The sequence below is a fragment of the Manihot esculenta genome, chromosome 5 (genome assembly GCF_001659605.2).
Source record: "Manihot esculenta cultivar AM560-2 chromosome 5, M.esculenta_v8, whole genome shotgun sequence".
NCBI classification, from domain to species: Eukaryota; Viridiplantae; Streptophyta; class Magnoliopsida; order Malpighiales; family Euphorbiaceae; genus Manihot; species Manihot esculenta.
Genome location: NC_035165.2, coordinates 26,990,552 through 27,095,235, shown reverse-complemented (window position 1 = coordinate 27,095,235; position 104,684 = coordinate 26,990,552). Strand labels below are relative to the sequence as shown.

Here is a 104,684-nt window from a genome sequence, read left to right as displayed (position 1 = left end):
ATGGTAATCAATTTGTTATTAGTGCTTTAGGATGATATATCCTTTTCTGCATTTCAATTCAATTCCCAAGCAACCAAAGAGTTAATTATGGTTTATTTCCTGGTTAATAGTCTCCAAAATTTTTTAAAATGAAATTGATTTTAACAAGCTTGCTTGGGTTTTTCAATATTTTTTAGGGGTCAACCTTATATTTTTAAACTTTTACCAATCCCACTATTAAAAAAGAAAATCTTTAATCAACAAATGAAGATGCCATGTTAGCGCAATAATATAGTATAATGAAAAAGAAAAACTTTCTACTTTTCAAAATTTTACACTTCTACCCTTACTATGGAAATTACCAATTAAACCTTAAATTTATTAATTTTTATTAATTCTATCTCACATTTAAGATAAATTTTCTTATCATTAATGAAAATATCATGTAACTATGTCATATTAGCCTTAGTCAATTCCTAACTAATTTTGTAACTATCATTTCCTTGAAATAATTCATAATTTACTTTTCAATCAATGTCAATATTTTACATAATTTTCTCAAATGTAGAATAAAATTGGTAAGAATTGAAAAATTAAGGTTTAATCGGCAATTTTCATAGTGTGGAGCAGAGTTATAAAAATTAAAAAATGTACATTTTTTTAAATATATTTTGTCTTATGATGCGATGGCTTGGTGATAACATTGTGCCAAGAAGACATTATCATGGCAATTTTGTTAATTGATTAACAATTTTTTTAACAATACAACATAATTGGTGATATGGAATTTAATTACTAATTTTTATACTATATGCTAGAATTGTAAAAGTTTAAAATTATCTCTATTTTTATGAAGAAAAGTTATCCCTGTTTTTTTGGTACGTCTTTTCCTTATAAAAATAGCTAGTATTTACATATTTAAAAGATTTTATTATTAAAAAAATTGTGTATTTTTAATTTTATTGTAATTATATCATATATTTTTTTTATTGATTAAAATTTAAGTTTTTAAAATTATATCTGTTATTATTTATACTGTTAAAAATTAACTAAATTATTATGTCTCGCAACATTAATATTACGTCAATAAATTTGAGAGTAAAATTAATAATAATTTAAAATTTTAAAATAAAATTATAATAAAATTAGAAATATGGAGTGTTTTTATAATTATCTATTTTATTAATAATTCTTTTTAAGAAACGGAAGAATAACTATTTAACTAAAGTAGGTTAAATAATAAAATATTTATTTCATATATTATTAATTTTTTAAAATTCACTCTAAATATTAATATAATTTAAAAAAATAATAGGTTAATATTATATTTAAAAATTAAAAGAATAATTAAAAAAATATCTTAAAAAAATATTTTATTATTTTTAAATTGAAACATGTTAAATGTTATTTTAAATTATTTTTTAATATTTCATAATTGATATATTTAATAAGATTATTTTTTTAACAATAATTTTAAAAATAATATTAAATAATAAATATATTAAACAATTAAGAAAAATTAGTTGACGATAATTTTAATTAAAATAAATTATTATTATAAAATTATTAATAAAAATTTTAAAAAATAAATAATAATATAAATAATAAATTTTAAATATATTTAATAGTGAAGAAATAATTTGATAACTTGATAATTTTATAAAATTTTAATTAATATTAGGGTGCATTTAATCAAATATTAAAAATTAAAATTTAATTGATAAAAATAAAATTATAAAATAAAATTATAATAAAAAATACAATATAAAATTTTTTTGACAATTAATTTTAAATTTTATTGATATAGTATAATAATATTGCATTAACGTATTAATTTTTTAACGATAACATATAATTATAATAATTTTAATCGATTATATATTAATTAAAAAATAAAATTTAATTATAATAAAATTGAAAATACACAATTTTTTTAGTAATTAACTCTATTTAAAATCATAAACTAATCTTTGACATGGACCACCTGGTTGCCTTATAATTTGGTCATGTAGTGGGCAGGCTGCTGACCAAGTGGCGGTTATTGTCCAATTGTGGACCGGAATTTATATTTTAGTCCAAATCCACTCTTTAGAGTTTTTCTTTTTTCTTTTTAATTTTATTGTATTCTCAATACTTAACATTTTAATTTTTTACTTTTTTTTTCAGAAGAAAATTGATTTATTTAAAATTACATTGATTAATTCTAATTCAATTTAATGTCAATTCTAATTAATTTAATTTTAATCAATTTTAATTCAATTCAAATATATTTAATACTAGCAACTTACTAATGCAATGCGGTGGGATAAGTAATTTTAAAATTTAATGTATTTTTTTCCTAGAACACATTATTTACAAATTATTATATATTTCAACTAATTTTCATTTAAACTACAAAATGTTTTATTATTAATAATAATTCATATATCAACAATAAATAAATAAATAACATAATTAGTTATTTCTGACTATTATTCTTAATTATAATTATATAAAGCTAATTAATTGGATAATATTCATCACATGGAAACTGAATATTTATTAATTAAAATATAAGATTTATACAGTATATACTTAAATATAAACTTTATCATAATAAAAAACTTTAGATTACTATACTACTTTTTTGTATTATTTATTTAAATTTATTTATTTTTATTAAAGATTAATTTCTCATCAAAATATTTCTCAATTTTATTTTAAGATATGATTCAAATTACAAAACATCTTTGAATTAATTAACAATTAATTATCTACATTGGTGACCGTTGGACTTCTTCTACCCTGAGTGAGATCGGACCCAAAAGAAAAACGTCGACCCAAAACCTATCAAATCCCCTTAAACTGATCGACCCAACATTTCAAGTCCTGGTCTGGATATGCGGGGCAGGCTGGATCTACCGCAAGTCTAGATCCAACGGAAAGTAATCCAACCCGATAATGTGACGTGAGGGAGAATAGCTGGACAAGTCACTTCGTAGTCCTGTCCGCACCGAGAGAATTAAATAGCCACTTGGCCTGGAGAGAGTGTTTGACACATTCGTACGTACGAATCTGTAACAGCCCGCTTACCGGACCATCACCGGCACTAGGATCCAGATCGACTTAAGGCCGCCGGGACCCGTAGTAAGCCTACTGTCAACTCTGTGTACCTGATAAATCTCATACATGATCATACTTAAGCTTAAAACTGTTACTTACTCTTTTTTTTTTTCTTTGCTTGACTATCTTTTCTTTCTGTATAACTTCCACTAAGCCTGGACTATGCATGCTCTGTCTGTATGCACTCGAAGAGTGATACCTGCTATGGTACCATACAGTGACTACAGAGATAGAAAGACTACCATGCACCAAGCTTAGCTCATCATCATTACAACATTATCTCAAACATATATACCATAAAAGGATCATGTGCAAAGGAATAACAAGCACTAGGGCCAAGCACAATTCTATAACTCACTATTACATCATTTCTATACATTACATAAACTCTGTACTGTACATCATCATCATGTCCACTATTCTATACTATTACATATGCCTTTTACCCTTGCTATTTCTTTCTCTTTCTCTTCTCTGAGGCCCTGAAAAATGGGGTTAGGGAGAGGGATGAGCTGCTAAAGCCCAGTGAGCGGAATCTATAAAAAAAATCACATTTAAAACATGCTATCATATGATGCATCACTGCACAAACATTTCACATCTCGGATTGGACATGATCCCAAAACTCCCTCTGTCAGTGCCCGGCCCCCAAAGGAGCTCACACAGGTCTTTCACTAACTACTCATGGTGCCCGACCCTATAAGGGCTCTCACAGGACTCATCCAAGGTAAATGCCCGGCCCCAAAGGAGCTCACACAGGACATACAATAATGACAGACTTATGGGCTATTGAGATCGCCTCGGTCCAATCCACATATACAAGTAATAATGCAATGCATCAACTTGGTGAATACTAATGCAAAGCATCCTACATAAACATGGCATTAATGATGCATGAATCATGCTAAAACAGTTCTTAACTTTTAAAATAAAGTTCTGTTCCACTCACCTCTGTCAACTGCTGAGCAGTTTCTGTAACTCTAACTCTGTGGGCCTCCTTGGTCTCTCGGGTCCGTACCTACACAGGTGGACTCAAATGAGGACCAAACTTACTTAAACATAACTCCTACTATCTCCCCAAAACCCCTCTAAAACATCATAGGCATGCATGGAAAAATGGGCAAAAGAAGGCTGGACTGGGCACTTTCGGCGGCTGGTTCGGCGGCCGAAACCTCCCTCCAGAGACGAAACTCATGCATGTTCGGCGGCACCTTCGGCGGCCGAAAGTCTCATCCAGAGACGAAACTCATGCACTTTCGGCGGCCGAACTCCCTCTTTCGGCGGCCGAAAGCCCCTTTCTCACCCAAAAGCCTAGCTTTCGGGGGCAAGGTTTGGCAGCCGAAACTGCCTCCACAAGGGGTTCGGCGGCCGAACCTGGATTCTCCAGAAAGGCAGAATCCGAGCACAACTCATGCTCTCAGCCTCCAAACTCCTATCAAACACCCAGAACATGCATACCAACAAACATAACTCATGCATATAGAGGCCTAAAAACTAGTTCAAGCCCCAAAAACAACAACAAAACGCATATGAGCAACATATGCTCAAACTCATGCTTATACCCCAAAACATGCCATAAACCTCTCCAAAACTTCTAAAACTTGCTTTAAACATAAGGGGAGGTGAGGATCCATGCTTACCTCTTGAAGAACTAGAGGATTGATGATCCAAGCTTGGAGATAGGAGAAAACTCAATCAAACTCTCCAAGTGCTCAACTTTGCTTCCTTTTGCTCAAATCTCTAAAACAAAGCTCAAATCAAGTTAAAACATGCAAGATTTGAGGAAAACATGAGAAATCACGAAATCACACCAAGGAGAGCTTGAACCTACCTTTGACCCAAAAACAGAGTGTTTAACACTCAAGTCTCGGGCAAAAGGGCTTTTGTAGTGGCCAACCGACTCTTCCTTCGGCGGCCTAATGTGCATGCGAAACCATGCAACTTTCGGCGGCCGAACTTCACCTTCGGCGGCCGAACCTGGCTTTTTGTCCCCTTGGCCTTTTCATTTCAAAACTCAATTTCTTAACTCAAAACATACAAACATGATAAAAACACTTAAAAAACATCTTAAAAACCTTTCTTATACCCTTAGGGCAAGCTCCGACATCCTCGAATCCCGACTTCCAACGGAAAATCCGCCGGAACGTAGGATTTTCGATACCGGGGGTCTAGCCGGGTAGTACAGAATCTGAGTGGCAGAGACAGATGATACTGTAGTAGAGAGGCCGTTAAACGTCACTAGCAGACAAAAAGAAAATGGATAAAAGGAGAAGAGCGTCTTCCTATTCATCTAAGTTTACACAATAAACTCAACTTTCTGAATCTAATAACATTATAAACTAATTATTATTTACGGATAAGACTATTAATAATGATATAATCTAGAATACATTATAATTAATAACCATAATAAAATCATTATATATAATAGTTGTAGGATAAAAATTTTCCTTTTATCACTTTCTATAAAATAAAAACTAACAATTACGAAATTGTGATGAAAATGACTATGCAAAACTAATTGAAGAAAGAAAAGAAGAGATAGAATCAACAAATTTAGAAATAGTTTGTGATAACATAATAATGATGAGTCTTATTGAAATTGTGACACGTGTACAAGATAATAAAAAAATTTCTTGTACTAAGTCATTCGGTCTAACTGGACAATAGAAGATTTGATCTGTGAAATATAAAAATTAGACTTCTAATATCTATAACCTTATCAATATCTAGAACAAGCAAACCGACCTTACTAACGCTTAGAATAAATAGGCAGACCTCTTTAATGCACATAGGACCTTTCTAAGGTTATAATTACGTGTGTGTGGTAGGGTTGACAGATATAATGTACGTGATGGATATGGTATAGACTAAGCGGTTTAGCATTTATTAGCCGACTGTCTACTATTAATGAGATGCTTAACACATGTCACCACATATCGCCATCTAATTCGATAAGATATCTGTCAAAATATCTTAATATGGTCTATATCTCATTCATCCCAAAATCTCAACCTCCTCGAATTAAAGTTCAGTCCTAATAACTCTCAACTGATCGTTAACTGTTCCATGAATCAAACTGTTATCAACATGTCCATATTTTCTTACTCCAACGGATCTCAAATTATCATTTTGCAAATAATAAAAATGAAACATGAAAGGAACACAACTAAAGAGGGTATGTCTAACTAAGAATGTCTAACTAAGAGAAGGAAGAAAGAGAGCAATGAATGGATTTTAGAAGGATGATAAATACGATGCTGTTTTGATGAACCAAGCAAAACAAGAAAGGAAATTTATCACTAAATTCACTGCATTAGTGAAAAAGAATAGAAAAAAAAAAGAATAAAAAATATGAATGAATTAGAGGACAAATATGTAATTCAATTTATTTAAATTAATTTTAAATTTACTATGCGCGAAAAACCACACTTTATATTATAAAGTATTAATTCAATTTAATTTTAATAAATATCAAAATTCTTAAGCTAAATTTTTTAATAATTTATATTAAAAATTAAATAGTTTACTTTCATATTTTTGAGTTAAATCTCTTAATTTAGCCTATGAATTATGAATATCAATTTCTCGACTTTTTTAATTTTTCTAAAGTTGAACTAAGTCCAAACCCATACGATGAAGGCAGGTAACATCAATAATCTTTCAAAAAAAAAAAAGATAGTGTAGATATTTATTTAAAAACTATTAAATTATTATTATATAAAGTGGGCAATGAAAGATAGTCGGTTTTTTCTTAATTTCTAAAGAAAAAAATTTCTCTTTTTCATAATTCTCATTGATAAATAATAAATTAAAGGCTATGGGCCATTCCGTAATTCGTTGGGCCTAAAGATAAAGCCCAATTGGCTTTTCAAAAGAGAAAATGGTTTCTCCTACGCTGGTAATGACTGGGAGCCCTAGCTCTGTTCGCTCGAGTAGCTTAGACAGACTTCATACTCCACACTTACTCTCCACGCCGGTCGTCGTTCACCGCTTGCCGCAACAACTCCGGTTATTGGGTCTCCATCATTCAGGTGATGCCTCAACATTTTCTTCTCTGTTTTGCCTCTTAAGTTCAATGGAGTTCTGTCTAACTTCTTAATACAAATTGCTATATTAGTTTCTCATTTTCATCCCGAAAATCTGAACATGCGAATCAATTAGAGGATAGAATTTCATTGCTTAGCAATTTAACATCATTCTTTCTTGCCTCCCCCCCCCCTCCTTATTTCAGATAGTTGAACTCTTGATTGAGCTGTCTTGGCGTTTTAGACAGTGCAGATTTTTGGTTTTGGATCTATTCGCGACATGAACTTGAAGCAGTTAGTTAGTAGACGAAGTATCACCTCTTTATCAAGGTTCAATGGGAGATTGCTGTATATGTACCCATACTGTATTAGCAGAGATTTCTGTGCTATTTCAGCCTCTTCCACTCGTATGATTTCTCCCTCAAGCATTGTTGACCGAACTTTTCCCCATAACCCTAAATTGTCAGAACATTTTTTTTTCTTCAAGAGATGCTTGCATTTTGCTCAGCAAACTACGCTAAGCGAATTGAGTTTTAAGCCAAAATTCAATTTTAATGATTCTGAGGAGGACGATGGAACCATGAATGAGTTCTTATCACGATTTGTGTGGATAATGCGTGGGAAGTTATCTGAAGTGTACACAGATTGTAATAAACAGACAATTGACAGTATGCTCTTAATTATAGTTGGCAAAGTCGTGTCCGAAATGGAAAAGAGTAGCCTAGAGCAGATGCTTGGTGCGACAATGGCCATCCCATCACAGGATTTCAGTGAGGATTTGTGGAAAACAGTGTGGGAAGTGAGTAACTCAGTGTTGGAGGATATGGACAAAGAAAGGAAGAAGGAAAAGATGAAGGGGTTCTTGCAGTCTGAGGAGGTAAAGGAAATGTGCAGGTTTGCTGGCGAGATTGGCATACGTGGGGACATGCTGAGGGAGCTCAGATTCAAATGGGCTCGTGAAAAAATGGAAGAAAGTGAGTTTTATGCAAGTTTAGAGAAGCTTAGAGAAGAAGAAAAAGTGCAAGAAAAAGAGGAAACAGATGGCAAGACTGCTGAGACCGTCAGTGAAATGGCTATCATGGGTGATGATAAACCAAAGTTGATATCCCTTCCTAAGAGGCATGGAAAGATAAGATACAAAATTTACGGACTTGATCTTTCTGATCCAAAGTGGGCTGAAGTTGCTGATAAGATCCATGAGACAGGAGAGATTATTTGGCCTCAGGAACCTAAGCCTATACATGGTAGAAGTAAACTGGTTACTGAGAAAATTCTTTCACTAAGAGAGGAGGATGACCCTTCCCCATTGTTGGCCGAATGGGCTGAGCTTCTACAACCAAGCAGGATTGATTGGGTGACTTTGCTTGATAAGTTGAAAGAAAAGAATACATCTTTATATTTCAAGGTAAAACACCAGTCCATATTCTTTTTCTTTTTTTAATTCTTGGATAAATAATTTATTCTTTTTTTGTTAAAAACATACTATTGGATGTATTATCTTGATAACAATGGAATTGGTTATCTTCTTCTTCTTTTAATTAGAGCCTGGTATAATTCTGTGGAATAGACAATGTTCATATTTACTCCTTGCTTGTACGATTTTCCAAAAAAATTGGTATTCCCAACTCTCTTCCCCATAAGCATGGCTATCGTTAGGGTATAGTGCTTTAACTTTATTGTTTTTATACTACTTGAGGATGAAGGTTTTGCTGGCTTTTTTCCCTGCATTATTTCTGTTTAAGAGAGTTTCCTAGAAACTTGGCTTTTCATATATATATATATGAAGTCCAGCTAAAAACTTTTCCTTCCAAAAATCTTGGTTCGAATTTTCCCTTAACATTAATCTAGTAAAAAATGTTGTTTTATAATACTGAAAATCACTTAATTTTTTATATTTTAAGTTACTCAATAATTCAGCATTTTTATCTTTTAAATGGGACGGATCTCCTATAAAATGTAATGAAATAGTTAAAATTAATGTTGATACTGCATCTTGAATAGTTTCCCTAAATTCATTTAATATTGGTTCTCCTTCACCGTTTACCTGAATTGAATTTAATATGTCTAACTGTTCTTGATCAGTTAAGTGGTAATCCCACCAACCTTTTAACTGTCCCGTAAAACCTGCTATAATAATCTCAGCTATTGCTCTATCTGTTAAATCTTTAAATGATCTTTTATTCTGTGTCTTATTTACTGGGGTCTTCTTCCTATATTTCTTGTAAGGTTTATAACTTTTCTTTTTATTATAAAATTCTTCTTTGCTTGGTTTATTAATATATCTTTTTTTATAATATTGTATTGGTGTTTGTATGAGTAGAAAAATAGCACTCTGATTTTTTGGTTCTCATAATTGCAAGGAACAGGACTACATATGTGATTAAACAAATGGCATATTTGCAGTCTGCTAATATAGCACTATTCCTGCTGAAGCTACTGATACTAAATGGGATTCTTTTTTTTTTTTTCCGTTCCTTTTTAATATTGCTGAACACTCTCTTAATATGGTTGCTGTTGATTATTTTATTTGTAGGTAGCTGAAATTTTGTTGAGTGAAAAATCTTACCAACCAAATATTCGTGACTACTCTGTGCTCATTGATTCCCATGCTAATGAGAATCGCTTAGAAGATGCTGAGAGGATTCTTAAGAAAATGAATGAAGTTGGTATTCTACCTGATATGATAATATCCAAAGTTTTAGTGCACATGTACAGCAAGGCAGGCTATCTGGACCGTGCTAAAGAAGTATTTGAAAGCCTGAGGAGCTTTGGTTTCCAACTGGACGCGAAGGTCTACAATTCAATGATCATGGCATATATTAATGCTGGCCAACCCAAGGTGGGTGAGTCATTGATGAGAGAGATGGAGGCAAGAGACGTGAAGCCTACAGAGGAGATTTACATGGCATTCCTTCGCTCATTTGCACAACATGGCGATGTTAGTGGAGCTGGTCGAATTGCAACCACCATGCAGTTTGCTGGTTTCCAGCCAAGTTTGGAGACTTGTACATTGCTTGTCGAAGCACATGGACGAGCAGGTGATCCTGATCAGGCAAGGAACAATTTTAACTATATGATAAAAGTTGGACATAAGCCTGATGACAGGTGCACTGCTATCATGATTGAAGCTTATGAGAAGAAGAATTTGTTGGATAAGGCCTTAGACCTTTTGTTGCAGCTTGAGAATAATGGGTTTGAGCCAGGACCTGCTACTTGCGCTGTTCTTGTTGATTGGTTGGGTAAATTGCAGTTGGTTAATGAGGCCGAGGAACTACTGAATAAGATTTCTGAGCAGGGTGAAGCTCCTCCGTTTAAGATTCATGTAAGCCTTTGTGATATGTACGCAAGAGCTGGAATGGAGAAAAAGGCTCTTCAAGCCCTAGGTGTTCTGGAATCTAAGAAGGAGCAATTAGGATCAGATGATTTTGAGAGGGTTATAAATGGGCTTATTGCGGGAAGTTTTGTCCAGGATGCTCATAGGATCCATGGGCTGATGGAGTCTCAGGGCTTTACTGCATCAGAGCATCTAAAGGTGGCATTAATGGCATCCCGAGCTTTTGGTGGCCGCAAGTGACATACAACATTAGAGCTCAGCGATCTTTTAATGCTTTGGTTGCCAGAGAGAATCAAGAAAACTGGTTTGGTATTTGTCTACAGACTTGAATATACTTCATAGGTGGAAGGTGATTGACAAAAGAGCTAGAGATAACGTCTTCTCTGCCTTACCATATCAAGCCTCACAAGTAAATTTTGCCATGAGTTTTACGGGCATGTTGTCATAAGGCATTAACTTGTTCTATTGAAGATTCAATGACCCTTTATAATAATTGGTTGAAAAAGCTATGTTGTTTTATTGGGAATTAGTTGAGCACATGGTTTTGAGCATAATTTGTTGGTTTTGAGCATAATTTGTATCAGTATGTTGGAATCCCCAACTCCCTTCATTTATCGTGCACATGATTCATACAAACAGGCGCACTCACAGATTTGAAGCACAGAGCCTCATATTTTCCTTTATTTGATCTTATGTTTTCCTGGGGTTGTCATCTTAGACTTGCAAGCAATGACATATGTGGTCATATTATGACATGTACTTGCACTTATTTTTGCTTGGACGAGAAGAATTTTTTTCATTAATCAATTTATGAAAAAATTTTCTTGTTAAACAAACAAGTCTTAATGTAATGCAATTTTGGAGAATATTAATTCTTGGACCTGGTTGCTTTCCGATAGAGACATTTATTAAATCTTTAACAGTATTCTCCTATCACAAACTCATTCAGCCACTTCAGTTCATTACATTTTACCAGCTTTCTTTGTTGTTTATTTCTATGTTCCATTGTTGAGTGTAAACTAACCTCAGGAAATCTCAGATTTCTTAAAGATTGTTGGATTCTCTTGTTGAGCCCTAATAAGCAGTCATAGGTGGACAAGTTGAAAAACAGCCAAGAGAAATTCACTCTAGGGCAAGATGTTGATTGGAGAGGCTTGTTAGAGTGCCAATTATGTAATTTTCAGAAGATTGATTTTTTTTTTTGTCCAAGAAAATTTAGTTAGAAGCAGTTATTAGGAGTCCAAGAGACTGTTGAAGACTCCTTCAAGATTCTTTAATGAAATAATGTATCTTCATCTCTATTCTCTATTGCGTTATAGTATATATCTAATTAATATATCTACAATAAAGGGAGGAGCCTCACATAGTATAAGCTATAGTAACTTTCAATTCAATTTTAGAAATGGGTTTTTACTTATTTGCCCTTGCATTTTGCCTTCCTTACCTTCTTTCTATGGCCTCTCTTCGTCTTTTTGTTCTTCCCGTATCCTTTGTATAAAGCGGCGTCGTTCATGCCCCTCCTTGTCCCTTTTTGTCTTCTTCTCTTCAACAATTTGCTGTGTGAATTGACCATCTTACTCATGTCCAACAACCCAATTGACCCCATTTCTTGTTTGCCCTTGCTTCTGCCCAAAACAAATCTTGTATCACAATTTATCAAATTACAATCTGTCAGTGAATTTATAAGATACTTTAATTCTAATATTACAATCTGTTGTGATTCTGAAAGATATTCTGTATTTACCTGAACTTTTATATAAAATTTTATCTAAAAAAAGCTATTTGGTTGTCAGGCAAAAGCAAAGCAGTGAGGAAATTCTGCTCTAAAACTTAATAAAGGGCAAGTATTCTCAATAACTTGCCTGAACTAAAACTCAAATGCCTTTTGCTTCATAGAATATAGAATAAAGGATGTGCAAGTATTATATATATAAAAAAAGACTTTTATTCACTTTGTATCTATTTAATAGGCTAGAGTTATAACTTTCTCAATTATTGCCTGAAAATCTCAAAATTAAAATCCTCTATTTTTCCCTGCTGCAAAAACATATGTTAAGAAATTACTTTATTTATTCTTCTAGCAAGTAAACCATCTAGAATATGCTATAATTAAAATCAAATTAAGGACAGAGTCACTTTTAGATCTTCAACTTTGCCCTAGGATGAAAAAGTCACTAAAATTCGAATATTAAGCTTAAAATAATTGTTTTAATCGGTAAGGGTTTCAAGGTAGAAAGTGATAAAATTAGCTATAGCAAACATAAATCAAGCAAATATGCTAACCTTGCTGAGAGTTTACAAAACAAAACTAAGTAGTGAAGGATATTACAGGTATCGACTAAATGGAGACACGCCAGGAAGGAAAATGGAGGTCTCAATGAAACTAAAGGAAGAAAAGATCGATGAACCTAGACGATTGAGGGCCTGGCTTATGATGCAAATTCAGGAAATGAGGTTTCAATTTCATCGTGGATTGGAAGGAAAAGCATAAGGAGAAGTTAGAGCAGAAATGAATTTATACCAAGGTTTCAAGGGTTGAGATTATCTGAAAATCAATGGTTATGATTTTATGGAGAGTTAAAATGTTATATATCATAAAAACATTAACCATGGCAAATATTTTAAATTATATTTAATTCTTTTACATGATTTTTCCATAAAAATTCCATATTTATTAGCATTTTAATTTATTAAAATTATTATTATTTTACTAATACTCCTTAAAAAAAAATCCCTTTGACGTTAGAATTTTAAATTTCATGATTAGGGTTTAATAATTTGTAAAAAAATTCCTTATAGATTAGTTGGTAAGCAATGCATTTGTAAAATATCTATATAAATTTATGGAAAAAAAAAATTATCTGTATAAATTATCTGTAATAGTTGAGGATGTTATTGATATGTTTATAATAAGAAATAAAAAGATTGATGGAATTTTAAAGCTTTCTACTAATAATATTAAATTAGACCCTTGTGAAAAATAGATTGAATTTGAAAAATATTTTTCATGGAAATCATTTTTTTAAAAAAATATTTTTTAGTAAAATATTTTACTTTTATTTTTTAATTTTAATTTAAAAACAAAATATATTAATAAATTTATATATGGAGTCTATTAATAAAATTTTTAAAATATGAAAAAGAATTCTTATAAAGAGAAAGTTATTTTTTAAATTAATTTAGACAAAAAAATTAAATATTTTGAACAAATATAAAGATGAAATTAAAATATTTAATAATTTCATTTCTGAAATATTGCAGAATACCTACATTCTTGACAGCATCATAGACTCAGTTTCTTCTCTGCATGCTAAAATCTTGAGTCCCTTCTCTTGGCATCCTAAACAATAATCAACATGAAAATTTCATACGTTAATTCTCTCTGTGTAAATGCTTTGGAATTCTGAGTCTGAACATTTCTATAACAGTCCCAACGCTCACCAACAAGAAAACAAGAGATTGTGTTGTCTGGTAATCCTTTGCTTTATGTGATTATGTTTCTTTGAGTTCTTTTCTTCAATGCCTGCAATATCATGTAAAAAAAGGGAATATTTCTTAGATTTTCACCTTCTCATGCACGTTGCTTCTCATGCACCTTCTTAAATTTTTTTTTTTTTCTCTCAATTTTTCTTCCTTAATTTCTATAGATTTCCCTTATACAATTAAGGATCCAAACAAAAGGGTAAGTTTTTGGGTTGAGCATAAGTAATCTGGATTAGTTGACTGCAAATATTTCACGTGCATGGAGTCGTATACGTGCGTATTAGCTGAGATTCAGGCAAAGTATCGGTAACAAAGATGAAATTGAAAGTCCAAGTGTGAAGAGTAGACAACTAAAAGTTGAGATGCTAGACCTCACAGCCAAGTAAAATCTGTCTAAAGAATCCAATTTTTTTTCTTGAAAGGCTTGCCCTTTAAAGAGGCAAACAGCTAAAAGTGGAGATTGTAAATTTGAAGAAAGCAATAGTAAAGTTTCGTAAGCTTTCCAAGGTATCAAATTCGAACTTATTAATATCGTTTCTTCCGATAAAAATTGAGCAAAACAACTTCAACGATCGTCATCCCTTTCTTTGTTATACTTGATTTTAGTTTTCCTTCATAATCTATGGCAGACCAGAGGCCGTTCGGTCGCTTTCGATTGCCTTGGCTATCAGCTACCACTGCTCGTCCTGCTGTTGAACCCCAACCTGCTCGTCCTCCAGTTGAAATAATTCAAGCTCCTGCGCAGCCGGCAGCCACCTTTCCTGTTCAACGTCCCCCATTTCGACCTGCAGGGATAGCCTCAGTATTGCCTGTTCAGTCTCAGCCTCAGGCACCACAAAGAGCTGAAACTCGGCCACCATCACCAGCTCGTTCAACCATTGAATCCCAGTTGCCAGCTTCGCCTTCTCGTGCGAGAACTCAAACACGAGGTGCCTCTGTGCCTCCATCACCATCTCGGGTTGCTTCGCAGCCAGCATCGCCGTCTCGTTCAGCAAGTGAAGGTCGTGCTGCCACTCAAACCCAATCACCATCTCGTGTAGCTCCACAGCCAAGAGCTGCATCTGTGCCACCATCTCCAACTCGAACCTCTTCTCAGCCCCAACCAACTGTACAAACAGTCCCACAGCCATCTCTTTTTGCCCCGCGATTTGCAGGCCAAACATCCTCACAACCCTCCTCTCCATCTAGGGGGGCTACTCAAGTGCGGCCACCAGTTCCTCAGCCGCCATCTCCACCAAAGAAACCACAACCCACTGTACAGGAGACCCTGCAGCCTCGAGCCGTATCTACTCAACCCCCATTATCAGCCTCTCAACAAGAATCAAAGCCTGTAGAATTATTGTCACAAGCAACGAAGGAAACCAAAGAAGGCAAAGAAGTTGAATTGCTGAAAAGAGAGACAAATGCTCCAACTAAAGAAGAATCATTGAAGAGCTCAATACTTGGGATCGGAGCACAACCCAAAGAGCAGCTGATGATTGCGGAATTTCATTCTGAAAAGAAGAAGCAAGAGAGGGAAGATAAGAAGACAACGAGCATCAGCTCCAGTGGCGAACATATCAAAACTGTGAGCTCAACTCAACCAAAGGGCAGGAACAAATTAACTGAATCTCATCAAAAGCCTGGCATGGCCAATGGAGAACAAGTTTCATTTCAAAAAGATATCAGAGACGATATTTTCAAGTTCGTTCATAAGCTGGGAGTAGGACAACTAAAGTATCCAGGGGATGAAAAACCAGTTAGCATTGTGACAATAGCTGGTGAAAACAGAGGGGCATCTATGCATGTGGGTTCAGAACCAGCAAGAAAGGATGGGTCCTTGCACATTCACCGGGGTTATAAACTCAACCCAGATGATAGCACCGGAGCAACCACCGATGGAGATGAAAGCACAAAAGGAAGGTCAAAAACTCCTGCCAGAGAAGAGCCGGTTAAGAAGGCATATGTCAACAGCAATACACAGAGTATCAATAACTCAATGCTATTTGAAAGTTCAGTGAACGAGAGAAATCCTGGCGTTCAGCTGGTTCTCTCCCAGAATCTAGCAGAACCCATCAATCCAAATGCTAAACCAGAGACTATGGAGACACACAAGGCTGAGTTCAATATCACCCCTGCTCAGAAGCTTACTTACGAACCCACAATAAGACGAAGATGCCTAAGAGGGCTTTTCTTGGAACCAAGTGACTCGGATCCTGATAATCCTGAAAAGCCTCGAAGACATGGTTGCCGCTATAACTGTGCAGAGATGGGTAAAGACAAAGACTTGGGTGTTCTTTGAGCTATCAAATCACAATCTCAAGCGTCCATCCACTGCAGAAACACAGTTATTGTGTACAAGGCAATAAAGATTCACAAAATTGATAATAAGGATGCGATATGCATCCAGAAAATCATGCTTTTATGACCCGTCTTTTCTATTTTCCTTCTGTAATTTTTGGTTGCAAACTTGCAACCATGCTTTTTACAAATAATAATACTTCAGCATGTTATGATAATGAATGTTTAGTGCATTGTACTGCACACTTGACTTCAAGGAATGCATCTAAGATGAAAGTAAAATTCTCTGCAATGTAGATTCTGGTCTGGAAATTCAATTTATTAAAATAAATAGACTTGAAAACTTGTGTAGATGCGACATGCATGTACTAGCAGAAATGATGACAAAAGCCAATTCTTAAAGTGTTTCCTTCAAAGAAAAGTATATACAACAAAATTTTAGGGACGACTATTGGGACTTTGACCCAAGATGGTAAATTAGTATAGTCATTCACAGGCAGGTTTAGTGTCAAAGCTGCTCAAGCATATTGCAAAGGCTTGGAATGCAGACAGTGGGTAGCGATAGTCCATGGTGAAGATGTCTTTCCCAATCTTTCCAAATTGTAGAATAACTTTTTCCTGTTCTTCTGGTGGCACATTTTGGCCAAGCTCAACAGCTGCCACCAGTTGGAAATTCTTAACAGAGGCCACTGTGACCCGTCCTTTGAAATTCAGACACCAGCACTGCAGTTGCTCGTGCCATCTTGGTGCTTTATTTTTCAAGACCAAGGGATCTTTTCTGATGCAAATTTGTTCGTTTGACCCATCAAGGCTAGTTGAGCTGCATCCGATGAGCGACTTCTTTGATTTTGAAATGGATGATGGAGGGATTTGCTCATCGCTAGAGCTTATGAATTCTGTTGGAGTAGGGGTAGTTCCCCCTACTTCAATTGAAGATATGGGAATTGAGTGCATGGTGCACTGCATTCTCCTTGGGCCTCTGGTTCGGAGGATATTGAGCTCATAAGAAACGGTGGCAACATTGTAGATTCTAGCAGGTACCAACACAGAAACTTGAACTGAATGGATTTTTCTATGTGGCTTACAGTTGGATTGCATTGCTGGATGTGGAGGCTGACTATCATAAATAGTGAATTTGGTTCCGAGAAAATTAGACCTGTTCAGAGTTTGACACTCAGTTGCATGCAAAAAGAATGCAGTAATATAAGTATAGGAATGCCAGATAACATACTTCAGTTTTCCAACATAGGTATTGCTTGTTTGACAGAAATCACTTCCAACTAAGGATATTCGAAAATTGGTACTCGTTGCCCGTCTAACTTTCTTTGCTGCTAATAACAGTTTACTCATATCGCCAGACAGAGCTGCAATTCAATAACATCATATTATTAACAGCTGAATTACGTAGTTTATTTAAGTCTAAAACTAAAAGAAATATATAAAGGTTGAAAAAATCTGGAATAAACAAATACAAATCCAATATCAGGTTCATGAAATTCAAAAAAGTCTGAAGGCACCACTTTAAAATTTTGAATCCGACAATAAAATGGTACAGCAAAATGTTACATCTGAACTAATGCAATTTCATTTAGCTAAGGTCCAGAAAATACCACCAATAATCAAGCTACCGCCTCTTTTCTTAGGTGAGCTTTGCAAAGTAATGCACAGAATAAAAGTGGCAACAACATTGTAAAACATCAAAATTCCTATTATTATAGAACTGCACAGTGATAACTCTACTTTTCATTTCGAAGTTCATAAACCAGATACCAAGTATTAAACCATTCCCCAAATTCTGTACACCCTTGTTTGATGAAAAGAGTAGAGATGTTTACCAGGGCTCAAGCCAAGATACAACAGATACGTTGAAGTTGCCCTTTCCCGCCTAATAAAACACTGAATAGGAACATCTCTTGGCCCCGGCTGAAACAGAACCAGAGAAAAAGATGCATATATATTAGCAGCTAAACAGGTGGTGAAAACAGACTACCATTAAGATATCATTTCAAAGGGGAGTCAAAAAATAAAAATAAATAAAATAAAACCTGCTTTATTGAGATTGGGAAAGTAAGGTAGCCACATTGCTCGGGGGTCTTAACAATTCCTTTCGTGATCTCCCTCCAGGATTTACAAACAGAAGCACAAGCAACAACATCCCTCCGGGCAGGCCATGAGGTCTCTTTAGCCTCAACACGCCTAATTATGTCATGGAGCAATTCTGGGGGCAAGTTTGCCCATGGACTCTGACCACTCACTTCAAATGGCAATTCAGACCCACCTTCAGGAGCTATATGTGCTCGCCCACGGCGGCCCATTCCCTTTGTATGTAATTTTCCAATTGATAAGGTGCTAATATCCTCTCTTATCTCCCTAAACTCGCGCACAAAGCCCTTCAATGACATCTCAATCAAGTAAATGTTTTGACTGCAGAGCAAACGGAAAAATGAAGTAATGAGATTACAAGGTGGAAAAAAATTCACAATGTTGTTGAAATTTTTTCTGAATGTTTCAAATACCTAAATGTAAATCTGATGTAGTACAGTATATCAAACAGATTTTTTTTTTCTCAAACTAGCTTCGGATTAAAACGCGGGGACTTATAATTTTAACAAAACTCTGGGTCTCCAAATGAAAATTCCTTAATACAATCATACTCATCTTCCTTAACTTCCACTGTCCATCATATCCTAACCTCTCAAACCCATCAATTTAATGGGTGGATAAACCAAAAGTGAGGGTTTTGGCGTTCTTTATTCCTCCAAAAACCTTACTGGCCTTAAAACACATTCATCCCAAATTATATATAACAAGGAAAATAATATCTCGTTCATGGGAGTTGCAAGGAATCGCCTGCTACCAGAGCCCATATGAACAACAGACCGGTGATCACATCTAGAAGACAATTGTTAGAATAATAATATCAAAGACCTGGCGTCTAACTAAAGAATATACAGCTCGTTGCAAATGCTGCGAATTTAAGATGAATCGCATTCTGTGTAAAGGATTGATTGATGCTAACAAAAATTCAACGATTCTAAACTGGCTTTAAGAGGGCAAACAAAAACATTGCAGTGCTAAGGAGACAGAAGAAGAAGAGGAAGCACAGAAAGAGAGGAGAAAAGGGCGCTGTAAGAGAATGCAGGAACAAGGAATACCTTCAAAAAGGTCTCTGAAAGTTTGAAAAACTCCAGATCCAGTAGGCGAGCAGCAATATGTGAGAGCAGATTATAAGAAACCAAAAATCAGAGGTAGATTCATGCACGCATCAATTGCGAGACAAACTCCTTGGAAACTACGAAATTATCCGTGGAAGTAATAAGAATTGGGGATCGAGAGAAGGAGTTTGAAATTCAGGAGCACCTCTAAATGCGAGCAACCGAGACAGAGTGAAGAGAAGAAAATGGCGGTAATATTCTGAACAGTGGAAGACGAGGTGGTGGCGGGGGGTGGTGGTTGCTTCCGCTTACCTTTGCTACGCCACCAGCTTGAGCCTGAGACTGAGCTTTCTCCTCCTCTATGCAGAGCCAGAGCCTGAGCCACACAATGGTCTTTCTCGGATCCCAAGTTCTCATCTTTCCCTCTTATTGAACCAATATTTTCCCTTTTAGCTTTTGTCCGTTAATTTCGTGGGGTGCTCTTGCGTGCTTCTTGCTTAGATGGAAATCATGACATCCGTTAACACGTGGCAGCCTCCCGTTGCAGTTTGGACGCTGATCGGTGATCTACTTGTAGTTGTTTTTTTCCTTTTGACAGTCTTGTAGTTGTTTGTAACTATGATTTTTCTCTATTGAGATTGAACCTACCTAAATAACTTCTTCCAATTAGAAGGATGCAATTAATTATTTATTAATTTAATAATACTAATTAAATTTTTTTCTTAGAATAAACTAAATAATTAATTTTTTTTTAATACTCGATCTATAACAAAATCATTCCATTATAATTATGTAATTTGATGATTAAATTTAAAATAAATTATTGTCACAGACTTAGCCTAATACTAAGTTTATTTGAGTAAATTTGAGAAATTTCAGATTTTATTCTCCTAATTTTTAATTTTTATTTTAAAAAATAAAAAATTTAAAATAATTTATTAAAATTTTATAAAAATTTAAGATGGGAAGGAAATTAAGATGCTAGATTTACGAAAAAATGAATTTATATAATCACATTTAATATTTATTTTTAAAAAAATTAACAAATATATTAAATAGAAAAGTGATTTTTTTTATTTTAAATAATAAAACTAGGAAAAAAAATAAATTAAATTATTACAAACATTATTGATTCGAGGGGAAAAAGAAAAGAAAATCCTGTTAGATATTAGAGAACGTGATTTGATCCATGAGTGGTGTCACTTATCCTACAAACGGATATATATATTCTTCAGGAATCTTAGTTTATGAAATTATTCTTAGTTAAATCATCCGATTGATTCAATAATAAATCCAAGTGGGGATTAATAATTATAAATAAAAGGTCTATCAAATCTAAAAGTTTAAATATTTTACATTATTTCTTTCTTGACTATAGTTAAAAATATCCCATTTTAAATAAAAAAATATCAAATTTTTAATATTTAAAAGGTCTATTATAAATAAAATAATATTTAATTCAACGATAAAATATTTAATTAAATTTAAAAAATATTATATTTACCATCATAGTCCTCTCCTATTAAAAAAAAATCACAATGTCAATAAAGTTGGACAAAGTTCAATTAATTAATTAAATTAAATATATTTGAGTAAAAAAGTAAAAATTATTTAGTAACCATAAAGTGTGATAACCGCCGGGTCTTTTTCCTTCCATGGCTGATCTAAGATCCGAATCCAAGTCCGTAATGTTGAAGCTAGCTCCGTGACGGGACCCTGAAGAGAATTAAATGATCACCTGACATGAGTAATGGAAACTGACACCACTGTACGTATGGAGCTGAACGATAGAGACAGACGTCCCTGTAGCAGAAAGGCCATTAGACACCACTGGTCAGAAAGAAAAAAAAAGGATAAAAGGATAAAAGAAGAGGGACATCCTTCTCTTAGGACATAACTTATTTATCAATATTAAACTCTATTTTCTCTGAATGTCATATCATCAAAGTGAAATATCTTATATACATGAAATCCATATGCTTTTGAAAATTTATAGTTAAATAAGGCTTAATCAATTATTTTAACTATTAAAGCTTCGAAAAACTTTTAAAATAATAAATAAATATATTTTTCTATTAAAAATGCCCGCTTTAGTATCGCATGCTCACATGATTAGGATAGTCGTTAACAAATGAGTTGATAAAATAAGACATTAATCAATCTCTCCTCCTTGTTCTCAAACTCTCTATCACTATCGCTCTCACAATTTCCATCTTTCAAACAGCAAAAATGACATCATCTTCATCTTTTAGTTAATCTTTGAAGTGGCGAGATTGAGAAGGATGTATAAGAAAAAGAACCATCAAAATTCTGTTATTGTCGTATTCAAGCCAAAGTGTGGATGTCATTAAAATGAGTTAAAATTTTGTAATGAGAATCTTTTATTATCCGTAAGTAATATTTTATTTTATTTTATTCAGTTTGGAGGGTTTAATTGATCGAATATGACTGAAAGAATAGTAATGAAAAATACTTGATGGCACACTAACACCGTTAAATTTAAATTTATTTATTATTTTAAAAATATTTTAGAGATATTAATAGCATAAAATAATTAATTGACTCACAATTTTCACAAAAGTGTTAAAAAAAAAACCTTTATTGAATTACATGAATAAAAAATGCTATGGAATGGAGTCTTGCAAAACTAAAATAAGATTAGGTTAATTGTTAAAAGTAAAAATTATTATTCGGTTCCTATAGTATGGAGAAACTCATTAATTAATTTTTTTATATTTTTAATATTTTAAAACATCTACTAATTAGTGTTTTCGTTAATTTTGACGATAAAATATTATAAAAAGTCTAAAATGATCTCAATATGAATGAACTAATCAATAAACTTTTTAGGAGACCGAGAGATCTAACTAATGAATTTTTTAAAATTATAAAAACTAAATAAACACTTAATAATTAAAATTAACAGAATGATTAATTAGTAAAATTTTTAAAATATTATGAACGTTGATTAAAAAAATAAAATATTATGAGCGTTTTAATATATTTTTTAAAATTGAATAATTAATTAATTAGTTTTTTTATAATATTAAAACTAAATAGTAAATTTTTGTTGCTAAAATTAGCAAGAGAGCACATCAAATCAAATCAGTTTTCTAGTTAGAACTTGAAAGATAAGGGAGGTTCTCCATAAGCATTGTAAAGTAACATAACAACTTGCTTATTATGCCACATAAAACAGAACAATACTACCAATCTTATAATAATCTCAAAAAGAAACAACCAACAAATTTAGGTGCATGTCATTCCAAAGGCCTTTAGATTCTCTACTTCAAAACCATGGACATGAAATAGCAGAGAGAAGCCCTAGAGGCAGCAGTGAGTGGGCTAATGTAAATCACTCACACATGCATGGTTGCATCAAGCTGGTTTGTAATTGGAAGCTTTGCAAAATGGGTATAATTTTTTAAAGAGGACAAAGACAGAAAGACAATGGGGATTGGCATATTCTTCATGGATAAGCTTGTGCACTCAACTCTTATTGATTTGATTGATTGATGAATTTGATACCATATTTTGGAGGCACTGCCTGTTTGCCCAGCTAGATTTGCTTAATTTTACTTGTGTCTAGCTACTCAGTCCTTTCCCTACCTACTAATAATGCTTGATTTTTACATCAAGCTATGTATTAAAATCTGGATTCTATTTAGTGGGATCCAGCTTCTTCTTTCTTTTTACAAATTTCTTCAACTCTTGTTTCAATATTAAACCATAATGTAAATAGCCAGTTGTGCAAAGCTCCTGTTTTAGATGTACAGTTTCAAGCATGAGAGTGTGTATTGTGCCGTATCAATTAAAGGTAAGACTTTATTTAATTGAGAATAACTCCATTCTGAAATTTTAAATTTTTAATAAGTATTAATGTAATACCCAGTTAGAGTCCGACATCGAAATTCTACTTTCAATGCATGTATAGGTTGAACATTGATACAGAGCAAAGTTTTATATTTGTACAGAAAATGTATGATCATGTATGGAATTTTACAGGTACTCAGATAATATAGCAGGCTTGCTACGGATCCCGGCGACCTTAAGTCAACCTGGATCCTAGCGCCGGTAGCGGTCCGATTTTCGGGTCGTTACAATTAAATTCTACTTGTTTGATTAACTATTTTATTTGATTTTTTGAGAGGTTAAAATTTTATTTTTGTTTCTATATAAAAAGTTATTTTCACTTAACTAATCTAGTTAAATTATTTTTTAAAAGTTTGCGTCTTCTAAAATAAATATTAATTATGTGGTATAAATTTTTTATTAATTTTTTATGAGCTGAATTGTAAACTTATTCTAAATATGTGGGATTTTAAAAAATACAAGTATTTATGTATTTAATATTATGCATTTATATCAATATTAAGCCATTTAAAGTAAATAAGACCTAAACAAACATGCTTTATCTTGAATGGACAATCTATCTCTTACAAAGTGCTTTTAGAAGCGGAGTTAGACTAGCTCCATCCATTTGCTACAATAGCTAGGGCTTCAATTATAAAACACAAGCAGATGGGTCCAATCCTTTTTGAGTTGTCATAAAGATTCAAGTTAAGTGTGCAATCGATTACTCGTGAAGATTGGTAATAATATTGACAGTCCACACATAATTCTTTATAAAAATTAAAAATATAAATGTGGTTTAAAAATTTTAATATTACTTCATTTGTCTTATAATTTTTATTCACTTTATTTTTTAAATATAAATAAAAAAAATTAATAATAATTTTGAGATATTTTAAAAAAAAATAAAAAAAATTATAAGACGTAAGGAGTAATGGATCGATAATAATTGCTAATGCATGAGACTGATGATCTATAAGTGTAGAGAAAGCAAAGCTTTGTATATGTTTCCACTTTATGATGGATTGTTTTTGCAGCTTTTGCTCAAGAAGTGGTTCTGCCTTTTCTCTTCAGTCTTCATTGATTTGAGCCCACCAGATGATCTTCTTATGATTCTGTTCACTCATTGTTTGTCACTCTTTCATTATGCTAACTAACTGGGTCTCATCAACCGTTTTTCTTTTCTTTTCTTTTCTTTTCTTTTCTTTTCCGGCTTGAAAAACAAATTTTCATGAATTTTTGAAGTCCAGTATAGCCCATTTTGAGTTCTTATAGGACTTGGGTTTCAATTAGATATGGGGTAAGATCCAATTTTTCTGGCCTAAATACCCAATAATTACCTAGTTAAATTACTAACAGGTTGATTAATATTTTTTTGTTAATTTTAGTTGTATTAAGTATAAATGCATGAACTTTTTCTAAAAAATAAATATTAAATAATTAATTTTAATAAAATATAAAATTTGATAATAATTTATCCCATAAACTAATGGTATATTTTTCGGAAATATAATTTCTTAAAAAAAAAGTGTGATACACTCATTTTTTTTAAGAAACTGTATTAAAAAAATTATTGTTGTCTTAATTTTAAAAATACATTAAATTTGTTAATTAATTCAACGGTTAAAATATTATAGAAAAATTTAAAAGATTTATAATATAAAAATTAATTAATAGATATTTTTATAAAATAGAAGAATGTAATAAATTTTTATTAAATAATAAATATTAAACAATTAATATTAATAGAAAAATTATTTAATAATTTATTTTTTTGAAAATTTCCATGATGTCTTCTCATACTCTAGGAATAAACACCCATGATTAGATCAAGCTCCATCAGCGGTTTTCTAATGTTGTCTGCCACAAGCTTCTTCTATAGAGTTGGAGAGTTGATTTTTCTCTTACAATTTTTTTTTTTTTTCCATTTGCAGTTGATTAACGATTAATTTTCACTGTTTCAGAAGAGCTTAATCTCATTACAACATCTTTAAATGTTCAATCCCATTAGAAAGAGAAGCTTCAGAAAAGAGTATGTGCGTTTTTCCCCTGAAAATTATTTCTGCAATTTATTTTCTAATTTATAAACGGAAGTTTACTTTCATTGATTCAATAGAAAAAGGAGACAATAAACTACTAAAGAGAATAATGTTCAAAAATCCAAAAAATAAAGTTTTACCGTAAATTTGGCTAGAAAAGATCACTTTTTTTTCTTTTATTTTTTTTCTTTTTATGACGCATAATTGGCACACTGCTAGAGTGTCACTTGTCTCTGTCAATCAAGTTCGTACGTACGGATAAGTCAGAACACTCTTTCATACCAGACATCCATTTAATTTCTCCCGGCGTGCGTGCTGACAGAACTGCGAGGTGACTGGATTTGCTTTCCTTATCTTCTATTACATCACCGGGTTAGACTTTTCTCGAATAGACCCGCGTACATGATCAGTTCGATCCACTTCATATCGTAGATCTGATTCGCGCTATATCGAGTTAATCTATTTACGTGTGGTCTGATGAGTTCTAAACTCGTATCCTTTTCCAAAACCTGATCTAGGTTGTGAGAAGTCCGTCAATCAACAGAGAACAACACAACCATTAAAGAAATAAATGTTTTTCCCCCAAATTTAGTCCATGTTGACCAATAAGCAAGGTTTTAGAATAGCAAATGCTTACTGCTTTTCAACAGTTAAGCATTAATTATGGGTATGTAAGGAAATGTATCGGACAATACTCATTTCACAAGTAATCCTACCAAGACTTATGATGGATAACTTATGAAAATTTAACAAATGTACTCCACTTTATTCCACTATCTAATGGATACTTCAACTTCTTTTATAATATGTTCTTTATTTTCCTTCCTCTTCTTCATCTCTTTCATCTCTATTAAAGTAAAATTAATTTGAGCATGAGTCCGGATTGCTCTATTGCTTCTCCTTTCACTTATTTCAGGACAATAATATGTAAAAATTATAATATTATTTTATTGAGCTTCGATTGAAATCAACTCAAGAAATAGAAAAATAAAAATAAAATTTTTTATTAACATAAACATGTTTAGATGTAAAAATAATAATTTTAAAAAGAAAATAAATATTTTTTTTAGCAAAATACAAAATAGTTCGTTCCGGTTAGGTTATCACAGACTACAAACCATTCAAATATTCGATTTTTAATGATATCCATATATAATGGCGATAAAAATACCTTATAATCTTCTTAAACATTTGAATATAGAAGAGGTTTTGATTAGCAACTCTCTCTCTCTTTCCTACAAATTCTCAAGGTTCTCAAAAGCATTTTTACACAGAAATCATGAACTCTCATAAAATATCTTTTTATACTAAAACTCTAGAGTTTCAGTTTAAATAAATAAATAAATTATAATTATAGTCCATAACTTTAACAAACAAACCATATAAATTTTAGACGATTTTAATTAAGTTTCTATTAATTAATTAGATCAAAATTATAATTTTTTTAAATTATAATTTTATCCTAATGTCAATTTATATGAAATCAAAGCCTACTTGATTTAACTTCTCATTTTATTTTCTCATGCAATTCTTTATATGTATAGTCCATTAGATTCTAAATATGTTGACAACAAATATAATTAACTAATTAATTAATTTGAAGGTCAAAAGTATTGTCTAATAACATATCAAAACTATCCAAATATATATTCAAAATGTTAAAAGTGGTTTTACTCAAATTTTTGGTGTATGGTTTCTCAGTATAATTAATATTCATTCATAAAAAATGTCCTGATTTCATATTTAATACATAGAATGTGTTTATAATGTTAAATCATATTAAATTTCATATATTAGCCATTGATCGATTGAATGAAATTCTAAATATTATTTGTTTATTTCATTCCATCTTACACAAAGATTTCATTATTAATGTTAGTATAGAACAAATGGAACATTACTTAATTTAACATAGGGTGATAAATTCTATTTCAATCACATAAATACCTTCATACAATTCCCAATATATCTGATTAATCACTATTATTCAGAAATCAAGTAACATGTAAGATGAATTAAAATATAAAAATTTCTATATAAAATTATTTATTGATTTCAAGTCAAAGTATCGCTTACATAACCATCACTTAAATAATCTATAGACATGTTATTTTTCATATAAATTTCTCAAACGGATTAGTTGAATCCACTTAGAGATCTCATATATCTCAACTTATGAGAATAGTTATTTTCTTTAGAAAGAAAAAACAAAATAGGTAACAGTTTCAAAAGCTCTAATCATTATCTAATTATGATAAGAATATAAAACAGAGACATTTGAAAATATTGAAATGTGATAACAATTTACAATTATAACCTCATTATAATTTTTTTTGCATAATAATATAATCTCATATATTTTATTTTTATTCGAAATTCAATTAAATAAACATTAAACATAAACAAATATATTTTTTAAAATATATTAAAAATTAAAAAATTACATGAAATAAAATGTGTAATTATAACTATCATATTTTAACTAAAAAATATCCCACCAATAAATATACCAAAACATATTTTACCTCTCCACATAAAGCAAATTAGGTAAGGTATAAGGGACCCCTTTTAGCCAAGTCCACGAGATTTTGATAAGAGATCCTCCTCTCTTCTCTTTTTTTTTTTTTTTCCTCAGCTTTTTTTTCTTCTTCTCTTCTCCATGATTTTTCTCACTATTTTTTATTATTAAAATTTTATTATAAAAATTTTAAATTTCACTTAAATATCGAAGATTACCAAGACATCTCCGATAAATCACTGATAATTTTTTCTTTATTTTATAAATTTTTTTTCTTAAGATTGAATGTTGAGAACCGTGTACCAAGGACGGAGCCTGAGGAAATTCTTCAACACAACCCTTTCGAATAAAAATATGAGTATTTATCAATTGACGGAGAATGATTGGTGAAAGAATTCTAATAATTTGTAGCAACAGACTGGTAATATTCTACTCTTTTCATTTAATAGCATGCCAAGACCCTTGAAATATTAATTCCTCACCAAAATATCCACTAAGAATCACCATAATGCTGAATAAAGTACTTGGCCTAACTAGCAACTAAGATCCCTAGCTCATAGACATCCAAAGTATTCCCTCTTCATCTCTATGTTATGTTTGATATGCCTTAATACAATATATAAGAATTAAAATTTCTATTAAATCTCCTTAAAATATGATCTCATATAATTTTTTTATGAAAAAATTTATATGTTTAGATTTTAAGTTGATGATGCAAAGGGAGATCAAATCTTACGTTTGGACTTTTAACTACTCTTTTAACATTTAGAATCCATCAATCCTTCCAAACCCTTGACCTGTCTGCCCCAGTTTATCAATGAGCCGAGTCCTGAACTTATAACCACGTGTCGTCCATGCTAAGAAGGCCCACTTCAATTGTCCAAATAGACATGCCTGCATCTACAAGCTTTGGTGGTTTGGTGGGGTGTCTTTTTCTATTAAATACAAATCATGATTTTATAAATGTAAAACTGAAGCTTTGACATTTTACTAGAAACTGAATTTGATATAATACTCTTTGAATTATTCAGAGGTTCTTCCCTTCAAAATTTGGGAATGATTACGGATCATGTTCATGCAGAATCTGCATTTGAGACAAAGGCTCAAATTCGCCGGGACATTGAAGCTGCAGGGATCCCCTATACATATGTCCTATGCTTTTTTTTTTTTTTTATTTGTTAAATCATCCAGTATATATATATTGTCAAAGGCATGATATATTAAAGGCCATTAAGGTGGTAAGGAAAATACAAAATTCATTTGAGAAAAAAATTACATCTGAACATATTATTACTAATGAACTTTTTTCTAAGACAGTGAGTAGCTTGATTATAAGATCTGTTAACCAACAAGAAAAGACAACCACTTAAAAAGCTTTAACTAGATCACATGAATCTGCAATCACATCTTGTATTGAAATCGGTGGTGTCAAACCCTTGCAAGCTTCAATCATTGTAAGAGAGTCGTCCTTAAAAATCACTTTAGACAACTCTCTATTTTTGGCAAGAATGAGATCCTCTTGACATGTAATACTCTCAAGAAATAAGGGGAAACGAAATTCTCAATGTAGTAGGCGACCGATCTCGAAAATAAGACCGTCGACGCCATAAAACTGGTCAAGGTGATGAAAACCCCAATAAGGTAGGTGACTAGTCTCGGAGCATGACTGTAGGCACCACAAAATCGGTTGGGAGAATAAAGACCAATAATGAAGGCCCAATATCAGCAAGGCTATAAGTCTAAAGAAAACAAACTGAGAAATACACTGCCGACTTAAGAAAGGGTCTCGGTACATATAAGACTCAATAAACAAATAAAAACCCGACTCCAACCTTACAAAAAGAGCTCGGATTATACAGGAATATAGGCAAGAACCTGACTCCGACCTCACACGAAGGCTCGAATCACAAAAACACGAGTGAAAAACCTGAATTTGACCTCACCAAAGGGCGTAGATTACGGGAATATAAGTAGAAAACCTAGCTCCGACCTCGCCAAAGGGCTCGGACTGCAGGAAAATAAGATTGAGGTCGGCATATAGTAAAATTAACTTAAGACATCCTAATACCCACTTCATGAAACAATACTGCTCGCCGAAAAGCTAATTTAAGGCTCACAGAGCCAAAGCACCACGATAGCCTCGAAAATGAGCTCAGTGCCCTTAAGGCCCAAAGGCAAGCAAAATCAAAGCAAAATCAAAGCAAAAATAAGTCTTATTACTAAACTCCATAAATAAGCACGCGAATGATAGAAAAAATCATAAAAAAAAAAAACCTAAACTTGAAGGCAGGACCATATGAAAATTAAATAGCTCAGCTAGCTAAAGGGTAGTGCACACTAAAATAGGGAGCTGTAAGAAAACTAAACCCAGCTTAGATAAAGGATTCAAGAAAACAAAAGACAAAAAACGCTAAGGCATTCAATAAATAGGAAAAATAACACAACAGGAAAGACGTCATACAGGTAAAACAAGATTAACGAGTTGTCAGCTCGGTGAAGTTCACAGACTATACACATAAAAATAGTCTAAGTATAGAAATACAAGTAAAGTTAACGAATTGCCAGCTCAGTAAAGTTCACAAGCTGCACACATAAAACAGCCTAAGTATAGAAATACGGATAAAGTAAGATAACGAGCTACTAGCCCGGTACAGTACACACAATATACACAAAAAAAAAAACAGTTTAAGTACAAAAATACAGGTAAATTCAATAAATATGAAAAATAAAAATAGAAGGAGAAAAAATAACAAAAACTCAAAATTTTATTAATTGTTGGAGTGAGTTACAGAGGCTGCAGGGGAAGGGGGAGCAAAACTAACTAAATCATTTATAATATCTTCCCCTTGATGTCCAAAAGGCAAGCGAGGAGCATTCTTGGGAAAAGGGTTGTCATCCTCTCCATAACACACCTTCTTGCCATTAGAGTCCACTTCAGAGGCTCGTAGGTTTGCCAACGGAGTAGAGAGGGCATTCCTAGTCGACTTAAGGCCCTGATTGTAACCCGAAGTGAACATGCTGAAGACCTCATTGTACACTATTTCTTTCATCTCCGTAGAGGCCTTATACTCCTTCAGTTGCGCTTCACAGGCCTGTTGGATCTTGCCTTTTAACTCTGCAGAGTCCTTGTACTCTTGCAAATGCTCCTCACAAGCCTGCTGGACCACATCCTTAACAGCCCAGGTGATAGCGGTTGTCGAAGCCGTAAAAAATAAACCTATTAAACAATCAACAATTAACTTGTAGATAGTGGCAATAGGGTCGAACCATAGGGATTTGACACTACGGCTTTTCCTAATAATGACTTGGACAAGTAAATAACAAGAAATTAAAAGAGGGGGGTTTTGTTTTGATGATTAAAACTAAATAGTAAGAGAAAGCAATAATTTAAAAAGATGAGAATTTCAATGGGAGAAGGATTCTAGTTGAAGCATGGATCTATTTCAGATTGTTTAGAATTGATCATTGATCTTTTTAATACTCTTATCTATTTCAATAAGTTAGTTTAGGACGTGGAAGACGCTTCTCACAATCCAAATTCCTCCTTAGTTTTAGTTTGATTAGGAAACGTTCGCTACTCAAACTCTAGTTAACAAGTTGCCAAGGAACGTCCTTGGGGCTTTTAACATTGAACAACTGTTAACTGCATTAGGACTTAGAGGAATCCAACTCTAACCTTGCCAACCGCATGATCAAGTTTAGATTATGCAACCGATTATATTTGTGTTTAAATAATCTAAGCAATTACGGACCTAAATTATTCAAACAATATATTACTCAAGCAATTTAAAAGCAACAGGCCTTAATTGATTCTAAAAGCAAAGTAATAATTATAGAAAGATCAAGTTGCATAAATATTGAAGGTAAATAAGAGTTTAATAATGGAGATTTAAATCTCCCAATTCATCACAAATCTGAAATTCACCAACTTCAACTAGAAAAGAAAGTGTTTAGCCACTCATGGTGGACAAAATCACAAAAGAAAAGAAGAAGAAAAGAAGGAGACAAGCTGCTGTATTTTTCTGCAGAATTGCTGAAGATGAGATGCTGGTTTGGGTTGCCTCCTTTTATAGGTGAAGAGTCCAAGTTCAATTAGGGTTTAGAGTCCCTATTTTGATTTGGTCTTTGTAGTCTTTAATTCCTCTCTTGATGTTGAATTTAATTGCAATTGGAATTCCTTAGGTGAGAAACTCTTTCGTGGCTCTTGGAACTGTGATGGCAGTGTTTGAAGTGGATTTGGACTTCTCAAAATTCGAATTTATGTTTTCTGCACAATTTCCCGCTCTGCTGTCAATTTCTGCTGTCAATGTGATTTGGGCGGGTGATTTGGGCAGATCACTTGCTCGATCTGCCCCAATCGCTTTTTGTGAGTCAGTTTAGTTTTTAGCTTTCTGTCTCTACGAGTGATTTGGCCAGTCTCTGCGAGTGATTTGGCCAGATCACTTGCCCATATCACTTCTGCCTGTTGCCTCCAGGTTTCTGCTTCAGCTTGATCTGGGCAGTGATTTGCCCAGATCGTTGCCCCAATCACTGTCTGTGAGTTAACCCCAGTTTTCTGCTCCAGTTTGATTTGGGCAGTGATTTGCCCAGATCGTTGCCCCAATCATTTTCCAGCTTTTTCTGCACCAGTTTGATTTGGGCAGTGATTTGCCCAGATCGTTGCCCCAATCATTTTCCAGCTTTTTCTGCACTTTTTCTCCAATTTTTTATTTTCTTCCTTTTCTTCAAAAACGAGATAAAAACCATAAATTAAGCTAGAAAATGTGTAAATAAGCAATAATAAATATAATAAAAATATGGCTAAATTATGCTTGATCACCAGGCATCCCTCAATAACACAGAACACTTCTTCTCTAGAGCAGTGACCTCTTGACAGAGTTGTTGTTGCTAGAGATGAGACTCCTCCGCCGTCGAAGCCATGTCTTTCAGGTCCTCGATGTGCTTGTTAAGCTCCTGTTGGAGGATAGTAGTGCAAGCTAAGGCCTCATCACGTTGAAGGCAGGACTCCTCTAAAGAGAACAGCTGTGCTAAGAAACTCATTGGGAGGCCTGGGCAACCTCCTCCCTCATCTCTCCTAGTTGCTTGGTGAGGCCCTCCATAACCCCTTGGAACTCAATGATGATCCATCCGCAGGCCTCACCAGTGGCAACGATGTTTTTATCCCGGCGCTCCTTAGCAATGTGCTGCTCCATCGAGCTCTGAAAAAACCGGTTTTAGGCATTGATTTCTAAGAATACCCTGAAGGCCTGCTATAGAAAAACAAAGTTAAAAAGCTAAAGAAGTTAGAAATACCCTTGAGAACGGTAGATGGCTTACCATGAGGAATATCTCCCTCAAGCTGTCCTTAAGGTCATTAAGAGAGCGAGTGTTGAACACTACATGTTGCTTAGTGGAGCGGGCAAGGTGGCTGATGAGGGCCATGAAATGGGGATCCGAGACATCCAGAATCCCTCCAAACATCTTCTCGCAGAACATCTTGGTTGTCGAAACTGGCGAAGACTCACGAGTCACCGTGGTAGCATTTAAGAGCTCATTATCTGGAGTTGACGATAGCTGCTCCACAACCTTCTTCCCCTTATCAGCGAAGGGGGGAGGGGCTGTCCTTATAGGCTTTATGCTACAAATCCGTTTGGCAGCCCTGCCTTCAGTAGTAGGCTCTAAAGTTTGGGCCCACTTGCTGGCTGCCTCTCCAATCACTATGGCCCTCATAGCTTGGAGAGATGGGACGTCCAAAGGGGCAACTCTAGTGCCCTCCTCCGAACTACTCTTGACAGACTTGCTGAGTGCAATGGGCTCCTTGGAAGCTAGTTTAGGAGTAGCCGGAGTCTTGATTGGGGCCAACGCTTTGGTAGGAATGGAAGTCCTCGAAGCTGCAGATCAAGAACCCCCTGTTGCAGGCACCAATGCCAAAGTAGGGGCAGGAGCAGTATACCGGTTCGCAATCATGGGGGCCACAGCCTGGAAGACCTCCTGAGTCACGTCAGCCATTGTCTTACCAGCCTTGAAGGCATCTAGAGTGGCCTTCATATTTTCCTAGGACAGGGAAAAGTTCTTCAAGAGCTTGATGTTATCCATGGGAACAACAAAAGCTGAAAAAGAGATGTCAATCCAGTTAGAACTCAAAATAATAAAAAGAAATTGCAACAAGGAAGAAAAGCAGAAAAATAATAATACTAGCTTTCCGACAGTCCCGAAGGCTGGACATGAACATGCTCTTCTCGACATCATACTTCTTCCTTACAGAGGTCAGTCGAAGAAAGCAGACTTGGTACAACAGGGTCAATTTGAGGAAGTCGTTGCAACCTTGAGAGACTTTCCCCAAGAGAGATCAATATTCCAGTTGATTCCCGAGCTCTCTTTTAGCTCGACTACTACAAAGGTCTCAGCCCAGTCTTTTATCGAATTCTTGTACCGGGTAAAGATGGATAATCCTGCCCGAGGATCAAAGTAGTAGAACCTGTGGTTAGATATGACGAGGCGAAAAAAGGTGGAGAACAAAGCGATAGAGAGGGAAAAATCCCAATACAGACAAATGGACTCAAAACAACATATAAACAAAATGAAATTGGGAGACAACATACGGGGAGTCACTTTGAAGTGACAAAAGACCTCAATAAAGAAAGGGGTAAAAGGAAAGGTCAGCTCGAAATCACGCTGCTTGACAAAGAAGACCAAGCTGCACTCTTGCTTGGCGTCTATTAAGCCCACAGGAGGTGAATTGGGAAGGACAATCCTTTCATTAAGAAGGGGAGCCCTAATCCTATAAATCGTGGTATCAACGTAGTTGTTAGAGAAGAAATTAGAAAGGAAAGAAGGGGTAATGGAGAACACCAGACCCACGATATCGGGGATTCTAACTGAAGTCATGAGAAAAGTAAGACGTACCTCAAACTGAGAAAGCAGAGATTACAGAGAAGAAGGAGAGCAAGATAGCAGAGGCAGCGCAAGAGGAAGAACTGTGAGTGAAATCAAAAGTGCGAATTTGAAATAGATAAAGGTGGAAAGAAGACGTTTTGATAAAAGCACTCCTAGAGCTGCACAGTAATAATTGAAGTTTCGAGATTTATTCCCTCATTAATCATGGAATAATTAATGAGCGGGTAAAGGGACACTTGATAACTATTGGGTCTCGAATACCATGACCACAGCTAAACCCATGTAGGAAGGCCTGACCATAGCCTCATCAAATCCCGCTACGCGGGTCCATCCACTAGTTTGCGGCCCCGACTTCAGACAAATAGGCCAGACAGAGCAGGATTCGGGCCCATTGAAGGGAGATCCAACTCAACTGACTTGATAGGTCAGTGGGGCAACAGACCCCTATACATTCGGGATCGTGTCCACATGGTATCGGAGGAAATTAAATAACAGTTTGAAGTTGATAAAGGACACAGTACATCCGTACATCCGTACGTACTGCCTAGCGTGATGTTGACAGAATGTACTATAGCAAAACGGCAGTTACACGTTACTAGAAAATAAAATGGAAAGGAATAAAAAAAGAAAAGCATGAATTAGCTACACAAGTTCATAAATACATATATTGAGTCTACCGTCTATTGGATTTCACGACATCATCATCCATTCTTGCATCTTCTTAAATTCTATTTAATGTTGGTTTGAAAATCAACCACTCTTTATTAAGAGAGATAATGCCAACTTTAAGATCAGCCATTGACATTTACAAAGCTCTCTCTTTCTTGTGTTCGCCAGTTAGCAAAGCTTCATAACTTCATTTACAAAACAAGAAGCTTTCTGATGTGACTGTTATTTATTTAGCACTTGTATATATATATATATATATACATATATCTCTGTCTTTCACTTCCATTAACGACCGGAGTACATCAAAAGGCCGTATAAATCATGAAGAATTTGAAAAAAAGAAAAAGAAAAACTGTATAGACGTGATGTGCAGCTCTCAAATATTATTACTCTCATTTCTTCTTAAAAATTCTTCTCAAAGTAGACCATCTTGTCTCCGAAACAAGTTCTGGAACTGGAGCAGCCATTGGTGCCTCCATTGGAGCTGAAGGTATGAGTTCTCTTCTGGGTTGCTTCTCTGCATATACCATCATTCTCCTGTCATTTGTCACTGCTGTGATTTTATCAACTGCAATAAGAGAATCAAAAGAACATATCCAAACATTTTATAAGTCTCATATACTATACATGCCAAACTGAAAAAGGCAAGTAGGTGGCTGTTGCTCATCTACTTACCATTGGAATACAAGGCAGGTTTTGAAGATTCTGATAAGAGAATGAGCGTAGGGGTGAGGATTGTGAGAACAGCCCAGAAGAAGAATATCACTACAAAAGTTCTCTCACTCATTTGTTGAAGGAAAGTGACACCACTTGATACTGTTATGAGAGAGAGAGAGAGAAGAAAAGTATAAGGAGGAGGAGGAGAGCTTGCATACATTAGCTGGCCATGTTTGAGAAACGTTGTTATGATTATAAAAACACTTGAGAAGTACTCAAACTTGTTTAATATTTTTAATTGTCTTGGTAGATTGAAGTAATCAAGTTGTAAAAAGTATAAATATAAGATGTTTGTTAAGGTTCAGTTGTTGGAGAGTTGTTATCCCAGTTGGTGAATGATTTAGACATTCCCATCTGGCATCTCCATGGGCCAGGTCAATGAATGAAGAGCGACGTTGCTGGTTAGTTGAGGAGCCTGCCTGCCTTTCTTCTACTGCATCTTCTTTTTGTCCTTTGTGTTTCATACTAATGGAGTACTTGTAGGTGTTACTTGAGAATGATTATGACTTCCAACGTTTGGTTATGGACTTCACTTTTTCATGAGAAACTTTGCTACGTGGTAAACTTAGCCAACCCATATGATGACTTTGAGATCAGCATCTGTGATATGCAGAGTAAACTCGAAGCAAACATCCGGATTTTACCGTAAAAGTTGAAGCTAAGATAACGGTGCTTATGGGAAGTTTTTGCCCAGGCCGGAATTATGTTGCCTCGTGGTATAGAATCATGGTACAAATTTACCTAGATCCAATCTAAATAAATATTTCTCTATTTGCCGAATCAGCTATATTTATAAAGGAAAACTTTTATTCATACCAAAAATAAAAACGTAAAATCATGTAAAATAAGAGTTATTCAACGATTGATTTAAACAATTGGGTGTAGATAAAAATTACTCTGTTGATATTAGAAAAAATATTCAATAAACCAATGAATAAAATATTATCGTATAAATTCGGAATATCACCATATCTACCCAAAATATTATGTTAAAGTTGAGGAGATATATCTAATCAATCATAATAAGACACGTCAATAACTTTATTAAAAAATAAAATTAAAATTGTTAAACTATTATGTGTTTGATGATTAATTTTAAATTATGTAATGATTTGTTATATCATTATTAGGTAGATATATCACCTTTACTTGATGATATAGTATATCATGACTGCTGGACTTTTTATATCTGACGGTCAAGCCTTAAAGAAGAATGCAGATACAAGGCCCACCAGACATTTCTCAAAACAAATCAGCCCCACGGACACGATTTAGTCCGGTGATGAAAAGCAGGCCGGGTAGGACACGCACACAGGTCCATCTGAAGGAAGTTTAGCCTGATGACGTGACAAGAGATAGGGGAGCAAACTCAGCTATTTTGCAGCCCTGCCCGCATGTCCATCGAAAGAATTAAATAGCCACCTAGCGTGGAAAAAGTGACAGAAACAGGTGACACTATAGTAGAGAGGCAGTTAAATGTCACTAACGGACAAAAGAAAAAGGAATAAAAGAGGAGAAACGTCTTTTTCTCCGTCTAACCTTACACAATCTGTAAACCTATTTTCTAGATCTCAGAATATCACCAATAAATATTAATTAATTTCTCTTATAATCTCAATTTTAAATTATTAAATAATACTAAAATCTGCATATACCTATATTTTTTTTTTCTTAAGATTATCAATTTATTCAACATGTATTTTCTTTTAGGTTGAATATATTATCCTTAAAGTCATATTACTTATTTAATTTACAATTATTTTATTTACAACTTTAACTTATACGCTACATATTAACTTAACCCGGTGTACCAAAAAATATTATATGAACGTATTGTGAAAATCCATTTTCTAGCCACTTTCTACTAAGATTTAAAGGTAGGAAAAGAAATAATTAAGGTAAATTTTTTACGTTTGTATTTTTTTTTTAAGCAAAAAGTGTTAAAAGTACTGTGCTTATAGTTAATTTGGATTTTAGAAATTATTATTAATGAAATAAATATAAAATTGAGAGTTAAAATAACTTTTTAATTTGGATTTTAGAAATTATTATACACCCGTTTACTTTATGTATTTTTTAAAAATATTTTTATTTTGACAGTAACCTCGGAAGTGTTCAATCAATTTTTTCATACTTTTAAAATTACTCATATTTTTTAAATAAGAATGTGAGTTTACCCGTCAAAATCATTCGATTTGAAAAATTAAAATACAATAATTTATCATTTTTAATTTTTTTTTTTTTCAGAAAGGTGTATCTAATCTGATTTCAATATAAAAATTTATCAACTGATAATTATTTTTCTCTTCAATGATTTAAAACCAGATAGAAACTAAATTTAATTATTCCATTCTATAAACAATTTAAATTAACAATCCTATTTTCCCTAAATCTCAGATTATCAATCTTTTGCTATAAACAGAATAACCCGAAGAATCAATAGAGCGAAAACGGGAGAGAAGTGAGATTGTAGATTGAAAATTTTTAAAAGAATGATGGGCCCTGCCATTGTCCATTTATACAAACTGACAGCTCAAACAACCTCAAAACACTAGACATAATATGGCAACTGATCATGTACAAGATTAGATTCCTTTTAAAAAATAGAATAGAGAAGAAATTCAGGAAGAAAAAAAGTGTGTATAAAGAAACATGATGGCCCAAATAAAAAATGTGTGCATCTGAAAGCATTCAAGTAACATCTTCTAATGAATACAAAACAAAAGTGAATCTTCAACCTGTATGAATTTTGCATGTCTTCAAGAAGTAAACAAGCAATTTATCCAAAACCCATAAGCTGAAGGTTTGAAAAGGCTCCAGAAAATAGTTCAGTCCTTCGTTATACCACTGCTACCTGCAGCAGACTTGGTCCCAGAATATTTCTGTCAATAATCAATGAGAAAGTAGGGTTTAGTTGAAAGAAAGAAAGAAGGAAGAACAATAGGTAGCAATGATCAATTGACACCAAACTTTCAGAAAGATTGAGAATGGATTCAAGATGGTGGCAAAAGGGGCAGTAATGGCTCAAACTTTCCAAGATCTCACCTGCTTTCCAAAACTAAATGGAATGTATTTGTACTTAATCATGTGCATGATTTGGCGCTTCATTGTGAGGATAAACAGTACAATCCAATAGCAAAGCAATATCGGCCAAAAGACAGGAACGTCAAACACAGAAAAAAAGGTCATTAGGAAAGCTACGCAGAAGGCCTTGGTGATGGAATACCTGAAACCAGAACGAAAAGAACAATTCATTTTGCATCCAGAATTCATAGAAATGCTATTCTGAAAATAAAAATAGTGACAGGCAGATGGTAATATTATACACAATCACTGAAGCACAATGTAATTCCCCTAAGTACTCTGAATAAGGACATGGCTTTACCAAGCAAATACCATGTGATATATCCTACTTGTGACAAACTTACCTAGAACAGTGTCTTTTCTTACATAATCTTTCATGCCATCCATAATTTCAATTGGCATTCTTAGGCTTCGTCCTAAGCTTCAAGAGTCAGGACTTGGGATAAGCAAATGATATCCTCGTTTACAAAGCAAGAACATCATTTTAAACCAAAAACTCCTAGAAATAAAGCCCACAGCAAACCAATAATGATAAACAGTTGTCAAATACATGTTCTCTAAGTTCCACCAACATGAAAAACAACTGAGAGTCTCAGACTACAAATTACAGGTTTCTCACTGCTTTTAACAAGTGATAGTGTTGGACTGCAGCCCCTGAAGTACAAGCAATTAGAAGTTTAACTTTATTACCTACTTGATGACTATGCTCAAAGACAACTTAATGAAACTAAATGAGCAGAATGATTCATCAGGCTAAAAGTTGCATAATAAATTGATCAATTACCAGAACTTAAACTCAGGAAGGCGGCGAATGAAAGGCCTGAACTCATCTGATTCTTTTGTTGGCAAAGAAGCTCCATCCAAAACTTCAAGTTCAGGATCAACCTTTGGTGATAGAAACCCAATCAACAAATTCAAGATATAAATTCCGAGGCCATATGAGACAATGTAAAAACCTTGAACACAGTAAACTCGCAACATATATATGGCTGCAGCTACAAGAGTTCCCAGCCATCTTTGCACCGTATGAGGTGTTGATCGATCCAGATAGTACTGGAATGCCCTTGAGAAATCTTTTCTCCACTTGGCAAGAGGTGCCACAGTGGAGGCAGTATCACCTCCGGCGCCTTCCATGGATTATTACCTTGTAATTCTCCTGTACACCAAAAAGGAACCAAAACCAACACTTTTATTGCTCTGAGGAAAGTGGACAAAGAAAGTAAATGATGGGAAATAATGAAAATTAGATTTCTTAATTCCCTTCTAAACCTCAAAAAAACTTCCTCTCAATTTGGAGAAAGAGAGGCTTAGTGACAAGGGTGTAAGAGCAAAAATACACTTCATATCCAAGAAAGATTATAGAGGCTGTAAACATATAATTGACACCATATCAATTACAAATGCTACATGGCGAGGGTATAACGGTAAAAATAGACTTTACAAACTTATGTATTTCCTATCCACACCTACCAAACAATGTAATTTTTTCTTTTCTTTTCGTCTGCTAAAATATCTTTTCATTTCCATTGCACAATTAAGAAACCAAACATACCATCTGAAACAAGAGGACGCCAAACAATAATTGATTTTACAATGCCCATATCAAGCTACCTATGTTCTTCACCAAGAAATAAATCTCATGTGGAGCACAAGGTTTAGGTATGCTTCCATTTCTTCCATAAATTACACTGAATAATCCGAATTTTCAAGCATCTAACTGTTTCCTTTATTTTCTTCTTTCATATGTTTTCTAAGTAACCAAACAACACATTAACAAGCCCCCATTTTCTCCACCCACTCATTTAATTAATATAATAGGAAATAAAATGCATCAAACCGCTAGATTCGGTTTCTAATTTTCCTAATTAAGTTGATCAGTATGATCTAGTTTGATATCAAAAGAATCAGTAAACAAACAAAACCAAGCTAGAAATCAAAGCTAACCTTTCAGAAATGTCGCAATCAGGACTAGGCCCAGCACCGTACAGATCCAAATAAAGCTATAAAATTGGTAAAAGAAATCTACAATGGGTACCCAAGCAAGCTCTTGTTTCTTGCTTCTCTTCCTTCTGGATTTCTTGTTGAATGCTAGAAAATTTACAGGTTAACTCCGTTTATTGGAAACGAAAACTTTGCCTTGTGCTATTGTCTTTGGATTTTTTGCCCTTCTCCTTGCTGAGTGACGCGTGTCCTATTTTACCAGTCGAAACGCCAATCAGGGGCACCTTGGTAATTCTGTATAGCGAAATCCCCATTTTGCCCTCCCATTTCTCTTGAAAATTCCACCATATCTCCCGTACCTCCGCCATTCCCATCACAGCATAGTGTAGTGGTGATTAGTTGAAGCCTCACAGGACTAACCAACCGATCGACAAGAAGATGGGGACCCTAGGCAGAGCTATATACTCCGTCGGATTCTGGATTCGCGAGACCGGCCAGGCCCTCGATCGTCTCGGCTGCCGCCTCCAGGGCAACTATTACTTCCAAGAACAATGTAAGCTCCTCATTTTTCAAAACCCTAGATGGTTAGATCCCGTGCCAATTTCCTCTGTGAACACTTCTCTTTATAGCATCTGAAATTATCTATTCGTGTTCCCCGCTTGTGCATTGCCTAAACCAATAGCTTCTGATGCTAATGCTTTTGGTGGTCTTGCGTAATTTAGAGTTGTTTTATCATAATGTAACTTCTTGTTTTTTGAGATTGAAGAGTACATTGGGTTCAATTGTATATTAATTCGGTAATTCCGTTTTTTTAGTGTCTAGACATCGAACACTCATGAACGTATTTGATAAAGCTCCTGTGGTTGATAAGGATGCATTTGTGGCTCCCAGTGCGTCTATCATTGGGGATGTTCAAGTCGGAAGAGCAGCATCTATTTGGTATGGTTGTGTTTTGAGAGGTAAGATTTGTAGAATCTGGGTTTTTTTTTGCACTCTGTGATGCATTTAATTTTTGTTTATTAATCAGTTATGGCTTGAACCTGAAACATTATTTATAACTACCTTTTCTTGAATAGCTATCAATAGTTTAAAAAAAAAAATTGCCCACAAACTTTTCCCTTTTCTTTGCAAATCAATGAATTCCATTTTCAGAGCTGTTTGTCTGGGCTCAGGTTTGCAAGCTCATTTATGAGCCTTTCCAGACTGCCTCTTCATTTCTTCTATACAGCTACAAAATATTATGCTGTGGAAGCTGAGCAAAATGGTCCAGTCTCTTTGAATTGAGTTGATGATAGCGAAGATAATATAACCAGCTCGAATACACTGCAACCATGTTCCTTTTGCTTATATTGCAGTCTGGTTTTCTTTGCTTGTCAAAACTAGAATGTTGCTGATAGATCGTTAAGCATGGGTAGCCTGAGTGGACCTGCCTTTGGATAATTTATAGCCTATTTTCATTGATAAAGTGCAGTCTATTATGATTGTTGTTGAAATGAAACAGCAATAAAGACTAATGGGAATGCATTGTTAGAGTTTCTATTTTTAGTTCAAGTGGTTATTATAAGTAATGTATTTTCCTGTTTTTGCCTCTTCTGTTCAAATATGTTTGGAATCTTAGGCCCATGATTTGACCAATCAATTTCTTGATGAAGATAGTGAACATCTAATTAGGTCATAGATGATTCTAGATCATATCGAGGCTCAGCATTTATTTTGAGTCTTATGTTTTATATTGGGGTTGTCCTTTAATGAGGATAAAACATACAATAGAAATTTCCTTGTGAGTTCCATGTCCATGTGGTCCACTTTATGTGATTGCTTACAGTTATGTGGTTGTTCTTGTTGGGTTTGCTTACAGTTATGTAAATTTTCTTTATGGACAGGTGATGTGAACAGCATTAGCATTGGGTGTGGAACTAATATACAAGACAACACCCTTGTGCACGTAGCTAAATCCAATCTAAGTGGGAAGGTGCTACCAACTATAGTTGGGGACAATGTTACCGTAGGTAAGCAATATGGGGTCATTTATTGGATGTTAACCAACCTGATGTAGGCTTCAACTGTCCTATGTATTATGATTTAAAGTTTGAACTGGGCAGGCCATAGCGCTGTTTTACATGGCTGTACTGTGGAGGATGAGGCTTTTGTTGGTATGGGAGCAACACTTCTTGATGGTGTTGTTGTAGAGAAACACGCCATGGTTGCTGCTGGAGCCCTTGTAAGACAGAATACAAAGATCCCTGCTGGAGAGGTATATCTGCTCATGCTCTTTCTCTGCAGGAGGATACTGATATGTATAACTTTTAATATTATTTTCCACTGGTTTGGGAGTATGCTTTAAAGTATTCTCCTACAAGATGTGTCAATTTTCAATATATTCATTGGTTTTGTGCGTATGAACACGCAGGAAGCATTTGAGTACTTTGCTGGAAAATTAAAAATGAAAAAGAAAATTTGAGGAAATTTAAAGCACAAAGGTATTAACATGGCATGGTAAACAAATAAACAAAAAAGTATTGCCTTTGCTTGTACTTCTCTTGTGAATATTGGATGCAAAATGTTATGATGAACCATGTTTAGTGTGTTTATTAGCCAGTAATTTGAGCTTCCATGGTAAGTTTTACACTTGGGTACTGAGTCTTGAAATTTTTGTGCTTGAAGCATGGCAATGGGATGAGTGTTGTTTATCCCTGATCTAATCCACTCTAAATCATTCAAATGATGTATCCTCAGAACTTCATTCACATCATAAAATCGCTTGAATTTTAAAGGGTTTTGCCATTGTTTCAATTTGGTATAAAAGGTATGAAAGAATCATACTGCTTTTCCTTATCCTTTTTTTTTCCTTTTGTTTTTCCCACACAATTTGAATGATATTTGTTACATTACTTCTGAGATGTTTTTAATATGTCAATTTCTTTTTCTGATAAAAAAGGTAGGAAAAGCTGCATTGTCTTTGTCCTCCCTTAGATTATTTCTATTTTACACTCATACTGGGGCATTGTTCCTTTGCTCTCTTAAATACAACCCTTGTGACATTATGCTTAAAAGACCAGCTTAAATTGCTTACAATACATGCAGGTGTGGGGAGGCAATCCAGCAAAGTTTCTGAGAAAGCTAACTGATGAAGAGAGAGCCTTTATTGCACAATCAGCTACCAATTATTCCAATCTTGCACAGGTTCACGCAACTGAGAATGCTAAGCCTTTCGATGAGATAGAATTTGAGAAGGTGTTGCGTAAGAAGTTTGCTCGTCGGGATGAAGAGTATGACTCAATGCTGGGTGTTGTTCGTGAAACTCCCCCTGAACTTATCCTTCCCGATAATGTCCTACCAGATAAAGCACCCAAAGCAACTTAAGATTTTTTCATGAGGTATTGTTTCTTAAGATTCAAAGCTTGAGAGTTGACTTTCAAGATTTTTTTTTTTTTTTTTTTTTTTTTTTTTTTTTTTGTGCTAATACATGAAGGGACCACTTTCTTTCCTAGTTCCAATAATACCAAACATGTTTAGGGCAGATAAGTGGCTCCTTTTTAGCTTATGGCTCCGCTGAATTTGTGGTCGTTTGGACACTACATTCTTCCATAAAGAGAAGTTAATGTCATAAAGGAGGGTTAACTTTGATGATCATCTGATCCTTGTAACAAGATGTTTTCTGCTTGATGTGATTTTGTAATCTGTATTTTTGGTATCCAGTCAAAAATCAGAGATGACAGAGTAATTAGTTCTTTTCAACAGTACAATTTTTCTTCTATTGTGCTTACTACCCCTGTGAACTTCTGAATGCTTTTTACTACTATTACTGTTATTATTATTATTACTATTTATGATGTCTAATGTAACTAAACCAGAAACCGAAGGAGTATATCAAAGCAGAGGTGTTTTGCTTGTTTGAATAGAATGACATAATGCCTGTTAAGTTGCTGACAGGATCTGTGAAGAGACTGCGTAATTTATGTTCGCATAAATAGAGGGCTATAGTGTTGCTACAGATGAGTGGTTGCTTCTATGGGGGCTGAATAAAGAAACTTAGTAGACATCATCTAAATAACTTGTGAAGCTTTAAGTGCATGAATCAATGGGAGCTTGTATTTAGCTATAAAACAGATTATTCTAAAGAGGAATTTTGTGGTGTTATTTTACCTTTTTTAGTGCCATGATATCAAGTACGAGTTAATTACAATTCAGACGAGCGATCAGAAAGGGAGGGTTAGCATGGTTTTGATTTGGTTTAAAAGTAGTTCTGATTTCGAATTCAGTTTTGCTCTAGATCAATTCATGTTGAGAAGATCCAAGGGGTGGAAACAAAATTTTGAAATTTCTTTGGAAAAGTCACAGGTTGAATCGGATCAGAATCATCAGAATGTTGGGTCAACCCCTTAGCCCTAGTCCAATGTTGGGAAGGGGGGGGACCCATATCCATCAAAGGATCCCGGGTTTAGAATACAAGATTGGGTTTGATTGCTTACTTTTTAACTTAAAATAGACGAGTAAATTACTTTTAAATTGTTTAATTAATAGATATTTAAAAATAATTTAATTTGCCAAAATTATTAAAAAGGGTATGTTTGTTTTCTGCCATCATAAACGAGGGTAATAGTTTAGGGTTTGCATTATTTTTTTTTTTCCAATGAAATGTACTAATTTTATGATGCTCGTTTCTTGCTCTAAACAAATCTCACACGAAGGTGATGGCTGCATTATACTGTTCTCTGATTTTAATTTCAACGTTGGAAAGATTTTTTTTTTTTTAAAGTTTTTGAGGCTTTAATTTATTGATATTAGAGTTGTACTTTATTTTCTGTTGAGTCTCTAAAATTGAGAGAACTCAAATGCAAAACCAAATATTGGATTCTGAGTTGCTAATGGAACCCATGTGCCAAGGTGAATGGTAACCCTAGAAAATGGGAGAGATACAAGTATTTTTTATGATTCTTTTAGCAATTATTAGAGGTTATGATTGGAATCTGAAAAAGGCATAGACTGAATTCCCCGTGATTTAAGTGAATGTGTCTTTTGCAGTAGAGGACAAAAAGGTCCTTCCGTTAATCAAATCCAAATCTCCAATAGGATTCGTTTTCCCCATTTGTTGTTTGGTTTTTCTTCTCATTCATTGTTCTTCTGTTCTTTTCTACAGTTTTCCACTTCGTCTCTAATTGTTTGACGAATCAATGATGGACTCCAGGAACCTAACTATTCTTAGAATTAAATTTATTTAAGAAAAATTTATTATTTAATCATTAAATATTTTTATTATTAATAAATTAATTTTTATATTTTTAAAAATTTATTAAAATATTATTTTTTTTTCTCTTCACCAATTGAAGTCTTTTTATTCTCTTTTTTATAAAAAATAAATAAAAAATAAGAGATAAAATTTTTAAAATTTAATTTTACTCTCAAATAAACTCTTTATTTTATTTATAAGTATTACCATTATTAATAAATCTGTTCTTATATTTTCAAAAATATATTAAAATATTCTTATTTTTTATTAGATCTATTAAAATATTTTTATTTTTTCTCAAATTTATTAAAATATTTTTATTATTTCTCCCGGTTAACAAAATGGTCCTTCATCCTCATTCTCAAAAAAAAAAGAAAAAAAAAGAAAAAGGTGATGATTAAGATGAAGAATAAAAGGAACAAGAACAGTATTCTCCTCTTCCTTGAAGAAAAAGAAGAAGAAAAAGAAAAAGGAGAATCGAAAAAGAATAAAAATAATTGAAAAAAAATAAAAAGGAGGAAGAAAGAAAAAAAAGGATAATTTAATTTTTTTATTATATTTTAACATAGAAACAAATAAAAGGATTATTTTATTAGTGGAGAAAAAAAAATAATAATATTTTAATAAGTTTTTGAAAATATAAAAATTGATTTATTAATAATAATAATATTTAAAAATTAAATAATAAATTTTTTTATTTAATTTATTTAAAAAATTAATCATAAAATAAATTAAAATTGAATGGAACTGTTATCAAAATAAACTTTGGAACGAAATAAGAATCTAAATGAGACTTTGGTTTGATTTAAGTTTTCTTAAACTTTAAATAGAATTAAAATCGAATGGATGATCACCCCCCTTCCCCCAACTATTATTAATTATCTTGTAAGAAATCCAAAGATTTCGTAAAAGATTTGAAACTTTGAGTCCACTTAGTTAATCATGATTTAATTATTTTATTTATAATTAATTTTTTTTATTGTGAGTAGAATAAATCATGGGGTTGCATAATGGTCACGCTACTCTTAAATTTTGGTATTATAAACAAAGCATAATGTCGGTAGTGGTTGAAACTTTACAATAGCAATTGTGGCTAATGGAGGCTAGGGTTGCCTATACTTTTCTTTAAATTATTAGTATTGTATAATATGGAATTCATCTACTACCATATACAAAGTTAAGAAAATGATTGAGGCTTATAGTTATAAGGGAGCTAATGATGAACCTATTACACAATTATTAGAGGGTTATTAGAGAAATTTAAAGGTTATTAAATATGCAATTATCATTTCATGAAAGTGATTATGCTTTATTATAATTAATATTATCTCCATCGATTAAGATTTATACATTTAAATTAATAAAATTAATTAATAATCTTTTTTTAAAATAAAATATAACTTTTACGCAAATCAGAAAAAATAGCATTCAAAATAAAAGGAGGGATCATGACCAACTAACTTCCTGATTCCGACAAAGAATGTATTGCTGTTGGGGTGATCAATATTCGGTTCAAATAAAAAAAATTGATCGAATCGAATTGATTTGAAAATTTGGTTTAGTTTTTTATACATTTCGATTCGGTTTGATTTTTAATTTTAGAAATTTCAGTTATTTCAGTTCGATTCGGTTTTGATCAGAAAAAAACTGAAAAAACCGAACCGAACCGATTAGTGATAATAGTATGTTTTTTCAATAATATAGAGAAATTAAATCATATTAAAATTAAAATATTTTAATTAAATTTTAAAATACTAAAAATAAAGTGTAAAAAATAAAAAAATTATTAAAAATCGAAACCGAATCGAATCGAACCGAGTCAGACCGGTTCGGTTCGATTTCTGACCAAAATCGATTCGGTTCGGTTTTCATAAACACTAAAATTTTGATTTTCGGTTTCTTCGATTCGATTCGATTTTAAATCGAACCGACCGAATGCTCACCCCTAATTGTCTGTACTAAAGTGCTACACTAGTCGCAGAATGCCTAACAAAGTGAACAGAAACACTTGATAACTCCAATCCTAGAGTTTTACAATATGCTAAAATAAGACCATACGAGAATTGCAAAGAGGAAATAGATGATTGAAGAGTAGCAATCATACTTGCTGTATCATACTCAATCTAAACATTAAACCACCCACAATTTATTAATTAATTAAATTGTAAATAAAATATATAGTAATTTTTTATTATAAAAATAATATATATATATATATTTTTATAAAATAATGATTATAAAGTTAATATTAAAATTATAAAAATAATAATATAAAGAATATTTTACCAATAAATTTGGATTACCAAATCATGGTGTGCAAAATCTAGTTCTTATAAATCACAAACTAATAATTGAATGGAATAATCGAATAATTTAGATGTAAAACACAACATGCGGAGAATATAGCTTTTCTTATTTAAGGATGGAAAATAATTGCCGAGCAGAAAGCGGAAAGCAAAAAGCAAAAAGCAAGGTAAAAGTAAACACAACTTGCATGGGGGTATTGCATAATTTCACTGTATGAGGCTATGCTGCATTTGCAATTTTAAAAAAAAAAGAAATAAAAAAACAAAAAACTGGGTTTGATAATTTGAAAAATATTAAAAATAATAAATTCGTGGAATGTAAGAATGAAATCTTTCATGCCAAAGAAAATGGAAATTAATGATTTCATCTGTGGATTTTCTTCTCCAATATACTTGGAAAAGGCTCATGAAGCTCCACCAATAAATGGGGTATCCATCAGAATTACCAAAAACATAGTAGAAAAAAATTATATAGAAGCTTTCTATTTCTGGAGTCTCAATCATTGTAATTTATGGATAAAACATTATTTCAAGAAAGCACTGAATATCTATAAGAAGAAGAAGAAGAAGCAAGAGCACCAATGGAAATTCAACATGGTTAGACCAAAGTGGTGAATGGTGATTGGTTATGAGCATTTTCGGTCTCCCCAAAATCCAAAAGCTGCCCCACTCCCACTCCACCAGCCCAAATCGGCCAATCCTTTTTGGATTTAGCCTAAGAAAAGTAAAGAATCAACTTCTTCCATCATTCCTTCGTTAAATTACGTTATCCTCTTCCCTGAGGTTAAAGAAAAATACGTATTTAGAGAAATATTAAACTATATATATTAATTTTTTAATCATTCATTATATAAATATGAATGAAAATACTCAAATTGTGAGTGTAATATAATTACCAATTTATCCTTTAATCATCTACACGTTAAATTATATTATAAATATTATATTTTTATAATTTAAAAATAAATATATTTTCTAAAAATTAATTTATATAGTAATATATTTTCTATAAAGTGAATATATTTCCTAATAAATTGAGAATTTTAAACTAAATAAGAATTGAATTTTAGATGATTGGTATTTGTGTAAATTTTATTCAAATCAGGGGTTATTTTTGGTATAAAGAACATACAATCACGCTTGAACTCGGCTCCTGGTGGGACCATGAGCGCTGCCGGATGCAGCTTCCTTCTATAAATACAAAGCGAAGAGGTTAAAGAAAGAGGCAAGGCAAAGGCAATAACAATCACAAAAAGCCCAAGAAGAAGAGAAAGAGACCATTCCCTTTCAACATGGGAGCAGAAGCCTTGCCCCGGAACGGAGATATTTCTCCGGCTGCTCCTCCTCATCCTCTTATATTGGGTCTCCAGCCTGCCGCTCTCATAGACCACGTGGCCCGTGTCGATTGTTCCTTGCTGGATCAAGTCCCCGGTGAACGCGGTGGCTCCACAACCGTAACTACCTTTTTGTCACAGCTACTCTTTTGATTCAAATTCCTTGAGTTTTGCTTAATTTCCATGGTTCTGCAGAGATTTCTGCTGTTTAAATATGCATTGCTACAATATCACTCTTTTCTCAGCTATATTTATTCTTTCTGGCTTTTCGTATATTTTTGCATACAAGTTTGCGCATTTTGCTCTGGTGTTTTTAATTACTTCGCACATGTGGGCTCGAATATCAGAGCTTTAATGAGGGAATGTAGCTTTCTTACTCAGTTTGTATCACTTTAATTAAAAAAAGGTCTCCTAAGTCTTAATTATAATTAAATATTACCATTAATGTCTGCTTGTGATTTAGCTGAAATTTTTTTGTTGAATCCCAATGCCATCTGAACTTTAAATGTCCCATTGTTACGGTTGTCTGTTTCTTCTTTATAATATTTTAACCCCTTTTTTTTTTGTTTCATTGTATGCATAATGGTCTTTATTCTTGATCAGATGGTTTTTTTATTTTTTGTTATTTTTATTATTATATTTTTGTTTAAAAAGAATTAAATTTTTTTGGGTTGTGCAGGTTGCAATTCAAGAGCTTCAGCGCATTTTGGGAAAGGTAAAAACCCATATGCTCACTTCCCCTGATAATGCATCTCCTATGCTGACCATTGCTGGGGGAAGTGTAGCCAATACCATTCGTGGTCTCAGTGCAAACTTTGGAGTCTCTTGTGGGATCATTGGGGCTTACGGGGATGATGAGGAAGGCAGGTGGTTTGCTAATAATATGGGCTTTAGTGGGGTGAACATCTCGAGGTTGAGGAGGAAGAAGGGATCCACGGGTCAGGTGATTCCATTTTGCTAATTCTGTAAAATTGAATTAGTGTTGGTTGTTTATTACTGAGCTTCAAATCTCAAAATCTGAAGCATGGTTGGTAACTGGCTTGTTACAGTGTGTGTGTTTGGTTGATGCATTGGGCAATCGTACAATGCGGCCTTGCCTCTCAAGTGCTGTGAAAGTTCAGGTGCTTTTCCTCTGTCTCTTATGCTTATCTTCTATACTTTTGTTCTTTCCCAACCTTTAAGGATTTTGTTGTAGCCTTCTTATTTAGATGAGCCATTACAAATATATCTATATTCTTGTCCTTTTTCAGGCCGACGAATTGACCAAAGAAGATTTCAAGGGCTCTAAGGTTAGGCAGCTCTCGCCAGGATTAAATTTGTGGATCAATCCTATCCATTTCTTTTGCTATTATTTGTTTTCTTTCTTGTTCTCTTCTTGTTTTTGTCCTGCCTTCTGTTTGTTATGTTTTGGTGGCAAGTCCCACAAACTACAAAATGAAAGTCCATCTAGAAAATGTAAAGATATTCTATAAAGTGGAGATGTAAAATTGCAGATGATAATAGCATACGCATGCTTTCTTAGTAATTGCCGGACTAGTAATGTTAGCAATCACTAATATTATTTCTGTTACAGTGGCTGGTCATCAGATATGGAATATTCAATATTGAAGTTATTCAAGCAGCTATTCAGATTGCAAAGCAAGAGGGTCTTTATGTCTCATTGGATTTGGCCAGTTTTGAGGTATGTGTACGTGTGATCAATGTTATTCATATCTTTTAGCTAAATTAAATGTGTGGGCCATCTTCATTATCAAACATCGGATAAACATCCAAGTAATAGATGGCCACTTTAGTCATTGCCAAAAATTGTTTCCAACATATTTTTGTGATTGGAATGTAAGTCACTTTTCCTGTAATTTTTATATCATCTAAGAGTTGTGTTTATTTGATATGGGAATGATCTTTATCCCATTCATTATCTTTATCTCATTCTTTGCTCTGAAATTTTTAAAGCCCCAAATTTCCTTTATCACTACATTAACAGAAATGCTTTCAACTTTGGCCAGATGATTCGGAACTTCAGATCACGTCTTGTTCAATTGCTAGAGTCAGGGGACATAGACCTGTGCTTTGCTAATGAGGATGAAGCAAAGGAACTTCTAAGGTAACCATTATTTAGGCTATGTCCTTGATTTAAAATGCTGAGACAAGTTATTCTAAATTTCAAAATTCACTTAGTATTCTTTTGTTTAGATGGATCGTAGTAGTGGTTGTTGATTTCTCTTATAATATTTGTAGAGGTGAACCAAATACTGATCCTGAGGCGCCACTAGAATTCTTGGCTAAATATTGCAAGTGGGCTGTAGTGACTTTAGGTCCTAATGGTTGCATTGCGAAGCATGGAAAAGAGGTTAGTATCTGCTTGTAGATTTGAGCCATTTTGTGCATATGTGAAGATATGTTAAATGAACAAGTGTTCGTAATTGCTCAAACATTTCTCTTTGTGGCAGGATGCCTTCCCTTAAACCTGTTTAACCCTCTCATCTTTTACCTTTACAAATATATGAATGGGGCATCATTTTCATTTGTACTTTCCTCAAATGATAGCTTCCTTCAGACTTGTTACTGTATCCAGGGAAATAGAAAACTATTATGCATGCTGTTCTCAGTTTCCAATGCAAGATACTCGTAATTGTTGCCATTTTGTATCATTTTATTTTGATATGATTGTCATGACATTACTCCCCGACATGTCAGACTGTGCGGGTTGCAGCCATTGGGGAAGCAAAGGCAACCGATGCTACTGGAGCAGGAGACCTATTTGCCAGTGGATTTTTGTATGGACTGGTGAAGGGGTTATCTTTGGAGGAATGCTGCAAAATTGGTACATGTAGTGGTGGATCAGTTGTTCGCTCCCTTGGAGGTGAAGTGACCCCAGAGAACCGACAATGGATGTACAAACAGATGCAGATCAAGGGACTCCCTGTTCCTGACATCCGCAATTGATGCCCACAACTTGCATAGAAGTTATTGCTTCTTTTTTTTTTTTTTTTTTTTTTTTTTTTTTTTTTTTCTTTCAATCAATTCCTATTAATTATTATCTCTTATGAGAAAAGAGGCAGCTGTAGTTGCATTTTGGGGCTAATTTTATGAATACAGCTATTTCTTTTAATTATATAGCATTGTGCTTGGCATAACAGTAGAGAATTTTAATTGTATACCAAGAGAGCTTTTAGGTTTTTTACTTGACATAACTGGCTGCTGTTTTCATTCAATTGCATAAAACATAACAACAGAATTAGCTGAAAGATGATATAACGATGTTGCACAAAGTGCTTGACATTTGATATTTTAGCTTTCACAGCGAAGATCCGAGTCCTCTAAACAAGCCATTTCATAACCTTTTTATCAAGGAAAATTAGTTTCTGCAGAAATTTCTAATTAGAATGCAGAATTTTCAATCCCATTTCTGAGTGCAGTTGCTACAAGTGCAAAACCACTTACATACTCTTCTAGTACAAGTGTAATAAGCAAATTTCAAAAAATAATTATTACTATATAATTTTATACTTTATTTATTTTAATTTATTTTATATAACATTACCACTCATATCTAAACTTATATATATATTTCTATAATTTTTTATGCAGAATTTTTTAAAGTATATTTGGTTTTCCATCAACTGCTAGCTGTTTTTATTTTATTTTTTTATTTAGAACATATTACCCTTTTATAATTTATTAATTATAATTTTAAAGAATTACAATTCATCTATCAATAAATTATAATTATATTACATAATACATATAATAAAAGTATTATAAATAATAATTAAATTAGTTACAATATTTTCTCCATCTCATAATTTTTGTATTCTTTTTTCTATTTTAATTATTTCAAAATTATTATCTACTTTTGTTATTTAGAGTATAATAATATATAAATTGACTATTATAATTCTATTTAATTTTATCTCTGACAAATTTTTTAAAATATATCTTAATTTTAATAAAATTTATTATATTTAAGAGGGATATAATTAAAAAGTTAATAAAAAAAATTTATATTTTTTAATATATATGAAAAAGTAAAGTGAATAAAAATTATGAGACAGACGTAATATATAATAAAAATGATCTGCATAAAAATTTACTATATTTTAAAATTTTGTTTTTAATTATTAAATATGTTATATAAAAAAATCATTACTTTTATATTTATTTTATTAATAAAATAAATTATTATATCATTATTAGTGATTTTATGTGCTAACAATAATTATTAGACATAATTTATCAATTTACCAAACACCTTCATATCAATTAGAAAGTAACAATTTACTATTCAGTATAAGTTGTTACATGCAACTGATAATTTATGTATATTTTAATAATTAAATTAAATATTTGACAAGTTTATTAAAAATTAAAGGATAGCTGATGTGCATGGTTTTTAAAGTCCTAAATCATATTAAAATAAAAAAAAATCAACATTATAGAAATTGAATTTATTTAGTTATTTATTTTCAATTTTTTATTATGAATTATATTAAAAAATTGATTTTATATATATATATTTTAATAATTTAATAATATTATAATTCTATTATATAATTTCAAATAACATATATTAAAAAATCATAAATATGTAAAAATATAAATAAAATAATTATTTATTTATCATTAAAAAATGTTTAATTCATTATGTGTAAAAATATGTATTTTTTATTATTTTTATAAATTAAATTATTTATATAATTTAAATCTGACTCTACCTCTTATAACTATTAAATAGCTATATTAATTTTATAAAATAATCATATATTCTAATTAGTTATTAAAGATTTCTAATTATATGATTTAAATAATTTAATTATTTAATTGTAATTTATTTTATCTAAATAATATGTATCTATTATTTTAATTATACATGTATTAATTATTTTAATATTTTTAATTATATGAGTAAATTATATATTAGTAATATAATTTTTTAAAAATAAAAATAAAAAAATTATTATAAAAGGATAGGAGACCTAAGATAAAGGGTCGAAGCTAACCCAGGCAGGCCTATCCCCAAACACCCACAATCTTAATATCCAAACATTAGGTAACAGAATCTGGATTTATAATCCTTACTGAAGAGCATTACAAATACAAACAGCGACTCAGACCAAACTTTGATATATAATTTATCTTTATGTATTAATTACACATTTACATTCTAATTAAATTATATAATTAATAATTTAATATAAAATAAAATAACATTCTTACCAATTAAAATTATATAATTAATAATTAAATGTAAAATAAGATAACATTCTTACTGAGAATTGTATATAATATATATTATTATCAATACTATATTTAAATAATAGTATTATTATTGTGATTTATTTATTTATATTTTAAAATATTATGATTTTACTTGTGAAAATTCATATTTTAAACTGAAAACTTAAATTATAATTAGAATCAAAACTGCTTATAACAGTATTGAAGTTGTATCAAAATTTAATTCTAAATATAATTTTTAAAAATAAAAAAAATTAAAATTTTAGTTCTAATTATGAATCACTAAAATTGAAATCAAATAGTCCTATCTAATGAGTAGCTCATAGATTTATTTTGGATATAAGCTCAATTCAAAATTTTGTACCAATTAAACTCCTATATTAATATAATATTATTTTTTAATAATAAAATATTATTTTTTAATAATAAAAATATTTTTATAATTTTAAAAATTATTTATTATATTTATGTATTTTTAAAATTTTTATAGTAATTAAAATATTAAATTTTTAGGTTTTTAATTATAAAAAATAATATTTTATTATTAAAAAAATATATTATATTACAACTTATTTAGTTCTTAATAAAAATAAGAAGACTTGATTGGCCCAAAATTTTAAAAGTGACTTATTCTAATAAGTTAATAGACATTTTAATTTTACTTTTTATTTAGATCATATTACCCTTATACTTTATTAATTACAGTTCTTTAGAACTAAAATTTTTACCTGAATAAGTTATTTAAAATTACAATACATAAAATAAAAATATTATAAATAGTAATTAAACTAGTTATAATATTTATTATTATATAGTAAAAATTATACATATTTATAAAAAAAATAATTTTAAAATTTTATTTTTAATTATAATATATGTTGTATAATAAATTAATATTTATATTTATATTTATATTTATTTTATTAATATAATAAATTTATACATATCTTTATTAGTTATTTTTAAAAGTTAATAACTATAGGTTATAATTATCAATTATATCTAACGGTTAAACTAAATAAGCCCGTGAAAAATTATTAAGTTAACAAGTCAATATAGAGAAATGGGTGCTGCACCCATTTCTGAGAACTGTGTATGAGTTCCAAATAACATAGCCAAAAGCTAGAATAAAAATGTTTGCACATAAATAATCCAAGAATTTGTCTCCCATGGTGCCATTCATTTTCAACTAACTTCTGCAAAACATGCTTAAAAACATCAAAAAAAAAAAAAAAAAAAACTAGCACAGGGAAGCAGCTGTTGTTTTCGGATTCTCATATGTCCATTGGAGCCACACCCTGGTCAGCAGCAGGTCCTTGATCAGCGCCTTCACCTTGCTCGGCGGCAGCATCAGGTTCAGCAGCAGGACCCTCTGGCTCTGCAACAATCTCAAATGCATCAATTAACTGCTGTACAGTTTCCTGATCCAATATGTGGAATGCCTCCCCAACTCCTAATACAGCAACTGTGCAAATGGAGCTCTTCAGTGTTTCTCCTTGTAAGGTTTCCCTAACTGCAATGAGAGCATCCTTAATCAGATCTTCCCGTGAAGAGTCCGCAAAGTTCTCAAACCTGCGTTCCAAGTAGGTCTTTGCAGCTTGTGAGCGAGATCCAATAGCAAATGCCTGATATTCAAAATAGTTCCCACTAGGGCAATTGTAGTAGAGGTGAGCTCCAGATTCATCCAAGCCACCCACCAGCAGCCCAACACCATATGGCCGTTTCCAAGAGCGTTGGGTGCATACCTGCAAGTCAAATAAGTGTTACACCTACATCAACTCTGGGTGGATGTTCACCCATATGAAACTAAATTTTGACAAAATATTTAAACTCACTCCAACCATGTCACTAAAATGGTCTGTCCCAGGGAGAAACACACTAGACAGAGAAAAAGCGTGCAAATAGATGTCATCTTACTGTCATTTTGAAGATGAAGTCCCACAGGGATGATCCAGATTTCCAAATATAGAATCTTACTGTTATTTTGAAGATGAAGTTCCATGAGGATATCCCAATTCCAAATATGATGTCTTTTTGTTTTCCAAAAGAATCTGACTCAATATCAAGATTTCGATGATCCACAGACTTTGTGCAAAAATGAAGGCACAAATCTGTTCAAAGAATTGATATAAACCTTTTTTCATTTTTTTGAGAAAACAAAATCTACATGTCAAGATTTTGATGTTTGTGTTTGTGCAGAAGTGAAGGCATACTGTTCTAAAAATAGATAGAGAATGGAGAGGAAGGGAAAAAGGTTAATTAAGCTGCACATATGACTTGCTGAGAAGCAACTGAGATACTATGTGGACATGTTTGTTTTAGTGCCACAATGGGTGCCTTAAGAGAGAAAATATCAAATAGAAATTGCTCAGTTTGATTAGTGAACAACACTGTGAACACGGACACTCGATGCAAAAAAGTAATAAATCATGAGTTACTCATTTTATTTTGTTGTAACTTCAACAGGTACATGAAAACAAGTACATTAGTGAAATAACTAATACAATAAAGCCGACACTAAAAATCAATAAAAGAAAGATCCAATAAAACTAAATATTTTATAAAAGAATAAAGCTTCCAAAAATGAGCCTTATTTGCAGTTAGAGTGATTGCAGTAGCTTGGGAATGTAACTTCCCATGTTCGGTTTGCATGAGAATGTACATTCCTGGGAGGGGTGGATTAACAGACTTGTATAACACAATATTCTCATGTTCCTAGGAATGTATTTTCTCATCCTAAAGTGTAGAAATGCCACATTTCCAATGAAATGCAAGAAACGAAAGCAAATTTAACTAGACATTAATTCCTTTGTTATAACCTGTATCGGTCACAATCTCAGGAATTTGTTATTTCTAAGAAAACAAGAAGATGCCAAATTCATGGAAATTCTTGCTTGGGAGTTGGGAACTCATAAGAAAGTGATTCCAGATGGAAATGTTGCACTCCAGCAATAAAATGCTGCATAGATAGGATGTGGCAGTATCTGTTAAACAAACTAACAATGTGTGCTGATTATTGCAGACAACTAAAAATTCCAATCACAAATTCTCAGATTGCCTTGATCATAATAAGTCCCAGGTTTATTTCACAATCCACGTGGGCCTTTATTACTAATGTAGTTTTTATATGTTGCATAATTCTATTTAAATTATTTCCAAGTATGCATGCATTTAAAATTCTGCTAGACTAGATTGGCTTTTTTAATATTACAATCCCATAAACTACAAGATCTTAGACTACCTGAGACTCTTGCAAATTGCAACACACACACGCACAAGCCAATTGAGGCTATATGAAGGTACATTTAAGGCCAACTTTGTTGTGATGATAGTTTAAAACATAGTCCATTGTCAAAACCTACATCATAAGCGTCATCATTACGCTCTTGAAGACTGTATGGTTAGTCTTTTGCATCCTAAAAGCTCAAATACAATTAAGTTATGGGAAAATTACTACTTAATCCTATGATACGGAAAAACTCATTAGTTGGTCACTCGATTCTGAAAAATACATTAAAATGTCTCTAACATCTTAAAAAGTCTATTAATTAATCTCTACACTAGTTTTAGTTAGTTTTAGCAGTCAAGTATTGTAAAAATTTTAAAATGCCCTTAATAGGGAGAGACTAATCCGTAAGCCTTTTAAAAACTGGAGGAATCAAGTAATAAGTTTTTCAAAACTACGGGATGGCAAACTTAACGGAGGGCCTAAGTAATAACTTTTTAAAATGTTAGGCACATTTTAATGCTTTATTCAAAATCTAAGGATTAATTAATGAGTTTCCCATTCCATTGGGACTGAGTAATAATTTTCCTTAAATTATTTACAGGAACAATGTATCAAGCAAACATCCTTGAAATTAAGCCGAAATTAAGTGAAAAGAGAGCAAAATAAAGTTATTAAAATCTCAGATTCAACAAAATAGCAGCTGAAAGGCCAAATGCGGAAAATAATGACAGGCATCAAGATGAAAAGATTGACAGCAGAAATAGCAAGCGGCAACCCTAACTCCAAAAATTAAAATCACAACACTCAAATTCCATGATCAGAAAACATTAAGCATTTTCAATACTTCACCCAAAAATTAAAAAAAGAAAAAAAAAACTAAAAGCAATAGAAAAATCCCCAAAATTAAGGATGGTAAAAAAAAAAAAAAACAAACCTGAGCCTTATCAGCGAGTTGAACGACGAGTCGACCAACCGGAAGCGCGGACTCGTATGTGAAACTGTAGTTAATGCATTCGGATCGCATGTACCGCGATAGTACGCGACCATCAGCGGTTAGGCCTGCGATAGCAACGCCAATGTGGTCATCGACTTTGAATATCTTCTTCTGGTGAGAGGATAGCTCGGAATTAGCCTTATTGACACAAGCGAGAACCACGTGAGTCTTAGATCGGAGTCCAATTGCCGCCGAACCCTGCTTGACGGCCTCCATAGCATATTCGACCTGGAAGAGCCTGCCGGCGGGGCTCCATGTGGTGACGTCAGTGTCGTACTGGTTCCTAAACATTTCTTGCGCTGTGTGTCTTCTGATAGCTACGCTGCCGTTTCAGGTCCACCACTGTGCCAGTCCCCCTCTGGTAATTGTAGCAAGAGGAAGAGAGCGTAGGTGTTTAGAATAAGCAATTGCAGTTGCAGGGTTTCTTTTCTTTTGGCTCAAGCTTTGAAATGGGGGAATGATTAGATAGATCCATTACTAGTTTATTTTTGTTAGACTTGGGCTCTTGAGGACTTAACCAAGTCCAAGACGATGGGCTTGGCTAAGATATTGGGCTCTTAACTCAGTCTCAGCTGAATTGGGTTTTTCATCTAGGGCTATGCCTTTTAGGCTTCAGATTACGAAAACAACTTTTATTTAAAATTATTTTTTATTCAAAAATTCATTTATTTATAGTTTTTCAAATTAACTCATGAATATATTTAATTTAATAAAATTTATTTAATTTTAAACATATTATTTTTATATTAAAATTATAAATTAATTAAACTATTTATAAACTACTTAAAATATAATTTAATAAAATTTGATTTATTTTAATTTATAAATTAAATAAATTAAAATTTTTATTTATTAATATTTGATTTGAATTTAAATGAATCAATTTTGAGTTGGGCCGGAGAAAAGTTGAATGAAGTAAAATGAGCTATTAAAAACTCTTAGATTCATTTCCCGACTGATAATGGGATGGTTTAGTTGAATGATAAAGAAGTCAGCTTTGTTTTAATATGTAGAATCAGAAAACCACAGACATTGACAGCTAATAGGAAGCTGGTGCTAACAATAACACACATGATAACACTCTCATTGACCAAAAAGGTCAAAAGATCCCTCCATTCCCATACTCGAGCGACGATCATTTATGAGGTGCTGGTTCGAAATTCTCGGGGTTGGACCACTTATGGGGTCCCAGCTGGTTAAGGGTTAATAATAACAATTCCAGTCCCCATGTGAAGGAAGTGACTCGGTTTGTAATGATTTATAAGAGAATCTTCAACGTTACAAAAATCTCTCTTAATCATCAATTGCTATTCTCTGAAATTTATGTGAAATAAAAAAATTAAAACTATTAATTCTTTTTATTGATTTGAATAAAAACAACTTTAAATGATAAATATTATAGGATAATGATAGTGTTATTCTCAATTAAATTATTTATATAAATGTAATACATTTAATTAATATTTTAAAATTTTCCAAATATTAAAAAATAAATTAAAAAAACATTAAAATCATAAAACGTCATTTATTTAAAAGAAGAATAGATAATTAATGAATTTAAAAAATAATTTATTTTCTGTTTTTACTTTATCATTCCTTTCCAAACATTAGATTTCAATTCAAATTCAAATGAACAAAAAATAAATTAATAGAAAAAATTTATTTTAGAAAATAAAGTAAAATTGAAATAAAAAATTCAAGATGGAATAAATAGATTTGATTCAATTTAATTTCATAATTTTAATTTAAAATTAAAAAGTTTTGAAATTTAAAATTACATAATGCGTTTGATTTTATTTGAATTCAGATTTTAATTTCAGTTTTAATTATTTTTTTATTTTTTAAGGAACAAAAGTTGAATTCGATTAATTTAAGTTAAACTGATTTAATGACAAAATTAATTCAACATTCATGCGATTTTTTTTCCCAACATTCATGCGATTCAGTGCGCCACATCACCACATATATATATGCACATGCACAAAGCCGCTACTTCGCGGAACGAAAAGACCTCTGTCGTTATCGTTGATCGGTGACAGCTTCTATGCTAAGGGACAACAGACAAACCAATCATTTGCAATATTGACACTCACAAAGCTCATCGCTCCCATCATCACTCACCGGCTCTGCCAGTGATCCGCCAAATCGTAGCCAATGGGATTTTTTGCCTTTCATTTATAGTCAAATTAATATATATATATATATATATATATAGCCCATATTATTAATTTTTAAAAAATATTAAATATATATATGTATTTTAAAAAATTAATTAGTAAATATTTTAAAATATTAAAAATATATTTTTTAATTTTTTTATAATATAAATTAAATAATAAAATTTTTAATTAAAAAAAATCTTCAATTCAACATTGGATAAATGATGCAGTAAATAAATTAAATTATTCATAAAATATTAATATTTTATTTTGATCATTATTTACTAAGTTGGTCAAGTTTAGGTTTATAGATATCGGACTTTGGATTTAAGTTTTAAGTGAGTTAAACTGGAATTGGAAAGATTTTAGCTGGATCGGTTGTTTTACACGTGTACACCACATTTTCATTTTCACTTTCTCGTATTCCATTTTCTCGGTTTCATTTTGTGCTTGTTTCTTCCCTTCTTCCTCTTGCTCTCTTTCGCGTCTTGACTCTGCAAGTTTTTATTTTTCTATGCAGAGGAAGACCAGACACAGGGAAGAAAGAAGCAAAAACACAACGCGTAAACCCTAAATAGTCTCTATTTCTTCTCTCTCAATGGAGCATCACCAAGCTTTCTCTGCTACTGCTTTCTCCAGTAAGCTCGCTAATGGTGGAGGCTTAGCTGGAAAGCACGTGTACGACGGTGCTTTTGGCGGTTTGGTGAAGCCTGGGTCACGAATAGAGGATTACAGAGATATATTTGGTGGTTCTGGTGCTTGTTCGATTCCGATTCTGGATTTTCCGGAGCTGGACAGAAAGACTTCGGTGGACGCACGGAACCCGACGACGCCAGAATACTCAAAGATTTTCTGTGGTTTTGCAGAGATGGAGTTTGCTGTGTCTTACGAGGAATTGTTTTCAAAATCAAAGAAAGTGAAGAATTCGTCTCAGGAGGCTCGGTATGGAAGTTCCTTGAATATGTTGTACGTTTATTGTCTATTTATAACCGCATTTAATCCCTTGCCCCTTTTTCGATTGGCTAGTTGAGGGAAACTGCATTTAAAATGTTAAGAGAGGAAGAGAAATAAAATAAAAAGGAAGCTTGTCGTTCATTTACCAGCCAAACTACGATCTTTTACAACGACAGGGAGGAGTTCGAGTTATGGATTTAAGTACTCGGGTGTGTTTGGTTAGTTAACCAACAACCAGATTTTCTTTCCATTTTCAGTGAACTAAAAATTGGAAAAATGAGCTTTGCCCTGTTCTGGGGACAGAGCAATTTTGATAATCAAGTGCAGCTTCTTCTAAACTGGCCATGTTTATCACTACTTCAATTTGATATGAGCTTGAGAAAGATAAAAAACTTTGATTTCTTTTTATGTAGCCTTGGTTAGTTTGACAATCAAATACAGCAAATAAGAAACTTTCAAGTGAAAAAAATGTTGTTGGCAGCTATGGGCTTAGCCGGCAGTAACTGCACCAAAGTTGCCAATCCCCCTACCCCCATAACTCTGATCCTTTATTATTATTATTTGTGATGTTTAATCAACATAGTTTCCTTCTTCTCTTCCCTCTCGTTCTATGTTTTTATGCTATAGTTTTCTTGATGTCTTATATAATCTGTCAATAGGCATGAGATGGTTTATTATGCTATATTCAACTTTGTAGAAGTAGAAAACTGACCACAAGAATGGTTCTGTAGCGTTGCAGCTAGAGCAAGGTTCTGCCCTGCAGGGCCAAAATTTTATAATGTTTCAGAACAGCAACAAGTCCCATCGCCAGAAGTAGCTTTCCAGCAGCTTGATGGGGGGAAACAGTTCAACATGTCATATGATAAAAGCAATCTTGAAAGCAAAACTGTGACAAATGGAAAGACAAATGATGCTCATTTCCACACTGTTCCTGGTTACAATTGTTCGATTGATGAAATCACTTTGTCGCAGATGACTGAAGCTGACAAGCCAGTACACACAGTATTAAATGATGCTCATCTGAATTTTATTGTCGCTGAGGGGATAAAGCAAAGCAAACCACTCCGGAAAGTTTTGTCAGGGCCACAACCTAGAGACTCTGCTAAAAATAATTCTAGAGATCATGCCAACTTCCAGACAAAATCCATCAGGCATAGATCCTTTTCAAATGATGTATCATTTGATGCATTTGAAATTGGCCTTGGCACACATCCATCAACAGTGGCAACACCTCTAGGCTCATTACCTAATAGGTATGGCATGAGGTCAATGAATTCAAAGTTTGGGGATTTTAGTAATGATGTTTCTGAAGGTGCTGCTGGTAGTTATTCACCACCTTTATTTGATGAGGAAATAGATGCTAATTCAGCTGCAGCTGCTTCTGTAGCTGCTGTGAAGAAGGCAATAGAGGCTGCTCAAATGAAGATCAAAATAGCCAAAGAATTGATGGAAAGAAAGCAAGGTTTTCAAAATCATGTGAGACCAAGATTTAGAGATGGATTGAAAGGTGAGAAAAGGGAGGTTAAAGCTGCAGAAAAAGCAAATAGATCCATAGAGGAGGAGGCCAGGGAAATGCTTCAGAAAGTTTATACTCCAAAGCAAGTTTTCACCAGCTTAGTAGAGCACAGTTCAACAAAAGTAAGCCAAGTTACCTCTGAATTCAGAAATGTGAAGAAATCATCTCCTACAAGAAATGCAGTTGGGAAAACAAACAGCACAGGATCCAAATTGGCTCAAGTGGATAATAGTGTGGAAGCAGAAAGCAGGAAAGCAACTGAACCTGCTGATACCAGTGACCACAGGGCAATAACATCAGAGGTTGATCAGGCAAACAATGCCAAAAAAATGATTCCAACTGCTAATGAAAACAAATGCAGGGAGAAGATGACAGGAGAGGAAAACATTGAGAAGTCAGTGGAGTATGATGATGAGAAACCAAAATCATTTGAGGAGGCCCCTAAGCAGGAGAAGGTAGAGAGGGAACTGAATTCAGAGGAAGCAGCATTTGAATGGGATGTATACGGAAACAATAGCAAGCCAGCTGAAGTGCTTTATCATCATATAGAAAATGAAGAGAAAATCAGAGTTTCTTATAAGCAAAAAGAAGCAGGTCAAGTACCTAACCACTGTGAACAGGAAGAATGTGAGACCATAGCGAAAAGGCTGCATGAACGAGAAGAAAATACAGAACTTGAAATGAAGGAACTAAAAGAAGCTCAAAATTGGGTGAACATTGAGAAGAAACAAAGAGATGCGCACAATTGTGAGAAAATGGAGGAAAGATCAAGTGAAATTCCAGCGGTACATGAGTATGAGAGGAGGCTAGATGAAACTCATAGCCATGAAGAAAATGGGAAGGGAGAGAAAGAATATTTAGAGGGGATAGCAAGTGAAAAGGAACAACAAGAGGGTTCATATTTGGAAAATGAGAAGAAACTAAGTGATGCCAAGCCAGAGGATGCTGGGAAGTTCGTTCAGGTTCATGAACAGGAAGCAATTAAGGTGAAATTTAATGTCTTTTGGGATAAGGAAGAAAGTCAGGAGGTGCTTAGAGAAGATTGTGGGACAAAAGGCAATGAGAACCTGGAAGAGGCCAAACAAAAAGAGGAGATGCTCAAAGAAGATTATCACATAAATGAAACAGAGAGCGAAAGGACTTGCAGAGTGTTAGAAACTGAGAGGATACAAACACAGATTCATCCGGTGGCAGAAGATGAGAGATTCCAGGAGAACAATCTTGAAGCAACTAATGATGTGGATGAACTAGAGAAAAATGAGAATGCAGGAAATGCTGATGAAGCCCATGGGGATAAAAGAAGATTTAAGCATGTGGAAGTAACTGCTGACGTACCTGCTTTTGAAGAGAATGGGAAGATGAGAGAGGTAAGTGAAGATTCCTTTCCTAAGGAGAGTGGAAAAGAGTCAGAAGCAGTTGAAGAGGCAAATGACCTTGTGGAAGATGAGAAATTTGGAACTGATGTCCCTGAACAAGGTCTTGCTAGACTTGATGGGATTGATAAGCAAGCAGCAGATCTATATTTAGGTGAAACTGATGTGAACCTGGATTGCAAGCTAAATGATTTTCATGTGGAGTACAAGAGTATTTGTGAACAGGAAAAGCATAATGAAGAAGTGACTTTTCAATTGGATAAAAATGATAAGGATGACAGTGAGTCTGAAGTTTGTCCCAGTGATGAAGAGAATGAGAGTAATTTTCTACCTTCTCATGAGGGAGGATGGTCAGGTAATGGGATAGAGTCCAAAACACTGTGCGACTCAGTAAAGCATGTTGAAGAAGAGGACTGTGAATTGGGAGAAAATAACCAGGATGTGAAGAACTCTGAAGTTCCTACTAATCATGATGAAGAGATTTATTTTGAATCTTCTTCTGAGAAAGAAGAGATGAATAATAGGTTTGACATGCAAGCCGGTCAGCAGCCCCACATATTTGAGGAAGGAAAAACGAAGATGGGAATATCACAGGAGGAGAGAATAAACCAAAATATTGATAAAAAAGATAAGTATGATGAGTCTCCAACAGAAGAAAAGAGGGAAGCTGAAGATTATTTGAAAAAGGAAGTGCTGTTGGAAAAGGATCATGGCAGAAAGGAAGAAGAAAAAATGAGAGAAATGGAAAAGGAAAAGGAAAAGGAAAGGAAAGCTGTGGAAAGAGCGATTCGAGAAGCTCGTGAAAGGGCTTTTGCTGAAGCCCGAGAAAGGGCAGAAAGGATTGCTGCAGCAAGAGCAAGTGCAGCAGCTCATCAAAAGGCAATGGCAGATGCCCAGGAAAGGTTAGAGAAGGCTTGTACTGAAGCTATTGCTAAGTCAGCAGCAGAGAAGGCATCTATGGAAGCCAAACTAAAGGCGGAGCGGGCTGCAGTTGAGAGAGCAACCGCAGAGGCTAGGGAACGTGCCCTGGAAAAGGCATTGTCTGAGAAAGCTAAGGCCAGAAATCATGCTGAGAAGTTCTCTGGACCTTCAAGAGATGCTGGAATAAAATCCGACGTGGGTCATTTTCTTCTCACTCTTTCTTCTTGTCTGTGTTTCAATGTTGTCGAGAATTACGACTTAAAAAGGAATTTCTTGCAGGATCAACAATATAAAGGTGCGGGTCCTTCCAACAGTTTCAAATATTCAAGCACATCATGTCATGATGGTATGTAATACGGGCTTTTTGCAAAATTAGGGTCAGGACCTTTTTTATTTGCGATTTTGGGGCTGGGGATAAATTATTTGCCATTTTGGGGTTCGGCTGCCACCTGGCAGCCGAAAAGGAGGCCTGGCGCCTCTCAAAGAGGCGCCAGGCCCTGGCGCTTCTTTAAGAAGCGCCAGCAGCAAGCTGGCGCCTCTTAAAGAGGCGCCAGCTACAAGCTAGCGCCTCTTTAAGAGGCGCCAGCCACAAGCTAGCGCCTCTTTAAGAGGCGCCAGCCAGCTCCAGCTTCAAGCTGGCGCCTCTTAAAGAGGCGCCAGCTACCCCACCCTCCATATTTATAAAATTAAATATATTATATTAATATTTCGTCACCCAACAGTAGACAAAATTGGAAATGCGGTCAATTCAATGTTTCATGCACTTCGTTTGTTCAAATATTAATATAATATATTTAATTTTATAAATATGGAGGGTGGGGTAGCTGGCGCCTCTTTAAGAGGCGCCAGCTTGAAGCTGGAGCTGGCTGGCGCCTCTTAAAGAGGCGCTAGCTTGTGGCTGGCGCCTCTTAAAGAGGCGCTAGCTTGTAGCTGGCGCCTCTTTAAGAGGCGCCAGCTTGCTGCTGGCGCTTCTTAAAGAAGCGCCAGGGCCTGGCGCCAGGCCTCCTTTTCGGCTGCCAGGTGGCAGCCGAACCCCAAAATGGCAAATAATTTATCCCCAACCCCAAAATCGCAAATAAAAAAGGTCCTGACCCTAATTTTGCAAAAAGCCCATGTAATACTATAAAGTAGTTTGGATCTCGTGTGTGTTTGTGCATAAATGGAGAGAGAGTCCCTTATCTTCTTTTCAGGGATATTAGAATTTGCTTAAGCTTATATGGCTGCTTCTGAACAATAATATTTTGCTCCATACCTACTCTAACAGAGAAATTTAGTGGTGCTAATGGTGAATCAGCTGAAAGGTGTAAAGCTACATTAGCAAGGAATCAAAGGACAGCAGAACGAGCGGTATGCTGGGTTTCCTGCTTCCGATTGAAAACTAGAGACCTAATTTTTCTATGTTTAACTGGTATTCTTTTTGAGGTCACTTTCAGGCAAAAGCTCTTGCGGAGAAGAACATGCGTGATCTTTTTGCTCAGAAAGAACAAGCTGAGAGAAATGTAATGATCTATTCAATTAATAATGCAGTACAATTATGACAAGATGTGGATGTCTTTTACTCTCATGGTTTGAATTTTAATGGCAGAGATTAGCAGAAACTTTGGATGCTGATGTTAAACGGTGGTCAAGTGGAAAGGAGAAGAATTTGCGTGCCCTGCTCTCGACATTACAATATGTACGTATAAATTTCACTTTTTTCATAAATTTATCTCCATCGACTCTGCTTCTAATGCCCCACATATTCTGGATAGTATACCATTTATAAAAAATGTGGACTCTAAATAGACCAAGAGTTTTATGCAATTGGTGGAATTGTGCACCTTATAATGAACAATATCTTTTTTGCTGGAGTATGTCTCAGTTTGAAATTTCCTTTGAATGAGTGATAATCTTGTTTGGAGTTCTTATACCATGAGAACCGCCTCGTATGTTTAGAACTCTTGTTTCGTACTTTGCATGGTTGGAAGTAAACCTTCTATCGTGGTGAATAAAAAAAGTAAATCAATATTTTGTTGCTGCCACAGAAATCTATTGGTTTTTCTTTTTTTACTAATCAACTGTTGGCCTGTCATTCTCATTGGTCTTATTATTCTGTCATTCGCACTGGTTTTAGATTCTTTCTAGTTTCCTAATGCCCTTTTTTCCGTCACTACTTGCAGATTTTGGGCCCTGATAGCGGTTGGCAACCAATTTCTCTCACAGATCTTATATCAACTGCTGCTGTGAAGAAAGCATACCGCAAAGCCACTCTTTATGTTCATCCTGACAAGTTGCAGCAAAGAGGTGCAAGCATACAACAGAAATACACATGTGAGAAGGTTTTCGATCTTCTGAAGGTGTGTTTTTCTCCCTTTCCTTACACAGCAATTAACAACTTCAACTGAAATTTTTATATTGAAATTCGGGAGTGTTAAAACTCACGACGAGAGTTGAAAAGAAAAGCTGCAGGGATGCTGCCCCGTTTTTGAAATGAAACACTGCATTAGATTGACAGGGGAACCAATCATCATAACCCTAAACTGATGAGTCTTGTACATCTCTTTTCTTCCAAATCCGGGTAATCTCGCTAACCCTTCTGTTGCCTCCAGGATGCTTGGAACAAATTCAGTGCTGAAGAACGGTAGACTATCCAGTCATCTAGGCTGTCCTCTAACTAGCATTTATCATTGGCAAACAAATAGCAGCAACATATACTTCCATGATTGAAGCCTGTAACATACAAATAGGAAAATAGGAATTCGTATTCTCATTTATGCAGCTTCTGCAAGCGCTGTGATCGAGTTAAGGGAGGAGCATTTTAATCATGTATTATTGTGCTGTTGAAATTTAATAATCGTTGAATACACAAGGAAATGAAATACATTACTATGAACAGTCGATGCAACCGCAAGCCAGATGATTTCCATAAGTTCAGTCCAAGAAGCATACTAGTAACACTCGAGTTCAAACCGTAGTGATACAGTTAACTTACAGCTAACAACAAAAACTGAATGGGCTGAGCCGAATCCACAAAATTAAATAGCTATTCTAATAAAAAGATAAAATTGCAAAAGAACAAATACCAGAATGGCCACGACTTACACCAGCCACAAAAACTGGTGCTTGCCCATCATCAGGCATGGGAGTTACTGCATCACAGACCAAGCACATGAAGCATTATAGCATTCTGGGCATGCATGCGGTTCTCAGCTTGTGGGAAGACAATAGAGTTTGGAGCTTCAATGACACCATCAGTCACCTCTACACCCCTCTCAGCCGGCAAACAATGCATAAAATAAGCATTTGGACCAGCTAATTTCATAAGATCTTCATCCACCTGCATTTTAAGGCCTATAAAATGTCAAAATATGGGCCACATATTCATAGGAATCTAAACAAATCGTTGATTGGGAGCGCAATGACAGTCCCAACCATCTTAGTTGTCTTTGACACAAACTGGTTAATGATCCAAATATTATAATCAACAGAAAGCATAAACTACTAAAATAAGAGAATATGCTATTTCATTAACCTATATGCGTTACAATAAATGCTTTTGAAAGGATCCATATGTGAACCTGAAACCCTTCAAAAAGTTTACGCCGCTGTGCTGCCTCTTCTTTTTGGCCCATGCTCGCCCAAACATCTGAGTATACAACATCAGCTCCTCTAACAGCTTCCTTTGGATCATTTGTAATCTCGATCTTGCTGATTCCAGCCTGTCGCGCCATCTCAACTGTTTTTGCATCTGGTTCAAAACCTTTAGGGCAGGCACAAACAAAGTGGAAAGGAATAACAGACGCCATCAACAACCAAGAGTGCACAATGTTATTCCCATCCCCAACATATACAACCTGAATTACAGAACAGCATACAGAATCAATTTGGAACTTGTAGAACTGAGAATTAGATACAAGACATGCAAAGATGAGATGGGCCTAAGACTAAAGTAGCATAGTGAACTCACCTTGGTCCCCTCCAACTGACCAATGTGCTCAATTATTGTGAGGGCATCAGCCATTATTTGGCAAGGATGGTTAAAGTCAGTCAAGCCATTAATAACAGGTACAGTTGAATACTTTGCCAGATCAAGAATATCCTGCAAATTTTACTGGTAAGTAACTGCATATGTATGCACCCATGTGCAAAAGAATTGCTATTAAGTAAACTTATTTTTTTTTAAATGAAAAAAGAAGGAAGTTTAATAAGGCATTAAGACGCTCCAACTGAAACATAGTAGTGTTACAAGATATAACATCCTTGTCAACATTCAAGCAATTTACTAATCAAATCACTTGATTCTGACCAATTATGCATAAATCAATAAAATTTAACACAAGCATATTCATGCACAAATGCACAGTTGCACACATGCTTAGAACATACACAGAAAAGGAATTAACCACGATCCAATCATCAGAAGAAATTAACATACACACAAGAAACTCACCAGCATACCTGATGAGCAAAAACACGTGCCATGATTACATCATTATAACGAGACAAAACACGAGCAACATCACGAGTTTCCTCCCGTTTGCCCATCTGAATATCATCAGGTCCTAAATATATAGCATGGCCTCCAAGCAAGAAGAACCCAGTCTCAAATGAAACCCTTGTCCTCATAGAAGGCTTTGCAAAGATCATTGCCATTGTCTTTCCTTTAAATGGGAGGAATGTCCTGTCTCCAGATTTCAACAATGCCTTGACTTCTGCTGCCCGGTCCAAGATCTTCAAAATAGTGGCTTTGTCAAAATCACTAATGTGTAGAAAATCCTTCAGCTCTGTTTTTGCTGCAAAATAAGGAAACCAAAAAAAAATAGAACAGCCTGTTTAAAAAACTGAAAGTGGTAGTAGCACAAACAGGGCTCCGAACAAGCACTGAAGCACACAAAGCGGTTGCAGTACTTATTAGAGGTTACAAAGAGATTTCTAGGTTTATTAAAGCAACAACGTGTACAAAACAATTAATACACCAGCAAAGAAATAAAACGAGCAAAAAACCACTTGCCCAAACACAACGTTCAATACTGTCACCGTCATTTTTTGGAAATGCGATTACAACCGTCAATCGGAAACAGCCCTCGAGAAAAAAAAAAAAAACAACAAAATGAGGAAGCTCCTTAGATGCCTACATTGCTCAACAAGGTAAACATTTCATCTATTGAGCATTTCCAAACATAAACCTAGTTTAAAAAATAAACCACAAATATTCGATCGAAACACCACCACACCTGCATTATCCCTCTAAAAAACCCTAAAACCCTAATTCCAAACCACTCGATCCAAACACCGAAGCATTTCCACAGACAATCACAACAAAACTATATTATTCGATTAAAGTAGATCTAATGGAAATTTCAGAGATTTTAAAATACGGAGACAGACCTGTTCCATTGACGGTAGAGGTAGCAGAGGAGGTCTGGCACAATATTCTTCCACGAATCGCCCGAGACGACACCGACGCACTGGAGAATCGAGCAGAATGGGAGAGAAGATTACTGGAAAAAGCAGATGAAGACGAGGAGAAAGAGACTTTGTGTGATGGAAGGACAGAGTGACAAGAAATCGCCGCCATTGTTGTTGTTCTCTTTCGTTTGCAAGTACAGAGCAACAGTCGCAGTTCAGTGACGCAGCAACCAGACTAGTTGGGGCGTGTAGTTTACGATTGAGATTTTTATAGGGTTGGGATTACGTAAATGCTCTCAAACGAGGTTTTCAAGTACGCGACAAGTCGTTCGATCCTTTCTTCTAAGTGGAAGGGAGAGGGCCTTGTGTATTATAGGTTTTAATTAATTGAGCTCCCGTAAAATTTCTTTTATCTAATTTTTTTTAATTTTAAAAATTTAATCATGAAAGGTATTAATTTAATATATCTATTTATAATTTATAAATACGGTTATAAAAAATACTCATAGTTAAATTTAATAATAATTTTTTATTTTAAATAATTACAAAATAGATTTTATTATAATTTAAAAACACTAAATTTGATTGATTAAGTTAGTTTTCTGTTTAAATTTGAATTATTGAGATTATAATTTGATAAAAAAAATTCTCAGTACTTTATTTCTACTTAATTAAATTTCTAATATCTTTTTATAAAAATTAAAATAAGACAATAAGTTCAATCATAAATGCATATACTTCGATTTTGATAAAGGCAAACTCATAGCTAAAAGCATATCAAATGGAATCTCTTCTTTGATTATCAACTTGGCTGCGGCATAAGCCCTTTTTCTCTGCAAGATTTAAAAGCTTCCACGTACAGATCTCCCACATCATATTTGCTAGACTCATATTTGAACATGAATCCCAAGTCCAATAGCTTCTTTGACGAGTAAGGGGCTTTCCAGGATTCATCAATACCCTCAAACCTGCATCGTTAATTAGTAGTGATTTTTTTTTTTTTTTGAATTTATCCAGCAAAATAGAGACCTCATTTAAAACATTTTATTTTGTAAGAAAAAAATTAAAATAAAAAATTTTACAAAATCATTCATAATTATAATTTTTTTAATTTTAAATACAAAAATCATTAAAAAAATCAATTGAATTAAATTTTATAAAATTTTCATACTTACTCTGTAGGAATATCATACTCAGGAAACTTTTGGCTCAACGATTTTGCTAAATCTGCAAGTGTAGAAGTATGGTTGGAGCATATATATCTCCCATTTGCTTGTGGATGTTCAAAAAGGAATATGTGAGCACTGCATACATCTTCCACATGTACTGCTGGTACTGTAGCCATCATACTGTAGATTCCTTCATTTCCTGGGATATTGCAAATTATAGTTAAAAAAACTAGCATTAGATTGATCCTCATCCTCTGCTCTCATTACAAATTCTCATTTTTTATTCAATTCATGTTACAACAATAAATTTTTCATCCAATCACAATTCAATCTAGAGAATAATATATCCAAAATTCTCAGACATAAAATTAAGAACCAGTAATATGATTATACGTACTTGTGATCAAGGACATTCCTACGTCTATACTGAAAGGCCTTGAAGGGGTAAGAAATGGACCCACCACCACAGATGGATGAACAGCAACGAGATGTAAGCGATTTTCTTTTGCAAATTCCCATGCTGCTTTCTCAGCTTTTGTTTTTGCTACAAGATATGCCTATAAAACCATCTCAAAGTTATTGAGTCAATGACATTCTTCTACTCGTTCGAGTTGTTTTTCTGATATACATGTGAAATTTATCATAATCGACTATTAAAATCAAACTATTCAGAAGAAGGAAAATGCTGACCCATCCAGGCATCTTCTCAGCATAGCAAAAATCAACATCAGTCCAAAAGCTCTCATCATACTCTGGTGGCGGTGTCGGCGGTTGGACGCCAATGGTTCCTAGAGTTGAGGTGTAGATGAATCTTCTGATGGACTTTGCCTTCGAGCAGGATCTCATAATGTTCAACACCCCATTCACTGTAGGCTTTATAATTGCAGCCTGCCACAATTGAATTTACTTTTATATGGGTACCAATCAAATTAAATTTTTGTTCAAAACCGCTGATCACATTGGTTCAGTTCCAGTCCAAAATCGAACCGCACATTCAACTCTGATTATAACCAAGGAAGCAGAATCTCCATAACTGGAACATGGAAGTACCTCTGGATCTCGATCTGGAAAGAAATCCGTCGGAGTAGCAACGTGGAATACTCCACTGCACCCTTGAATTGCATGGTCAAAGCTTCCTTCCTCGGCCAGTTCCCCTCTCCACAGGCTCAAGTGAGTGCTGGCTTTCGGCAACTCCAACAAATGCTTCACCTTGTTCGCATCTTCTGCAACCAAACACCCACCATCATATCAAGTTGATTTGAAATTAGTTAATGATTTACGAAGAAGAGGTAAGAATTTCAAACCAGGATTGCGAACAGTTGCTCTGACAAAGTAGCCTCGTTGAAGGAGCCTCATGACAAGCCAAGACCCAATGAACCCCGAGGCTCCAGTCACGCACACGGTCTCGCCTCCTTCCATATTTGCTTCGCGTTAATCGAGGCTGAAAGATGTAGGTTTGGTAAGGAAGGATACAGGAAGGTGTAGTTGAATATTGATTTTTGCAACTTTATATTCCTAATTTGTCATGGGCAATTTTATATCCGGTCAGCATAAATTCATAATATAAATATAAGTAGATTTCTTTCTGAATTGATGTGAATTCGATTTAAGTTTTTACGATTTAGATTTATACGAAATTTATAAACTCGATCTAGATTTTACTGTATTAAATATCACATTTGTCCATGATCCACCCATTAGTTTTTTTTATTGGCTCTCCCTTTCTTTTAACTTTTTTTTTTTTTCAATTTAACAGTTTATTAAGCAGTAAATCAAACCACAAATATTACAAATTTAACAAAGGCAAGTCCATATTAAAGCTAATCAAATGCCTTGAGATGGAATCCCTTCTTTGCTGCATAACACACTATGGTTGTGGCATAAACCCCTTCTCTTTGCAAAAATCAAAAGCTTCCGCATATAAATCTCCCGAATCATATTTGCTAGACTCATATTTGAATGTGAATCCCAAGTCCATTAGCTTCTTTGATGAGCATGGGATAGTTTTCAGAGATTCATCAATACCCTCAAATCTACATCATTCATTAATAATAATTTTAGAATTTTATCACAAAATTATACTATAAAATTAATTTAAATTCATATTCACGATTATAATAAATTCAATGATGCATGTACTTACTTGGAAGGAACATTGTACTGAGGATACTTTTGGTTCAGAGATTTTGCTAAATCCACAATAGTAAAAGTATGAGAGGAGCATATGTATCTCCCTTTTGCTTGTGGATGTTCAAAGAGGAATATGTGAGCACTGCATACATCATCCACGTGCACTGCTCTCACTCTAGCCAACATGCTGTAGAGTGCTTCATTTCCTATGGTATTGCAAAATTAAGAAATGAATTAATCTTAACATAATTAAACACACAGAAATGGGTAGTGATTATACGTACTTGTGATCAAGGCCATTCCTAAGTCTATACTGAAAGGCTTTGAAGGGGTAAGAAATGGACCCACCACCACAGATGGATGAATGGTGATGAGATCTAGGTCATTTTCCTTGGCAAATTCCCAGGCTGCTTTCTCAGCTTTTGTTTTTGCAACAAAATATGCCTACAAAACAACACCACCAATACCAAGAGTGATTATATATGTGAAATCTATCATGATTAACGGCTAAGTTAAATCGATTTAAGGAAAAATGCGGACCCATCCAGGCATCTTCTCGGCATAGCAGAAATCAATGTCAGTCCAAAAGCTTTCATCATACTCTGGCGGTGGTGGTGGCGGTCCGACGGTAACTGCTCCTGTGGTTGAGGTGTAGATGAATCTTCTAATGGTCTTTGCCTTCAAGCAGGATCTCATGATGTTCAAGACCCCATTTACTGTAGGCTTTATAGTTTCAGCCTGTTACAATCAAATTTATTCCAAATAGATTGTTTATATTGAAATTATTTAACTTGAAGTTGAATAAAATTACCCTGAAAAAGTTTTGAACTAAGTTGATTTCATTTTGATCTGATCCAGTTCTTCTTTGAGTCAAAATCATAAAAAGTTTTTTTTAAAAAAAAGTTGAATTTCATCAAATCAAATGAACTGGATGAACCCAACTAGAAATCATATTGGAATTTGACTGAAAAAGCAAAATCTCCACAATTAAATTATGAGAGCACCTCTAAATCTCGATCAGGAGAGAAATCCATAGGAGTAGCAACATGGAATACTCCGCTACACCCTTGAATTGCATCGTCAAAGCTTCCTTCCTCAGCCAATTCCCCTCTCCACAAGCTCAGGTGGGTGCTGGCTTTTGGCAACTCCCACAAATGCTTCAACTTGTTCACATTCTCTGCAACCAAACACCCACTATCATATCAAGCTAATTTGAAATCAGTTAAAAATTATTACGAAGAGGCAAGAATTTCAAACCAGGATCGCGCACAGTTGCCTTGACAAAGTACCCTCGTTCAAGGAGCCTCATGACGAGCCAAGACCCAATGAATCCTGAGGCTCCGGTCACGCACACGGTCTCGCCTCCTTCCATATTTTCTGGGTACTGAAATTTCTCTGAAAGATGCTGCTCTGCAAATTAGGAATTGATTTCTGCAACTTTATATTGAAAATTTGTCATTTGCCAGTTGATTCCCTGCATCAAATACTCCAGAAGGATGGGTTCTTCACGATAAATATCAAATTTTATCATAATTGGAGTGATGTGACATTGAAATTGAGATGGGCAAGATGAATCATTTGTTTATTTTGTTTGTTAGTTCAGTCGTCCTTTAGCTAATCCAAATATTCCAATCACTTGATCAACTCGACATGGTAGGATAACATGGAGATTACCGCCTGGTTTGTAGAATTTTGCAAATTTTAATTGAGTTTTTAACATTTATATGAATTTATTTTTTTTAAAGAATATTAATTTTAATATAGTTAAGCTCAATCACTATTAAAATTTGTAGAATTTTAAATGGGCTAGTTATTGTGAGGTGCTACATATTGTCATTATTCATTAATTTACTTTTATATTTTAATAATTACATTAATTAATTTTAATTTTTTATTTAGTCTACTGAGTGATACGTTCAAATTTCAAGCCTTTAGACTAAATTATCCTTTTAAAATCCCATTTTTTTAAAAAAAACAATAGGGCAATAGTCAAAATCTGACAGGAAGTAGCATCAAAATCAGGTTAAATTTGGGCTATATTCAAAGCCCAAGAGGAAATAATATAAAAAAAAAAAAAAATTAAAACTGCATTTCAACATGGACCACATTCAAGCCTAATAGGAAATTGCATATATATATATATTTTTTGAGTTATAGAGGAAGAGAAGTACAAATCAGTTAAAGCCCAAATAACGTCTTTCACAAGTACCCAAATCATCCCAAGCCCCACCCACAAGAACCCTAACCCTAACAATCTCTTCATTATTCCATTTATATCTTCAATATCTGCATGTCATTCACTCAAACTCGTTTACTACCCTAATCGAACCGAATCAAATTGAATTTTAATAAATTTAAATTTAAATAAAAAATAAATTTAAAATTTTAAGTTTAAGATCCAACTCAAACTTTATTTATAAATTTAAACGTGATTCATAAAATAAAATGAATATTCAACTCGAATTCGATTCAAATTCAATTCGTAATAAATTTATTTATTACATTAATGAGTCAATTCAAATTTTAATAAAAAATTTTAAATTAAATCTCATTTAACTTCGAATTTGAGTTGGATTATATTATAAACAAACTCAATATAATTTAAATTTATTTAAATTATAAACAAATTTAAATTAAAAAAAATTTTAAATTATAAAGTTATTAAGAGATTTTTAAATTAAATTTTTTTATTTAATTGAAATCTTTCAAATTTAAAATTAATGAAAAGGAATGTAGAATAATTGTCCTATTATATATAAGATACCATCCTCCGTATTCCTTTAATTTTTAATGTGGAATTAGTGTTGGCAAACGCTCACGAGTTTGCTTGCAAACTTATTTACCAATCAGCTCACGAAGTTATTCATAAATTTGAAAGCGAATCGAGCTTACGAATTTAAATAAATCGAATATTGCTAAGTTCACTCTTAGCTCGTTTATTAAATAAATTTAAAAAGTGAATTCAAATTCGTCTCGTTTAGAAAACGAATTGAACGCGATCGAATTTTTATTGGGTCGAGTCTCGAATAACTCATAAATAATTTGATTCGTTTACACTCCTAAACTCATCACTCATTTTCACATCATTATTTTATAACTTTTGAATTCTGAATTTAGAAAAATTAATAAATAAAAAATAATAGTACTAAACTGCATGAATTTAATTACTTTATTTTCCTACTTGACTACCATTTCGCAATCAAAGAACACAATCCAAAATGGAACATAGAGGGGAAGTGAACAATCTGATCGTATTTTCTGAGACACAACACTCAATTAATGCTCTTTTCAATTCATATGGGGTCTTCAGATTACAAGTTCATATCAAATCAGAAATTATTAATGCACATCTATTAACGTGGGGCTGGGTTTTCATTTTATTTTGGATCTGCTTAGAATTTATAATCTGATTTAAATTAAATTTTCAACATGATTTTACCTTGGCTCCAAGCGCAATCAAGCTTGCTCGTGATGTGCCATGCATCAACTTGATGGTGAAGGAGTGAAGCTTGAAGATTGCTTATAGGACTCTGTATTTTTTCTCACTCATCCACATCGCTCACAAGTTATGCTCAGAGCAAATCTCAACAATTTCATCAGGACACGTCAAGTAAAATAACCCACGTATCTTATCTATAATTGATATACAATTTCATTGAGGTACGTTAACCTACATAACTCCACAAACATCCTACGGTTATGGAATTCTGAGACGTTTTTCTTGATTGCGTATTGAATTTCTCCTCACTAGACACTGCCTGTAATTGAAGTTGTTTGGATCAAGTCATTAGAAATCTAATTGAGAAAATCCAGCATTGCATTATAGGTAGGAAGCCACATTGCCAGGGGCTTGCTGCTTGGTTGGGATTACCAACCGGACACCGCATGTTACATGTCTGAGAAAAACAACTGAACATCAAGGGAAAGATTCACTTTATTTATAATTTTGAACAGAGAAACTGATTAATCAACATAGAGCGCAACACTAATGTTTTATAAGTGGTTTATATATAGAATTTGAAATCTAACATCAAAAGTCTTAGTTTGGTGACTTATGTTTGAATTATAATGTGATAAAATGTTGCTGTCTTGATAATAGGTTAGAAGGCGAATCTCTCGGACGACCATGTGGATTGTCTTAAATTCAGATGGAGATATGGAGAGCGATTACTGCTTTAACCTGAATCCCTGAACCCAACATCGGCTGTGCCCATTCCCTAACCCTATCCACATCCTCGTCCACGTCTTCTCCGTATGGATGTTGATCACACGCATATTTGGATAAATTTATTTTTTATTATTATTTATAAAAATAATTAGTTACACCACAAATTTAAGATAATAATATTTATCAATTTTGTCAAGCTGCCCTTTATTTATATCAAGATTCTCTTGATTTTTAAAATTCAATTATTTTATATTTAATGTAATTTATTTATTGTAAGTAAAAAATAATATTTAATATATCAAAAAATAAACTGATTTTAAAATCTCCCAACTTATTTTGGCTCATCCACCGTCCACGGGCATTGCTGCGGGAACGTCCCGTGACGTCCGCTACATTTGCGATAAAGTTACTTTCAGCAGTCTGCTTTGGTCAAGTGAGCGAAACAAATCCTAACCGTCAAACGACTCTCATAATCTCCGTAACATGCAAGATTAAATGTATAATGAAATAAATTTCATGCTTTCAAAAAAAAATAATAATAATAATTTCATTTTTTCTTTTTTTTAAAAAAGGGCAAATTTCATTTTCCTTAAAACTTAAGTAAAAAATTATATCTTAATCTTATATCTTTATCAACTTAAAAAAAACAAAATTTTTATAAATATTTTAATTAAATTTACTTTGCAGCCTATAAAAAAAATTACGCTTTTATTCTCAATAAATTAATAATTACATAAATAAATTAAACATTTTTATATAAATAATCAGCATGAATTAATGTTAAAAAAATTATTAATATTGATAATATCAAACTAATGCAAACAAATTTTTAGTAACAAGTTTTAGAAAAAAAAACTAATTAGTCAATGGAAATTTAAATATTTAAATAAATATACATAATTATTAATTACAAATTGGTTCAAACAATTAACTTATTCATAAAAAAAAATTATACATGACAGAATATGTAAAATTGAGCATCAAATACTTATATAATTAAAAAATTAAAAGATTGTTAATATTGTTCACATCATAATTTTTCATGGATAAATCTGCAAAATGAGATAGAACACTGGATTGGATTGTTTTGATATTCTCTATGATACTTAAGTCAATATATGTGATTAATAAATTATAAAATTTACTAATGGAAAAAATAATGTTTCTGATTATAGAGGTTGTCCGCTCCTTTCTTATATAATGTATTAGATAGAGTTTAGATATGATATGAAATCCTATATAAGACATAATATGAAATTCTAAATAAGATAAAATATGAAATTATATCATATTAATATTATGATATGAATAACATTCTATTGTGATTAGAACTCTATCATTTTATTAAGAGTATAGGCTATTTGAATAATTAACGTGATTTGGATTATTAAGATTCATATTTAATATATTTTAATATTGATTTATATCAGTATTCTTCGAATCTTTAGATTCAATACTAGATTATTCCCTCTAACAAACTTGTCGTCTTACGGGGATATGGTGACAAATCACTTTAGTGGTTGTATTAACTTTTCCCTCGATGAACTTATCGCCTTTGTGTTTTGACCTTGGAAGTCTTAGTTTCTTTACTACTTGTTTTGTGGTAATGATATTTTATGGGTGCATTTTAATTCAGATGAGATGACTAAATTTAACAATATGTAACTAGAATATAAGTATTTCAATAGATAAACTTGTATAATTAAATAAATATTACCTGGCTTATGTTCTCATATGCTTTGATGGCTTGATATTGATGAGATCTAATACTATGTTGCCATCATGAGAAACCGCATGGGCATTAGTTGTTGATGAGGGCATGCAGATCGCTTAAGGAGGGCAATTGATAGCCTGAAAGGGTACTCTTATGTCGCCTAGGGGCGCTCCTATGTCGCCTAGGTGGGCAATTGATTGTCTGAAAGGGCGACGCAAAAGGGCACTCTTACGTCGCCTAAGTGGACAATTGATCGCCTAAAAGAGCGCTCTTACGTCGCCTAAGTGGACAATTGATTGTCTCAAAGAATTTTCTTACGTCTTCTAAGGGCGCAATTAGTTGCCTGAAAAGGCGCTCTTACGTCACATAAGTGGGCAATTAGTTACATAAAATGACGCTCTTACATTGCTTAGGAGCGCTCTTACATTGCTTAGGAGCGCTCTTACATTGGTTAAATGTGCTCTTACGTCGCCTAAGTGGACATTTGGTTATCTGAAAAGGCACTCTTACGTCGTCTAAGTGGGCAATTAGTTGTTTAAAAGAACGCTCTTTTATCGTCTAAGGGCGCTTTTATGTCGCCTAAGGGCACTCTTACATCCCCTAAAGATGCAATAGATCGCTTGAATTTGAGAAAGAGCTTTTTGATATGTGGAGTGTACTATTATTATAGAGTTGTGCCTCCTTTACAGGTGACATAACCTAAAAATCTCATTTGTAAAATTAATTATTGTACAATATATAAAAGTATAAAAATTGAATTTGTATAAGATGACCCATAATGATATGTGGTCCTAAAATTAATACAAAATCTAAATAAAAAAGTAAATATAAAAGTGAAAAATAATTATTACTTACCATTGGTAAGTTTGTTAAGTATATAATATTAATTGGTTGATATGTGTAAATATCACTATTTTGCAACAAGATAATTTATAACTTTTTTTTTATTTTTTTTGTAATGAAAGAATTTTTTTAAATTATTAACATGATGGTAAATCTTGTAAACTTCATGCTTAATGAGAGCTTGAGAAATACTTAAAAGTAACAATGCATATTATTTAGCGACAATGAAGTTTTGTTATTGATTTAGCAATGCCATTATAAAATCCGTTGCTATAGTAGTGATAAATATAAATTCGATCATAGAAGGTTTGCGATGAAAATATCAAACACATAATTAATTACGTCGCAAATCTATCATAGAAGCTTTTTATCATAATTTTTTTAAATAATAATAATAAAAAATAGAAGAGATGCATAATTTTTTATATCGATGCATAATTTTTTGTATCGATTTTTACAAATGGCATCAATAACATTGTTTATATTATAATTCTTCGACTATAAGCCTGCAAAATAAAATATATATGAGCAGGTTTATATTCAAAAAACTACAATATCAACACTATCAATTATAATTAATGTGCAGTTTTTAAAAAAATTATTATTATTATTATTTTATTATTTATCTAGAGAGAAAAAAGAGTTATCCCAAATTGGATTCAAATACTTTTTTATTTATATGTAAAGAATATTTTAGAGTGTTTTAGTTGTTGTTGCCCTAATAAAGTAGGAGGTGTAATTAGGCATTTCCAAAATTAATTACTTTAAAACTATATATGAATAACTATAAGTTTTAAATTCCAATAAAAATAAAAAAAAATACAAATTTACTTGACAAAAAGCTCATCATCTCAAAATAAAAATAAATTTATAATTAAAAATAAAAAAGAAAATGTATATTTTTTTATGAATAAATAGTAATATAAACCTCCAAATTGTCTTATTGTATGGCTATATTCACCGAGACTCCTGCATTTTTGGTATCATGGTTTCTAATTCTGACAATAACAACAAATACCTTCTGCTTTGCAATTTCATTAAAGATATCCGCTAAAACTATTTAATTCAAATCGATAAAATTAATTGAATTAAATTAATTTAAAATTTTGATTTAGTTATTTATTCATTTTGATTCGATTTAATTTTTAATTTCAAAAATTTTAATTATTTCGATTCGATTTAATTTTAATCAAAATAAAATCATAAAAACTAAACTGAACCGATTAATGATAATAGTATATTATATTTTAATCATTAAAGATATCCGCTAAAACTATTTAATTCAAATCGATAAAATTAACTGAATTGAATTAATTTGAAAATTCGATTTAACTTTTTATTCATTTTGATTCGGTTTAATTTTTAATTTTAAAAATTTTAATTATTTCGATTCGATTCAATTTTAATTAAAATAAAATATAAAAACTAAACTGAACCGATAATAGTATATTATATTTAATAATATATAAATTATATAATATCAAGGTTAAAATATTTTAATTAAATTTTAAATAATAAAAATAAAATGTAAAAAATAAAAAATAAAAAAATTATTAAAATTTTAAACCGATCAAATTGAACTAAATTAAATCGAATCAGATCAATTCAATTCGGTTTGATTTCTGATCAAAATTTATTCAGTTCGATTTTTATAATTACCAAAATTTTAATTTTCAATTTATTCGATTCAATTTAACTTAATTTTAAATTAAACCAATCAAATATTTCCCCTAATAAAAATTAAACCGACCGAATGTTTATCCCTAACAACAAATAACCAAATTTAACCTTATCAATCACCGTTACATTTACTCAAGTTTTGCTGTTTTCTTACCATTTTAGACAATTTTTTTAAATATATAATAATGGATATTTAAGGAAAGGTAAATGCTGTTTTCTTACCATTTTAGACAATTTTTTTAAATATATAATAATGGATATTTAAGGAAATTACCTTTTTATTTTTTCCCAGAAAATTTAAACTACTATTAAATCTCAAAATTTTTTAAAAAATTTACTAGTTCACTTAATTAAATTATCTCTATATTTTATGTAATTTAACTTTTTAATCACTTTATTAAAAATAACCTTTAGATATTTTAAATACTTATAATGTTTAGTAAATATGAATTATTTATTTTTTATAATTTTAAATATTTATATTATTTAAATTAAATTAATTTTAATTATAAATTAAACCGATATTTTAATTAAGTAAATTTAAAATAGAAATAAATTAATAATTTTTTTAAAAAATTAAGGGATATTTCTCCTATAAAAACCAATAACACGATACTTATGTAAATTGAATTTAGATGAATTTATAATATAAATGTATGGAGTTTTATTGAGTTCCACTTTCATTTTAGGCTGTTGTTCCCCGTAAACTAGTCTAGCTAAAACTTTCCCCAACAGTGTAAACCTTGTCTTTAAAGAAGTAGAGATGCTTCCCCACCTACATAGGCATGCCTAGAATCTTTACAATTTATACGGGCGCGTTCTTTGCCAGCATCAAGAAGAGAAACACAGAAATGAAGCAGTGGGGCTTGATTTTCTTGGCGTTTCTTCTGGTTCAAAAACAGGGGATTGTTCTCCCAGTTGAAGCAGACGATGGGTTCATAACAACAAGAGGAGTTCAGCTTATGTTGAATGGAAGCCCATTCTATACAAATGGATTCAATGCCTATTGGCTCATGTATTTTGCCACTGACCCTTCTAAGAGAAACAAAGTGTCCTCTGTTTTTCAAGAAGCCAAAAAGCATGGCCTCACGCTGGCGAGAACCTGGGCTTTCAACGACGGACAGGACAGAGCTCTGCAGACTTCTCCTGGCAACTACAATGAACAGACCTTTCAGGTTAGCCTTCTGATATAATCCTCTGATTATTGAATATTTGTCATATATTTTTTTTATTAAATTCTGCTTTTGTGAATTGTTTTTTGAAGGGATTGGATTTTGTAATATCGGAAGCTAAGAGACATGGGATTAAGGTGGTGTTGAGTTTGGTGAACAATTATGAGGAGTATGGAGGAAAAAGACAGTACGTGAACTGGGCAAGGAGTGCGAGGCAATCTTTATCATCTGATGATGATTTCTTTACGAACTCCGTCGTCAAAGGATACTACAAAAATTATATCAAGGTCTCTTTTTAATCTTTTTTCTTTTCTCTAATATTATTATTTTTATTATATTAATATTATAAAATCATCAACTTAAATTTAAAACTTTCACCTTCATGACAGGCTATTCTCACAAGGCGTAATACGTTCACCGGAGTTGCTTACAAAGATGAACCCACAATAATGGCTTGGGAGCTTATGAACGAGCCCAGGTGCAACTCAGATCCCTCAGGCCGAACCATGCAGGTTCTATTCTTCACCTCTTATTAATCCTTTCATGTTATAAAATCTTATATTTGACTAACCTTGATGCTTGAAGCAGGCTTGGATTACAGAGATGGCTTCATACTTGAAATCCATAGACAGCAAACATTTATTAGAAGTAGGCTTAGAAGGGTTTTATGGTCAATTATCGTCTGAAAAGCAGCGATTCAATCCTAAATTTCAAGTAGGCACAGATTTCATTGCTAACAATCAGATTTCTGGCATCGACTTCGCCACTGTTCATTCTTATCCTGATCAATGGTACTATACTGTCGTTTTAGAAAAAAAATTTTATTTCACCTATCTGTGATTTTAAAATTTTTAAAATAATATTAATTTTATTTTTTATATATATCTTATCAAGTTTTAAATTATTTAATACCAATATGTATAAAAAGCATGATTATTTAAAGGGTATTTTAGACAAATCAGTGTAAATTCTTCTAACCATTTGCATGAATTTAGCAGAAAAAATAAGTTTTTTTATATCGAAATTTATGTAAAATCGGTTCAAATGTGTACAATGAATAAATAAATTCTGATTAATATCACTGAGAAATTGGATTATTTTCTTTGTGAACAGGCTGCCTAATTCAGATACTAAGAGCCAAGAATCTTTTCTAAGCAGTTGGCTCAAGAATCATACCGAGGATGCAAACAATATTCTTAAGAAGCCAGTTCTCTTTGCTGAGTTTGGAAAATCATTAAGAACCTCCGATTATATTCAACGAGATAAGATGTTCAATACAATCTACTCAGCGATTTACTCATCAGCCAGAGGCGGAGGCGCAGCTGCCGGTGGCATGTTCTGGCAACTTTTCACACAAGGAATGGATTCATTTCGAGATGGATATGAGGTAATTTTCAATGAGAACCCCACAACAGCCAGTATTATAGCTGATCAGTCTCAAAAGCTTAACAAGATTGGAAAGATGTATGCGAGACTTAGAAACATAGAGAAGATTGAATAAAGCACGTGAGATCAGAAGCTCGCAGCTTTGGACTTCAAACAATAGCAGTAAACTAGAAAACTGAGCGAAGAACCTCGTACAAGAAATGTTATATCATGAATATATTACCACCTTTAATAGGATGCTGTATTGTAAGATTATTACCAGTTTCTGCTTAATGGAACTGAGATAAAAATTTAATTTTTTTTTTTAAATTATGGACAATGGATTCTCACTCTTTATGAATAAGAGAGCATATACATTAAATATAGCTAATAATTTACTAAAAAATCTATATACTTAGCTAATATATGAGAAGTGAAATAATTCAATCATTTTAATTTAAAGAAAAATATTCATTTTAAAAAATAAAAATTAAATTGTAAATGATTTATTTCGAACAAAGCGTGTTGATATTAATAATAAAGATCGACTTATGGATCATATATTTGAATTATGGGTCAAATTTGTCACTTAAGTTCTTCATGAATCATAATTAAATTCAATATGATGATCTGAGATCCAATAGAATAGGGTTTTACAAGAGTTTTGGTATTGAAAGATAAAACTTAAACTTTCTGAGGAGGAGACTCCCCTTTTATCCATTTCGTCTTGCTTGTTGGTGACGTGTAAAGGGCTCTCCAGGATTGGGCCACGCGTCTCTACTATACAGATTCGGGTGTACGAGGGTATCAGGCGCCTGCCCCATGCGTAACGGCATCTGATTCTCCTTGTGCGTACGTTCGTACAGATCTGGCGCTGTCTGGTGAGTATCATTCTGGATCCTGGGTTGGACCGAGAGTTGGGCCAAAGAGGAAAAGGCCTGCTTTGCACGGACTGGGTCGATCTAAGTGAGGAAGCTTGGTCGAGCCCGGTCTTGAAAGTTGGATGAGCCGGGCCGACTTTGAATACCAAGTACGTGGGCCTTTACTTTGTGGGCTTTAGGTTGTGGCCGAGACCCTGGACCGGGTGAAGAAATCCAGCTGTCATCACAATAAATAATCAAAATCTAAATCCGAATTTAGTTATAACGTAAATAATATACTTAAAGTTATGGTAGTAACATATTTTTATTAATATATATATATATATATATATATATATTATATTACCAAATGACAATACTATTAAAAAATGAAAATTACTTATTCGTTTAGAATAATTATAATTAAAAAAATGTTAAATTTACCTAAAAAACTAATTTTTAATGATACTAAGGGTTCAAACAGGTGGATTAATTATTAAAAAAATAATTTATAAATATAATGTGAATCTAGAACTATTTATTCAGATTAATGTCCGCTCACAAAAACGTTAGTGGAAGAAGAATTTTCAAAGCTAATTTTTATTCTGAAAATGTTAATCCAAGTGGGTATGTCAATGCAAAAAAATTAAACTCTGTTGTCGGTGTTATTTTTAGGAGCTGTCCCGTCCCTTTGAAAACACTAATGATAATGGCGTTTGCAGAGACATGCCATGCCCCTTCCCGAGACCGTGGCAAGTCACCTGAAGAAATAAAGAGTGAGGGAATTTATTCCCTTACTCTGTCCTCACTCTGCAGAAGCTCTTTCACTCAAGAGCTTCTGCAGACTTATTGAAGTTTCTTGTTAACTTACTGCTATATACATGTGGAAGGTGTTAAAGGCAACTGTGTTTGAGAGCTTTGAAGAGGAAGCGGTAAGATTTTGTTTTAGTCCTTAAATTTCTTTGAGAGTTTTGAAATAAAAATTTTAAATTTAACTGTAATTTTATATGAGTTTTAAATTTATATTTGGTAAAATTTTCTTCTAGTTCTTAAATTTTGATATATAAATTTATAATGACTTTTATGCAAAATATTTGTTTTAATCCTTTAAATTTATATATTAATTATTTATATATATAATTTAAATTTTTCGTTCACCTTAATTTATATTCATGTTGAATTTTTTTTTAAAATTCTCTTATGTTTTTATATGAGTTTAATTTTTTATTTAGTAAAATTTCTTTTCTAATCCTTAAATTTTGGTGTATAAATTTACAGCAACATATATGCAAAATTTCTATTTTCGTCTTTAAAATTTATATAAAAATTATTTATATATAATTGAAAATTTTCATTCACCTTGCTTACATTCATGTTGAATGTTTTTTAAAAAAAATTCACATATATTTTTGTATGAGTTTAATTTTTTATTTAGTAAAATTTCTCTTCTAGTCCTTAAATTTTAATATATAAATTTACAGAAATTTCTATATTAAAATTTCATTTTAATCCTTAAATTTTATATAAAAATTATTTATATATATAATTTAATTTTTTCGTTCACCATAGCAATTTTGTATAAGTTTAATTTTTTATTTGATAAAATTTCTATTCTAGTCCATAAATTTTGATGTATAAATTTACAGGAATTTCTATGCAAAATTTTCATTTTAGTCCTTAAAATTTATATAAAAATTATTTATATATATAATTTAAAATTTTCATTTATCATAGCTCACATTCATGTTGAATTTTTTTTTTTAAAAAAAAATTCTTATAATTTTATATAAGTTTAATTTTTTTATTTGATAAAATTTCTCATTTAATCCTTAAATTTTAATATTTAAATTTATAATTATTTATAAGTGAAATTTGAATTTGCCATTGAGCCTTTTATTTGAGAATTTTACATACGTTGAAGGTAAGTTTTTTTTTTCTTATTTTCTAAATTTTATTCGAATGTTATCATTTATTATTTTATAAAATTTATTTTTTATTCCTGAAAGTTTAATATATAGGCTTTTTTTACTTATTTATAAGTAAACTTTAAATTTAATATTGATATACTCGACTCTGCGACATATATAAATTTTATATATGTGAATAAAATATTAATATTTTTAATTTTGTAGATGGTATTAAATGTATTAAATTATTTATATTAATTTGATAATTTATTATTCATTTCTTAATAATTATGGTTATCCTTCAATTTCAAATAAATTGGACAAGAGATAATATTTTTATGGATTATAAATTAATATTTATTTTCATTTATAGATGGTTATGACGATTATGACTTCTAAAATATTGCGAGATGCATACACCAAACTGTGAGTGAAAAAATGTGAAAAATATATATAAAGTTAAAATGGACCCATCGAGATGCATACACTAAAATGTGAGTGAAAAAATGTGAAAAATATATATAAAGTTAAAATGGACCCATCGTTTGAATTGATGGAGCATATTAACAAAATTAACAGATATTTGCAAGAAATTATTAATATCAGATATAAAATAACAGAGTCGAAGAGGTTTGATGTTTAAATGAAACTATATCATTACATTATTCAATATAATAATATAAATTTAAAAGAGAGAAAATGTAAACACTTATAATAAGATAGCGTTTTTTTTTTTATTATTGAATACACCAATATTAATATAATACGTATAGGATCAGCTACAAAAAGCTATTCGTATCCCAAATGATATGTAACAGCCCGGAAACCGAACTGCCACCGGCACTAGGATCCAGATCAACTTAAGGTCGCCGGGACCTGTAGTAAGCCTGCTATCCTGTGTATACCTGTGAAATCCCATACATGATCATACAGTTTCTGTAAAACACATAAAACTTTTCTTCATTCCAAGGCGTAACCTGTGCATGCACTCTCTCTGTTCTCTACCAATCCCTACTAGAGCTCCTCATGGCTCTAGGCGGATCAAACTCATAATGTTAAGCCTGGTTTTGCTCATAAACATACAACAATACAGAAACATACATAAACTGATCATGTGACTTCACAAAGGGATTACAAGTCTTATAAGTCAAGCACCATGCTATACACTGTACATATACACTATCTCTATACATTTACATGTCCACACTAGCTATTACACCACTCTGTACTCTTCCTGTACCCTGCTGAGTTCTCTCTGACCTCTGAACCTGCACAACTGGAGTTAGGGGAGAGGGATGAGCTACTATAGCCCAGTGAGTAGAATAGTAATAAAATACCAGGTGATAAAACATGCTCTCATGGAATGCAACACATAATCACATCACCTCGGCCGGACGGATCAAAACTCCCTCTATCTCATCTGGGGTACCTAAGTACCATGTGCCTGGTCCCCGTAGGGCTGTTCCAGGTCTTTGTGTGCCTGGTCCCCGTAGGGCTGTTCCAGGTCTTTCCTCTGAGGGCTAATGAATCCTCACGAAGTCCGTGCCGTCTCACATAAGCAATGTACAAGGAGCCATGCCAAGTACAAGGATAGATGCAATGCGTCATATTAGTGTTCACTAATGCACTCACCCTAAGCATATTCATGATGCATGAAGCATGATAAAATATTCAGTTCTCATATTAAAACATTAAGTTAAATTCCACTCACCTCTGGTTATCTCTGAACTGACTCTGCAGGTTCTGACACTGGACTCACTGCTGACCTCCCTGATTCCTCTGGTCCGTACCTACACAGGTGGACTCAAATGAGGGACCAAACTTACTCAAGCACATCTCTAAGAAACTCCCCAAAACCCCTCTAAACGATCCGAAAACCAACACATAAAACATGCAAAAGAAAGCTGGACAGGGCACTTTCGGCGGCAGGTTCGGCGGCCGAAACCCCTCTCCAGAGACGAAACTCATGCATGTTCGGCGGCACCTTCGGCAGCCGAAGGTCTCGTCCAGAGACGAAACTCACACACTTTCGGCGGCCAAACTCCCTCTTTCGGCGGCCGAAAGTCTCTGTCTAAACCGAAAGCCTAGCTTTCGGGGGCAACCTTTGGCAGCCGAAACTGCCTCCACAAGGGGTTCGGCGGCCGAACCTTCCTTCGGCGGCCGAACCTGGTTTTGCCCGAAGGGCAGAACCCTGCTCTGTTTCATGCAAACTTTGCCCAAAAACCTACAACATGCATATCAACTACTCCCAACTAGCATATACATATATATGCACAAAGGGGTCTAAAACTACCCTAAATGTAATACCCGGCTAGACTCCGGTATCGGAATTCCTACCGTCCGGTGGAATTTGGGTGTCGGAAACCTCTAGAAGGGTAAAAGCATGTTTTTATAAAATGTTTTCATGTATTTTAATGTTTTAAGTATGATTTTAAATAAGTTTTTGCATGAAAATTCTTTAAGGAAAAACTCAGGTTCGGCCGCCGAAACTCACTTTCGGCCGCCGAACATGCATGGACTTTGGGAGGCACGTTAGGCCCCCGAAAGTCTAAGTGAGGGAAGTGCAGGTTCGGCCGCCGAACCTTATGTTCGGCCGCCGAACATTGCATGGATGCGGAGGCACATTCGGCCCCCGAACGTGGCCTGGCCAGCCACTATAAAAGGGTCCCCTTGGTCCGCACGGGCGAGCTTTTTTTCTCTCCCATTGTCGGCCAAGGTGAGTCTCCACCGTTCCTCCCTCGATCTTGAGTGTTTCCTCTAGATCTTTCATGGTTTTAACAAGTTTATAACTTTGTTTTGAAGATTTGTGAGCTTTGAGCAAGTTTTGAGTACTTGGAGGTTCAAAGAGCTTAATCTCTCCATCTCCAAGCTAGGATCGCTTTCCTCTCGTTTCTTCAAGAGGTAAGGGTCGATCTTGAACCCTTTTTATGTTTTAAACAAGTTTTAAGTAAGATCTATGGGTAGAAATGCATGTTAGGACATATGTTGAGTTTATGGGTTTTGATGATGTTTGAGCAATGTAGCTTGATTGTGTGTGTATGAAGTGTTGTAGATGGGGTATATGCATGTTTGAGACCCCTAGGATCTTGTATGTGTGTTTTGGTTGAGAAATATGCATGATCTATGGTTTTGGGAGGCAGGAGGTTCATTTGAACCAAGTTTCTGCTGTTTGGCAGAAACCAGGTTCGGCAGCCGAAGGGAGTTTCGGCCGCCGAACCCCTCTTGTGAAGGCAGCTTTCGGCTGCCGAAGGTGCCCCCGAAAAGAGACTTTCGTCTCTGTCTGGCACTTTCGGCCGCCGAAGGTGCCGCCGAACCTAGCTGAGTTTCGTCTCTGTCCAGGACTTTCGGCCGCCGAAGGTGCCGCCGAAGGTGCCCTGTTCAGCCATTTCATGCATATTTTCTATGATGTTTTCATGATGTTTTAGGGGGTTTTTGGGGGATATATTAGAGTTATGTTTATATATGTTTGGTCCCTCATTGGAGTCCACCTGTGTAGGTTCGGACCCGAGGAACCGAGGACCCCAGCAGTGAGTGAGCTGCTTCAGTGTCTGGTCAGAGCTAACCAGAGGTGAGTGGAAACAAGCTTAATGTTTTAAATCAAGTAATTAAATGTTTTGAGCATGTTTCATGCATCATGATGACATGTAATAGGCTGATTGCATTAGTACACGAATATGTCGCATTGCATTTTATTTTGTGGTTGTGGGTGAATGCTGTATGATCCAATTAGTCCACGAGACTTAATATATGATATAACAGGAAGACCAGGACCCCATGCTACGGCCTGGCACGAGACTTTATGTATGTATGACAGGAAGACCAGGACCCCATGCTACGGCCTGGCACGAGGCTTTATATATGATATGACAGGAAGACCAGGACCCCATGCTACGGCCTGGCACGAGACTTTATGTATGTATGACAGGAAGACCAGGACCCCATGCTACGGCCTGGCACGAGACTATGTTGGGACTAATTGGTGACAGGTTCACCCTTGATGTGAATTGTCTGTGATATGATGCATTTCATGAAAGCATGAATTTTAATATAATGTTTTTAGTTTCTGCTCACTGGGCTTTTAGCTCACCCCTCTCCCCTAACCCCAGGTTTGCAGGTACGAGAGTGATAGAGAAGAAAAGAAGAGGAAAGTCATATGTATGTAATAGCTAGAGTATGTGGACATGACAAATGATAAGAATGTAATGTAAAGTTCGAAACAGTTATGTTTATGTAATTATGTTATTGAGGATAGAGTTGTGCTTGACCATAGTATTTGTTAATCCCTTGGTATGTACATGATCTTATTTTATGATGAATATGTGAACCAACTCAACACTGAATGTATATTGCCATAGAGGCTTTGATGAAATCCCACAGAGGGATTAATGTTTATGTATATGATGAATACAGTGCATGCACAGGTTGAGTTTGGTATATGAAGAAAAAAGAAAAGTTTTTAATTCTTATGTATGTTTGTTGATCATGTATGGGATTAAACAGGTAAACAGGATGTATGTAGGCTTGCTACGGGTTCCGGCAGCCTTAAGCCGACCTGAATCCTAGCGCCGGTAGCGGTCCGGATTTCCGGGGCGTTATAGAGTGGTATCAGAGCCCTAGGTTCATATGGTCGGACCTAGAGTGTCGGGCTCATAGATGTTATAGAAGGTCAAGCACAATAGGAAAAAGTCATGTTCACTAGGATAGGATGTAGAGTCCTGTCTTGCTATAATGATGTGATATGTATGTGATGAGGATTCATGTGTGCCCACATGAATCATATGATGCTAATATTTGCTGTGCTATGTGCTGTTTTCAGAAAACAGGATGAGAGGAACCCGTCGATCTGCGCGATTGACTGGAATACCACCTCAGGACGAGGGCACTGATGCCCGTCCTTCAACATTGCCTAGGGCAATGTCAAGTAGGTCCAACAGGGACCGAGCAGTGAGAGACCCTAGAAGGTCTTTAGATCTGGGAAGAAGCAGATCAGTACGAGGAACAGTTCAAGGTGGTATGTCAGAAGATGTGGGAGATGACATGGATGTGGACCAGAGGAGGGATGGTAGTTTGGGGATGAGTATGTCAGAGGAAGGCATGGGAGAGTCCCAAGGAGGCACTCAGGCCTCGGGTTTTGTTCAGCCACCTCATTACCCACCTTTCTCACAGAATCCAGGGTATTCGATGGGAGGTACATCGGATTACCCTAGTTTTAACCCCTACCCCACACAGATGCCATACCCACCATACTACCCACCATATCCACAGTACCCAGTGTACCCACCTCCACCATACTATCCAAATCCAGCAAACCCTACCTCAGGGGATGCTGTACCTCCACCACCACCAGCACCTACATGCCCAGATACCCAAATACCTCAGCCTAGCTCATCTGGGGGAAGTAAGGCTAAAATGACAGATTACATGAAGTTGGGTGCTCCCCAGTTTGAGTCAGGTGATGACCCGTTCGTATATTTGGAGAAGGTCAAGATGATCACAGAGGAGATCGGAGCTGATGATAGTAGAGCCATTCAGATGGCTGGTTTCACCTTGAAATGCAAAAAGGCCCGTGAGTGGTTCAAAAACTATGTGAAGCCGAGGGTGGATAGCCTATCGTGGGAAGAGTTCGCTAATGAATTTGCAGGATGGGCTTTCCCTGATAGTTCAAGAGAATTAAAGATGATAGAATTCGAGCAGTTGAGGCAAACCGATGACATGAGTGTAGACGAATATACTGACAGGTTTATGGAGTTGCTGCCTTTTGCTGGGCAAGACCTTAGCACAGACCAGAAGAAGTCGAGGAGGTATATCATGAAGCTCCATCCCAGGTATTCCTCCTTGGTACAGTCAGCAGATAGAGAGAGTTTTCACGCCATAGTAGACATGGCTAGGAGAATGGAGGCTAGTGCCATCGTTCAGGGGACAGTCAAACAGACAGTGGCACAAGCTTCTGGTTCTAAAACTCCGGGAGGGGGAAGGTTAGATCCCTCTACCTTGAGTGCAGCAGCTTCAGGCAGTAAGAGATGGGGTAAGCCCAAGGGTAAGAAGAATAAGTTCTGGAACAAGGTCAAGTCTAGTCTGGGATTTGGCAGTGGTTCTAGTTCTGGGGCAGATAATGCAGCTTGTGCGAAGTGTGGTAGGCCACACAGGGGTTTATGCCGGTATGGGACGACGACCTGCTACAGATGTGGGCAAGAGGGGCATATGTCATGGCAATGTCCTAAAGCAGTTCCTACGGCACAGACACAGCAGACAGCTTCAGGAAGTGTGGCACAGCCAGTAGCTCCAGCTGCTACACAGGCCAGTGGCAGAGGCAGAGGGAGAGGGTCAGCCTCTTCTTCAGCAGGGTTCAGAGGTGAGGGTCCGTCAGCTCCAGCCAGGATCTTCACCATGACGCAGCAGGAGGCTAACACATCCAACACCGTGGTGTCAGGTAATCTCATCATTGGGTGTTCTGATGTGTATGCATTAATGGACCCGGGTGCATCTCACTCTTTTGTTGCACCGAGAGCCGTTCAGAGGTTAGGATTGATGGTCTCTGAGTTAGAGTGTCCCCTATGGGTCAGTGGACCCAAGTGTGACCCGTCAGTTGCAGAGTCAGTCTGCCAGTGTAGTCCAGTTTTTATAGAGGGAAGATGCTTGTCCGCCGACCTTGTGGTTCTAGATTTGACAGACTTTGACGTCATTCTAGGGATGGATTGGCTATCTACCCATGGTGCTACCTTGGACTGCAGGGACAAAGTAGTTAAGTTCAGATGTCAGGATGGGTCAGAGGTCGTCTTCAGAGGAGACAAGAGGGGTACACCTAGAGGTCTAATTTCAGCTCTTCAGGCTCGTAGGTTGCTTAGGAGGGGATGTCAGGGGTTTCTAGCTCATGTGAGGGAGTTGGATAGTCATGTTAGAGAGCCCGCCTCAGTGCCTGTGGTGAGTGAGTTCTTAGATGTTTTCCCAGACGAGCTGCCAGGGTTACCACCTGCTAGGGAGATAGAGTTCGAAATTGAGTTAATGCCTAGTACCAGACCGATCTCTATCCCTCCCTACAGGATGGCACCAGCCGAGATGAAAGAGTTGAAGGAACAGTTGCAAGAACTGGTGGACAAGGGTTTCATCCGACCGAGTACCTCACCTTGGGGTGCTCCAGTACTCTTTGTGAAGAAAAAGGATGGATCCCTCAGGCTTTGTATCGACTACAGGCAGTTGAACAAAGTCACCATCAAGAATAAGTACCCATTGCCAAGGATCGACGATCTATTCGACCAGCTAGCAGGAGCGGGTTGTTTCTCCAAAATAGATCTGAGATCCGGGTACCATCAGTTGAGAATCAGAGAGGAGGACGTGCCAAAGACGGCCTTCAGGACCAGATATGGGCACTATGAGTTCCTTGTAATGCCGTTTGGGTTAACCAACGCCCCTGCAGCATTCATGGACCTCATGAACAGAATATTCAGACCATATCTGGATCACTTCGTTATTGTCTTCATAGATGATATCCTAGTGTATTCCAGGAATGCAGAGGAGCATGCCCATCATCTGAGGATAGTTTTGCAGACCTTGAGGGAACATGGCTTGTATGCCAAGTTCTCCAAGTGTGAGCTCTGGTTAAGGAGCATATCATTCTTGGGGCATATAGTGTCAGAGAATGGAATAGAGGTAGACCCCAAGAAAGTAGAGGCTGTGACTAACTGGCCCAGACCCACCTCAGTGACAGAGATCAGAAGTTTCTTGGGTTTGGCTGGTTATTACAGGAGGTTCGTACAGGACTTCTCCAAAATTGCAGCTCCTTTAACCAGATTGACCAGAAAGAATCAGAGGTTCGAGTGGACCGATCAATGTGAAGAAAGCTTTGAGGAGCTCAAGAAGAGGTTGACTTCAGCACCAGTGTTAGCTCTGCCAACCAGCAATGAGGACTTCACAGTATTCTGTGATTCATCCAGAGTAGGCTTGGGTTGTGTGTTGATGCAGAATGGTAGGGTGATCGCTTATGCTTCTAGACAGCTAAAGAGGCATGAGATGAATTACCCCACACACGATCTGGAGATGGCAGCGGTTATCTTTGCCCTCAAGATGTGGAGGCATTACCTCTATGGGGTAAAATGTGAGATCTTCACAGATCATAAGAGCCTGCAGCACATCTTGAGTCAGAGAGATTTGAACTTGAGGCAGAGGAGATGGGTAGAACTGCTCAGTGACTATGATTGTAAGATACAGTACCATCCGGGTAAGGCTAATGTAGTAGCTGATGCCTTAAGCCGGAAATCACTTGGCAGTCTATCCCACATCACGGCAGAGAGGAGACCGGTGGTGAAGGAATTTTATAAGCTCATTGAGGAGGGTCTACAGATGGAGTTGTCTGGTACAGGTGCTTTGATTGCACAGATGAAAGTAACCCCCGTGTTTCTGGAGCAGGTGGCTCAGAAACAGCACGAGGACCCAGAGTTAGTGAAGATTGCCAGGACTGTTCAGTCAGGCAAAGATAGTGAGTTCAGATTCGATGATAAGGGGATCCTCCGCTATGGGAACAGACTATGTGTACCAGATGACATCGGGCTTAAAGGAGACATTATGAGAGAGGCTCATAATGCAAGATACAGCATTCACCCTGGAGCCACCAAGATGTATCAAGATCTAAAGAAGGTTTATTGGTGGCCAGCTATGAAGAGGGAAGTGGCACAATTCGTGTCAGCCTGCGAAATATGTCAAAGGGTGAAGCTGGAACATCAGAAGCCGGCTGGAATGCTTAACCCGCTACCTATTCCAGAATGGAAATGGGAGAACATAGCTATGGACTTTGTAGTGGGGTTACCGGCAACATCCAACAGACTAGACTCCATATGGGTGATTGTGGACAGACTCACCAAATCTGCTCACTTCATTCCAGTTAGGAGCAACTACTCTGTGGATAAGTTAGCGCAGGTTTATGTGGATGAAGTTGTCAGACTACATGGGGTCCCGGTATCTATAGTGTCAGATAGAGGGCCCCAGTTCACCTCCAGGTTTTGGCGGAGTCTGCAGAGTGCTATGGGTACCAGGTTAGATTTCAGTACTGCCTTCCACCCCCAGACTGATGGACAGTCAGAGAGGACCATCCAGACCATAGAAGATATGCTCAGAATGTGTGTGCTAGATTTTGGCGGTTCTTGGAAGCAACATCTACCTTTGGTGGAGTTTGCCTACAATAACAGCTATCATGCTAGCATAGGGATGGCTCCGTATGAAGCTTTGTATGGGAGGAAGTGCAGGTCACCCGTTTGCTGGGAAGAGGTTGGAGAGAGGTCCTTAGCAGGGCCTGAGCTTGTTGAGATCACCAGCAGGGTGGTGCCCATTATCAGAGAAAGGATAAAGACTGCCACCAGCAGGCAGAAAAGTTATGCAGACATCCGCAGGAAACAGGTAGAGTTTCAGGAGGGGGATCTAGTATTGCTCAAGGTGTCTCCGATGAAAGGGGTGGTTCGATTTGGTAAGAAGGGTAAGCTAGCTCCGCGGTACATTGGACCCTTTGAAGTCCTGCAAAGGATTGGGAATGTATCGTACAAGCTGGACTTACCTGCTTCTATGGAGAGAATCCATCCGGTTTTCCATGTTTCCATGTTGAGGAAGTTCGTGTCAGATCCGGGCAAGGTTCTTAGCGAGCCTGATGTGGAGATCCAAGAGGATCTCACTTATGTTGAACAGCCAGTGCGGATTCTTGACACTCAGATCAGAAAGTTGAGGAACAAGGAAATCCCGATGGTGAAAGTCCTTTGGAACCACCACAATTTGGAAGAATGCACTTGGGAGACCCGGGAGTCCATGCTCCAGCAGTACCCCCACCTCTTCTAAGGTTAGTTGAGATGTGTTCCATGTGCTATATGTGTGTATGTTATGTTTATAGTATGCATGTACTAGTTGAGGAACATTCGGGGACGAATGTTCTTAAGGGGGGGAGAATGTAATACCCGGCTAGACTCCGGTATCGGAATTCCTACCGTCCGGTGGAATTTGGGTGTCGGAAACCTCTAGAAGGGTAAAAGCATGTTTTTATAAAATGTTTTCATGTATTTTAATGTTTTAAGTATGATTTTAAATAAGTTTTTGCATGAAAATTCTTTAAGGAAAAACTCAGGTTCGGCCGCCGAAACTCACTTTCGGCCGCCGAACATGCATGGACTTTGGGAGGCACGTTAGGCCCCCGAAAGTCTAAGTGAGGGAAGTGCAGGTTCGGCCACCGAACCTTATGTTCGGCCGCCGAACATTGCATGGATGCGGAGGCACATTCGGCCCCCGAACGTGGCCTGGCCAGCCACTATAAAAGGGTCCCCTTGGTCCGCACGGGCGAGCTTTTTTTCTCTCCCATTGTCGGCCAAGGTGAGTCTCCACCGTTCCTCCCTCGATCTTGAGTGTTTCCTCTAGATCTTTCATGGTTTTAACAAGTTTATAACTTTGTTTTGAAGATTTGTGAGCTTTGAGCAAGTTTTGAGTACTTGGAGGTTCAAAGAGCTTAATCTCTCCATCTCCAAGCTAGGATCGCTTTCCTCTCGTTTCTTCAAGAGGTAAGGGTCGATCTTGAACCCTTTTTATGTTTTAAACAAGTTTTAAGTAAGATCTATGGGTAGAAATGCATGTTAGGACATATGTTGAGTTTATGGGTTTTGATGATGTTTGAGCAATGTAGCTTGATTGTGTGTGTATGAAGTGTTGTAGATGGGGTATATGCATGTTTGAGACCCCTAGGATCTTGTATGTGTGTTTTGGTTGAGAAATATGCATGATCTATGGTTTTGGGAGGCAGGAGGTTCATTTGAACCAAGTTTCTGCCGTTTGGCAGAAACCAGGTTCGGCAGCCGAAGGGAGTTTCGGCCGCCGAACCCCTCTTGTGAAGGCAGCTTTCGGCTGCCGAAGGTGCCCCCGAAAAGAGACTTTCGTCTCTGTCTGGCACTTTCGGCCGCCGAAGGTGCCGCCGAACCTAGCTGAGTTTCGTCTCTGTCCAGGACTTTCGGCCGCCGAAGGTGCCCTGTTCAGCCATTTCATGCATATTTTCTATGATGTTTTCATGATGTTTTAGGGGGGTTTTTGGGGGATATATTAGAGTTATGTTTATATATGTTTGGTCCCTCATTGGAGTCCACCTGTGTAGGTTCGGACCCGAGGAACCGAGGACCCCAGCAGTGAGTGAGCTGCTTCAGTGTCTGGTCAGAGCTAACCAGAGGTGAGTGGAAACAAGCTTAATGTTTTAAATCAAGTAATTAAATGTTTTGAGCATGTTTCATGCATCATGATGACATGTAATAGGCTGATTGCATTAGTACACGAATATGTCGCATTGCATTTTATTTTGTGGTTGTGGGTGAATGCTGTATGATCCAATTAGTCCACGAGACTTAATATATGATATAACAGGAAGACCAGGACCCCATGCTACGGCCTGGCACGAGACTTTATGTATGTATGACAGGAAGACCAGGACCCCATGCTACGGCCTGGCACGAGGCTTTATATATGATATGACAGGAAGACCAGGACCCCATGCTACGGCCTGGCACGAGACTTTATGTATGTATGACAGGAAGACCAGGACCCCATGCTACGGCCTGGCACGAGACTATGTTGGGACTAATTGGTGACAGGTTCACCCTTGATGTGAATTGTCTGTGATATGATGCATTTCATGAAAGCATGAATTTTAATATAATGTTTTTAGTTTCTGCTCACTGGGCTTTTAGCTCACCCCTCTCCCCTAACCCCAGGTTTGCAGGTACGAGAGTGATAGAGAAGAAAAGAAGAGGAAAGTCATATGTATGTAATAGCTAGAGTATGTGGACATGACAAATGATAAGAATGTAATGTAAAGTTCGAAACAGTTATGTTTATGTAATTATGTTATTGAGGATAGAGTTGTGCTTGACCATAGTATTTGTTAATCCCTTGGTATGTACATGATCTTATTTTATGATGAATATGTGAACCAACTCAACACTGAATGTATATTGCCATAGAGGCTTTGATGAAATCCCACAGAGGGATTAATGTTTATGTATATGATGAATACAGTGCATGCACAGGTTGAGTTTGGTATATGAAGAAAAAAGAAAAGTTTTTAATTCTTATGTATGTTTGTTGATCATGTATGGGATTAAACAGGTAAACAGGATGTATGTAGGCTTGCTACGGGTTCCGGCGGCCTTAAGCCGACCTGAATCCTAGCGCCGGTAGCGGTCCGGATTTCCGGGGCGTTATACTAAAACCCCAAACAAACATAGCACATAACACTTAAACATGTTTGAACACCTCAAATCACCAAAAACCTCACCTAAACCTAAACATGCATACTACCCATACAAACTTCATAAAACCTTTCAAAATCATCAAAGAAGCTCAGGATCTTCACTTACCTCTTACACAACTTGAGGATGAAGGATCCTAACGTGGAGATATGAAGAACAGCTCTTCCAAAGCTCCAAGCTTCAAAACTTGGTTCTTTTGCTCAAAACCTTCATAAGTCACCAAAACTCTTACAACTCTTGAAAGATTTGATGAAAATCATGGAAAACATGAAAGTCAACGTAGGAGAGGCTGAAACTCACCTCTGGCTGCAAGTGGAGGAGAAATAACCTCCTTCCACCGACCCTTGGCCCTTTTATAGGTGGCTGGCCAGACCACCTTCGGCAGCCGAACGTGAAGCCGCAACCATGCAATGTTCGGCGGCCGAAAGGTACCTTCGGCGGCCGAACCTTTGCATTTCTCCCTTGTTGCTTTTCTTTCAAAACTCAAGTCTTTTAACACTTCAAAACATGAAAACAAGTGAAAAGACTTTGGAAAACATATGCATTACCCTTCTCGAGGGTTCCGACACCCGAGATTCCACCGGACGACAGGAATTCCGATGCCGGACTCGAGCCGGGTATTACATTCTCCCCCCCTTAAGAACATTCGTCCCCGAATGTCCCTAACACAACATAAACACATAGAAAAGGGGAAAACTAACCTTAAAACAGATATGGGTATTGCTGGAGCATGGACTCCCGAGTCTCCCAAGTGCACTCTTCTAGGTTGTGGTGGTTCCACAGAACTTTCACCATTGGTATCTCCTTGTTTCTCAGCTTTCTGATCTGGGTGTCAAGGATCCGCACTGGCTGCTCTACATAGGTGAGATCACGTAAGATTTCCACCTCAGGTTCACTCAGAACCTTCTCTGGATCTGACACAAACTTCCGCAACATAGAAACATGGAATACCGGGTGAATTCGTTCCATAGAAGCCGGTAAATCTAGCTTATACGACACAGGCCCGATCTTCTGCAAGATCTCAAAGGGACCAATGTACCGTGGGGCCAGTTTACCCTTCTTTCCAAACCGAACCACTCCCTTCATCGGAGACACCTTAAGCAATACCATATCCCCCTCCTGGAACTCTATCTGCTTTCTACGGATGTCTGCATAGCTTTTCTGTCTGCTTACAGCTGTTTTGATCCTCTCTCTGATGATAGGCACTAACTTACTGGTTATCTCAACTAACTCTGGCCCTGCAAGAGTTTTCTCTCCTACCTCTTCCCAGCAAACAGGTGTTCGGCACTTCCTCCCATACAAAGCTTCATAAGGAGCCATCCCTATGCTAGCATGATGGCTGTTGTTGTAGGCAAACTCCACCAGAGGTAGATGCTGCCTCCAAGAACTGCCAAAGTCTAACACACACATTCTCAACATATCTTCAATGGTCTGGATGGTTCTCTCTGACTGACCGTCTGTCTGTGGATGGAAAGCAGTGCTGAAATCCAACCTTGTGCCCATTTCATTCTGCAGACTCCGCCAAAACCTGGAGGTGAACTGAGGTCCTCGATCGGATACTATCGACACTGGAACTCCATGCAACCTTACTATCTCGTCTACATACACCTGCGCCAACTTGTCCACAGAGTAGTTACTCCTGACTGGAATGAAGTGAGCAGATTTAGTGAGTCTATCCACAATCACCCATATGGAGTCTAATCTGTTAGACGTCGCCGGTAACCCCACTACAAAATCCATAGCTATGTTCTCCCATTTCCATTCTGGAATCGGCAGTGGGTTAAGCATTCCAGCCGGCTTCTGGTGCTCTAGCTTCACCCTTTGACATGTTTCGCAGGCTGACACGAACTGTGCCACTTCTCTCTTCATTGCTGGCCACCAATACACCCTTCTCAGATCTTGATACATCTTGGTGGCTCCCGGGTGAATGCTATACCGCGTATTATGAGCTTCCCTCATAATGTCTGCCTTCAAACTGCTATCATCTGGTACACATAACCTCTTACCGTGCCGAAGAATCCCCTCACCGTCAAATCTGAACTCTGCACTGTTGCCGGACTGAACCGTCCTAGCAATCTTCACTAACTCGGGGTCTTCGTGCTGTTTCAGAGCCACTTGCTCTAGAAACACTGGTGTCACTCTCATCTGTGCGATCAAAGCACCTGTACCAGATAACTGCAACTGTAACCCGTCTTCCACGAGCTTGGAGAAATCCTTCACCACCGGTCTTGTAACGCCCCGGAAATCCGGACCGCTACCGGCGCTAGGATTCAGGTCGGCTTAAGGCCGCCGGAACCCGTAGCAAGCCTACATACATCCTGTTTACCTGTTTAATCCCATACATGATCAACAAACATACATAAGAATTAAAAACTTTTCTTTTTCTTCATTCACCAAACTCAACCTGTGCATACACTATATTCATCATATACATAAACATTAATCCCTCTGTGGGATTTCATCAAAGCCTCAATGGGCAATATACATCCTGTGTTGAGTTGGTTCACATATACATCATAAAATAAGATCATGTACATACCAAGGGATTAACATATACTATGGTCAAGCACAACTCTATCCTCAATAACATAATTACATAAACATAACTGTTCAAAACTTTACATTACATTCTTATCATTTGTCATGTCCACATACTCTAGCTGTTACATACATATGACTTTTCTTCTCTATCAAACCCGTACCTGCAAACCTGGGGTTAGGGGAGAGGGGTGAGCTAAAAGCCCAGTGAGCAGAAACTAAAAACATTATATTAAAATTCATGCTTTCATGGAATGCATCATATCACAGACAATTCACATCAAGGGTGAACCTGTCACCAATTAGTCCCAACATAGTCTCGTGCCAGGCCGTAGCATGGGGTCCTGGTCTTCCTGTCATAACATACATAAAGTCTCGTGCCAGGCCGTAGCATGGGGTCCTGGTCTTCCTGTCATATCATATATAAAGCCTCGTGCCAGGCCGTAGCATGGGGTCCTGGTCTTCCTGTCATAACATACATAAAGTCTCGTGGACTAATTGGATCATACAGCATTCACCCACAACCACAAAATAAAATGCAATGCGACATATTCGTGAACTAATGCAATCAGCCTATTACATGTCATCATGATGCATGAAACATGCTCAAAACATTTAATTGCTTGATTTAGAACATTAAGCTTGTTTCCACTCACCTCTGGCTAGCTCTGACCAGACACTGAAGCAGCTCACTCACTGCTGGGGTCCTCGGTTCCTCGGGTCCGAACCTACACAGGTGGACTCCAATGAGGGACCAAACATATATAAACATAACTCTAATATATCCCCCAAAAACCCCCTAAAACATCATGAAAACATCATAGAAAATATGCATGAAATGGCTGAACAGGGCACCTTCGGCGGCACCTTCGGCGGCCGAAAGTCCTGGACAGAGACGAAACTCAGCTAGGTTCGGCGGCACCTTCGGCGGCCGAAAGTGCCAGACAGAGACGAAAGTCTCTTTTCGGGGGCACCTTCGGCAGCCGAAAGCTGCCTTCACAAGAGGGGTTCGACGGCCGAAACTCCCTTCGGCTGCCGAACCTGGTTTCTGCCAAACGGCAGAAACTTGGTTCAAATGAACCTCCTGCCTCCCAAAACCATAGATCATGCATATTTCTCAACCAAAACACACATACAAGTTCCTAGGGGTCTCAAACATGCATATACCCCATCTACAACACT

At 34.8% G+C, this 104,684-nt stretch overlaps 12 protein-coding genes, 1 long non-coding RNA gene, 2 other non-coding genes and 1 pseudogene across 19 annotated transcripts; 7 read left to right on the top strand and 9 right to left on the bottom strand.

Moving 5' to 3' along the window:
• Positions 1 to 6,962: 6,962 nt before the first annotated feature.
• On the top strand, positions 6,963 to 11,132 carry LOC110615291 (protein NUCLEAR FUSION DEFECTIVE 5, mitochondrial). 2 transcript variants are annotated; one of them, XM_021757095.2, is made up of 3 exons: positions 6,963 to 7,115; positions 7,316 to 8,514; positions 9,643 to 11,132. In XM_021757095.2, exons 2-3 carry the CDS (start codon positions 7,390 to 7,392, stop codon positions 10,681 to 10,683), a joined length of 2,166 nt encoding a protein of 721 aa, XP_021612787.1. In that variant the 5' UTR covers positions 6,963 to 7,115; positions 7,316 to 7,389; the 3' UTR covers positions 10,684 to 11,132. The 2 variants fall into 2 exon arrangements, with proteins under 2 accessions (XP_021612787.1, XP_021612788.1); XM_021757096.2 differs by having other exon boundaries at positions 6,981 to 7,115; positions 7,354 to 8,514.
• A 588-nt stretch (positions 11,133 to 11,720) lies between these two features.
• LOC110615292 lies at positions 11,721 to 13,878 on the bottom strand. The gene is made up of 2 exons (XR_006350889.1): positions 13,714 to 13,878; positions 11,721 to 12,083 (listed from the first exon to the last, which is right to left on the bottom strand). It is a non-coding gene; the product is annotated as an uncharacterized LOC110615292 (long non-coding RNA).
• A 543-nt stretch (positions 13,879 to 14,421) lies between these two features.
• Positions 14,422 to 16,424, top strand: LOC110615625 (proteoglycan 4). The gene has a single exon (XM_021757603.2). It carries the CDS (start codon positions 14,549 to 14,551, stop codon positions 16,205 to 16,207), a length of 1,659 nt encoding a protein of 552 aa, XP_021613295.1. The 5' UTR covers positions 14,422 to 14,548; the 3' UTR covers positions 16,208 to 16,424.
• Positions 16,425 to 16,504: 80 nt separating this feature from the next.
• Positions 16,505 to 19,786, bottom strand: LOC110615626 (tubby-like F-box protein 5). 2 transcript variants are annotated; one of them, XM_043957153.1, is made up of 6 exons: positions 19,362 to 19,785; positions 18,723 to 19,098; positions 18,252 to 18,630; positions 18,042 to 18,129; positions 17,438 to 17,570; positions 16,505 to 17,362 (listed from the first exon to the last, which is right to left on the bottom strand). In XM_043957153.1, the coding sequence occupies exons 3-6, from the start codon at positions 18,606 to 18,608 to the stop codon at positions 16,693 to 16,695; spliced, it is 1,248 nt and encodes a 415-aa protein (XP_043813088.1). In that variant the 5' UTR covers positions 18,609 to 18,630; positions 18,723 to 19,098; positions 19,362 to 19,785; the 3' UTR covers positions 16,505 to 16,692. The 2 variants fall into 2 exon arrangements, with proteins under 2 accessions (XP_043813088.1, XP_021613297.1); XM_021757605.2 differs by lacking the exon at positions 18,723 to 19,098 and having other exon boundaries at positions 19,567 to 19,786.
• Positions 19,787 to 35,150: 15,364 nt separating this feature from the next.
• LOC110615760 lies at positions 35,151 to 36,228 on the bottom strand. Its single transcript, XM_021757848.2, has 2 exons — positions 35,991 to 36,228; positions 35,151 to 35,883 (listed from the first exon to the last, which is right to left on the bottom strand). The coding sequence occupies exons 1-2, from the start codon at positions 36,190 to 36,192 to the stop codon at positions 35,708 to 35,710; spliced, it is 378 nt and encodes a 125-aa protein (XP_021613540.1). The 5' UTR covers positions 36,193 to 36,228; the 3' UTR covers positions 35,151 to 35,707.
• Positions 36,229 to 38,485: 2,257 nt separating this feature from the next.
• LOC110615759 (protein RER1B) lies at positions 38,486 to 41,301 on the bottom strand. Its single transcript, XM_021757847.2, has 4 exons — positions 41,061 to 41,301; positions 39,901 to 40,272; positions 39,078 to 39,258; positions 38,486 to 38,914 (listed from the first exon to the last, which is right to left on the bottom strand). The coding sequence occupies exons 2-4, from the start codon at positions 40,248 to 40,250 to the stop codon at positions 38,861 to 38,863; spliced, it is 585 nt and encodes a 194-aa protein (XP_021613539.1). The 5' UTR covers positions 40,251 to 40,272; positions 41,061 to 41,301; the 3' UTR covers positions 38,486 to 38,860.
• Positions 41,302 to 41,338: 37 nt separating this feature from the next.
• Positions 41,339 to 44,824, top strand: LOC110615758 (gamma carbonic anhydrase 1, mitochondrial). Its single transcript, XM_021757845.2, has 5 exons — positions 41,339 to 41,610; positions 41,873 to 42,016; positions 42,941 to 43,066; positions 43,160 to 43,311; positions 44,142 to 44,824. The coding sequence occupies exons 1-5, from the start codon at positions 41,496 to 41,498 to the stop codon at positions 44,418 to 44,420; spliced, it is 816 nt and encodes a 271-aa protein (XP_021613537.1). The 5' UTR covers positions 41,339 to 41,495; the 3' UTR covers positions 44,421 to 44,824.
• Positions 44,825 to 49,820: 4,996 nt separating this feature from the next.
• LOC110614490 (uncharacterized sugar kinase slr0537) lies at positions 49,821 to 52,944 on the top strand. The gene is made up of 8 exons (XM_021756038.2): positions 49,821 to 50,047; positions 50,607 to 50,870; positions 50,977 to 51,048; positions 51,178 to 51,216; positions 51,501 to 51,608; positions 51,934 to 52,031; positions 52,166 to 52,277; positions 52,625 to 52,944. Exons 1-8 carry the CDS (start codon positions 49,886 to 49,888, stop codon positions 52,871 to 52,873), a joined length of 1,104 nt encoding a protein of 367 aa, XP_021611730.1. The 5' UTR covers positions 49,821 to 49,885; the 3' UTR covers positions 52,874 to 52,944.
• Positions 52,945 to 56,174: 3,230 nt separating this feature from the next.
• On the bottom strand, positions 56,175 to 59,836 carry LOC110616159 (proteasome subunit alpha type-1-B). Its single transcript, XM_021758502.2, has 2 exons — positions 59,329 to 59,836; positions 56,175 to 56,910 (listed from the first exon to the last, which is right to left on the bottom strand). Exons 1-2 carry the CDS (start codon positions 59,677 to 59,679, stop codon positions 56,440 to 56,442), a joined length of 822 nt encoding a protein of 273 aa, XP_021614194.1. The 5' UTR covers positions 59,680 to 59,836; the 3' UTR covers positions 56,175 to 56,439.
• A 2,129-nt stretch (positions 59,837 to 61,965) lies between these two features.
• LOC110614968 (auxilin-like protein 1) lies at positions 61,966 to 69,195 on the top strand. 2 transcript variants are annotated; one of them, XM_043956730.1, is made up of 8 exons: positions 61,966 to 62,489; positions 63,233 to 66,506; positions 66,591 to 66,606; positions 67,576 to 67,658; positions 67,745 to 67,810; positions 67,897 to 67,986; positions 68,471 to 68,647; positions 68,900 to 69,195. In XM_043956730.1, the coding sequence occupies exons 1-8, from the start codon at positions 62,146 to 62,148 to the stop codon at positions 68,933 to 68,935; spliced, it is 4,086 nt and encodes a 1,361-aa protein (XP_043812665.1). In that variant the 5' UTR covers positions 61,966 to 62,145; the 3' UTR covers positions 68,936 to 69,195. The 2 variants fall into 2 exon arrangements, with proteins under 2 accessions (XP_043812665.1, XP_043812664.1); XM_043956729.1 differs by having other exon boundaries at positions 66,591 to 66,657.
• LOC122723763 lies at positions 66,781 to 66,905 on the top strand. The gene has a single exon (XR_006350903.1). It is a non-coding gene; the product is annotated as a small nucleolar RNA SNORA76 (small nucleolar RNA).
• LOC122723764 lies at positions 67,202 to 67,295 on the bottom strand. The gene has a single exon (XR_006350904.1). It is a non-coding gene; the product is annotated as a small nucleolar RNA SNORA76 (small nucleolar RNA).
• On the bottom strand, positions 69,191 to 72,025 carry LOC110614967 (ornithine carbamoyltransferase, chloroplastic). Of its 2 annotated transcripts, none has more exons than XM_021756660.2 (5): positions 71,679 to 72,025; positions 70,749 to 71,083; positions 70,258 to 70,389; positions 69,823 to 70,144; positions 69,191 to 69,627 (listed from the first exon to the last, which is right to left on the bottom strand). In XM_021756660.2, the coding sequence occupies exons 1-5, from the start codon at positions 71,866 to 71,868 to the stop codon at positions 69,620 to 69,622; spliced, it is 987 nt and encodes a 328-aa protein (XP_021612352.1). In that variant the 5' UTR covers positions 71,869 to 72,025; the 3' UTR covers positions 69,191 to 69,619. The 2 variants fall into 2 exon arrangements, with proteins under 2 accessions (XP_021612352.1, XP_021612351.1); XM_021756659.2 differs by having other exon boundaries at positions 69,869 to 70,144; positions 71,679 to 72,021.
• Positions 72,026 to 72,362: 337 nt separating this feature from the next.
• Positions 72,363 to 74,835, bottom strand: LOC110615792 (bifunctional dihydroflavonol 4-reductase/flavanone 4-reductase). The gene is made up of 7 exons (XM_021757900.2): positions 74,701 to 74,835; positions 74,173 to 74,309; positions 73,919 to 74,091; positions 73,559 to 73,756; positions 73,266 to 73,425; positions 72,875 to 73,067; positions 72,363 to 72,667 (listed from the first exon to the last, which is right to left on the bottom strand). The coding sequence occupies exons 2-7, from the start codon at positions 74,285 to 74,287 to the stop codon at positions 72,502 to 72,504; spliced, it is 1,005 nt and encodes a 334-aa protein (XP_021613592.1). The 5' UTR covers positions 74,288 to 74,309; positions 74,701 to 74,835; the 3' UTR covers positions 72,363 to 72,501.
• On the bottom strand, positions 74,506 to 76,573 carry LOC110615791 (bifunctional dihydroflavonol 4-reductase/flavanone 4-reductase). The gene is made up of 6 exons (XM_021757899.2): positions 76,256 to 76,573; positions 76,003 to 76,175; positions 75,539 to 75,736; positions 75,283 to 75,442; positions 75,012 to 75,204; positions 74,506 to 74,901 (listed from the first exon to the last, which is right to left on the bottom strand). The coding sequence occupies exons 1-6, from the start codon at positions 76,368 to 76,370 to the stop codon at positions 74,736 to 74,738; spliced, it is 1,005 nt and encodes a 334-aa protein (XP_021613591.1). The 5' UTR covers positions 76,371 to 76,573; the 3' UTR covers positions 74,506 to 74,735.
• Positions 76,574 to 84,068: 7,495 nt separating this feature from the next.
• On the top strand, positions 84,069 to 86,299 carry LOC110615077 (annotated as a pseudogene).
• The last annotated feature ends 18,385 nt before the right edge of the window (positions 86,300 to 104,684 follow it).

What these genes read in the sequence shown, in the direction of transcription:
- LOC110614967 (XM_021756659.2), bottom strand. Translation starts at nt 71,868, where the DNA reads ATGGCGGCGATTTCTTGTCACTCTGTCCTTCCATCACACAAAGTCTCT. An exon ending in CACGTGTTTTTGCTCATCAG is followed by an intron (nt 70,390 to 70,748) that starts GTATGCTGGTGA and finishes TAAAATTTGCAG; the next exon opens with GATATTCTTGATCTGGCAAA. An exon ending in GTCAGTTGGAGGGGACCAAG is followed by an intron (nt 70,145 to 70,257) that starts GTGAGTTCACTA and finishes TCTGTAATTCAG; the next exon opens with GTTGTATATGTTGGGGATGG.
- LOC110615760 (XM_021757848.2), bottom strand. Translation starts at nt 36,192, where the DNA reads ATGTATGCAAGCTCTCCTCCTCCTCCTTATACTTTTCTTCTCTCTCTC. An exon ending in ACCTGCCTTGTATTCCAATG is followed by an intron (nt 35,884 to 35,990) that starts GTAAGTAGATGA and finishes CTCTTATTGCAG; the next exon opens with TTGATAAAATCACAGCAGTG.
- LOC110616159 (XM_021758502.2), bottom strand. Translation starts at nt 59,679, where the DNA reads ATGTTTAGGAACCAGTACGACACTGACGTCACCACATGGAGCCCCGCC. An exon ending in AACTCGCTGATAAGGCTCAG is followed by an intron (nt 56,911 to 59,328) that starts GTTTGTTTTTTT and finishes TTTGACTTGCAG; the next exon opens with GTATGCACCCAACGCTCTTG.
- LOC110615625 (XM_021757603.2), top strand. Translation starts at nt 14,549, where the DNA reads ATGGCAGACCAGAGGCCGTTCGGTCGCTTTCGATTGCCTTGGCTATCA.
- LOC110614490 (XM_021756038.2), top strand. Translation starts at nt 49,886, where the DNA reads ATGGGAGCAGAAGCCTTGCCCCGGAACGGAGATATTTCTCCGGCTGCT. An exon ending in AAGATTTCAAGGGCTCTAAG is followed by an intron (nt 51,217 to 51,500) that starts GTTAGGCAGCTC and finishes TTTCTGTTACAG; the next exon opens with TGGCTGGTCATCAGATATGG. An exon ending in TTGCGAAGCATGGAAAAGAG is followed by an intron (nt 52,278 to 52,624) that starts GTTAGTATCTGC and finishes CCGACATGTCAG; the next exon opens with ACTGTGCGGGTTGCAGCCAT.
- LOC110615626 (XM_021757605.2), bottom strand. Translation starts at nt 18,608, where the DNA reads ATGTCATTGAAGGGCTTTGTGCGCGAGTTTAGGGAGATAAGAGAGGAT. An exon ending in GTATCTTGGCTTGAGCCCTG is followed by an intron (nt 17,571 to 18,041) that starts GTAAACATCTCT and finishes ATTGAATTGCAG; the next exon opens with CTCTGTCTGGCGATATGAGT. An exon ending in ACCTATGTTGGAAAACTGAA is followed by an intron (nt 17,363 to 17,437) that starts GTATGTTATCTG and finishes AACTCTGAACAG; the next exon opens with GTCTAATTTTCTCGGAACCA.
- LOC110615291 (XM_021757095.2), top strand. Translation starts at nt 7,390, where the DNA reads ATGAACTTGAAGCAGTTAGTTAGTAGACGAAGTATCACCTCTTTATCA. An exon ending in ATACATCTTTATATTTCAAG is followed by an intron (nt 8,515 to 9,642) that starts GTAAAACACCAG and finishes TTTTATTTGTAG; the next exon opens with GTAGCTGAAATTTTGTTGAG.
- LOC110614968 (XM_043956729.1), top strand. Translation starts at nt 62,146, where the DNA reads ATGGAGCATCACCAAGCTTTCTCTGCTACTGCTTTCTCCAGTAAGCTC. An exon ending in AATTCGTCTCAGGAGGCTCG is followed by an intron (nt 62,490 to 63,232) that starts GTATGGAAGTTC and finishes ATGGTTCTGTAG; the next exon opens with CGTTGCAGCTAGAGCAAGGT. An exon ending in AAGCACATCATGTCATGATG is followed by an intron (nt 66,658 to 67,575) that starts GTATGTAATACG and finishes CTACTCTAACAG; the next exon opens with AGAAATTTAGTGGTGCTAAT.
- LOC110615759 (XM_021757847.2), bottom strand. Translation starts at nt 40,250, where the DNA reads ATGGAAGGCGCCGGAGGTGATACTGCCTCCACTGTGGCACCTCTTGCC. An exon ending in CTTCCTGAGTTTAAGTTCTG is followed by an intron (nt 39,259 to 39,900) that starts GTAATTGATCAA and finishes TTCTGGTTTCAG; the next exon opens with GTATTCCATCACCAAGGCCT. An exon ending in CATTTAGTTTTGGAAAGCAG is followed by an intron (nt 38,915 to 39,077) that starts GTGAGATCTTGG and finishes GATTATTGACAG; the next exon opens with AAATATTCTGGGACCAAGTC.
- LOC110615758 (XM_021757845.2), top strand. Translation starts at nt 41,496, where the DNA reads ATGGGGACCCTAGGCAGAGCTATATACTCCGTCGGATTCTGGATTCGC. An exon ending in CTATTACTTCCAAGAACAAT is followed by an intron (nt 41,611 to 41,872) that starts GTAAGCTCCTCA and finishes CCGTTTTTTTAG; the next exon opens with TGTCTAGACATCGAACACTC. An exon ending in TGGGGACAATGTTACCGTAG is followed by an intron (nt 43,067 to 43,159) that starts GTAAGCAATATG and finishes TGAACTGGGCAG; the next exon opens with GCCATAGCGCTGTTTTACAT.
- LOC110615792 (XM_021757900.2), bottom strand. Translation starts at nt 74,287, where the DNA reads ATGGAAGGAGGCGAGACCGTGTGCGTGACTGGAGCCTCGGGGTTCATT. An exon ending in TTCCAGATCGAGATCCAGAG is followed by an intron (nt 73,757 to 73,918) that starts GTACTTCCATGT and finishes CAATTGTGGCAG; the next exon opens with GCTGCAATTATAAAGCCTAC. An exon ending in CTGAGAAGATGCCTGGATGG is followed by an intron (nt 73,426 to 73,558) that starts GTCAGCATTTTC and finishes ATGGTTTTATAG; the next exon opens with GCATATCTTGTAGCAAAAAC.
- LOC110615791 (XM_021757899.2), bottom strand. Translation starts at nt 76,370, where the DNA reads ATGGAAGGAGGCGAGACCGTGTGCGTGACCGGAGCCTCAGGATTCATT. An exon ending in CTCCTGATCGAGATTTAGAG is followed by an intron (nt 75,737 to 76,002) that starts GTGCTCTCATAA and finishes TGATTGTAACAG; the next exon opens with GCTGAAACTATAAAGCCTAC. An exon ending in AGGAATGGCCTTGATCACAA is followed by an intron (nt 75,205 to 75,282) that starts GTACGTATAATC and finishes GCAATACCATAG; the next exon opens with GAAATGAAGCACTCTACAGC.